General features: G+C 44.6%; 5 protein-coding genes and 1 long non-coding RNA gene across 10 annotated transcripts in view; 2 read left to right on the top strand and 4 right to left on the bottom strand.

Moving 5' to 3' along the window:
* Nucleotides 1-2,513: 2,513 nt before the first annotated feature.
* Nucleotides 2,514-4,823, bottom strand: LOC121008303 (E3 ubiquitin/ISG15 ligase TRIM25-like). Its single transcript, XM_040440754.1, has one exon. It carries the CDS (start codon nucleotides 4,583-4,585, stop codon nucleotides 3,017-3,019), a length of 1,569 nt encoding a protein of 522 aa, XP_040296688.1. The 5' UTR covers nucleotides 4,586-4,823; the 3' UTR covers nucleotides 2,514-3,016.
* A 14,604-nt stretch (nucleotides 4,824-19,427) lies between these two features.
* LOC121009018 lies at nucleotides 19,428-21,841 on the bottom strand. The gene is made up of 2 exons (XM_040441896.1): nucleotides 21,625-21,841; nucleotides 19,428-20,792 (listed from the first exon to the last, which is right to left on the bottom strand). Exon 2 carries the CDS (start codon nucleotides 20,761-20,763, stop codon nucleotides 19,777-19,779), a length of 987 nt encoding a protein of 328 aa, XP_040297830.1. The 5' UTR covers nucleotides 20,764-20,792; nucleotides 21,625-21,841; the 3' UTR covers nucleotides 19,428-19,776.
* Nucleotides 20,857-102,168, top strand: LOC121009019 (zymogen granule membrane protein 16-like). Of its 3 annotated transcripts, none has more exons than XM_040441898.1 (4): nucleotides 20,857-21,248; nucleotides 95,791-95,834; nucleotides 95,952-96,084; nucleotides 101,713-102,168. In XM_040441898.1, the coding sequence occupies exons 2-4, from the start codon at nucleotides 95,792-95,794 to the stop codon at nucleotides 102,032-102,034; spliced, it is 498 nt and encodes a 165-aa protein (XP_040297832.1). In that variant the 5' UTR covers nucleotides 20,857-21,248; nucleotide 95,791; the 3' UTR covers nucleotides 102,035-102,168. The 3 variants fall into 3 exon arrangements, with proteins under 3 accessions (XP_040297832.1, XP_040297831.1, XP_040297833.1); XM_040441897.1 differs by lacking the exon at nucleotides 20,857-21,248 and adding an exon at nucleotides 25,178-25,248; XM_040441899.1 differs by lacking the exon at nucleotides 20,857-21,248 and adding an exon at nucleotides 95,529-95,632.
* LOC121009020 lies at nucleotides 24,544-44,442 on the bottom strand. Its single transcript, XR_005780666.1, has 2 exons — nucleotides 44,300-44,442; nucleotides 24,544-25,158 (listed from the first exon to the last, which is right to left on the bottom strand). It is a non-coding gene; the product is annotated as an uncharacterized LOC121009020 (long non-coding RNA).
* LOC121009017 (serine/threonine-protein kinase NLK2) lies at nucleotides 45,032-54,428 on the bottom strand. Its single transcript, XM_040441895.1, has 11 exons — nucleotides 54,085-54,428; nucleotides 52,250-52,379; nucleotides 51,971-52,026; nucleotides 50,838-50,944; nucleotides 50,680-50,765; nucleotides 50,129-50,338; nucleotides 49,674-49,775; nucleotides 49,510-49,596; nucleotides 49,201-49,399; nucleotides 49,032-49,125; nucleotides 45,032-46,403 (listed from the first exon to the last, which is right to left on the bottom strand). The coding sequence occupies exons 1-11, from the start codon at nucleotides 54,300-54,302 to the stop codon at nucleotides 46,355-46,357; spliced, it is 1,338 nt and encodes a 445-aa protein (XP_040297829.1). The 5' UTR covers nucleotides 54,303-54,428; the 3' UTR covers nucleotides 45,032-46,354.
* Nucleotides 102,169-135,308: 33,140 nt separating the features above from the next.
* Nucleotides 135,309-144,179, top strand: part of LOC121008210 (zymogen granule membrane protein 16-like) — a 23,837-nt gene continuing 14,966 nt past the window's right edge. The window contains exons 1-2 of one of the 3 annotated variants that reach the window (XM_040440626.1): nucleotides 135,350-135,439; nucleotides 136,061-136,129. In XM_040440626.1, coding sequence (XP_040296560.1) covers nucleotides 135,398-135,439; nucleotides 136,061-136,129 — 111 coding nt within the window. In that variant the 5' untranslated portion in view covers nucleotides 135,350-135,397. Of the gene's footprint in view, nucleotides 135,440-136,060; nucleotides 136,130-144,179 lie in introns of all 3 variants that reach the window. The other 2 variants (XM_040440627.1, XM_040440629.1) reach the window with 2 other exon arrangements.

Below are 144,179 nucleotides of genomic sequence, written 5' to 3' on the forward strand. Positions count from 1 at the left end.
CTGCTCATCTACACAGACATACAGCCCTGCTGCATACACTGCTCAACTACACAGACATACAGCTCTTCTACATACACTGCTGATCTACACAGACATACAGCTCTGCTGCATACATTGCTCAGCTACACAGACACACAGCTCTGCTGCATACACTGCTCAACTACACAGACATACTGCTCTGCTACATACACTGCTCAACTACACAGACATACAGCTCTGCTCCATACACTGCTCAACTACACAGACATACAGGTCTGCTGCATACACTGCTCAACTACACAGACATACAGCTCTGCTGCATACACTGCTCAACTACACAGACATATAGCTCTGCTGCATACACGGCCCAACTACACAGACATACAGCTCTGCTGCATACACTGCTCAACTATACAGACATTCAGCTCTGCTGCATACACTGCTCAACTACACAGACATACAGCTCTGCTACATACACTGCTCAGCTACACAGACATACAGCACTGCTGCATACACTGCTCAACTACACAGACATACAGCACTGCTGCATACACTGCTCAACTACACAGACATACAGCTCTGCTGCATACACTGCTCAACTACACAGACATACAGCTCTGCTGCATACACTGCTGATCTACACAGACATACAGCTCTGCTGCATACACTGCTCAACTACACAGACATACAGCTCTGCTGCATACACTGCTCAACTACACAGACATACAGCTCTGCTGCATACACTGCTCAACTACACAGACATATAGCTCTGCTGCATACACGGCCCAACTACACAGACATACAGCTCTGCTGCATACACTGCTCAACTATACAGACATTCAGCTCTGCTGCATACACTGCTCAACTACACAGACATACAGCTCTGCTACATACACTGCTCAGCTACACAGACATACAGCACTGCTGCATACACTGCTCAACTACACAGACATACAGCACTGCTGCATACACTGCTCAACTACACAGACATACAGCTCTGCTGCATACACTGCTCAACTACACAGACATACAGCTCTGCTGCATACACTGCTGATCTACACAGACATACAGCTCTGCTGCATACACAGCTCAACTACACAGACATACAGCTCTGCTGCATACACTGCTCAGCTACACAGACATATAGCTCTGCTGCATACACTGCTGAACTACACAGACATACAGCTCTGCTCCATACACTGCTCAACTGCACAGACATACAGCTCTGCTGCATACACTGCTCAACTACACAGACATACAGCTCTGCTGCATACACTGCTCATCTACACAGACATACAGCTCTGCTGCATACACTGCTCACCTACACAGACACACAGCTCTGCTACATACAGTAAGTAACGGCAGGTATAGCGTATTCCTAACACTTTTTCGCAGGACGACAAACAGAAAAATGAAAAATAAAAATGAGAAGCACAAAATAAAACCCTCCAGGGAAGAAAAGCGTCAGTTACACTGAGAGGCGCCAGGAACCTCGTGCCTCCAGGACGTGAGGCGGTCGCTGCGCGGCTGCTCTACAATAGTTCAGTGACACAGAGAGGGAAGTATTAGAAAGCCGCACCCCGAGCCACATACACCGCCATATAATGCTGCTAACAACAGAATGTGCATGAAAACCGTACAGTATTAATCACTAGACATGGCGAAGTGCGGCCGACAGTAACGTAGCGCGGGCGCCGTCCGACATGCTGCGCCGCAGGGAAGGCGACCATTACAGGGGATAGTTAGAAAAGTGCTGAGTCCAGGCGGCGAGCACAACAATGGGAGCTCTATAGGCGGCACAATACGGAGCGCGCGGTATGTTCTCACACTAACACAATGTGTAGAGTTGGGACCAAGACACCTCGTCGTGTAGACGTCGCCTTAAACTGAGCGCGTGCGACCAGCTCAGCGCGACCGGCCAAAAATAAGGACGAGAACAGCAGGTGGCGCTGTACAGACCCAGTGTATTGCAGAACTCATTACCTGCGGTTATAACAGACATGATGGCGGAGGAGACCACGGACACCCAGATGATAGGACCGACAACTCTGATGGACAGAAGTAGTCAGACATTTATTCCATAAAAAGGGAAAAAACACAACAAATGCCGCGTATAGTGCGGAAAGAAGCGTCACATTGTCACATCTCTACAGAAATAGGAAAAGCTGATTAATAATTATATGTTCCCCAAATGTGTCCCAGAAACATAAAGAAGCCCCTACAGCGACCTCAGTGGAGGACGGGGAAGGGTTAATGATGCCCCCATGAGGTCCGTGCACTCGGCGGTGTATCTCCGCTCCAGGATCCACACCTGTTACCTGCAGATCCTGACACGGATTTCCCCAGATCTCCCCCTCTGCATTGTAAAGGGAGAAATCCGCACGGACAATCCACCGGCCGCAGATCTCCGGATCCGCTCCGCAGGTCACTCCTGACGCAGGAAACTTCTGCTCCGTGTAGATGAGATACTGAGAATCCCATCTGCTTAGGCGGTATTATTTCACTCTGGAAAACCAGCAGGTAATACGCACCGTGCGTTTGTACCCGACGGCCTTCTGCGCACGCTGCGGAATACGCTCAGTCTTTCCAGGCGAATTCCCATGTGGAAAAACCGTAACGAATTACAGCAAAGTGTATGAGATTACCCCGATCACGTACACTTCGCCGATTATTTCCGTGCGGATTCCCAGATCTGCGGCCTGTCAGTTATGTTTGTGGTTTTAGCTGCGGATTTCACCCTTTTCAGTGGAAAACCGCATCTTATCCGCACCAAAAACCGTAATCACACATTGCAGGTATTGGTGCGGATACGCTGCGGATCTGATGTGCGTTCACCCGAACTCGTGTGCAGACGACGTAACTTTTCATTTGTCTCAAGCATCGATTCTGGATCTGATCTCCAAGGAATAGAAAATAATCGTACAGTAAACCCCCCCATAGAGCCGCCATATACATTGTGGGATCGGAGGCTCCGCCCATACAGCGCTATATAGTGACTTATAGGCGGAGATTATAACGGGACGTGGACGCATCGGCCTCAGCTTATTATTCTAACAGAGGCTCCAGACTCCACATAGAAGAGAACATGTAGGGGTTGAGAGAAGGAGGCGGTGAAGGTGTGTAAGTGTCTGATGGGGTCACACAGCCGATAGAAGGACAGACGCCCGGCCTCATAGTCTAAGAAGACCCCAAGTCTAGGACATGTTGTATCTACACTGAGGGGGGATCTGCCTGAGCGGTGAAACGCTGTACATACTGCACCAGACATAAGCAGACACCAAGATTTATCATTACATATAATACAAGACTGAAGTCCTTTCCTTTCTATACTGGGATAGGACAGTCCGATGCCACATCTTCCTATCTGGTCCCACTCTACCTCCCAGTAATGTCTTCCTGAGGAGAGGCCACATCTGCTTAACACCTGATCCCAATCCAGGAACCTTCCCGGTGATTTTGGTCTGTCCTGTTTTTCTTCTGTAATTGTTGCTGTTTTCAGATCTTCTGATATCTTCACACGTCTATGAGCAGTGTCCTCATCCAGCAATATGTCTGGAACATGGAGCCCGAGCTCTGATGTGACATTGGTGACAATATCCCTCATAGATCGGTGTAAGGTCAGTGAGATCAGAACCTCATCCAGATCATCCTCAGACCTGCCCTCTCCACCATCTCCCTCTGTGTCCTCATCATCTCCATGACCACATACTGTAATGTCACTTTCTTGTAGGAGTCTTATTGGGTCGGTGACATGACACATCTCCTCCACGTGACGCATCTTCCTGGACAGCTCGTCCTCCTCTATTTCCAGCTTCTTGATCAGATCAGATATCTGGGACACAATCTTCTCCTCCTGCCTGGAGATCTCGCTCAGCGCTTTCTTTTCTGCCATTTCCAGTTGTTTCTTAATGTCCATAAATAACTCCCTGACCTTCTTCCTCTTATCAGAGGCCTTCTCCTGGATATTCCTCTGACGATCCTGCAGATTCTGAAGTTTCGTCTGAATTTCTGCTTTTTGTGGGTTTAGTTCCTCCAGATATTTCCTCAGCTTCTCCTTCTCCTTCTCAGAGGCCACGTCCAGTAGCTCCACGTCATGTCCCTTGTGGCCTCCGGCCACCCAGCAGGACACACAGATACAGGCGGCGTCCATCGGACAATAGTATTTCAGCACCTCCTTGTGTGTGGAGCATTTTCTGTGCTGAAATGACACAGTAGGTTCAATCAGACTGTGATCCACTGACTTGTTATGGGCTCCGAGATGTACATGGCACATGGAGGTCTCACACTGCAGACATGTCCTCACAGCCGGTACAGGAGACTTAGTACAGTAAGTACAGAAGATCCCGGTCTCCTCCATGTCAGGCTGAGCAGATAAGAAACGCTCCACTATGTTCCCCAGCTTCCTGTTCTTCTCCAGGGCCGGACGCTCCGGATATTCTGCTCTGCAGTCAGGACAGGAATACACTCCAGCTGCCTCCTGCGCATCCAGCGCACTCACAATACACGAGCGGCAGAAGTAGTGTCCACATCTCAGGGACACGGGGTCTGTATAGAGGCTCAGGCAGATGGAGCAGTCCAGCTCGGCCCTCAGATCAGCAGACGCCATTGTGGTACGGAGGAGCAGGAACCGAAAGTGCAAAAGTCTCTTCTCAGAAGAGGGCGGAGAGCTCCTGTAGAAGAATTAACCCCTGCAGCTCAGAGATTGCATTCCATTGAGAAACAAGCAGTAAACCCACTATACGTCAGAAATCCATCAGAAATGTTGGGGAGAGTAAAGCAAACTTCACCTCTGTCTCCTCCAGTCAGGACAATGAGACATGTGGAGTATTACAGGTGACCCCTGTAGGAGGTGGATGATGGTCTCCATCCTGAGGAGCAGCGAGGGCAATCTTCTCAGGAATCAAGCCGAATGGATTATTTTTCCTCCCATCATAATTTTTTTTATTAAAGGGGTTCTCCGGGATTAAACTTTTTTTGCATTAAAAAATCTAAATTGTGGAGGAAAGATTAGTGACCAGATACTTACCTTCCAAAGTGCAGCCGTTCAGGAGATCTGCCTCCCGGTCACGTGGTTCCTCCAGATGTCTTTTCTTTGCTTCTGGAATAGTCCGTCTTCTTGTCTTCCGCTCCTCTCTTCCTGGCTGGAGCAGGAGACGGATCATCACTAAAGACGTCACCGCCTCCTGCAAGTCGAGGTGCCGGCCTCCGTCTTCTTCACCCGCGCAGGCGCAGTACGCACAGTTACAGTGCGCATGCGCCCGACTCTCTGCTCCCTCTCCGTCCAAATTCTCACTGCGCATGCGCCGTATCTCCAGTGAGTGAAGCGTCTTAAACTGCACCCTATAGCGATTATCCTACACTACTCAAATGACTAATATAATCAGTAGTGTAGAAAATAAAGGACTAATAAACTTGTACTTGTGCTTTTGTTTCATTTCAACCTCGGCGGCATTTGGGCAAATTGGGAAACTTGTCTGTATATCTTCAAAAAGGTGTGTGCGGTTATTTATTTCACCCTCATTTATCTAATATTTCCCCCTGTATATACAGTACAGACGAAAAGTTTGGACACACCTTCTCATTCAAAGAGTTTTCTTTATTTTCATGACTATGAAGGCATCAAAACTATGAATTAACACATGTGGAATTATATACATAACAAACAAGTGTGAAACAACTGAAAATATGTCATATTCTAGGTTCTTCAAAGTAGCCACCTTTTGCTTTGATTACTGCTTTGCACACTCTTGGCATTCTCTTGATGAGCTTCAAGAGGTAGACCCCTGAAATGGTCTTCACTTCACAGGTGTGCCCTGTCAGGTTTAATAAGTGGGATTTCTTGCCTTATAAATGGGGTTGGGACCATCAGTTGCGTTGAGGAGAAGTCAGGTGGATACACAGCTGATAGTCCTACTGAATAGACTGTTAGAATTTGCATTATGGCAAGAAAAAAGCAGCTAAGTAAAGAAAAACGAGTGGCCATCATTACTTTAAGAAATAAAGGTCAGTCAGTCAGCCGAAAAATTGGGAAAACTTTGAAAGTAAGGGCTATTTGACCATGAAGGAGAGTGATGGGGTGCTACGTCAGATGACCTGGCCTCCACAGTCACCGGACCTGAACCCAATCGAGATGGTTTGGGGTGAGCTGGACCGCAGAGTGAAGGCAAAAGGGCCAACAAGTGCTAAGCATCTCTGGGAACTCCTTCAAGACTGTTGGAAGACCATTTCAGGGGACTACCTCTTGAAGCTCATCAAGAGAATGCCAAGAGTGTGCAAAGCAGTAATCAAAGCAAAGGGTGGCTACTTTGAAGAACCTAGAATATGACATATTTTCAGTTGTTTCACACTTGTTTGTTATGTATATAATTCCACATGTGTTAATTCATAGTTTTGATGCCTTCATAGTCATGAAAATAAAGAAAACTCTTTGAATGAGAAGGTGTGTCCAAACTTTTGGTCTGTACTGTATATTTATTAATATATGCACAAAAATATATATATATATATTCAACTATATATTTATATGTATGTATATGTGTAAATTACCTTGTGTATATATATATATAATTTTTTGGGTTGTTTTTTATTTATTTATTTTGAATAAACTTGCAAGAAAGTATGTGAACCCTTTGGAATAATATGGATTTCTGCACAAATTGGTCATAAAATGTGATCTGATCTTCATCTAAGTCACAACAATAAACAATCACAGTCGGCTTCAACTATTAACACACGAATAATTAAATGTTACCATGTTTTTATTGAACACACAATGTAAACATTCACAGTGCAGGTGGAAAAAGTATGTGAACCCCTAGACTAATGACATCTCCAAGAGCTAATTGGAGTGAGGTGTCGGCCAACTGGAGTCCAATCAATGAGATGAGATTGGAGGTGCTGGTTACAGCTGCCCTGCCCTATAAGAAACACACACCAGTCAGGGGCGGATTAAGTGCATGATAGGCCCGGGGCCGTCTACCCAACCTGGGCCCCCCCCCCCCCCCCCCCCTCCATTTTAGTTTAGTTTTTTTTTTTTGTATGTAGAGGCTGCGGTGCTTCATGGGTGCCACAGTCTCTTCTTAGGCCATATGACATCTTCAGACTAAAAAAGAATACCCCAAATTGGGTCCTAAACTAAAAAATGTAAAATACATATAATTGTAATAAAAAAGACATGGAGGAGAATACAGCACCACATACCTCTTACATCCAGTGACATCTCCTGTCATGTAGACCTTCTCTTTCCTCTTCTCCTCCGTTTGACCCAGACCACCATGGCAAATTCTTTCAGCCGCATCTCGTCTCTACAGTTTGTAGCACAGACACATTAGATTTCTCAATTTTTCCATCAACCTCCCCATCCTGGTGTCCCCACAGTGTCATCCTGCTGCCACCCCCAATACTGTGCCCGTTGTGCTCCCCAATGCCCCAAGAACTATACTGCTGAAAAAATAGTGACCCTAATAGACATAATTGGGGTCATTTATCAAACTGGTGTAAAGTAGAACTGGAATCCCAAAAGAGCTGTCAAATATGAAAGGTGGAATCTGATTGGCTGCTATGGGCGACTAAGCCAGATCTACTTTACACCAGTTTGATAAATTACCCCAAATGTTCCTATAGTGTCCACAGCAGCTATAATGTCCCCTAGAGTGCCCCCAGTAATAATAATAACCCCCTATACTGTGCTCCAGGCAATAATCTCTGTATAGTGTCCCCAGAAATAATAGACTGGCCCCTACTGTGCCTCCCCAATAGCAACACCCCCATATAGTAATTTCCACCACACTGCCCCCACATAGTAATCCCCCCATAGTAATTTGCCCCCATAGTAATTTGCCCCCACACAGTAATTTCCCCCACACTGCAATTTCCACCACACTGTCCTCACATAGAAATAACCCCACACTGTCCCCACATAGCAATTACCCCCACACAATAGTTTCCCCCACACTGCCCCCATATAGAAATTTGCCCCCACATAGTAGTCCCTCCCATAATAATTTCCCCCCACACTGCCCCCACATAGCAATTTGCCCCCACACTGCCCCATCTAGTAATTTGCCCCCACATAGTAGTCCCTCTCATAATAATTTGCCCCCACATAGCAATTTTCCCCCACATAGTGTAGTCCCTCTCATAATAATTTGCCCCCACATAGCAATTTGCCCCACATAGTGTAGTCCCTCTCATAATAATTTGCCCCCACATAGTGTAGTCCCTCTCATAATAATTTGCCCCCACATAGTGTAGTCCCTCTCATAATAATTTGCCCCCACCACTGCCCCCATTTGCCCCCCACTGCCCCCCCCACCCCTCAAAAGTAGGCACATGAAATAAAAAATGAACAAAAAATGAAAAGATAAATACTCACCTATGTCCAGGGCCAGGTGCTTGCTCGCAGAGGAAGGCGGGATGAGTCAGGCGCGTCACAGTGCTGCGTCCCGGCACAGGCGCGCGATGATGACGTCATCATGCACGCCTGCGCCGGGATTTCACTACCGCATAGGCCTCAGGCCTACAAGGCCTGAAGCCTATGGCGGTGATCGGCGAGGGGACAGGGAGCTATGCGCTCCCGTGCCCCGCCACAGTATGTGGGCGTTCGGGTCAGCGTTGGGCCCCGCAGCGGCGCTGGGCCCGGGGCTGCCGACCCGAACGTCCCTATTGTAATCCGCCACTGACATCAGTTCTGGGTTTGCTTTTCACAAGAAGCATTACCTGATGTGAATGATGCCTCGCACAAAAGAGCTCTCAGAAGACCTACGATTAAGAATTGTTGACTTGCATAAAGCTGGAAAGGGTTATAAAAGTATCTCCAAAAGCCTTGCTGTTCATCAGTCCACGGTAAGACAAATTGTCTATAAATGGAGAAAGTTCAGCACTGCTGCTACTGTCCCTAGGAGTGGCCGTCCTGTAAAGATGACTGCAAGAGCACAGCGCAGACTGCTCAATGAGGTGAAGAAGAATCCTAGAGTGTCAGCTAAAGACTTACAGAAGTCTCTGGCATATGCTAACATCCCTGTTAGCGAATCTACGATACGTAAAACACTAAACAAGAATGGATTTCATGGGAGGATACCACAGAGGAAGCCACTGCTGTCCAATAAAAACATTGCTGCACGTTTACAGTTTGCACAAGAGCACCTGGATGTTCCACAGCAGTACTGGCAAAATATTCTGTGGACAGATGAAACCAAAGTGGAGTTGTTTGGAAGAAACACACAACACTATGTGTGGAGAAAAAGAGGCACAGCACACCAACATCAAAACCTCATCCCAACTGTGAAGTATGGTGGTGGGGGCATCATGGTTTGGGGCTGCTTTGCTGCGTCAGGGCCTGGACAGATTGCTATCATCGAAGGAAAAATGAATTCCCAAGTTTATCAAGACATTTTGCAGGAGAACTTAAGGCCATCTGTCGACCAGCTGAAGCTCAACAGAAGATGGGTGTTGCAACAGGACAACGACCCAAAGCATAGAAGTAAATCAACAACAGAATGGCTTAAACAGAAGAAAATCCGCCTTCTGGAGTGGCCCAGTCAGAGTCCTGACCTCAACCCGATGGAGATGCTGTGGCATGACCTCAAGAAAGCGATTCACACCAGACATCCCAAGAATATTGCTGAACTGAAACAGTTCTGTAAAGAGGAATGGTGAAGAATTACTCCTGACCGTTGTGCACGTCTGATCTGCAACTACAGGGAACGTTTGGTGGAAGTTATTGCTGCCAAAGGAGGTTCAACCAGTTATTAAATCCAAGGGTTCACATACTTTTTCCACCTGCACTGTGAATGATTACATGGTGTGTTCAATAAAAACATGGTAACATTTGTGTGTTATTAGTTTAACCCCTTAAGGACTCAGCCCTATTTCACCTTAAGGACCAGGCCATTTTTTGCAAATCTGACCAGTGTCACTTTAAGTGCTGACAACTTTAAAACGCTTTGACTTATCCAGGCCATTCTGAGATTGTTTTTTCGTCACATATTGTACTTCATGACACTGGTAAAATGAAGTAAAAAAAAATTGTTTTTTTTGCACAAAATAATACCTAATTTACCAAAAAAATTGAAAAATTTGCAAATTTCAAAGTTTCAGTTTCTCTACTTCTGTAATACATAGTAATACCCCCAAAAATTGTGATGACTTTACATTCCCCATATGTCTACTTCAAGTTTGAATTGTTTTGGGAATGATATTTTATTTTTTGGGGATGTTATAAGGCTTAGAAGTTTAGAAGCAAATCTTGAAACTCAATTTTTAGGGACCAGTTCAGGTCTGAAGTCACTTTGCGAGGCTTACATAATAGAAACCACCCAAAAATGACCCCATCTAAGAAACTACACCCCTCAAGGTATTCAAAACTGATTTTACAAACTTCGTTAACCCTTTAGGTGTTGCACAAGAGTTATTGGCAAATGGCGATGAAATTTGAGAATTTCATTTTTTTGCCTAATTTTCCATTTTAACCAATTTTTTCCACTAACAAAGCAAGGGTTAACAGCCAAACAAGACTGTATCTTTATTGCCCTGACTCTGCTGTTTACAGAAACACCCCATATGTGGCCGTAAACTACTGTACGGGCACACGGCAGGGCGCAGAAGGAAAGGAATGCCATACGGTTTTTGGAAGGCAGATTTTGCTGGACTGGTTTTTTGACACCATGTCCCATTTGAAGCCCCCCTGATGCACCCCTAGAGTAGAAACTCCAAAAAAGTGACCCCATTTTATAAACTACTGGATAGGGTGGCAGTTTTGTTGGTACTAGTTTAGGGTACATATGATTTTTGGTTGCTCTATATAACACTTTTTGTGTGGCAAGGTAACAAGAAATAGCTTTTTTGGCATTTTTTTTTTTTTGTTATTTACAAAATTCATCTGACAGGTTAGATCATGTGGTAATTTCATAGAGCAGGTTTTCCCGGACGCGGCGATACCTAATATGTATACAATTTTTTTAATTTATGTAAGTTTTACCCAATGATTTCATTTTTAAAACAAAAAATAAGTTTTAGTGTCTCCATAGTCTAAGAGCCATAGTTTTTTCAGTTTTTGGGCGATTATCTTAAGTAGGGTCTCATTTTTTGCGGGATGAGATGATGGTTTGATTTGCACTATTTTGGGGAGCATATGACTTTTTGATCGCTTGCTATTACACTTTTTGTGACGTAAGATGACAAAAAATGGCTTTTTTTACACCGTTTTTATTTTTATTTTTTTACGGTGGTCATCTGAGGGGTTAGGTCATGTAATATTTTTATAGAGGCGGTCGATACGGATGCGGCGATACCTAATATGTATACTTTTTTTAAATTTATGTAAGTTCTACACAATGATTTCATTTTTGAAACCAAAAAAATCATGTTTTAGTGTTTCCATAGTCTAAGAGCCATAGTTTTTTCAGTTTTTGGGCGATTATCTTAAGTAGGGTCTCATTTTTTGCAGGATGAGATGATGGTTTGATTGTTACAATTTTGGCGTACATGCGACTTTTTTGATCACTTTTATTACCTTTTTTTGGGAAGTAAGGTGGGCAAAATTTCAATTTCATCATAGTTTTTTATTTTTTATTTTTATACCGTTCACCGTTCGGGTAAAGTAACATGACCGTTTTATAGATCAGGTCGTTACGGACGCGGCGATACCAAACATGTGTAGGGAATTTTATTTTTTTCATTTTTATTCAGTGATAAATGTGTTTTTTGATTTTTACTTTTTTTCACTTTTTTTTACTTTTTTTTTTTACCCAGACCCACTTGGTTCTTGAAGATCCAGTGGGTCTGATGTCTGTATAATACAGTACTGTACTCTATATAGGGTACTGCACTGTATTTTACTTACACTGAACAGATCTATGCTTTTAGCACAGATCTGTTCAGCACCATGGACAGCAGGACGCCTGAGCAGGCGTCCTGTTGCCATGGGAACCTTCCCCGTCTGCTCAGAACTTCGCAGACGGGGAAGGGTGAGCACGCGGCTTCGGGGGGCTGTCTGGGGGCTCTCTCCCTCTCCATCGGGGGGCTGCAAAGGCACTGCAGCCCCCCGATCGGAGAGGGAGGGAGCTCCCTGAGCTGTTAACCTTTTCCATACAGCGGTCCGTACGGACCGCTGTATGGAAAGGGTTAAACGGCTGACATCGCATCACCGATGTCAGCCGTTTATACCAGGGTGCCAGCAATGTGCTGGCACCCTGGTATACCCACTGAACACCAACGATTATTCAATGGGAGGCGGGCGGGGGATCGCGATCCCGCCTGCCGCACCGCCCGCCTCCCGCAACGCCCCCACCGCCCGCAACCCCCCCCCCCCCTGCACCTCCCACCGGGCTAAAATCATTCAGAGGTGCAGGGGGGGGTGATAAATATATATTTTTGCAACACTAAAGTTTCTGATCGCCGCGGTCAGGGACCGCAGCGATCAGAAACTGCAGAAAGCGCAACAAACCGCAGGTCTGAATTGACCTGCGGTTTGTTGCGATCGCGGACATGGGGGGGTCACGGGACCTTTGAGCAGGCACTGGGTTCCGATCACTGCCAGCCGCACGGCAGTGATCGGAACAACACATGACGTACCAGTACGTCATGGGTCCTTAAGGGGTTAAGCAAACTGTGATTGTCTATTGTTGTGTCTTAGATGAAGATCAGATCACATTTTATGACCAATTTGTGCAGAAATCCATATGATTCCAAAGGGTTCACATACTTTTTCTTGCAACTGTATAAAAATATATGCACACAAATATATTTTTAGATGTATGTATTTATGTATATTACGTATATACACTCACCTAAAGCATTATTAGTGCCCCCATACTCATACGGTGTTGGACCCCCTTTTTCTTTCAGAACTGCCTTAATTCTACGTGGCATTGATTCCACAAGGTGCTGATCGCATTCTTTAGAAATGTTGGCCTATATTGATAGGATAGCATCTTGCAGAGATTTGAGGGATGCACATCCAGGGCACGAAGCTCCCGTTCCACCACATCCCAAAGATGTTCTATTGGGTTGAGATCTGGTGACTGTGGGGCCATTTTAGTGCAGTGAACTCATTGTCATGTTCAAGAAACCAATGTGAAATGATTGGAGCTTTGTGACATGGTGCATTATCCTGCTGGAAGTAGCCATCAGAGGATGGATACATGTTCTCATTCTGTTTACCCCAAATTCGGACTCTACCATTTGAATGTCTCAACAGAAATCGAGACTCATCAGACCAGACAACATTTTTCCAGTCTTCAACAGTCCAATTTTGGTGAGCTCGTGCAAATTGTGGCCTCTTTTTCCTATTTGTAGTGGAGATGAGTGGTACCCGGTGGGGTCTTCTGCTGTTGTAGCCCATCCGCCTCAAGGTTGTGCGTGTTGTGGCTTCACAAATGCTTTGCTGCAGACCTCGGTTGTAACGAGTGGTTATTTCGGTCAACGTTGCTCTTCTATCAGCTTGAATCAGTCGGCCCATTCTCCTCTGACCTCTAGCATCCACAAGGCATTTTCGCCCACAGGACTGCCGCATACTGGATGTTTTTCCCTTTTCACACCATTCTTTGTAAACCCTAGAAATGGTTGTGCGTGAAAATCCCAGTAACTGAGCAGATTGTGAAATACTCAGACCGGCCCGTCTGGCACCAACAACCATGCCACGCTCAAAATGGCTTAAATCCCCTTTCTTTCCCATTCTGACATTCAGTTTGGAGTTCAGGAGATTGTCTTGACCAGGAGCACCCCCCTAAATGCATTGAAGCAACTGCCATGTGATTGGTTGACTAGATAATTGCATTAATGAGAAATAGAACAGGTGTTCCTAATAATTCCTGTACAGGTGAGTGTATATTACTATATTCTAAATATTCGCGAATTCTCGAAGTGCCAATATTCGAGATAAAAATTAGCAATTCGAATATTCGTGATGAACACTAGTCTGAATGTGCCCATTGTGGAGGTCAAGAGAAGGTCTGGAAGACCAAGAAAGATTCAGAGACAGCTGCTCGTAGGATTGCTAGAACCTCTGCTTTACTGCAAAAGACCATCAGGAAGATTTAGCAGACTCTGGAGTTGTGGTACATTGTCCTACTGTTCAGTGACACCTGCACAAATATGACCTTCATGGAAGAGTCATCAGAAGAAAACCTCTCCTGCGTCCTCACCACAAAATTCAGCATCAGAAGTTTGCAGAAGAACATCTAAACAAGCCTGATGCATTTTGGAAACAAGTCCTGTGGACTGATGAGGTTACAGTAGAACTCTTTAGCCGCAATGAGCAAAGGTATATTTGAAGGAAAAAGGGTCCAGAATTTCATGAAAAGAACATCTCTCCAACCATGATGAGTGAATCAATCATGCAGCCGATGGCTCAGGGGAACATTTCACGGGTAGAGGGAACAATGTGCCCTTATGATGCTCAGAGGTGAAGGTGTCAGGGGCACAGGGTTGATTCTGGGAACATAACTCATCTGTGGATTTTCAGATTTTTGCTGGGATCTTCTAAGTCTGGGTGTCTGCGTTCTGAATTAGATGTGTGAAATCAGCAGAAAGGTTTGTGGTCTCTGAATGAAGACATCACTTCTTTCCTTTCAGACGAGGAAGCAGAAGTGTCTTGTAATGACTTGTGAGTGTGTATACAGACATCAGTCTCCCAGGGCCTGATCCACTGTGTGATCTATTGTGTGCTGTGATCCATTGTGTGATGTGATCTATCATGTTGATGTGATCTATTGTGTGCTGTGATCCATTGTGTGATGTGATCTATCATCTTCGATGTGATCTATCGTGTGATGTGATACATTGTGTGCTGTGATCCATCGTGTGATGTGATCCATCGTGTGCTGTGATACATTGTGTGCTGTGATCCATTGTGTGATGTGATCTATCGTGTGATGTGATCCATCGTGTGATGTGATCCATCGTGTGCTGTGATACATTGTGTGATGTGATACATTGTGTGCTGTGATTCATTGTGTGCTGTGATCCATTGTGTGATGTGATCTATTGTGTGCTGTGATACATTGTGTGCTGTGATCCATCGTGTGCTGTGATACATTGTGTGCTGTGATCCATTGTGTGATGTGATCCATTGTGTGATGTGATCTATCCTGTGATGTGATCCATCGTGTGATGTGATACATTGTGTGATGTGATACATTGTGTGCTGTGATTCATTGTGTGCTGTGATCCATTGTGTGCTGTGATCCATTGTGTGATGTGATCTATTGTGTGCTGTGATCCATTGTGTGATGTGATCCATCGTGTGCTGTGATACATTGTGTGCTGTGATACATTGTGTGATGTGATCCATTGTGTGATGTGATCTATCGTGTGATGTGATCCATCGTGTGCTGTGATACATTGTGTGATGTGATACATTGTGTGCTGTGATACATTGTGTGCTGTGATACATTGTGTGCTGTGATACATTGTGTGCTGTGATACATTGTAACACTGTATGTGATTAGTCTGGCGAGGTCTCAGTTCTCAGGTTTCACCCCTCATTTGTAAGGACCTGTTCTTCGATACCTGAGGAGATGGACAGTAATCTTCATCTAATCCTGCATTTATCGCTGCACGAGGAGTAGAATACTGAAGAGCTATCCTCCGTCATCACTATCTGATCGGTGGGGGCAGCTGTTTGAAGAGGCCGCCGTGCCCTTCCTCGACCAGTGACACCACATTCATCACATTCTTTACATTGCAGATTCTGATCATATAGCGTGACCCCCATCTCCTGCAACCCCATACATTCCTACCCTGGGGGCCGAAGCCTACAAACCGACCTCAGTACAGGCAGCCACCAGCTTCACGCTGCAGTAATAACGTGGCACTATTCAGTGTCTGCATGCATCTCGGCGTCTGCGCAGTGCTGCTGCATCGTTGTGTTTGATTGCATCTGCCCGTTTATTTTACATTTTAAGCCCCGCCAAACAACTCTTTATATGCAAATCTAAATACACCTCTAACCCCGCCTCTTCATTGTCTTATTTGGGGGCCGGTACCACAAATTTACTATTAGAAGGCATGACAAAGGAAGCAGACAGCGGTAGCGGAGGGCGCTCGTCCGCACTAACAGTGTTTAACCGGCCCTGTCTGATGTTGGGTTCTTATATGGGGTCACATCAGGTAGGTTCCTGGTCATGTGAACTGGGCCCAAAGCTTTAGCCGCTGCCTAGCAGATGGCAGTTACATTAAGACTGTGGGAGCACGTCGCCACCTGCTGGCTACAGACGGTCACTTCACATCAATACAGTGGCATGCAAAGGTTCGGGCGCCCCTGTCAAAATTCCTGTTACTGTGAACAGTTCAGCAAGTTGAAGATGAAATCATCTCCAAAAGGGAGAAAGTTACAGATGAAACACACTTTTCAAGATTTTAAGCAATATCAGTGTATTATTTTGGTTTTGTACAATTTTAGAGGGAAAAATGGAGGTGATGCAAATTAAAACGTTTTCTAAATACCTGAACTCCTCTAACAATGTCCTAAAAACAACAGCCATGGGTTCTTCTAAGGGTTCTGTCTAACACTCTGAAAATGAAAATGGTTGAGGCCCACGAGGCAGGAGAAGGCTATAGGAAGAGACAAAGCGTTTTCAGGTTGTTATTTTATCATTTCTGAATGTAATTAAGAAATGGCAGTTACCAGGGACAGTGGAGGTCAAGAGAAGGTCTGAAAGACCAAGAAAGATTCAGAGACAGCTGTTCGTAGGATTGCTAGAACCCCTGCTTTACTGCAAAAGACCCTCAGGAAGATTTAGCAGACTCTGGAGTTGTGGTACATTGTCCTACTGTTCAGCGACACCTGCACGAATATGACCTTCAGGGAAGAGTCATCAGAAGAAAACCTCTCCCAGGTCTACTTCTCACCACAAAATTCTGCATCAGAAGTTTGCAGAAGAACATCTAAACAAGCCTGATGCATTTTGGAAACAAGTCCTGTGGACTGATGAGGTTACAGTAGAACTCTTTGGCCACAATGAGCAAAGATATATTTTGAGGAAAAAGGGTCCAGAATTTCATGAAAAAAACATCTCTCCAACCATGAGGGTAGAGGAAAGAATGGATTCAATGAAATCCCAGCAAATTCTGGAAGCACACATAACACCAACTGTAAAAAAATTGAAGCTGAAGATGATGACTTCTACAAATGGATAATGATTCTAAACACACCTCAAAAGATGCAAGTTGAAGGTTTTACCATGATCTGCTGAAGGTTTTACCATGGCCCTTACAGTCCCATGATGTGCTGAAGGTTTTACCATGGCCCTTACAGTCCCATGATCTGCTGAAGGTTTGACCATGGCCCTCACAGTCTCCTGATTTGCTGAAGGTTTTACCATGGCCGTCACAGTCCCATGATCTGCTGAAGGTTTTTTCATGGTCCTCACAGTCCCCTGATTTGCTGAAGGTTTTTCCATGGTCCTCACAGTCCCCTGATTTGCTGAAGGTTTTTCCATGGTCCTCACAGTCCCCTGATTTGCTGAAGGTTTTACCATGGTCCTCACAGTCCCCTGATTTGCTGAAGGTTTTTCCATGGTCCTCACAGTCCCCTGATCTGCTGAAGGTTTTACCATGGCCGTCACAGTCCTATGATCTGCTGAAGGTTTACCATGGTCCTCACAGTCCCCTGATTTTCTGAAGGTTTTACCATGGCCGTCACAGTCCTATGATCTGCTGAAGGTTTTACCATGGTCCTCACAGTCCCCTGATCTGCTGAAGGTTTTACCATGGTCCTCACAGTCCCCTGATCTGCTGAAGGTTTTACCATGGTCCTCACAGTCCCCTGATCTGCTGAAGGTTTTACCATGGTCCTCACAGTCCCCTGATCTGCTGAAGGTTTTACCATGGTCCTCACAGTCCCCTGATCTGCTGAAGGTTTTACCATGGTCCTCACAGTCCCCTGATTTGCTGAAGGTTTTACCATGGCCGTCACAGTCCTATGATCTGCTGAAGGTTTTACTATGGTCCTCACAGTCCCCTGATCTGCTGAAGGTTTTACCATGGCCCTCAGTCTGAGCTGAACATCACAGTAACTTTTCAAAGTAACAGGAATTGTGACCAGGGGCGCCCAGACTTTTGCATCTCACTGTATATACACATACGAATACTATTGCTTCTTTTTTAGTTAACCCTCTCTTGGGACATGTAATTGTGGAACTGCAAGTCCCAGCAGCCCCTGCAGAACCATCACTTACAGCTGCCATGTATGGTGAAGGGGGGGGGGGGGGGGGGGGTGACGTCAAGCAAACCCCATGTAGCAGCAGCACAGAGGATGTAAGCTCGCCGGGGCCACGGCCAAGAAGCAGCAACTCCTTCATTACTAGATAAAAAAATATTTAATGAGGAAATATTAACTAATTACAGAAATAATGGCCAAGCGATCGAGCCGATATGTGAGGAAGCAGCTGGACATGAGGGGACCGGTGCCATCGCATACCGGGGCCACGACATGGCTGCCACCTATAATAATATATAATATCCAACTATTCACCTAATTCATACAAGTATAAGGCTGAGTTCACATCACCGTTTAGCTTTCCGTTCTTCTGACCTGTCAGAAAAAGAGAGAGAGGAAAACTAAACGGATCCTGTTGCATCTGTCTGAGCCATTTCCAACTGAGATCCGTTTTTTTTAGATGGAAAAAAAAAAGTACTGCCGAAACCCCCTTCCCCGTCTAAAAAACGGATAAGAATAGCATTTGTATAATGGGTCGCCTGTTCCGTTCCGCAAGTTGCAAAACGCACACAGACGGCATTCTGTGTTTTGCGGACCACAAAACACGGCGCCATCATGTGAATGCGCCCTTCTTCTGACGGATCAGAAAAACAGAAAGCTAAAGGGTGATGTGAACTCAGCCTAAATAATACAAATGTCATAGAAAGTTCTACAGAGCAAATATAAGCAAATTATATAAGTGGAAAGTGGGCAGGAGAGATAGATAGATAGATAGATAGATAGATAGATAGATAGATAGATAGATAGATAGATAGATAAATATCAGATAGATAGATAGATAGATAAATATCAGATAGATAGAAGGATAGATAGATAGATAGATAGATAGATAGATAGATAGATAGATAGATAATAGATAGATAGACAGATAGATAGATAGATAGATAGATAGATAGATAGATAGATAGATAATAGATAGATAGATAGATAGATAGATAGATAGATAGATAGATAGATAATAGATAGATAGATAGATAGATAGATATTAGATAGATAGATAGATAGATAGATAGATATGAGATAGATAGATAGATAGATAATAGATAGATAGATAGATAGATAGATAGATAGATAGATAGATAGATAGATAGATAGATAGATAGATAGATAGATAGATAGATAGATAGATAGATAGATAGATAGATATGAGATAGATAGATAGATAATAGATAGATAGATAGATAGATAGGAGATAGATAGATAATAGATAGATAGATAGATAGATAGATAGATAGATAGATAGATAGATACAGTATGAGAGATAGATAGATGATAGATAGATAGATAGATAGATAGATAGATAGATAGATAGATAGATAGATAGATATGAGATAGAAGGATAGATAGATAGATAATGGATGGATAGATAGATATAAGATAAATAGATAGATAGATATAAAATAGATAGATATGAGAGTCCCCTGCCCCCATGCAGATTCCATTAGGTGGGTGCAGTGTTCCGATGTAATGTGGGTCACCAGATTAACCCTTTAGTAATAAAGCTGTGCTGTATATAATAACTGGACATTATAGGGGGCTGTTCCTCTTCTGTCTCCAGGTTGGTGTCCATGTCCCCCTCACACTTGGTCTTTTTCCACAGTCAGGGCTGGAGTCTGTTCCGCCATGAGAAGCTTCTCCTGTTCCTCATACTCATGTGGACGGTCCTCCAGCAGCGGCTTCTTCTCCTCCATGGTGTCTCCGTTGCCTATTTCATTCAGCAAAACCACAGAATCGTCTTTCTTCTCACCACTGATGAAGGTGACCATCTCCTGTTCCTTTCCAGCCTCTTCTTTGTTTCCTGCTGTCCCATTTTCCCTCCCCATTGGATGTTGGGTCATCTTCCCATCTCCCAGCTCTGGTACCTGACCGGCCCATACATCCTGCTTGTTGGAGCTTCTTCTCCTACTGATGAAGCTCTGGGAACCCCTCCTTCTCTTGCTCCTCACCATTATGAATAATGTGGTGATCAGGATCAGGATGAGGATCACAATGCAGACCCCAATAAGGATGAATGTCTGCTTATCGTTGTTTGATATCTCCTCAGGTTTCTTAGTGGGCAAGGAGGTATTTTTTGGGGTCTTTGTGGCCAATGCTGTAGAAATTGCCACTGTCTCATCAGATGGCTGGGAAGAAGTAGGCATATTCTGATTATTTGTCACATCATCTTCTTGACTTGTAACTGGGAGCCCTGCAGAAAGGTTGAGCAGGTCAGTGATTGATCTATTTGTGGAGGAGACAGGTGGTGGGTCTTTGCTCATGGTTAACCCAATGGTCATCACATATGCTGTGAATTTTGATGTTACTTCTTGAGTGGCCACACTGCTTGGACTTGTCTGTTGTTCAGGGGTGACTTTTGACTCTTCGGTACTTGCATGAGACGTCTTAAGTTCATTGGCTGAGTTATCCATCAAAGCAGCAAAGCTATTGCCTGTAACGTTTAACGTTTGGAAATATTTTTCACTGCTGAATTTAGTTTCAGTAGCAACAGTGATCGCTTGGCCCAGGGATGAAGAATAGGTCAATGACATGAGGAGCATGGCTAACTTCAGAAGTTGACTTGCCATGGTGATCTTTTTGGCACCTTTGAGAAAACCTAAAATAAATAAATAAATAGATAGCACTATGAAGAATACAGGAAAGAAGTATGTCCCCAGGGTTGGTCAACCTATCCAGTACTATAATAGCATGCAGTACCCTACCTAGGACAGTCAGCCCAAAGCTTATGAGGACCACCAGTGAGGGGCGGGGGAGTTTTTTTCTTATATATTTTGCCTCCTTCAGAGCTCAGCTTATGACACATCCCTGGTACCCTCCTCCCTTTTCTCTGAAGAACCTGAGTTATGGTACCGGAAGGGTGCTGGCCTCTCCGGTACCACAAGGTTTAGTAATTTCCTGTTGTTGGAGAAGTAGCTGAGAAACCATATAGAAATGTAGTGGTGGAGATAAGACATGAGAGGCTATTTGTTATGTAGGACAATGAGAACTTTCTCAGCCGCTAGGATTTGGATTCTTGGAGCCACTTTGTCCATGATCACATATCCAGGTGTAGGTAAAAATAGAACATCTTTAATCATGCTCCCCTCTAATATGGTACATTGGTCTGGTAGCCCCTTTGGTTACTAGGTTGTCAGGTGGTCCTACTAGACAGTGGGACCCAATGATAAAAATGGATTGTCTGTAGCCCCATCACATGTGGCTTCTTCTGCCAGGGCCACAAATATCTCACCAAATTTTCTAATGTGAATGAAGTTAGGCAAACTTTTTGTAAATTTAATGGATCTGTTAGGATTGGATTGGGGTCTTTTAAAGTCAAGATTTTTTCAAAATGACTCCAGCCTCAGCCCCTAGAGTTGTGATAACGTGTTTTTGGTACTGAAGTCACTAAAGACATTGTAGAAGTAAATGGAGGGATGTGGGCTTCTTACCTGCAGCCTGTCCCTGAGGATAGTCCAAAGCTTGTGCCACCACCCCACGGCGCCCCAGCCCGATGAGCGCAGGTTACAGCGAGTGTCTGGTATATGCTGGCGTCATGCGGCTTTGCTTATTCTTCTATCTTCTTCTGTGCTGAGTGCAACTTCCTTCCCACACGATGGGAGGGTCGACAGTAAATCAAGACTGAACAGACGTCCCCGTCCTGCCACACTGACTCATGGTGCTGCCCCATCTACCGTTATATCAATTTGCAGAAACAAAAAGATACAAAAAGTTTATTTTGAGATGATTGGAGGATTATGGCGGGGAGGGATACAAAATCAGACCCTCCATCAACGCCCAGTTCAACTGATATCCTCAGGCTATGCCGAAGTATGGAGATGTGGGGCAACTCCAAAACAATGGGACAAAGAGGGTCGATTACAGACAATTCCTGCACATGGGGTAGCTAAGATCAAGTGTAGTATCTGTTCTTAGCAGTCCTGGAGGTTGATCTGGACCGCTGGGATGTTGAATAGAGCAGAGAACCACACAGAGGACCATTACTGCCATATGGTAGGTGCCCAAGGGCCTCCGGATCAAAGCCATGGGCTGAGATGCTTGAAAGCCTTAGGTGCAGAAGTGTCCCAGGAGTGGTAACCCTGGGGTGCCTGAGCTCACCGAGGCTGGGAGCCCACTAAGTGAAGGCATATTTGCACGCACTTTCTCACATTGTGAGCGCACTCACCTCTCTTTGTCTGGTTTTACGGAATGGCGTAAGAAGAGGAATTTTTATAATTCCATCTGAATGTCCGGCAGTAACTGGCACACAGTCACTTATTTTTGTGTTCACGTTGTTTGTCACTAGAACTGTTCAGGGTTGTGGTGCCATTTTGGGTACCCCTTCCTGAGGACTAGGAGGGTGTGTTTGGCCATCTGGTTCCTCACCCCCTGGCAAAACCCTTGGCTTCTCCCTTCAGGGAGAGGCCAGAACTAGACTTCGGCTCTTGGCCAACTCTTGGGGTGGCAGCCAGGTGGTGGAAACCAGAGCAAGATTGGCACTTATCCGGATGGCCACTAGTAACAGACCCTTGCAGGACCCTTATGGCTCAGGATTGGTTTATGGGGGGACCTTCTCTTACGCTGAGGGCATGTGATAGACCAAGGATGCTCAACCTGCGGCCCTCCAGCTGTTGTAAAACTACAACTCCCAGCATGCCCAGACATCCTACAGCTATCAGCCCCCGTCGCTGACTCAGCAAATCCGGCCGTGTCATTAGGTCTGAATGATCTCCACACAAAACTTTATTGGTTTCCTCACAAGGTGCACATATCCTTTTGCCGTCATGTGACTATTTTTAAATAAACTGAGGGTGAAGCTTAACAAAGGGGTGGAGTCTAGCATTCTCACCCCCTAGAGCGGTGGGACGGCATCTTTGTACGAAGGAAGCTTGGCCGACCCTGGGACTTCTATAGTGGAAATGTGTGTTCTAGCTTTTTCCTACTCCTCTGTCTGTGTGTCAGTCTTTACTGTAGTTCTGGTATTCTGTTTATAAGCCTAGAATCTAAAGCGGTGCAGAGCAGGACACTTCGTCCTCTCCGGTGTGTGGACACATCCCTCGGTCTTCTATCACATTCCTTCCTCCTTTGCTTGCAGCCTCCACAACATGGTTGACTTCTCCTGCTTCCAGCCTCTCTGGTGATATTTGTGACGTTCTGGGTGCAGATTACACATAACCGCATATAAAGGGGAAGTAGAGGAGATCACACTTCCCGTCTGCCGCCCATAGTGTTCACAAGCCCTTCAACGGATGAGAAGTGGGCAGTAATGACCGACCCAGGGCTGGTTCTGTGATGGCACCAGGGGTATCCAACAAGGAAACAGCGCCCCAAAACATGATCAAGATGGAGTCCACGCCATTGCTACGTGTCACAGTGAGATGCCCGTCCTTCTGAGACCAGATGGGTCACACTGTGGCTACCGTGCTTAACATGGGACCAAGTGGGCGCTATGTGGGCACAATGACTGTTATGGGGCCACAAAGTCATATACTGGGGCCAAAGTTGCTGCTGTGTGACCACCAAGGAATCTAACAGAAGCCATAGTTGCTACTTTGGGGTCATCAAGGCACCTGTTGGGGCCATGATTGGTATTATGGAGGCAGTTAGGACTCTATAGGGGGCATAGCTGTGGCCATGTGATGTTATAGCGCCGGATATTCGAGCAGAGGGCTTTGGCGGTTTGTACCAAATTTTTCGGTGATGACAACCATGGCGACACGGTGGGAAGCTGTGGAGCATCTAGTGATCGGGCATCAATGCATCCTGGAAACGTCCCATAATCTGGAAAGCAGCCGGGATCCTTCTGGTGGTGGCAGGTGGAAGAATCACTCCGCGGCAGAATCGTCCTCCAATACTTTCATATTTATTTATGGAAAAACTGCAAAATCTACAGCAAAACAATGTTTATTTCACGGACTAAGGGCAGTGACGTCTGCCAGCCGAAGCCACGCCCACTGAGTCATGTGACCAAATCACGCACGTTCACGTAGCATTTGCCATGATCTGCTACAGATCCAGTATTTGCTTATAAAGGGTGCTGAGACTTTTACAACCAATCCTTGTTGTTTCAAGGCATTGAAAATAACAAAGGAAGCAACGCTGCAAAGAGACTCAATCTGGTGTACGTTCAGCTCCCCTGCGACCTACACGTGTCTCCATGGCAACAGACTACAAACAAACCCTGTGCAGTCTGACCTCTGCCTCCTCCCAACCTGCAGAGGGCAGCAGAGAGAGCGTGATCAGACGGCTCAGGGTCTGTTACCATGGAGACATACAGCTCTGCTTAGAAACTGGAGACTCAAAATGGTGAAACTTTATTCCACTTGTTTCATATGTCATTTTAGATGCGCTCGGTCAATAAAGAGAAGGGTTTCAAAAGTATACACACCCTTTAATGGTAAAGCAGATACACACAGAGGACTTGAACCATCTGCATACATTTTCATACGGCGGGCACTCGTGTTTGCTGCTTTTCTGTTGAATGCCATGTTTACAAGCGGTCAGTCCTATCAGATCTCGCTATATTCCAGGATGGCCGCCATTCATGGAGCCCTGACACAGTCGCGGTTGGAGGTGGTCACACCTCTCTGCAGTTTCGCCACCAGAAATCATCAATGTCATGCAGTGTCACCCGGGGCTGGCGGAACTTGGCGTCTTCCCGGTTATTATTGAGCGGAGGCAGTGGTGACGGCGCTGGTTCTGTGGGCCATAGTAGGTTGGTCTGGCTGTGTGAGGTCGGGGGAGCTGCCCATAACTCCAGGGGTACAGAGGAGGCGGCGATGTCTCTACTGCGACGAGACTGCATGTTCCTCACAGACAGCTTAAAGGACAGCGAGAGGCAGGCGACCATGAAGACAGCCGTCAGACAGGCAAGCACCACTATGACCAGCAGACATTGGCCGCAGGATGAAGGAAGTAGGGGGCTGGCTGTGGCGAGCTCGTGTGGGGGCGCAGGAGACGCTGCCATAGCACAGGAGCCAAATAACCTACAACGTAAAAGGGGAGAAGCTGAAATCCTCCATCATGGAAGGGTTAAATATTCTGCCATCTACAATCGGTCAGGAAGAAGGAGAGAGGTAGCGCCATTAGAAATTAACAATATGGCTGTATGTACATGTCAGGGTGTAGTAGTGTATATACCAAATCTGACTGTATATACAGTACATGTCCCATTGTACTAGAATACATACCAGATTTGGCTGTGTGTATATAAAGGTCACGGTGTAGTAGTGTATATACTGGGTCTGGGCTGTGTGTATATACAGGTCACGGTGTAGTAGTATATATACTGGGTCTGGGCTGTGTATATATACATGTCACGGTGTAGTAGTGTATATACTGGGTCTGGGCTGTGTGTATATACAGGTCACGGTGTAGTAGTATATATACTGGGTCTGGGCTGTGTATATATACATGTCACGGTGTAGTAGTGTATATACTGGGTCTGGGCTGTGTGTATATACAGGTCACAGTGTAGTAGTGTATATACTGGGTCTGGGCTGTGTGTATATACAGGTCACGGTGTAGTAGTGTATATACTGGATCTAGGCTGTGTGTATATACAGGTCACGGTGTAGTAGTGTATATACTGGGTCTGGGCTGTGTGTATATACATGTCACGGTGTAGTAGTATATATATACTGGGTCTGGGCTGTGTGTATATACATGTCACGGTGTAGTAGTGTATATACTGGGTCTGGGCTGTGTATATATACATGTCACGGTGTAGTAGTGTATATACTGGGTCTGGGCTGTGTGTATATACAGGTCACGGTGTAGTAGTATATATACTGGGTCTGGGCTGTGTATATATACATGTCACGGTGTAGTAGTGTATATACTGGGTCTGGGCTGTGTATATATACATGTCACAGTGTAGTAGTGTATATACTGGGTCTGGGTTGTGTATATATACAGGTCACGGTGTAGTAGTGTATATACTAGATCTAGGCTGTGTGTATATACAGGTCACGGTGTAGTAGTGTATATACTGGGTCTGGGCTGTGTGTATATACATGTCACGGTGTAGTAGTATATATACTGGGTCTGGGCTGTGTATATATACATGTCACGGTGTAGTAGTGTATATACTGGGTCTGGGCTGTGTATATATACATGTCACGGTGTAGTAGTGTATATACTGGATCTAGGCTGTGTGTATATACAGGTCACGGTGTAGTAGTGTATATACCGGATCTGGGCTGTGTGTATATACAGGTCACGGTGTAGTAGTGTATATACCGGATCTGGGCTGTGTGTATATACAGGTCACGGTGTAGTAGTGTATATACCGGATCTGGGCTGTGTGTATATACAGGTCACGGTGTAGTAGTGTATATACCGGATCTAGGCTGTGTGTATATACATGTCACGGTGTAGTAGTGTATATACTGGGTCTGGGCTGTGTGTATATACATGTCACGGTGTAGTAGTGTATATACCGGATCTGGGCTGTGTGTATATACATGTCACGGTGTAGCAGTTTTTATACTGGGTCTGGGCTGTGTGTATATACAGGTCACGGTGTAGCTGTTTTTATACTGGGTCTGGGCTGTGTGTATATACAGGTCACGGTGTAGCAGTTTTTATACTGGGTCTGGGCTGTGTGTATATACATATCAGGGTGTAGTAGTGTATATACTGGGTCTGGGCTGTGTGTATATACATGTCACGGTGTAGTAGTGTATATACCGGATCTGGGCTGTGTGTATATACATGTCACGGTGTAGCAGTGTATTTACTGGGTCTGAGCTGTGTGTATATACATGTCACGGTGTAGTATTGTATATACCCTCTCTGGGCTGTGTGTATATACATGTCACAGTGTAGCAGTTTTTATACTGGGTCTGGGCTGTGTGTATATACAGGTCACGGTGTAGCAGTTTTTATACTGGGTCTGGGCTGTGTGTATATACATGTCACGGTGTAGTATTGTATATACCCTCTCTGGGCTGTGTGTATATACATGTCACAGTGTAGCAGTTTTTATACTGGGTCTGGGCTGTGTGTATATACAGGTCACGGTGTAGCAGTTTTTATACTGGGTCTGGGCTGTGTGTATATACATGTTACGGTGTAGCAGTGTATATACTGGGTCTGAGCTGTGTGTATATACATGTCACGTTGTAGTAGTGTATATACCGGATCTGGGCTGTGTGTATATGCATGTCATGGTGTAGCAGTTTTTATACTGGGTCTGGGCTGTGTGTATATACATGTCACGGTGTAGCAGTGTATATACTGGGTCTGAGCTGTGTGTATATACATGTCACAGTGTAGCAGTGTATGTACTGGGTCTGGGCTGTGTGTATATACATGTCACGGTGTAGCAGTGTATATACTAGGTCTGGGCTGTGTGTATATACATGTCACGGTGTAGCAGTGTATGTACTGGATCTGGGATGTGTGTATATACATATCACGGTGTAGTAGTGTATATACAGGTCACGGTGTAGTAGTGTATATACCGCATCTGGGCTGTGTGTATATACATGTCACGGTGTAGTAGTGTATATACAGGTCACGGTGTAGTAGTGTATATACCGCATCTGGGCTGTGTGTATATACATGTCACGGTGTAGCAGTGTATATACTGGGTCTGGGCTGTGTATATATACATGTCACGGTGTAGCAGTGTATATACTGGGTCTGGGCTGTGTATATATACATGTCACGGTGTAGCAGTGTATGTACTGGGTCAGGGATGTGTGTATATACATGTCACGGTGTAGTAGTGTATATACAGGTCACGGTGTAGTAGTGTATATACCGCATCTGGGCTGTGTGTATATACATGTCACGGTGTAGTAGTTTTTATACTGGGTCTGAGCTGTGTGTATATACATATCACGGTGTAGTAGTGTATGTACTGGGTCAGGGATGTGTGTATACACATGTCACGGTGTAGCAGTGTATATACTGGGTCAGGGATGTGTGTATATACATGTCACGGTGTAGTAGTGTATATACTGGGTCTGGGCTGTGTGTATATACATGTCACGGTGTAGCAGTTTATATACTGGGTCTGGGCTGTGTGTATATACTGGGTCTGGGCTGTGTGTATATACATGTCACGGTGTAGTAGTATATATATACTGGGTCTGGGATGTGTGTATACACATGTCACGGTGTAGCAGTGTATATACTGGGTCAGGGATGTGTGTATATACATGTCACGGTGTAGTAGTGTATATACTGGGTCTGGGCTATGTGTATATACATGTCACGGTGTAGTAGTATATATATACTGGGTCTGGGATGTGTGTATACACATGTCACGGTGTAGCAGTGTATATACTGGGTCAGGGATGTGTGTATATACATGTCACGGTGTAGTAGTGTATATACTGGGTCTGGGCTGTGTGTATATACATGTCACGGTGTAGCAGTTTATATACTGGGTCTGGGCTGTGTGTATATACATGTCACGGTGTAGCAGTGTATATACTAGGTCTGGGCTGTGTGTGTATATACATGTCACGGTGTAGTAGTGTATATACTGGGTCTGGGCTGTGTGTATATACATGTCACGGTGTAGCAGTGTATATACTAGGTCTGGGCTGTGTGTATATACATGTCACGGTGTAGCAGTTTATATACTAGGTCTGGGCTGTGTGTATATACATGTCACGGTGTAGCAGTGTATATTCTAGGTCTGGGATGTGTGTATATACATGTTACGGTGTAGCAGTGTATATACTGGGTCTGGACTGTGTGTATATACACGTCATGGTGAAGTAGTGTATGTACTGGGCCTTTGCTGTGTGTATATACATGTCATGGTGTAGTTCTGTATATACTGGGTCTGGGCTGTGTGTATATACATGTCACCTCACATATACAGTCAGGTCCATAGATATTGGGACATGGACACAATTCTACCACTTTTGGCTCTATACACCACCACAATGGATTTGAAATGAAACGAACAAGATGTGCTTTACCTGCAGACTGTCAGCTGTAATTTGAGGGGATTTACATCCAAATCAGGTGAACGGTGCAGGAATTACAGCAGTTTGCATATGTGCCTCCTACTTGTTAAGGGACCAAAAGTAATGGGACAATTGTCTTCTCCGCTGTCCCATGGCCAGGGGTGTGTTATTCCCTCATTATCCCAATTACAATGAGCAGATACAAGGTCCAGAGGTCATTTCCAGTCTGATATCTGCATTTGGAATCTGTTGCTGTCAACTCCCAAGATGAGATCCAAAGAGCTGTCACTATCAGTGAAGCCATCATTAGGCTGAAAAAACACAACAAACCCATCAGAGAGATAGCAAAAACATTAGGCCTGGCCAAAACAACTGTTTGGAACATTCTTAAAAAGAAGGAACGCACCGGTGAGCTCAGCAACACCAAAAGACCCGGAAGACCACGGAAAACAACTGTGGTGGATGACCGAAGAATTCTTTCCCTGGTGAAGAAAACACCCTTCACAACAGTTGGCCAGATCAAGAACATTCTCCAGGAGGTAGGTGTATGTGTGTCAGAGTCAACAATCAGGAGAAGACTTCACCAGAGTGAATACAGAGGGTTCACCACAAGAGGTAAACCATTGGTGAGCCTCAAAAACAGGAAGGCCAGATTAGAGTTTGCCAAACGACATCTAAAAAAGCCTTCACAGTTCTGGAACAACATCCTATGGACAGATGAGACCAAGATCAACTTGTACCAGAGTGATGGGAAGAGAAGAGTATGGAGAAGGAAAGGAGCTGCTCATGATCCTAAGCATACCACCTCATCAGTGAAGCATGGCGGTGGTAGTGTCATGGCGTGGGCATGTATGGCTGCCAATGGAACTGGTTCTCTTGTATTTATTGATGATGTGACTGCTGACAAAAGCAGCAGGATGAATTCTGAAGTGTTTCAGGCAATATTATCTGCTCATATTCAGCCAAATGCTTCAGAACTCATTGGACGGCGCTTCACAGATGGACAATGACCCAAAGCATATTGCAAAAGCAACCAGAGAGTTTTCTAAGGGAAAGAAGTGGAATGTTCTGCAATGGCCGAGTCAATCACCGGACCTGAATCCGATTGAGCTGCATTTCACTTGCTGAAGACAAAACTGAAGGGAAAATGCCTCAAGAACAAGCAGGACCTGAAGACAGTTGCAGTAGAGGCCTGGCAGAGCATCACCAGGGATGAGACCAGCGTCTGGTGATGTCTATGCGTTCCAGACTTCAGGCTGTAATTGACTGCAAAGGATTTGCAACCAAGTATTAAAAAGTGAAAGTTTGATTTATGATTATTATTCTGTCCCATTACTTTTGGTCCCTTAAGTAGGAGGCACATATGGAAACTGCTGTAATTCCTGCACCGTTCACCTGATTTGGATGTAAATCCCCTCAAATTAAAGCTGAAAGTCTGCAGGTAAAGCACATCTTGTCTGTTTCATTTCAAATCCATTGTGGTGGTGTATAGAGCCAAAAATGTTAGAATTGTGTCCATGTCCCAATATTTATGGACCTGACTGTATATACCGGATCTGGGCTGTGTGTATATACAGTCATGTGAAAAAATTAGGACACCCTTTGAAAGCATGTGGTTTTTTGTAACATTTTTAATAAATGGTTATTTCATCTCCGTTTCAACAATACAGAGAGATTAAAGTAATCCGACTAAACAAAGAAAACTGAAGAAAAGTCTTTTCAAGATCTTCTGTAAATGTCATTCTACAAAAATGCCTATTCTAACTGAGGAAAAAGATAGGACACCCTTGCCCCTAATAGCGAGTGTTACCTCCTTTGGCTGAAATAACTGCAGTGAGACGGTTCTTGTAGCCATCTACCAGTCTTCGACATCGGTCTGAGGAAATTTTACCCCACTCCTCAATGCAGAACTTTTTCAGCTGTGAGATGTTTGAGGGGTTTCTTGCACGTACAGCCCTTTTCAAGTCACCCCACAGCATCTCAATGGGATTCAAATCTGGACTTTGACTTGGCCATTCCAGGACTCTCCATTTCTTCCTTTTCAGCCAATCTTTGGTTGATTTACTAGTATGTTTTGGGTCATTGTCATGTTGCATGGTCCAGTTCCGCTTCAGCTTTAATTTTCTAACTGATGGTCTCACATGTTCTTCAAGCACCTTCTGATACACAGTAGAATTCATCGTGGATTCTATGATGGTGAGCTGACCAGGTCCTGCTGCAGCAAAGCAGCCCCAAACCATGACACTTCCACCTCCATGCTTCACAGTTGGTATGAGGTTCTTTTCTTGGAATGCTGTGTTTGGTTTACGCCAAACATGTCCTCTGCTGTTGTGTCTAAATAATTCAATTTTGGACTCATCTGTCCAAAGAACATTATTCCAGAAGTCCTGGTCTTTGTCAACTTTATCTCTGGCAAATGTCAGTCTGGCCTCGATGTTTCTCTTGGAAAGCAAAGGTTTCCTCCTTGCACACCTCCCATGCAAGTTAAACTTGTACAGTCTCTTTCTGATTGTAGAGGCATGTACTTCTACATCAACAGTAGCCAGAGCCTGCTGTAGTTCTCGAGATGACACTTTAGGGTTTTTGGAGACCTCTTTTAGCATCTTGCGGTCTGCTCTTGGGGTGAACTTGCTGGGGCGACCAGTCCTGGGCATGTTGGCAGTTGTTTTGAAAGCCCTCCACTTGTAGACTATCTTACGGACAGTGGAATGGCTGATTTCAAAATCTTTTGAGATCTTTTTAAATCCCTTCCCAGACTCATAGGCTGCTACAATCTTTTTTCTGAAGTCCTCTGACAGCTCTTTTGCTCTCACCATGGTGCTCACTCTCACTTCAACAGTCAGGAGCACACCAAACTAAATGTCTGAGGTTTAAATAGGGCAAGCCTCATTCAACATGCAGAGTAACGATCTACTAATTATGTGCACCTGGTGTGATATACCTGTGTGAGATCTGAGCCAATTTAAGAGGGAATACATGTGAGGGTGTCCTATCTTTTTCCTCAGTTAGAATAGGCATTTTTGTAGAATGACATTTACAGAAGATCTTGAAAAGACTTTTCTTCAGTTTTCTTTGTTTAGTCGGATTACTTTAATCTCTCTGTATTGTTGAAACGGAGATGAAATAACCATTTATTAAAAATGTTACAAAAAACCACATGCTTTCAAAGGGTGTCCTAATTTTTTCACATGACTGTACATGTCACGGTGTAGCAGTGTATATACTAGGTCTGGGCTGTGTGTATATACATATAATGGTGTAGCAGTTTTTATACTAGGTCTGGGCTATGTGTATATACATGTCACGGTGTAGCAGTGTATATACTAGGTCTGGGCTATGTGTATATACATGTCACGGTGTAGCAGTGTATATACTAGGTCTGGGCTATGTGTATATACATGTCACGGTGTAGTAGTGTATATACTAGGTCTGGGCTGTGTGTATATACATGTCACGGTGTAGCAGTGTATATACTGGGTCTGGGCTATGTGTATATACATATAATGGTGTAGCAGTGTATATACTGGGTCTGGGATGTGTATATATACATGTCACGGTGTAGCAGTGTATATACTAGGTCTGGGCTATGTGTATATACATGTCACGGTGTAGCAGTGTATATACTGGGTCTGGGCTGTGTATATATACATGTCACGGTGTAGCAGTGTATATACTGGGTCTGGGCTGTGTGTATATACATGTCACGGTGTAGCAGTGTATATACTGGGTCTGGGATGTGTATATATACATGTCACGGTGTAGCAGTGTATATACTGGGTCTGGGCTGTGTGTATATACATGTTACGGTGTAGCAGTGTATATACTAGGTCTGGGCTATGTGTATATACATGTCACGGTGTAGCAGTGTATATACTAGGTCTGGGCTATGTGTATATACATATAATGGTGTAGCAGTGTATATACTAGGTCTGGGCTGTGTATATATACATATAATGGTGTAGCAGTGTATATACTGGGTCTGGGATGTGTATATATACATGTCACGGTGTAGCAGTGTATATACTAGGTCTGGGCTATGTGTATATACATGTCACGGTGTAGCAGTGTATATACTAGGTCTGGGCTGTGTGTATATACATGTCACGGTGTAGCAGTGTATATACTGGGTCTGGGCTATGTGTATATACATATAATGGTGTAGCAGTGTATATACTGGGTCTGGGATGTGTATATATACATGTCACGGTGTAGCAGTGTATATACTGGGTCTGGGCTGTGTGTATATACATATAATGGTGTAGCAGTGTATATACTGGGTCTGGGCTGTGTGTATATACATGTCACGGTGTAGCAGTGTATATACTGGGTCTGGGCTGTGTGTATATACATGTCACGGTGTAGCAGTGTATGTACCGGATCTGGGCTGTGTATATATACATGTCACGGTGTAGCAGTGTATATACTGGGTCTGGGCTATGTGTATATACATATAATGGTGTAGCAGTGTATGTACTGGATCTGGGCTGTGTGTATATACATGTCACGGTGTAGCAGTGTATATACTAGGTCTGGGCTATGTGTATATACATGTCACGGTGTAGCAGTGTATATACTGGGTCTGGGCTATGTGTATATACATATAATGGTGTAGCAGTGTATATACTAGGTCTGGGCTGTGTGTATATACATGTCACGGTGTAGCAGTGTATGTACTGGGTCTGGGCTGTGTGTATATACATGTCACGGTGTAGCAGTGTATGTACTGGGTCTGGGCTGTGTGTATATACATGTCACGGTGTAGCAGTGTATATACTGGGTCTGGGCTGTGTGTATATACATGTCACGGTGTAGCAGTGTATGTACTGGGTCTGGGCTGTGTGTATATACATGTCACGGTGTAGCAGTGTATATACTGGGTCTGGGATGTGTATATATACATGTCACGGTGTAGCAGTGTATATACTGGGTCTGGGCTGTGTGTATATACATGTTACGGTGTAGCAGTGTATATACTAGGTCTGGGCTATGTGTATATACATGTCACGGTGTAGCAGTGTATATACTAGGTCTGGGCTATGTGTATATACATATAATGGTGTAGCAGTGTATATACTAGGTCTGGGCTGTGTATATATACATATAATGGTGTAGCAGTGTATATACTGGGTCTGGGATGTGTATATATACATGTCACGGTGTAGCAGTGTATATACTAGGTCTGGGCTATGTGTATATACATGTCACGGTGTAGCAGTGTATATACTGGGTCTGGGCTGTGTGTATATACATGTCACGGTGTAGCAGTGTATATACTGGGTCTGGGCTGTGTGTATATACATATAATGGTGTAGCAGTGTATATACTGGGTCTGGGATGTGTATATATACATGTCACGGTGTAGCAGTGTATATACTGGGTCTGGGCTGTGTGTATATACATATCACGGTGTAGCAGTGTATATACTGGGTCTGGGATGTGTATATATACATGTCACGGTGTAGCAGTGTATATACTAGGTCTGGGCTATGTGTATATACATGTCACAGTGTAGCAGTGTATATACTGGGTCTGGGCTGTGTGTATATACATGTCACGGTGTAGCAGTGTATATACTGGGTCTGGGCTGTGTGTATATACATGTCACGGTGTAGCAGTGTATGTACTGGGTCTGGGCTGTGTGTATATACATGTCACGGTGTAGCAGTGTATATACTGGGTCTGGGCTGTGTATATATACATGTCACGGTGTAGCAGTGTATATACTGGGTCTGGGCTGTGTGTATATACATGAAAAAAGTGTAGCAGTGTATGTACTAGGTCTGGGCTGTGTGTATATACATGTCACAGTGTAGCAGTGTATGTACTAGGTCTGGGCTGTGTGTATATACATGTCACAGTGTAGCAGTGTATATACTAGGTCTGTGCTGTGTGTATATACATGTCACAGTGTAGCAGTGTATATACTAGGTCTGGGCTGTGTGTATATACATGTCACGGTGTAGTAGTGTATATACTGGGTCTGGGCTATGTGTATATACATGTCGCGGTGTAGCAGTGTATATACTGGGTCTGGGCTGTGTGTATATACACATGTCACGGTGTAGCAGTGTATATACTGGGTCTGGGCTGTGTGTATATACATGTCACGGTGTAGCAGTGTATATACTAGGTCTGGGCTATGTGTATATACATATAATGGTGTAGCAGTGTATATACTGGGTCTGGGCTATGTGTATATACATGTCACGGTGTAGCAGTGTATATACTAGGTCTGTGCTGTGTGTATATACATGTCACGGTGTAGCAGTGTATATACTAGGTCTGGGCTATGTGTATATACATATAATGGTGTAGCAGTGTATATACTAGGTCTGGGCTGTGTGTATATACATGTCACGGTGTAGCAGTGTATGTACTGGGTCTGGGCTGTGTGTATATACATGTCACGGTGTAGCAGTGTATGTACTGGGTCTGGGCTGTGTGTATATACATGTCACGGTGTAGCAGTGTATATACTGGGTCTGGGCTGTGTGTATATACATGTCACGGTGTAGCAGTGTATATACTGGGTCTGGGATGTGTATATATACATGTCACGGTGTAGCAGTGTATGTACTGGATCTGGGATGTGTGTATATACATATAATGGTGTAGCAGTGTATATACTGGGTCTGGGCTGTGTGTATATACATATAATGGTGTAGCAGTGTATATACCGGGACTGGGCTGTGTGTATATACATATAATGGTGTAGCAGTGTATATACTGGGTCTGGGCTGTGTGTATATACATGTTACGGTGTAGCAGTGTATATACTGGGTCTGGGCTATGTGTATATACATATAATGGTGTAGCAGTGTATATACTGGGTCTGGGCTGTGTGTATATACATGTTACGGTGTAGCAGTGTATATACTAGGTCTGGGCTATGTGTATATACATGTCACGGTGTAGCAGTGTATATACTAGGTCTGGGCTATGTGTATATACATATAATGGTGTAGCAGTGTATATACTAGGTCTGGGCTGTGTATATATACATATAATGGTGTAGCAGTGTATATACTGGGTCTGGGATGTGTATATATACATGTCACGGTGTAGCAGTGTATATACTAGGTCTGGGCTATGTGTATATACATGTCACGGTGTAGCAGTGTATATACTGGGTCTGGGCTGTGTGTATATACATGTCACGGTGTAGCAGTGTATATACTGGGTCTGGGCTGTGTGTATATACATATAATGGTGTAGCAGTGTATATACTGGGTCTGGGATGTGTATATATACATGTCACGGTGTAGCAGTGTATATACTGGGTCTGGGCTGTGTGTATATACATATCACGGTGTAGCAGTGTATATACTGGGTCTGGGATGTGTATATATACATGTCACGGTGTAGCAGTGTATATACTAGGTCTGGGCTATGTGTATATACATGTCACAGTGTAGCAGTGTATATACTGGGTCTGGGCTGTGTGTATATACATGTCACGGTGTAGCAGTGTATATACTGGGTCTGGGCTGTGTGTATATACATGTCACGGTGTAGCAGTGTATGTACTGGGTCTGGGCTGTGTGTATATACATGTCACGGTGTAGCAGTGTATATACTGGGTCTGGGCTGTGTATATATACATGTCACGGTGTAGCAGTGTATATACTGGGTCTGGGCTGTGTGTATATACATGTCACAGTGTAGCAGTGTATGTACTAGGTCTGGGCTGTGTGTATATACATGTCACAGTGTAGCAGTGTATGTACTAGGTCTGGGCTGTGTGTATATACATGTCACAGTGTAGCAGTGTATATACTAGGTCTGTGCTGTGTGTATATACATGTCACGGTGTAGTAGTGTATATACTGGGTCTGGGCTATGTGTATATACATGTCACGGTGTAGCAGTGTATATACTGGGTCTGGGCTGTGTGTATATACACATGTCACGGTGTAGCAGTGTATATACTGGGTCTGGGCTGTGTGTATATACATGTCACGGTGTAGCAGTGTATATACTAGGTCTGGGCTATGTGTATATACATATAATGGTGTAGCAGTGTATATACTGGGTCTGGGCTATGTGTATATACATGTCACGGTGTAGCAGTGTATATACTAGGTCTGTGCTGTGTGTATATACATGTCACGGTGTAGCAGTGTATATACTGGGTCTGGGCTGTGTATATATACATGTCACGGTGTAGCAGTGTATATACTAGGTCTGGGCTATGTGTATATACATATAATGGTGTAGCAGTGTATATACTGGGTCTGGGCTATGTGTATATACATGTCACGGTGTAGCAGTGTATATACTGGGTCTGGGCTGTGTGTATATACATGTCACAGTGTAGCAGTGTATGTACTAGGTCTGGGCTGTGTGTATATACATGTCACGGTGTAGCAGTGTATATACTAGGTCTGTGCTGTGTGTATATACATGTCACGGTGTAGCAGTGTATATACTGGGTCTGGGCTATGTGTATATACATGTCACGGTGTAGCAGTGTATATACTGGGTCTGGGCTGTGTGTATATACATGTCACGGTGTAGCAGTGTATGTACTGGGTCTGGGCTGTGTGTATATACATGTCACGGTGTAGTAGTGTATATACTGGTTCTGGGCTATGTGTATATACATGTCACGGTGTAGCAGTGTATATACTGGGTCTGGGTTGTGTATATATACAGGTCACGGTGTAGCAGTGTATATACTGGGTCTGGGCTGTGTGTATATACATGTCACGGTGTAGCAGTGTATATACTGGGTCTGGGCTGTGTGTATATACATGTCACAGTGTATATACTGGGTCTGGGCTGTGTATATATACATGTCACGGTGTAGCAGTGTATATACTGGGTCTGGGCTGTGTATATATACATGTCACGGTGTAGCAGTGTATATACTGGGTCTGGGCTGTGTGTATATACATCTCACAGTGTAGCAGTGTATATACTGGGTCTGGGCTGTGTGTATATACATGTCACAGTGTAGCAGTGTATATACTGGGTCTGGGCTGTGTGTATATACATCTCACAGTGTAGCAGTGTATATACTAGGTCTGGGCTGTGTGTATATACATGTCACGGTGTAGTAGTGTATATACTGGGTCTGGGCTATGTGTATATACATGTCACGGTGTAGCAGTGTATATACTGGGTCTGGGCTGTGTGTATATACACATGTCACGGTGTAGCAGTGTATATACTGGGTCTGGGCTGTGTGTATATACATGTCACGGTGTAGCAGTGTATATACTGGGTCTGGGCTATGTGTATATACATGTCACGGTGTAGCAGTGTATATACTAGGTCTGTGCTGTGTGTATATACATGTCACGGTGTAGCAGTGTATATACTGGGTCTGGGCTGTGTATATATACATGTCACGGTGTAGCAGTGTATATACTAGGTCTGGGCTATGTGTATATACATATAATGGTGTAGCAGTGTATATACTGGGTCTGGGCTGTGTATATATACATGTCACGGTGTAGCAGTGTATGTACTAGGTCTGGGCTGTGTGTATATACATGTCACGGTGTAGCAGTGTATATACTAGGTCTGTGCTGTGTGTATATACATGTCACGGTGTAGCAGTGTATATACTGGGTCTGGGCTATGTGTATATACATGTCACGGTGTAGCAGTGTATATACTGGGTCTGGGCTGTGTGTATATACATGTCACGGTGTAGCAGTGTATGTACTGGGTCTGGGCTGTGTGTATATACATGTCACGGTGTAGTAGTATATATATACTGGGTCTGGGCTGTGTGTATATACATGTCACAGTGTAGCAGTGTATATACTGGGTCTGGGCTGTGTATATATACATGTCACGGTGTAGCAGTGTATATACTAGGTCTGGGCTATGTGTATATACATATAATGGTGTAGCAGTGTATATACTAGGTCTGGGCTATGTGTATATACATGTCACGGTGTAGCAGTGTATATACTGGGTCTGGGCTGTGTGTATATACATGTCACGGTGTAGCAGTGTATATACTGGGTCTGGGCTGTGTATTTATACATGTCACGGTGTAGCAGTGTATATACTGGGTCTGGGCTGTGTGTATATACATGTCACAGTGTAGCAGTGTATGTACTGGGTCTGGGCTGTGTATATATACATGTCACGGTGTAGTAGTGTATATACTCGGTCTGGGCTGTGTGTATATACATGTCACGGTGTAGCAGTGTATATACTGGGTCTGGGCTGTGTGTATATACATGTCACGGTGTAGCAGTGTATATACTGGGTCTGGGCTGTGTATATATACATGTCACGGTGTAGCAGTGTATATACTGGGTCTGGGCTGTGTATATATACATGTCACGGTGTAGCAGTGTATATACTGGGTCTGGGCTGTGTGTATATACATCTCACAGTGTAGCAGTGTATATACTGGGTCTGGGCTGTGTGTATATACATGTCACAGTGTAGCAGTGTATATACTGGGTCTGGGCTGTGTGTATATACATCTCACAGTGTAGCAGTGTATATACTAGGTCTGGGCTATGTGTATATACATGTCACAGTGTAGCAGTGTATATACTGGGTCTGGGCTGTGTGTATATACATGTCACGGTGTAGCAGTGTATATACTGGGTCTGGGCTGTGTGTATATACATCTCACAGTGTAGCAGTGTATATACTGGGTCTGGGCTGTGTGTATATACATGTCACAATGTAGCAGTGTATATACTGGGTCTGGGCTGTGTGTATATACATCTCACAGTGTAGCAGTGTATATACTAGGTCTGGGCTGTGTGTATATACATGTCACGGTGTAGTAGTGTATATACTGGGTCTGGGCTATGTGTATATACATGTCACGGTGTAGCAGTGTATATACTGGGTCTGGGCTGTGTGTATATACACATGTCACGGTGTAGCAGTGTATATACTGGGTCTGGGCTGTGTGTATATACATGTCACGGTGTAGCAGTGTATATACTGGGTCTGGGCTATGTGTATATACATGTCACGGTGTAGCAGTGTATATACTAGGTCTGTGCTGTGTGTATATACATGTCACGGTGTAGCAGTGTATATACTGGGTCTGGGCTGTGTATATATACATGTCACGGTGTAGCAGTGTATATACTAGGTCTGGGCTATGTGTATATACATATAATGGTGTAGCAGTGTATATACTGGGTCTGGGCTGTGTATATATACATGTCACGGTGTAGCAGTGTATGTACTAGGTCTGGGCTGTGTGTATATACATGTCACGGTGTAGCAGTGTATATACTAGGTCTGTGCTGTGTGTATATACATGTCACGGTGTAGCAGTGTATATACTGGGTCTGGGCTATGTGTATATACATGTCACGGTGTAGCAGTGTATATACTGGGTCTGGGCTGTGTGTATATACATGTCACGGTGTAGTAGTATATATATACTGGGTCTGGGCTGTGTGTATATACATGTCACAGTGTAGCAGTGTATATACTGGGTCTGGGCTGTGTATATATACATGTCACGGTGTAGCAGTGTATATACTAGGTCTGGGCTATGTGTATATACATATAATGGTGTAGCAGTGTATATACTAGGTCTGGGCTATGTGTATATACATGTCACGGTGTAGCAGTGTATATACTGGGTCTGGGCTGTGTGTATATACATGTCACGGTGTAGCAGTGTATATACTGGGTCTGGGCTGTGTATTTATACATGTCACGGTGTAGCAGTGTATATACTGGGTCTGGGCTGTGTGTATATACATGTCACAGTGTAGCAGTGTATGTACTGGGTCTGGGCTGTGTATATATACATGTCACGGTGTAGTAGTGTATATACTCGGTCTGGGCTGTGTGTATATACATGTCACGGTGTAGCAGTGTATATACTGGGTCTGGGCTGTGTGTATATACATGTCACGGTGTAGCAGTGTATATACTGGGTCTGGGCTGTGTATATATACATGTCACGGTGTAGCAGTGTATATACTGGGTCTGGGCTGTGTATATATACATGTCACGGTGTAGCAGTGTATATACTGGGTCTGGGCTGTGTGTATATACATCTCACAGTGTAGCAGTGTATATACTGGGTCTGGGCTGTGTGTATATACATGTCACAGTGTAGCAGTGTATATACTGGGTCTGGGCTGTGTGTATATACATCTCACAGTGTAGCAGTGTATATACTGGGTCTGGGCTGTGTGTATATACATCTCACAGTGTAGCAGTGTATGTACTAGGTCTGGGCTGTGTGTATATACATGTCACGGTGTAGCAGTGTATATACTGGGTCTGGGCTGTGTGTATATACATCTCACAGTGTAGCAGTGTATGTACTAGGTCTGGGCTGTGTATATATACATGTCACGGTGTAGCAGTGTATATACTGGGTCTGGGCTGTGTGTATATACATCTCACAGTGTAGCAGTGTATATACTGGGTCTGGGCTGTGTGTATATACATGTCACAGTGTAGCAGTGTATATACTGGGTCTGGGCTGTGTGTATATACATCTCACAGTGTAGCAGTGTATATACTGGGTCTGGGCTGTGTGTATATACATGTCACAGTGTAGCAGTGTATATACTGGGTCTGGGCTGTGTGTACAGGGAGTGCAGAATTATTAGGCAAGTTGTATTTTTGAGGATTAATTTTATTATTGAACAACAACCATGTTCTCAATGAACCCAAAAAACTCATTAATATCAAAGCTGAATATTTTTGGAAGTAGTTTTTAGTTTGTTTTTAGTTTTAGCTATTTTAGGGGGATATGTGTGTGTGTGCAGGTGACTATTACTGTGCATAATTATTAGGCAACTTAACAAAAAACAAATATATACCCATTTCAATTATTTATTTTTACCAGTGAAACCAATATAACATCTCAACATTCACAAATATACATTTCTGACATTCAAAAACAAAACAAAAACAAATCAGTGACCAATATAGCCACCTTTCTTTGCAAGGACACTCAAAAGCCTGCCATCCATGGATTCTGTCAGTGTTTTGATCTGTTAACCATCAACATTGCGTGCAGCAGCAACCACAGCCTCCCAGACACTGTTCAGAGAGGGGTACTGTTTTTCCTCCTTGTAAATCTCACATTTGATGATGGACCACAGGTTCTCAATGGGGTTCAGATCAGGTGAACAAGGAGGCCATGTCATTAGATTTTCTTCTTTTATACCCTTTCTTGCCAGCCACGCTGTGGAGTACTTGGACGCGTGTGATGGAGCATTGTCCTGCATGAAAATCATGTTTTTCTTGAAGGATGCAGACTTCTTCCTGTACCACTGCTTGAAGAAGGTGTCTTCCAGAAACTGGCAGTAGGACTGGGAGTTGAGCTTGACTCCATCCTCAACCCGAAAAGGCCCCACAAGCTCATCTTTGATGATACCAGCCCAAACCAGTACTCCACCTCCACCTTGCTGGCGTCTGAGTCGGACTGGAGCTCTCTGCCCTTTACCAATCCAGCCACGGGCCCATCCATATGGCCCATCAAGACTCACTCATTTCATCAGTCCATAAAACCTTAGAAAAATCAGTCTTGAGATATTTCTTGGCCCAGTCTTGACGTTTCAGCTTGTGTGTCTTGTTCAGTGGTGGTCGTCTTTCAGCCTTTCTTACCTTGGCCATGTCTCTGAGTATTGCACACCTTGTGCTTTTGGGCACTCCAGTGATGTTGCAGCTCTGAAATATGGCCAAACTGGTGGCAAGTGGCATCTTGGCAGCTGCACGCTTGACTTTTCTCCGTTCATGGGCAGTTATTTTGCGCCTTGGTTTTTCCACACGCTTCTTGCGACCCTGTTGACTATTTTGAATGAAACGCTTGATTGTTCGATGATCACGCTTCAGAAGCTTTGCAATTTTAAGAGTGCTGCATCCCTCTGCAAGATATCTCACTAGTTTTGACTTTTCTGAGCCTGTCAAGTCCTTCTTTTGACCCATTTTGCCAAAGGAAAGGAAGTTGCCTAATAATTATGCACACCTAATATAGGGTGTTGATGTCATTAGACCACACCCCTTCTCATTACAGAGATGCACATCACCTAATATGCTTAATTGGTAGTAGGCTTTCGAGCCTATACAGCTTGGAGTAAGACAACATGCATAAAGAGGATGATGTGGTCAAAATACTCATTTGCCTAATAATTCTGCACGCAGTGTACATGTCACGGTGTAGTAGTGTATATACTCGGTCTGGGCTGTGTGTATATACATGTAGTAGTGTATATACTGGGTCTGGGCTGTGTGTATATACATGTAGTAGTGTATATACTGGGTCTGGGCTGTGTGTATATACATGTAGTAGTGTATATACTGTATCTGGGCTGTGTGTATATACATATCACGGTGTAGCAGTGTATATACTGGGTCTGGGCTGTGTGTATATACATGTCACGGTGTAGCAGTGTATATACTGGGTCTGGGCTGTGTGTATATACATATCACGGTGTAGCAGTGTATATACTGGGTCTGGGCTGTGTGTATATACATGTCACGGTGTAGTAGTGTATATACTGGGTCTGGGCTGTGATGTATATACATGTCACGGTGTAGCAGTGTATGTACTAGGTCTGGGCTGTGATGTATATACATATCACGGTGTAGTAGTGTATATACTGGGTCTGGGCTGTGATGTATATACATGTCACGGTGTAGCAGTGTATGTACTAGGTCTGGGCTGTGATGTATATACATATCACGGTGTAGCAGTGTATATACTGGGTCTGGGCTGTGTGTATATACATGTCACGGTGTAGCAGTGTATATACTGGGTCTGGGCTGTGTGTATATACATGTCACGGTGTAGTAGTGTATATACTGGGTCTGGGCTGTGATGTATATACATGTCACGGTGTAGCAGTGTATGTACTAGGTCTGGGCTGTGATGTATATACATATCACGGTGTAGCAGTGTATATACTGGGTCTGGGCTGTGTGTATATACATGTCACGGTGTAGCAGTGTATGTACTAGGTCTGGGCTGTGTGTATATACATGTCACGGTGTAGCAGTGTATATACTGGGTCTGGGCTGTGTGTATATACAGGTCACGGTGTAGCAGTGTATATACTGGGTCTGGGCTGTGTGTATATACAGGTCACGGTGTAGTAGTGTATATACTAGGTCTGGGCTGTGTGTATATACAGGTCACGGTGTAGCAGTGTATGTACTGGGTCTGGGCTGTGATGTAGCAGTGCTCATGCTGTGCGTGTGATGTGGCATTTCGTTCCAGCTCTTACCATACCTTAGTTTTTCTTCGTGTCCTCTCTTGGATCCAGTGTCGTTCACTGGTGTTTTGGAGGTAGAAAGGAGGAAATTGCAGCAGTATAAGAAACCACAAAGCCGTAACGTTTGTGTCTTGTGTCCGCTCCCCTGACACCACGTGAGAGGAAGTGTGACGAGCGCATCCTGTAACGCTCAACCTGCGCACGATACGTAGGTGCACATGTACAGTTACACGTGAATCCTGAGTTACTCCAGTCACCCCCCCTACCGAGCTGCATGCACTATTTTACTGCGACTTGTGTCTTCTACTCCAGTCACCCCCAGAGCTGCATGCACTATTCTACTGCGACTTGTGCCTTCTACTCCAGTTACCCCCAGAGCTGCATGCACTATTCTACTGCGACTTGTGCCTTCTACTCCAGTCACCCCCAGAGCTGCATGCACTATTCTACTGCTACTTGTGCCTTCTACTCCAGTCACCCCCAGAGCTGCCTCCATTATTCTTCTGCCACATCCCGTCTTGTACCTTGACTTCTTGATAGATTACGCATGTGAACAGAGATGGGGGAGACTGTGTATGGACTTGGGGCGCCGGTGCCGATTCTCCTAATGTTTGAGGGACGGAGGGGAAAGACCACAAGACACGGCCGAGGTAAAAGGCAGGACAGAATTTATTTAAGATGTCGGCTCAGACCAACAGTCCTTAAATAAAACCTGAAGACGCTAAATTCAAGTTTTCAGGGATTCTGGGTTTTTTTCACATTTAGGAAAATTAAAAGAAAAAAAAAAACCAATATACAATTTATAAATCATAGAAAAGAAACACTTACTGGAAGAGGTAGATTATTGAATGGGTTTCAAACCATAAGTACAGTGACATCATTCGCACTAACACACAACGTGATATACGTCTGTACACAAGTCATAAGTTAAAAAAAAAAAAATAATAAAATCAAGAAATCCGTGAAAACGGGAGAGAAAAACTGTCAAATACACGACCGAAGCCGCACTCTGCACGCACCAGGCCCCTGTAGTGCATTATACCCAGCCGCTGCAATACCAGCCAGCGGCCACAAGATGTCAGCAGAGGGCCGACTGTGGTCTGTGCAATCTGCAGCCATAGACATCGCATCAACCTCCGCACAATGCAGCCCCCCCCCCCACAGATCTGGCCGATCAGCACTGGAGGTCAGATACCATCTACACCAATGCCTGGGAATATTTCGGCAGGTTTCTCTCCAGTGTCTATTGCCCAGCAGCATAATATAGTTGCAGCCAATTTAAAAGAAAAAAAGAAAAATCCTTTTAGGAAGAGACCTGAAAGCTACAACAAGTGAAATGCATTAATCTGCAGCACAAGTTTTGACCACAAGATGTCGCTGTAGCTTTCCCCTACCCAAACAGGTAACCAAACCCCTCAGTGGGGAAGGGGGGGGGGGGGGGGGGGCAGCACCCTGACGCGATTGTCACTGCTAGCATGGCACATATCTCCCAGCATGCCATGCTCCAGCGCAGCTCCCCTCCCCCAACTATCTGCAGCCATACCGTGGGCAGTATACGTAGGAGTGAAGAGGGGCATCACCAATCTGAGGAATGCTCCAGTGATGCCTCCGCCATTGGTCTCGCCCACAATATGGCTGCCCCTTCTGTAAAGCGGGGAGGGGGGGGGGCCTCTTACTTTTACTGCTTTCCTCTCCTTTCTATCAGTAGAATAAATAAAACACTAGTTTTGCCGGGTGGAGCGGAGTCGGCGCCCGATGATGCAGGCGTCCCAACAGTCCAGGGGTCTCCCCAAAGGCAGTGACAGGGGAGGCGGACAAGGCAGAGGATTCTCCGTATAGAAAATATTTACAGCGTCCTTTATCCGTATAGAGGTCCCTCAGCCAATCACTGCCGCCCGCACCGTGGAACCGCACAGGATTCTGGGAAAAGTCCTCAGGGATTATAATGAACAGGGAACTAATAGATACGGGGAGCGAGCGGGAGAACGGAGGAGTCATGTCCAGCAGTGGAAGGGCAGGCGAGGCTTCATGCTGTGAAGGGCGAGATTCCCAGGACTCCGGCCACGAGCGCTTCATCTCTCCTCCTTCTTAGAAACCTTTGAGGAATGCCAGGCAGTGGATCTGAGGAGAGACAGAGGATCAGGAGGATACAGGTCTACAAGGCAGGGGATCAGGAGGATACAGGTCTACAAGGCAGGGGATCAGCAGGATACACGTCTACAGGGCAGGGGATCAGCAGGATACACGTCTACAGGGCAGGGGATCAGGAGGATACACGTCTACAGGGCAGGGGATCAGGAGGATACACGTCTACAGGGCAGGGGATCAGCAGGATACACGTCTACAAGGCAGGGGATCAGGAGGATACAGGTCTACAAGGCAGGGGAGGGCAGAGGATCAGGAGGATACACGTCTTCAAGGCAGGGGAGGGCAGGGGATCAGGAGGATACACGTCTTCAAGGCAGGGGAGGGCAGGGGATCAGGAGGATACACGTCTTCAAGGCAGGGGATCAGGAGGATACACGTCTTCAAGGCAGGGGATCAGGAGGATACACGTCTACAGGGCAGGGGATCAGGAGGATACACGTCTACAGGGCAGGGGATCAGGAGGATACACGTCTACAGGGCAGGGGATCAGGAGGATACACGTCTACAGGGCAGGGGATCAGGAGGATACACGTCTACAGGGCAGGGGATCAGGAGGATACACGTCTACAGGGCAGGGGATCAGGAGGATACACGTCTACAGGGCAGGGGATCAGGAGGATACACGTCTACAGGGCAGGGGATCAGGAGGATACACGTCTACAGGGCAGGGGATCAGGAGGATACACGTCTACAGGGCAGGGGATCAGGAGGATACACGTCTACAGGGCAGGGGATCAGGAGGATACACGTCTACAGGGCAGGGGATCAGGAGGATACACGTCTACAGGGCAGGGGATCAGGAGGATACACGTCTACAGGGCAGGGGATCAGGAGGATACACGTCTACAGGGCAGGGGATCAGGAGGATACACGTCTACAGGGCAGGGGATCAGGAGGATACACGTCTACAGGGCAGGGGATCAGGAGGATACACGTCTACAGGGCAGGGGATCAGGAGGATACACGTCTACAGGGCAGGGGATCAGGAGGATACACGTCTACAGGGCAGGGGATCAGGAGGATACACGTCTACAGGGCAGGGGATCAGGAGGATACACGTCTACAGGGCAGGGGATCAGGAGGATACACGTCTACAGGGCAGGGGATCAGGAGGATACACGTCTACAGGGCAGGGGATCAGGAGGATACACGTCTACAAGGCAGGGGAAGGGCAGAGGATCAGGAGGATACACGTCTACAAGGCAGGGGAAGGGCAGAGGATCAGGAGGATACACGTCTACAGGGCAGAGGATCAGGAGGATACACGTCTACAGGGCAGAGGATCAGGAGGATACACGTCTACAGGGCAGAGGATCAGGAGGATACACGTCTACAGGGCAGAGGAGGGCAGAGTATCAGGAGGATACAGGTCTACAAGGCAGGGGAAGTGCAGAGGATCAGGAGGATACACGTCTACAAGGCAGGGGAAGTGCAGAGGATCAGGAGGATACACGTCTACAAGGCAGGGGAAGTGCAGAGGATCAGGAGGATACACGTCTACAAGGCAGGGGAAGTGCAGAGGATCAGGAGGATACACGTCTACAAGGCAGGGGAAGTGCAGAGGATCAGGAGGATACACGTCTACAAGGCAGGGGAAGGGCAGAGGATCAGGAGGATACACGTCTACAAGGCAGGGGAAGGGCAGAGGATCAGGAGGATACACGTCTACAGGGCAGAGGATCAGGAGGATACACGTCTACAGGGCAGAGGATCAGGAGGATACACGTCTACAGGGCAGAGGATCAGGAGGATACACGTCTACAGGGCAGAGGATCAGGAGGATACACGTCTACAGGGCAGAGGAGGGCAGAGTATCAGGAGGATACAGGTCTACAAGGCAGGGGAGGCAGAGGATCAGGAGGATACACGTCTACAAGGCAGGGGAGGCAGAGGATCAGGAGGATACACGTCTACAAGGCAGGGGATCAGGAGGATACAGGTCTACAAGGCAGGGGAGGCAGAGGATCAGGAGGATACACGTCTACAAGGCAGGGGAGGGCAGAGGATCAGGAGGATACACGTCTACAAGGCAGGGGAGGCAGGGGAGGCAGAGGATCAGGAGGATACACGTCTACAAGGCAAGGGATCAGGAGAATACACGTCTACAAGGCAGGGGAGGATCAGGAGGATACAGGTCGGCAGGGGAGGGCAGAGGATCAGGAGGATACACGTCTACAAGGCAGGGGAGGCAGAGGATCAGGAGGATACACGTCAAGGGATCAGGAGAATACACGTCTACAAGGCAGGGGAGACAGAGGATCAGGTAAAGACATGCAGGAGGGATGCAGAGAACCAGGAGGAGACACATCTACAAGCAGAGGATTAGGCGGCAGATATGTCTACAAGGTAGGGGAGGCAGAGAATTGGGGGAGTGAGAGCTACAAGGCAGGAGGCAGAGACAAGTCTATACGGCAGGGGACAGAAGATCGGGCAGAGACAAGTCTACAAGGCAGGGGAGGCACAGGGTCAGGAAGGAGACATGTCTACAAGCAGAGGATCAGACAAATCTACAAGGCTCTCCAAGGATCAGACATTCGTCACCCCCATTTTGAAGAGTTCTGGGGTGCAGGCTACACTCGGTAGGCCATGAAGGTCACCTACCTGATGAAGGTCTTGAAGGCGGCGGAGTGCGGGTTTATACACAGCGGAGGGCGCTTGCCCTGTTGTTGGTCTGTGATGAAGCGGTGAACGAGCTCTGCACCAAGACAAAAACGTCAGCCACTGGATGAGCAAGGACCCCCAACCTCTCACCTCCCCCCGCATCACTGACCTTTAACCTGCCAGACAGACGTGAGGCTCTTCTCATACGAGTCATCAAACCGGTCGCCGGCCGTGGGTTCAAAATCCGCAGTGTAGACGCGTCCCGAGGACACGGAATAGCAGCAGTGACACATACACGTGTGGTAGCGGAGGCGCCCCTCCTCCAGGTAAGGGTGGGCCAAGGCGTCCTTGGCAGAGATCCTCTTCGCCTGAGGACACAGGAGCCGTTATAAGACCGGAGCCCCCCCAACAGATGTCTACGAGCCCTTCCCCCCCCGCTCAGAAGACCACTGACCCAAAGCAACAACCAGCGACTCACCGGATCAAAGAGCAGCATCCGGCAAAGGAGGTGAACGGCCTCGTGGGTGGCTTCACCAGACAGCATGTACAAGACCGAGAGGGACGGCTGCGGAGAAGGGGTCAGGGTGTGAGAACGCTTCCACTCACTGACTGCAAGCAGAGACATTGAAAACGAGGCATTACCGGCTTATGGGGGCCGCGCAGTATGTGGGCTCTCGCTCCCTCGCAGGCGGAGCGCATGGCGGTGAGAGGAGGAGTCCCCAGGAGGTCCGTGATCAGGTCCAACTGCAAGAAAATAGAAGAGACTTATGCATGACCCATGGAGGGGGCCCCAAGACACCTGGGCCCCTGTTAACGAAAGATGGCCGACTGCAGCAACACATGAAGGTTACTACTTCTGGACTACAACTCCCATAATGCAGCACGCACGAGGGCGGGGGGAATGTGAGGTCCCGCAGGACAGCCATTCTCCAGCCACTTGACCTGACTGGTTCTGAGCAAGCTGCCAGAGAATCCCGTACAGAAAACCAGATGAACAGAACTGCACGCAGCTCTGGATGTGACTGGAGTACAATGCAAACGTGTGTGGCACTGTGTGCAAGAACCATCAGGGTGCACCGGGCGGGGGTTACACTCACCTGCTGGATGGGACTCTGCGCCTGGAACAGGATTCGCCTCCCGAGAAGCTCGGCGAAGATGCAGCCGACAGACCAGATGTCAATGGCGTTGTGGTAATGGCGGCTCCCCATGAGGATCTCGGGGGCCCGGTAATACTGGGTCACCACCTCCTGCGTCATGTGCTGGGACTCGTCCAACTCCTCCACCCGCGCCAAACCAAAGTCACAGATCTGAGAGGAGGAAAGAGACGGCGCTGTAATGTCTGCTCCATGGGACGGGCCCCAGAGCTGCAGCCATTCACTCCAGTCACATCCAGAGCTGCGGCAATCGCCTGCGACCTGTTGAGACCCCTTACGCTGCACTGCCGGATCCCGCACCTCCTGCCTGCTTCAGCCCTGCAGGATAGGTACAGTTTACCCCAGACCCAACTTATTGGGAACGCAGCTCCGGAGGTGACTGGAGTATAACACAAATCAGTACAAGGAGTGCGGAAAGACAAGGAGCAGAAAGTCATGAGGAAAGGAGAAGCAGACGTGAGCGCGGCAGAGCGGGGGCGGCACGCGGCGGAGACCTTCAGCACGCAGTTACTGTTCACCAGCAGGTTCCCCGGTTTGATGTCTCGGTGCAGGATCCCGGCCGAGTGGAGATACTTCAGCCCTGCAAGTAACACAAGGGTTAATACCGGGCGGACCCCACGACCTCCGGCGAGTCAGGGGCCACACGTCTCACCTCGTAGTATCTGGTACAGGAAGACCTTGATGTGGTCGGCGCTGAGCGGCTGCGGGGACACGATGACTTTGTGAAGGTCGGTCTGCATGAGTTCTGTGATCACGTATCTGATGGTGGTTGTAGTCAAGGTCATAGAGTAGTGACATCACTGCTGCCCTCGTTACCCCCCCGGGGGCAATAAGAGGGGGGATATTTCTCTGGCCTCATTCTCCTGCGTCTACCGCTGTCCGCCATATTCGTTCTCATGGGCAGCGGTCACCTGGTCACACAGGCTCCTCCCCCTCCCTGCGCAGGCGCTTCTATAGTCTATGAGGAATGCCAGGAAAAAGTTTACCGACGCCTCCTCCCACTATGGCCTCATAGTGAAGTGAGTGACCCGCCGGACGGACATGGCGGCGCGGCCGATACCCCAGAGTGTCCGATTGTCCACGTCACGCGGACAGGGCGTAGTTTCTACAACTGAAGCTTCATCACAGTATAAAAGGTCTCTCATTAATGTTGTGTCTCAATTTTTAACATCTCTGCTTGCTGTCATGAAATTGAACACTCGGGGGGAGATTTCTCAAACTGCTGGAAAGTAGAAGTGGCTTAGTCGCCCATAGCAACCAATCAGATTCCACCTTTCATTTTCCACAGAAGCTGTGAGAAATGTAACATGGAATCTGATTGGTTCTTATGGGGACGGAGCCCGTTCTCCTTTCCACCAGTCTGACGTCTCCCCCGATGTTCGAGCCCCCCCCCCCCCCCCCCCCGTACACGTCTGACGCCGGCCATGGCTTCTGCTGCCCATAGGCTCCCATGTTAATAAAGTCGTACCCTGGTCCGTAGCTCTGTATAGAAAAGGGCCGTCCACTGCGCTCCTGTAGGTACGGGGGCCACTGTCACGTCTGACTGAGATACCTCCAGAGGACGAAAACCAATCCGGACCTAGTCTCACGGCTGAGGGTTTGTTACAATGTATTCTCTGATGTAAACCCATCAACAAACCTTATCCCGTCCTGATAGTTTGTTACAATGTAGCAGTCTAGAGTTGTGCTTGTTTGCACTGGATACAATGTAACAAACCCCGAGGGGCAGAGAAGAGTAACCCCCATCTGGATCTTCCATCCCCTCCCCCGCACGAATCAGGATACATCTCCTCGAAGCAGTCGATCTGTGGGGGCTGCAGGATATCGAGGGCAGACAGAACCTGCGACATAAAACGGCAGATTACAATGACCAGTCAAACCGGCGACTACAACCCCCACCCTCCTCATAATGACACAGGAAGGTGCCCGCCACCAATGTCCAGCCAACAGATGGCAATACAGTGACAGCATCAGCGGGCAGAAGGGGATCTCACAGTCCCCTCTGGGTCATGACCTCTGTAGGGCCCCCCCTGGCCCCCCGCCTGCCCCGGATCTCGCCCTTACGTTGTCATGCTTGAAGAAGCAGAGCATTTTCAGCTCCCTGAAGACTCGCTTGCAGGACACCAGGTTCTGGAAGACATTGGGCATCTTCTTAAGGGCCACACGTTTGCCATCTCGGGGGTCAGTCACCGACCTGCAAACATGAAGGGATTCAAAAACAGCAATGGAGGAGCAGGCGCTGCGCAACCTACCCGCAGGGCCCAGCGCAACCTACCCGCAGGGCCCTGCGCTCCTACACACAGGGCTCTGGGCCCCAACATACAGGGCTCTGCGCCCCTACACACAGGGCTCTGCGCCCCAACATACCAGGCTCTGCACCCCTATATACCAGGCTCTGCACCCCTACACACAGGGCTCTGCGCCCCTATATACCAGGCTCTGCGCCCCTACACACCAGGCTCTGCACCCCTATATACCAGGCTCTGCACCCCTACACACAGGGCTCTGCGCCCCTATATACCAGGCTCTGCACCCCTACACACAGGGCTCTGCGCCCCTACACACAGGGCTCTGCGCCCCTATATACCAGGCTCTGCACCCCTACACACAGGGCTCTGCACCCCTATATACCAGGCTCTGCACCCCTACACAGGGCTCTGCACCCCTATATACCAGGCTCTGCACCCCTATATACCAGGCTCTGCACCCCTATATACCAGGCTCTGCACCCCTACACAGGGCTCTGCACCCCTATATACCAGGCTCTGCGCCCCTACACACCAGGCTCTGCGCCCCTATATACCAGGCTCTGCGCCCCTATATACCAGGCTCTGCGCCCCTACACACCAGGCTCTGCGCCCCTACACACCAGGCTCTGCGCCCCTACACACCAGGCTCTGCACCCCTATATACCAGGCTCTGCACCTCTATATACCAGGCTCTGCACCCCTACACAGGGCTCTGCACCCCTATATACCAGGCTCTGCGCCCCTACACACCAGGCTCTGCGCCCCTATATACCAGGCTCTGCGCCCCTATATACCAGGCTCTGCGCCCCTACACACCAGGCTCTGCGCCCCTACACACCAGGCTCTGCACCCCTATATACCAGGCTCTGCACCTCTATATACCAGGCTCTGCACCCCTACACAGGGCTCTGCACCCCTATATACCAGGCTCTGCGCCCCTACACACCAGGCTCTGCGCCCCTACACACCAGGCTCTGCGCCCCTACACACCAGGCTCTGCGCCCCTACACACCAGGCTCTGCGCCCCTACACACCAGGCTCTGCGCCCCTACACACCAGGCTCTGCGCCCCTACACACCAGGCTCTGCGCCCCTACACACCAGGCTCTGCGCCCCTACACACCAGGCTCTGCGCCCCTACACACCAGGCTCTGCGCCCCTACACACCAGGCTCTGCGCCCCTACACACCAGGCTCTGCGCCCCTACACACCAGGCTCTGCGCCCCTACACACCAGGCTCTGCGCCCCTACACACCAGGCTCTGCGCCCCTACACACCAGGCTCTGCGCCCCTATATACCAGGCTCTGCACCCCTACACACAGGGCTCTGCGCCTCTATATACCAGGCTCTGCGCCCCTACACACAGGGCTCTGCGCCCCTATATGCCAGGCTCTGCACCCCTACACACAGGGCTCTGCGCCCCTATATGCCAGGCTCTGCACCCCTACACACAGGGCTCTGCGCCTCTATATACCAGGCTCTGCGCCCCTACACACAGGGCTCTGCGCCCCTATATGCCAGGCTCTGCACCCCTACACACAGGGCTCTGCGCCTCTATATACCAGGCTCTGCGCCCCTACACACAGGGCTCTGCGCCCCTACACACCGGGCTCTGCACCCTGCACTTCCGGCCTCCCCTCCCCCACTCACCAGACGACCCCAAACGCTCCGTATCCGATAGGCCGGTCGGGCTCGGGCTCCCCGGTGCAGTGTGGGGCCCCCGGGTGCTGGGGCCCGGGGGGCCCTGCTCCTCCCCCGCTGGCGGCTCCGTTATGACAGTAGAACTTGTGCCCCAGGGGCGGCGGGATGATCCCCCCGAAGACCCCGGAGCACAGCTGTCCCGGCACCGGGCGCCCCGGGAACGACATGACGGCGGCCTCTAGTGCGGCATCTCCCCCCCCCGGACACACGGCGGCGCTGATCGGGGAGGGGTCCCTGCTCCTGCTGCTCCGGAGACCCCGTGCTGCATCAGCTGGAACAATGCGGCCTCCCGGCGTGCACCGCGGCTTAAAGGGAACGTCACCTCCCCTCACTGCGGCCGGGGAGGGACACCGAGCGCATACAATGTATCCATACACTGCCCCCCCCGTATACAATGTATCCATACACTGCCCCCCCTGTATACAATGTATCATACACTGCCCCCTGTATACAATGTATCCATACACTGCCCCCCCCGTATACAATGTATCCATACACTGCCCCACCTGTATACAATGTATCATACACTGCCCCCCTGTATACAATGTATCCATACACTGCCCCCCCCCGTATACAATGTATCCATACACTGCCCCCCTGTATACAATGTATCCATACACTGCCCCCTGTATACAATGTATCATACACTGGACCCCTGTATACAATGTATCCATACACTGCCCCCTGTATACAATGTATCATACACTGCCCCCCATACAATGTATCCATACACTGCCCCCCCGTATACAATGTATCCATACACTGCCCCCCCCCCATACAATGTATCCATACACTGCCCCCTGTATACAATGTATCCATACACTGCCCCCCCTATACAATGTATCCATACACTGCCCCCCTGTATACAATGTATCCATACACTGCCCCCTGTATACAATGTATCCATACACTGCCCCCCGTATACAATGTATCCATACACTGCCCCCTGTATACAATGTATCCATACACTGCCCCCCGTATACAATGTATCCATACACTGCCCCCTGTATACAATGTATCCATACACTGCCCCCCCCTATACAATGTATCCATACACTGCCCCCCTATACAATGTATCCATACACTGCCCCCCCCATACAATGTATCATACACTGCCCCCTGTATACAATGTATCCATACACTGCCCCCTGTATACAATGTATCCATACACTGCCCCCCCATACAATGTATCATACACTGCCCCCCCGTATACAATGTATCCATACACTGCCCCCTGTATACAATGTATCCATACACTGCCCCCCCTGTATACAATGTATCCATACACTGCCCCCCTATATACAATGTATCATACACCCCCCCCCCCCGTATACAATGTATCCATACACTGCCCCCCTGTATACAATGTATCCATACACTGCCCCCTGTATACAATGTATCCATACACTGCCCCCCGTATACAATGTATCCATACACTGCCCCCCGTATACAATGTATCATACACTGCCCCCCGTATACAATGTATCCATACACTGCCCCCTGTATACAATGTATCCATACACTGCCCCCTGTATACAATGTATCCATACACTGCCCCCGTATACAATGTATCCATACACTGCCCCCTGTATACAATGTATCCATACACTGCCCCCCCTATACAATGTATCCATACACTGCCCCCCTATACAATGTATCCATACACTGCCCCCCCCATACAATGTATCCATACACTGCCCCCCCATACAATGTATCATACACTGCCCCCCCATACAATGTATCCATACACTGCCCCCCTGTATACAATGTATCATACACTGCCCCCCCATACAATGTATTCATACACTGCACCCTGTATACAATGTATCATACACTGCCCCCCCATACAATGTATCCATACACTGCCCCCCCTGTATACAATGTATCCATACACTGCCCCCCCTGTATACAATGTATCCATACACTGCCCCCCCTATACAATGTATCCATACACTGCCCCCCCTGTATACAATGTATCCATACACTGCCCCCCCCCCCCTGTATACAATGTATCCATACACTGCCCCCCCATACAATGTATCATACACCCCCCCCCCCCCATACAATGTATCCATACACTGCCCCCCCCCATACAATGTATCATACACTGCCCCCCCCATACAATGTATCATACACTCCCCCCTGTATACAATGTATCATACACTGCCCCCCCTATACAATGTATCCATACACCCCCCCCCCCCCTATACAATGTATCCATACACTGCCCCCCCTGTATACAATGTATCCATACACTCCCCCCCCCCCCATACAATGTATCATACACCCCCCCCCCCCCATACAATGTATCATACACTCCCCCCTGTATACAATGTATCATACACTGCCCCCCTGTATACAATGTATCATACACTGCCCCCTGTATACAATGTATCATACACTGCCCCCTGTATACAATGTATCCATACACTGCCCCCAGTATACAATGTATCATACACTGCCCCCCTGTATACAATGTATCATACACTACCCCCCCATACAATGTATCATACACTGCCCCCCCTGTATACAATGTATCATACACTACCCCCCCATACAATGTATCCATACACTGCCCCCTGTATACAATGTATCCATACACTGCCCCCAGTATACAATGTATCATACACTGCCCCCCCTATACAATGTATCCATACACTGCCCCCAGTATACAATGTATCCATACACTGCCCCCAGTATACAATGTATCATACACTGCCCCCCTGTATACAATGTATCATACACTACCCCCCCATACAATGTATCCATACACTGCCCCCCCTGTATACAATGTATCATACACTGCCCCCTGTATACAATGTATCCATATACTGCCCCCTGTATACAATGTATCATACACTGCCCCCTGTATACAATGTATCCATACACTGCCCCCTGTATACAATGTATCCATACACTGCCCCCGTATACAATGTATCCATACACTGCCCCCCGTATACAATGTATCCATACACTGCCCCCTGTATACAATGTATCCATACACTGCCCCCTGTATACAATGTATCCATACACTGCCCCTGTATACAATGTATCCATACACTGCCCCCTGTATACAATGTATCCATACACTGCCCCCTGTATACAATGTATCCATACACTGCCCCTGTATACAATGTATCATACACTGCCCCCTGTATACAATGTATCCATACACTGCCCCCCCCCCTGTATACAATGTATCATACACTGCCCCCTGTATACAATGTATCATACACTGCCTCATGTATACAATGTATCATACACTGCCCCCGTATACAATGTATCATACACTGCCCCCGTATACAATGTATCCATACACTGCCCCCTGTATACAATGTATCATACACTGCCTCATGTATACAATGTATCATACACTGCCCCCTGTATACAATGTATCATACACTGCCTCATGTATACAATGTATCATTCACTGCCCCCTGTATACAATGTATCCATACACTGCCCCTGTATACAATGTATCCATACACTGCCCCCTGTATACAATGTATCATACACTGCCTCATGTATACAATGTATCATACACTGCCCCCTGTATACAATGTATCATACACTGCCTCATGTATACAATGTATCATACACTGCCCCCGTATACAATGTATCATACACTGCCCCCGTATACAATGTATCATACACTGCCCCCTGTATACAATGTATCATACACTGCCCCCCGTATACAATGTATCCATATACTGCCCCCTGTATACAATGTATCCATACACTGCCCCCGTATACAATGTATCATACACTGCCTCATGTATATAATGTACATACACTGCCCCCCGTATACAATGTATCCATACACTGCCCCCCCTGTATACAATGTATCATACACTGCCCCCTGTATACAATGTATCCATATACTGCCCCCTGTATACAATGTATCATACACTGCCCCCTGTATACAATGTATCCATACACTGCCCCCTGTATACAATGTATCCATACACTGCCCCCGTATACAATGTATCCATACACTGCCCCCCGTATACAATGTATCCATACACTGCCCCCTGTATACAATGTATCCATACACTGCCCCCTGTATACAATGTATCCATACACTGCCCCTGTATACAATGTATCCATACACTGCCCCCTGTATACAATGTATCCATACACTGCCCCCTGTATACAATGTATCCATACACTGCCCCTGTATACAATGTATCATACACTGCCCCCTGTATACAATGTATCCATACACTGCCCCCCCCCTGTATACAATGTATCATACACTGCCCCCTGTATACAATGTATCATACACTGCCTCATGTATACAATGTATCATACACTGCCCCCGTATACAATGTATCATACACTGCCCCCGTATACAATGTATCCATACACTGCCCCCTGTATACAATGTATCATACACTGCCTCATGTATACAATGTATCATACACTGCCCCCTGTATACAATGTATCATACACTGCCTCATGTATACAATGTATCATTCACTGCCCCCTGTATACAATGTATCCATACACTGCCCCTGTATACAATGTATCCATACACTGCCCCCTGTATACAATGTATCATACACTGCCTCATGTATACAATGTATCATACACTGCCCCCTGTATACAATGTATCATACACTGCCTCATGTATACAATGTATCATACACTGCCCCCGTATACAATGTATCATACACTGCCCCCGTATACAATGTATCATACACTGCCCCCTGTATACAATGTATCATACACTGCCCCCCGTATACAATGTATCCATATACTGCCCCCTGTATACAATGTATCCATACACTGCCCCCGTATACAATGTATCATACACTGCCTCATGTATATAATGTACATACACTGCCCCCCGTATACAATGTATCCATACACTGCCCCCTGTATACAATGTATCATACACTGCCCCCCGTATACAATGTATCCATACACTGCCCCCCGTATACAATGTATCCATACACTGCCCCCGTATACAATGTATCATACACTGCCCCCTTGTATACAATGTATCCATACACTGCCCCCGTATACAATGTATCATACACTGCCTCATGTATACAATGTATCCATACACTGCCCCTGTATACAATGTATCCATACACTGCCCCCTGTATACAATGTATCATACACTGCCCCCTGTATACAATGTATCATACACTGCCCCCTGTATACAATGTATCCATACACTGCCCCCCCTATACAATGTATCATACACTGCCCCCCCTATACAATGTATCATACACTGCCCCCCCTGTATACAATGTATCATACACTGCCCCCTGTATACAATGTATCATACACTGCCCCCTGTATACAATGTATCATACACTGCCCCCTGTATACAATGTATCCATACACTGCCCCCCCTATACAATGTATCATACACTGCCCCCCTGTATACAATGTATCATACACTGCCCCCTGTATACAATGTATCATACACTGCCCCCTGTATACAATGTATCATACACTGCCCCCTGTATACAATGTATCATACACTGCCCCCTGTATACAATGTATCCATACACTGCCCCCTGTATACAATGTATCATACACTGCCCCTGTATACAATGTATCATACACTGCCCCCCGTATACAATGTATCATACACTGCCCCCTGTATACAATGTATCCATACACTGCCCCCCGTATACAATGTATCATACACTGCCCCCCGTATACAATGTATCCATACACTGCCCCCCGTATACAATGTATCATACACTGCCCCCTTGTATACAATGTATCCATACACTGCCCCCGTATACAATGTATCATACACTGCCTCATGTATACAATGTATCCATACACTGCCCCCCTGTATACAATGTATCCATACACTGCCCCCCCTATACAATGTATCCATACACTGCCCCCTGTATACAATGTATCCATACACTGCCCCCCGTATACAATGTATCCATACACTGCCCCCCCTATACAATGTATCCATACACTGCCCCCTGTATACAATGTATCCATACACTGCCCCCGTATACAATGTATCATACACTGCCCCCGTATACAATGTATCCATATACTGCCCCCTGTATACAATGTATCCATATACTGCCCCCTGTATACAATGTATCCATACACTGCCCCCTGTATACAATGTATCATACACTGCCCCCTGTATACAATGTAGCCATACACTGCCCCCTGTATACAATGTATCCATACACTGCCCCCTGTATACAATGTATCCATACACTGCCCCCCTGTATACAATGTATCCATACACTGCCCCCTGTATACAATGTATCCATACACTGCCCCTGTATACAATGTATCCATATACTGCCCCCTGTATACAATGTATCCATACACTGCCCCCTGTATACAATGTATCATACACTGCCCCCCTGTATACAATGTATCCATACACGGCCCCCTGTATACAATGTATCCATACACTGCCCCCTGTATACAATGTATCCATACACTGCCCCCTGTATACAATGTATCATACACTGCCCCCTGTATACAATGTATCCATACACTGCCCCCTGTATACAATGTATCCATACACTGCCCCCTATATACAATGTATCCATACACTGCCCCTGTATACAATGTATCCATACACTGCCCCCTGTATACAATGTATCTGTACATTGACCCCTCCCCCATTTATACAATTCCCAGTTTGCATTTCCCACCCTTTATTAAAAATGGAAAAATAGGAAATTTTCCATTGTTTATTAGGGACAGTGGCACAGATATACGGATAAGGACAGCATGCGTGGCACTGTCCACATTTCTTGCTCCCCCATTGACATGAATAAGTCTTCAAAACAGGTGGATTGTACACAGACCACAAACACATTAATTAGTAAGTATGACTTCTATCTGCTGTACAGGGATCTAGAGTGTGCTGCCTAGAGATGTCGCGAACATAAAATTTTCCGTTGGAGAACGCGAATTTTCACAAATGTTCGCGAACCGCCATAGACTTCAATAGGCAGGCGAATTTTAAAACCCACAGTGACTCTTTCTGGCCACAATAGTGATGGAAAAGTTGTTTCAAGGGGACTAACACCTGGACTGTGGCCGGAGGGGGATCCATGGCAAAACTCCCATGGAAAATTACGTAGTTGAAGCAGAGTCTGGTTTTAATCCATAAACGGCATAAATCACCTAACATTCCTAAATTGTTTGGAATAACATGCTTTAAAACATCAGGTATGATGTATCGATCAAGTAGGGTAAGGGTTACTCCCGCTTCACAGACATTGACAGACCAAACTCCCCGTTTAACGCACCGCAAACAGTCCATTTGCACAAGGTTGGATACCAAGCTAGCCATGTCCCGTTCCTTGTCCTCACTGACGTCATTGAAGGTCTCTTCCTCCACCAAGCCACGTACAACACCAAGGGTCCCCGAAAGGTGACAACAAGCCTGCTGTGGTTGGTCTTCCACCTCCTCAAAGCCACCTTCCTCCTCTGACTCCTCTTCTTCAGACTCCTCTCTCTGCGTTGCCGCAGGTCCAGCAATCGACGACGACAAGGCTGCTTCTGGTGGTGATGGTGACCACAACTCTTCCTCTTCATGCTCATCTACGGCCTGATCCAGCACTCTTAGCAGGGCACGCTCCAGAAAAAACGCATATGGGATGAGGTCGATGATGTTGCCTTGGGTTTGACTGACCAGGTTTGTCACCTCCGCAAAAGGACGCATGAGCCTACAGCCATTGTGCATGAGCGTTCAGTAGCGCGGCCAAAAAATACCCAGCTCCGCAGAGGCTGTCCTCCTATTTTTAAATTAAAAAAAATCTGTTCTTAACAGTTTAATCTCTGTTTTGTCCCCTATCAGGGGCCGGTGTATGGAATAGATTTTAGGAACCGGGAGAAGGAAAAAGATGCTTGGTTGGTCCTCTTACTTCCAATTTTGGGCACTGCGCGTGCGCTGTGCAATGTACTGTGCTACCTGATATGAGTGGTATGTTAAGTAGTACTATTCCTATCAGTTTAATCCCTGTTACGTCCCCTATCAGGAGACGTGTATGGAATAGATTTTAGACAACCGCAAAGAGTTGTCAATAGCTGACACACTCATGACATACATTTTATTCCTCTATGCGCCAATCTTGGTGTAGTGATGACTGTGCTCGTGCGCACGTTTGGCAGATTGCAGGCGATGGCGGTTTTTCAAAGCCTATGGTCGTGCTGAGGTAGTTCAGTGACAGTTAAGTGACCCAGAAAACAATGATTCTGCAGTGTGGGCCCATTGTTGGCCTAGTAGGCTTTAATGATCACCTTAGACGATCACAAAGAAATTTAATGTTTTTTCTATGCAAAATTATCCAGCCGATCACTTTTGGTCTGTTCACAATGAAGCAACGACCTTATCATCTGGGGTGTGCCAACATTGCCATTGCCAACACACTCGTAGAGGTGATGATCGCTTCATTGTGATACGCAAGCCCCTTCACCACAACAAGGTAAACGATCACGAAGGGGAATTGACACATGTATGTGCCTTTTTTTTTTGTTTTGCTTTTGCAGCCACAGTGCAGCACCAGAGGCCTGAAAAACTAGGTATTGTTGCAGCCGCTGCTGTAGCAGCGGCCTGAAGAATTGATGTTTTCCAGGCAGAATGGTGACTAAAACATTGCGGCTTGAACCCTAGTTGGTGGCGGATAAGTAATGCATATCATCCGGCATGCAGAGATTAAATACAGCAGCGTGTGGACCATTTTATAGCCCAAGGCATCTCATCTCATCACCAGGCCGTGGTCGTGGTAGGAGGAGGATTACTTTTACCTCTTCTTCTGTTAGATTCCCGTTGTGCTGTGACATCCCCCTTATACGCTGTGTAAAACATACTTTTTAACTTGTTTTGGAACTGCTGCATCCTTTTCGACTTGCGGTAATTCGGTAACATTTCAGGCACTTTCTTCTTATACCGGGGGTCTAGTAGCGTGGCCACCCAGTACAGGTCGCTCTCCTTCAGCCTTTTTATACTAGGGTCCCTCAACAGGCACGACAGCATGAAAGACCCCATTTGCACAAGGTTGGATGCCGAGCTACTCATGTCCCGTTCCTCATCCTCAGTGATCTCATTGAAGGTCTGTTCTTCCCCCCAGCCACGTACAACACCACGTGTACCAGATAGGTGACAACGAGCACCCTGGGATGCCTGCTGTGGTTGGTCTTCCTCCTCCTCAAAGCCACATTCCTCCTCTGACTCCTCTTCCTCATACTCCTCTTCCAGCATTGCCGCAGGTCCGGCAAGCGATGATGACAAGGCTGTTTCTGGTGGTGATGGTGACCACAACTCTTCCTCTTCCTCTTCACGCTCATCTACAGCCTGATCCAGCACTCTTCGCAGGGCACGCTCCAGGAAGAAAACAAATGGGATGATGTCGCTGATGGTGCCTTCGGTGCGACTGACTAGGTTTGTCACCTCCTCAAAAGGACGCATGAGCCTACAGGCATTGCGCATGAGCGTCCAGTAACGTGGCAAAAAAATTCCCAGCTCCGCAGAGGCTGTCCTAGCACCCCGGTCATACAAATACTCGTTGACGGCTTTTTCTTGTTGGAGGAGGCGGTCGAACATTAGGAGTGTTGAATTCCAACGTGTCGGGCTGTCGCAAATCAAGCGCCTCACTGGCATATTGTTTCACCGCTGAATATCTGAAAAGTGCGCCATGGCCGTGTAGGAACGCCTGAAATGGCCACACACCTTCCTGGCCTGCTTGAGGATGTCCTGTAAGCCTGGGTACTTAGACACAAAGCGCTGTACGATGAGATTCAACACATGTGCCATGCACGGCACATGTGACAACTTGCCCAAATTCAATGCCGCCAACAGATTGCTTCCGTTGTCACACACCACTTTGCCAATCTCCAGTTGGTGCGGAGTCAGCCACTGATCCACCTGTGCGTTCAGGGCGGACAGGAGTGCTGGTCCGGTGTGGCTCTCTGCTTTCAGGCAAGTCAACCCCAAGACGGCGTGACACTGTCGTATCCGGGATGTGGAATAGCCCCTGGGGAGCTGGGGCAGCAAGACGCAGCAGCAGAAGAGGACTCAGCCGAGGAGGTTAGCGAAGAGGATGGAGTAGAGGAGGTGGCAGTAGGCCTGCCTGCAAGTTGTGGCGGTGTCACCAATTCCTCTGCAGAGCCACGCCTTCCATGCTTGGCAGCCGTCAGCAGGTTTACCCAATGCGCAGTGTACGTGATATACCTGCCCTGACCATGCTTTGCAGACCAGGTATCAGTGGTCAGATGGACCCTTGCCCCAACACTGTGTGCCAGACATGCCATGACTTCCTTTTCCACAATAGGGTACAGGTTGGGGATTGCCTTTAGTGAAAAGAAATTTCGGCCGGGTACATTCCACTGCGGTGTCCCAATAGATACAAATTTTTTGAAGGCCTCAGACTCCACCAGCTTGTATGGTAAAAGACGCCGGGCAAGGGGGTGACTCTGTGACATTGGCTTCTTACGCTCAAACATGTCCTTGACAGACACCTGACTGTGGGCAGATGAGCAGGAACTGCTGAAGGTGAGAGACGGAGTGGCGGATGGTTGAGAGGGGGCAAGGAGGACAGCAGTGGTTGACGTGGCTGAAGATGCTGGACCAGGAGGAGGATGGTGGCTTTGAGTTTGTGTGCTGCTTGTACTCATGTGTTGATCCCATTGGCGTTTGTGATGTGAGATCATGTGCCTTCGCAAAGCAGTTGTACCTAGGTGGGTGTTGGATTTCCCACGACTCAGTTTCTTTTGGCACAGGTTGCAAATGGCATCGCTGTTATCAGAGGCAGACACACAAAAAAAATGCCACACTGCTGAGCTCTGCAATGACGGCATTCTGGTGGTGGCAGCAGCATGTGTTGATTGGCGTGCTGTCTGGCTGACCCCGGGTGCCGATACATGCTGTCTGACTGTGCCACTAACTCCTTGCAACGACCTCCCCCTGCTTCCAACTCGTCTCCTCCTTCTCTCTGTCTCCCCTTCTGAACTTTCCCCCTGTTCTTCTTCTCTTCGAGCGGGCACCCACGTGACATCCACGGACACATCGTCATCATCAACCGCTTCACTTGTATCCGACAACTCAGCAAAGGAAGCAGCAGCGGGTACATCATCATCATCATCATCACACCGTACGTCCATGTGTGTAATGCTGCCTGACTGAGACATATCCCTGTTATCTACATCCTCTGGCAATAATGGTTGCGCATCACTCATTTCTTCCAACTGATAACTCCTCTGACAGATCAAGTGAAGCGGCTGTGGTGCTAGTGTTGGTGGTGGCGGCAGGCGGGCGAGTGGTAACTTGAGAGGTGCCGGAGCTGAGCTGGAGGAGGATGGTGCGTCAAGGTTCCGAGCGGAAGCTGTAGAAGATTGGGTGTCCTGTGTAAGCCAGTCAACTATGTCCTCAGAACATTTCGAGTTCAGGGTACGTGGCCTCTGAGTCTAGGGCCAAAGGGAATCACAGCACCATGACCACGACGGCCCCTGCGGGGTGGCCTGCCTCTGCCTGTCATTTTTTTTTAGATTAGTTAAGTTCTACTATGTGTGCAAGGTACTGTGACACCAGATATGAGTGGCACTGGGCACTGGCAGAAGTGGGCACAGTATACGCTGTGGGCCTGACACACACGCTGGCAGGAAACTGCAATTAGATTACATAGGAAAAAAAAAAAAGCCGACTGATGTACTAGCCATAAAAAGGGCTTTTTGGGGTGCTGTCCTTACAGCAGAGATCAGATGAGTCTTTCAGGACTGGAGTGGACACAGAACACTGGCCTAGCCATCGATTTCCCTATTAAATCAGCAGCAGCTGCACTGTCCCTCCTCTCACTGAGACTGCAGCTTCCGAATGAATCTAAAATGGATGCTGTCCAGGAGGTGGGAGGGTCTGGGAGGGAGGGTCTGCTGCTGATTGGCTGGAATGTGTCTGCTGACTGTGAGGTACAGGGACAAAGTTTGCTCAATGATGACGAATAGGGGGCGGACCGAACATCGCATATGTTTGCCCGCCGTGGCGAACGCGAACAAGCTATGTTCGCCGGCGAATAGTTCGGAACATCTCTAGTGCTGACGGGTTATGTAGTTATATTCCTGTACATAGGAGCAGTATTATAGTAGTTATATTCTTGTACATAGGAGCAGTATTATAGTAGTTATATTCTTGTACATAGGAGGCAGTATTATAGTAGTTATATTCTTGTACATAGGAGCAGTATTATAGTAGTTATATTCTTGTACATAGGAGCAGTATTATAGTAGTTATATTCTTGTACATAGGAGCTGTATTATAGTAGTTATATTCTTATACATAGGAGGCAGTATTATAGTAGTTATATTCTTGTACATAGGAGCAGTATTATAGTAGTTATATTCTTGTACATAGGAGCAGTATTATAGTAGTTATATTCTAGTACATAGGAGCAGTATTATAGTAGTTATATTCTTGTACATAGGAGCAGTACTATAGTAGTTATATTCTTGTACATAGGAGGCAGTATTATAGTAGTTATATTCTTGTACATAGGAGCAGTACTATAGTAGTTATATTCTTGTACATAGGAGCAGTATTATAGTAGTTATAATCTTGTACATAGGAGCAGTATTATAGTAGTTATATTCTTGTACATAGGAGGCAGTATTATAGTAGTTATATTCTTGTACATAGGAGCAGTATTATAGTAGTTATATTCTAGTACATAGGAGCAGTATTATAGTAGTTATATTCTTGTACATAGGAGCAGTACTATAGTAGTTATATTCTTGTACATAGGAGCAGTATTATAGTAGATATATTCTTGTACATAGGAGACAGTATTATAGTAGTTATATTCTTGTACATAGGAGCAGTACTATAGTAGTTATATTCTTGTACATAGGAGCAGTATTATAGTAGATATATTCTTGTACATAGGAGGCAGTATTATAGTAGTTATATTCTTGTACATAGGAGCAGTATTATAGTAGTTATATTCTTGTACATAGGAGACAGTATTATAGTAGTTATATTCTTGTACATAGGAGGCAGTATTATAGTAGTTATATTCCTGTACATAGGAGGCAGTATTATAGTAGTTATATTCTTGTACATAGGAGCAGTATTATAGTAGTTATATTCTTGTACATAGGAGCAGTATTATAGTAGTTATATTCTTGTACATAGGAGCAGTATTATAGTAGTTATATTCTTGTACATAGGAGGCAGTATTATAGTAGTTATATTCTTGTACATAGGAGCAGTATTATAGTAGTTATATTCCTGTACATAGGAGCAGTATTATAGTAGTTATATCCCTGTACATAGGAGCAGTATTATAGTAGTTATATTCTTGTACATAGGAGCAGTATTATAGTAGTTATATTCTTGTATATAGGAGGCAGTATTATAGTAGTTATATTCCTGTACATAGGAGCAGTATTATAGTAGTTATACTCTTGTACATAGGAGGCAGTATTATAGTAGTTATATTCTTGTACATAGGAGCAGTATTATAGCAGTTATATTCTAGTACATAGGAGCAGTATTATAATAGTTATATTCTTGTACATAGGAGCAGTACTATTGTAGTTATATTCTTGTACATAGGAGCAGTATTATAGTAGTTATATTCTTGTACATAGGAGACAGTATTATAGTAGTTATATTCTTGTACATAGGAGCAGTATTATAGTAGATATATTCTTGTACATAGGAGACAGTATTATAGTAGTTATATTCTTGTACATAGGAGCAGTACTATAGTAGTTATATTCTTGTACATAGGAGCAGTATTATAGTAGTTATATTCTTGTACATAGGAGCAGTATTATAGTAGTTATATTCTTGTACATAGGAGCAGTATTATAGTAGTTATATTCTTGTACATAGGAGCAGTATTATAGTAGTTATATTCTTGTACATAGGAGCAGTATTATAGTAGTTATATTCTTGTACATAGGAGCAGTATTATAGTAGTTATATTCTTGTACATAGGAGCAGTATTATAGTAGTTATATTCTTGTACATAGGAGCAGTATTATAGTAGGTATATTCTTGTACATAGGGGCAGTATTATAGTAGTTATATTCTTGTACATAGGAGCAGTATTATAGTAGTTATATTCTTGTACATAGGAGGCAGTATTATAGTAGTTATATTCTTGTACATAGGAGCAGTATTATAGTAGTTATATTCCTGTACATAGGAGCAGTATTATAGTAGTTATATCCCTGTACATAGGAGCAGTATTATAGTAGTTATATTCTTGTACATAGGAGCAGTATTATAGTAGTTATATTCTTGTATATAGGAGGCAGTATTATAGTAGTTATATTCCTGTACATAGGAGCAGTATTATAGTAGTTATACTCTTGTACATAGGAGGCAGTATTATAGTAGTTATATTCTTGTACATAGGAGCAGTATTATAGCAGTTATATTCTAGTACATAGGAGCAGTATTATAGTAGTTATATTCTTGTACATAGGAGCAGTACTATTGTAGTTATATTCTTGTACATAGGAGCAGTATTATAGTAGTTATATTCTTGTACATAGGAGACAGTATTATAGTAGTTATATTCTTGTACATAGGAGCAGTATTATAGTGGATATATTCTTGTACATAGGAGACAGTATTATAGTAGTTATATTCTTGTACATAGGAGCAGTACTATAGTAGTTATATTCTTATACATAGGAGGCAGTATTATGGTAGTTATATTCTTGTACATAGGAGGCAGTATTATGGTAGTTATATTCTTGTACATAGGAGCAGTATTATAGTAGTTATATTCCTGTACATAGGAGGCAGTATTATAGTAGTTATATTCTGTACATAGGAGGCAGTATTATAGTAGTTATATTCTTGTACATAGGAGCAGTATTATAGTAGTTATATTCTTGTACATAGGAGCAGTATTATAGTAGTTATATTCTTGTACATAGGAGCAGTATTATAGTAGTTATATTCTTGTACATAGGAGCAGTATTATAGCAGTTATATTCTTGTGCATAGGAGCAGTATTATAGTAGTTATATCCTTGTACATAGGAGCAGTATTATAGTAGTTATATTCCTGTACATAGGAGCAGTATTATAGTAGTTATATTCTTGTACATAGGAGGCAGTATTATAGTAGTTATATTCTTGTACATAGGAGCAGTATTATAGTAGTTATATTCTTGTACATAGGAGCAGTATTATAATAGTTATATTCTTGTACATAGGAGCAGTATTATAGTAGTTATATTCTTGTACATAGGAGCAGTATTATAGTAGTTATATTCCTGTACATAGGAGCAGTATTATAGTAGTTATATTCTTGTACATAGGAGCAGTGTTATAGTAGTTATATTCTTGTACATAGGAGCAGTATTATAGTAGTTATATTCTTGTACATAGGAGGCAGTATTATAGTAGTTATATTCTTGTACATAGGAGGCAGTATTATAGTAGTTATATTCTTGTACATAGGAGGCAGTATTATAGTAGTTATATTCTTTGTCAAATTTCTTTTTATTGAAAAAGTAGCAGAGTAGAAACAATATCGGAACATTCCAATTTTCACATTTTTTCATACAAGACAAAGGCATCACATTTATAACGTACTTAACTATGAGTAAAGCATGCATTCCATTATAATGTGCATTGGATTATATCGTCATAAGATTTAACATTATAAGTGTCGTACGACAGATATTACGGCTACCCAGATCCTGTGAAGTGTCTTGCCCCATAGCCTAATTGTATCTTACGTAGGCAAGCTTTATTAAGAAGTATATACGGCAGCAGACCCTAGACAGCCATGTTTTCTGAGATGAACTATTATTTGCTCCTACCGCCAGCATCCGTAGGAGGAGGAAAAGTTCCAATCAGAAAAGGGGGACACAGGGGGAAGGAAAAAGGAACAACAGTCCCTTAACCTGGACTGGGAGAGAACTGGGGTAATAAGGCCCCCAGAGGAGACCCTCTTGGACACACATGTTTCAAATGCTTTTCATATATGCTTTATCTAAACACGCTCTAACAGCCCTTGTTGAATTGGTGATCATGGATTGAGAGTATAATGAGGCAACCGTATAGACTACTTCCATAACATCTTAGCGCACTTGAGGATCTGTTCCCTGGTTCCTATATGTCAACCACGGAGACCAGGTTTTAAGGTATTTGTCATGCCGTCTGCCTTCCCAACCAGCTAGCTCCTCCATTCTACATATCTGGTCTACTTTCATTTCCCAGTGTGGGAGTGCAGGTGGATCTTTACTGAGCCATTTCTGTGGAATTAGAAGCCTCGCTGCTTGTATTAGATGGGTAGGTAAGCTTGATTTGGATGGAGACAGGCCTGGAGTGGGAAGCCAGAGAAGCACCAATTCTGGCGATAGCTGGACATGTCTATTCATAACTTTGTCTATTACTTCAGATACTCCTTCCCAATACTCTCGTATTTTTGAACATGACCAAAATATATGTGTTTGTGATCCACTCTCCTCCCCACATCTCCAGCAAAGGTCAGAACTACTTAGCCCCTTAGTGAATAATTGTTTTGGGGTGTGGTACCACTGAGTTAGTAACTTGTATGAGTGCTCTTGCACTCTCACGCATCTGGAGAATCCGTGGGAGTGTGCGTGGATACGCAAAATATCGGTTTCTGAAAAGTCTGTATCTAGTTCTGTGGCCCAAGTTTTTAAATAATGTGGTATCCCAATCGGGCTCTGGACGTTAAGTGCTAAGTATAGTTTGGATATTAGTTTGTTAGGGGGCGACCCTAAAAGCATCAGCTTCTCAAACCAAGTGGTTTCCGTTTTGCTCTGTCTATCCTTTAGTAATGGTTTACTCCCAGAATTAAGTTCAATGGTATCTAGAAAGTTACAAGATGATAGAACGTTGTTTATAGGGTGTTGGTCATGAAGAGCACTTGATGCCCCATCCAGAAATTCATCTATAGTGTAAGAGTGCATTTTGTTCCATATTGGTGGTACATTATCTGCCTTGGGTCTAACTAGGAATGGAGCAAGGTCGGCTGGCATCAATGATGACGGAGCAGGGAGCAGGCTTTTATCCTTATTTAGTTGTCTAACAACACCTACTGTACCTTTAAGCAACACATGTGAGTGTAGTGAAGAGGAGTTCAGGCCCCATAAACCAGCTCTCTGTTTCCTATCAAGTTGAGCGGTCTCTAGTTCTTTGCCTAAGATATTAGACCAAGGGGCGTGGATATATAGCCATCTCTTCAGGTGTATGGCTTTATAGTATAATTGTGCATCAGGTAAGGCCATACCTCCTTGAACCTTCCCTAAGATCAGCGTGCGATGTGCCAGTCTCGCTCCCCTCCCCCTCCAAAGGAACGTGCTAAAGAGTCGTCTGATTTGCGTAAAGAAGGAAGAGGGGAGAAAGACAGGCAGCATCTGCATGGCATATAACAGTCTAGGCATGATAAATGCTTTCAGCATATTCTTCCGACCCATCCACGATACATACGGAATCCGTAGGGTGTGTAACTGCTGTTGGATATCTTTCAGTAATGCAGCATAATTTAGTTGGAATATTCTATCCAGTTTATGAGGAATTTTGATACCCAGGTAGGACAGGTGAGACGTTTGCCATATAAAGGGAGTGTTAGATTTAAGTAGACTGATCTGATTGGCTGGTGCGGACACATTCATTGCCTCTGACTTTGTGTGGTTCACTTTGAAGTTGGACACTTGTCCATACTGCTCGAACAGGGATAACAGACGCGGGAAGGCCTCGACCGGGTTGGACACCATGACCAGGAGGTCATCTGCGTATGCTGCATTAAGATGCTCAGTGGGGCTATTCTCCAATTTAATACCCTTGATATCTGGGTGCTCCCTAATAGCTTGTAGCAATGTTTCCATTACTAGAATGTACAAAGCAGGCGATAACGGGCAACCCTGCCTCGTCCCGTTCCTTATGGGGAAGGGAGGCGACAGGGTGCCATTAACTCTGATCCGGGCGCTAGGGTCGCCATACAGTGACATGATAGCATTTCTAAACTGCTGAGGAAAGCCAAACTTTTGTAAAGTCCTCATCATATAGGTCCAATTCACCCTGTCAAAGGCCTTCTCCGCGTCTATACCCAGCAGGACCAGGGGAATTTTATTTTTAATAGCTAACTGCATGATGGACAGGATTCTACACGAGTTGTGACTGCCTTCCCTGCCAGGTACAAAACCTGTCTGTTCAGGGTTTATGAGTTTAGGGAGAAGGGCACTAATTCTGGTTGCTAAAAGTTTCGCCCAGACCTTCACGTCGACGTTTAACAACGAAATTGGCCTATAGCTGCCACATAACTTAGGATCTTTCCCAGGTTTGGGGAGGATAGTAACTGTGGCCTCAAGGGATTGCTTATGTAACTGGGAACCTTTCAGAAGCTCATTGCACCAGGCAGCCAGGCGGGGAGCTAGTTCTTTCGAGAATTTTTTATAATAGCCCACTGGGAAGCCGTCTGGGCCCGGGCTTTTCCCCAATGGCATGGAGCCTAATATTTTGGTGACCTCTTCCTCTGTAACAGGCGACAATAAAGCCTGGCCTTCCACCTCGGTTAAGCTGGGTAGCTGCAAATGGCTTAAAAAGTTATCTATCAGGGTGTCTCTTCCCGCTGTGGATCCTGCTATTTCTTCTGGAAGACCATATAGATCCTTATAAAATTTTTGGAACTCAGTGGCTATATCTGACGTTTTGTGTAGGGTAGTGCCATCTCTGGTATCAATACCTGCTATAAACATGGAATCCTTCTTTTGTTTAAGCAAAGAGGACATGAGTTTAGTGCCCTTGTCTCCATGGGAGTAAAAGCGGAACTGCGAGTACTGGTATGTCTTCGCATAGCTTATGTTTAGGTGATCTGTCAGCTGTTTACGTAGGGTACTTAGTTTATCTCTGGCATCTATGGCTCTAGACCTCTTATGAAGCGATTCAATATCCGCAATTTGTTTAAGTAGATTATTTAAGTGCTCCTGTCTGCTCTTTTTGACCCTGCTGCCTAGCGCAATGAGCTCCCCCCTTATTACTTGTTTGTGCGTCTCCCATACAGTTGTGAGCGGCATTCCTTCCGTGCAATTCTCCCTGAAAAACCAAATCAGTTTCTGACTAAGATTGTCTCGATCAGAATGTTTGTCTAGAAGTGTCTCGTTTAAACGCCATTGTCTAGAATGTATTGGCAATGTTGGGAACTGGAGTGAGATAGTCACTGGGGCATGGTCAGAAACCGTGATGGATTCAATGGTGGACCGCTCCAGCCTGTCCGCACAGCTGCCAGAGATCAGGACATAGTCCAGCCTCTTGTAAGTGCTATGCGGGGCTGAGAAGAAAGAAAAATCCTTCTCGACAGGGTGGAGCAGTCTCCATGAATCCACCAGGTTGGCGTCTGCGAGGTAGCTATTTACCCTGCCTAAGACCGCCTGAGTTAATTGTGAGGTGCCATCAGATGCATCTACTAAGGGGTTTAGTGTCATATTGAGATCCCCACCTAATATTCTTATTCCTTCTGCAAAGGAGGCAAATTTTTTTAGAGTATTGATGAGCCATTTTGCTTGTCCCCTGTTAGGGGAATATAAACTGGCAAGTGTCACTACCTGGGTACCAATTGATCCCTTCACAAATACATAGCGCCCTTCTGGGTCTTCTTGTTTACAAATCAATTAGAAAGGGACTTTCTTTGATATGGCGATGCCCACTCCCCTAGCCGCCCTGCTCCATTCACTAGTGAACCAATTCTGGAAATGTGTTCTGGGGAGCGTGGGCACACGCCCTGACTTTAAGTGCAATTCTTGCAGAAAACAGATGTCAGTGTGCAATTTTTTCATCATCCTTATGACTTGTGACCTCTTCTGCGGGGTGTTAAACCCTCTCACATTGAATGATGTACACTTAATCAATGCCATGATATATTCTGAGTGGTTGCATTAGAGCGAGCAAAGAATCATATCCATATGTGTGACCAGGGAAACGGAATAACATACAAAACATTGAGAACATTTGATAAGTGGAGTAAATCTCCAACACGTTGGTCGGGTGACTTGTGCCTAACGCGCAGCCCATCAGAAAAAGGCAAAGCGCGAATGGCCCAAGCCAGCCTGTTCTAAGGCGCTTACACCAGGATTGCGCCACTAAATCCCTGGTGTGTGCCATGTGGGACTGAAGGTACATGGCAAGATGGGGGGAGTAAGCCAGCCAATCCCATGAGTCACGACTAGCGTTTTAAAAGAACATAATCGGCATAACAACCTAGCCTAACCGGTCCTTAAACCATGCCCTATCCTGTCTATGCTATACCGCAATGCATTTGTTATAAAACGGATTAACATATCTTTGAACACCAAACTCAGTTATATGCAGTGAGTATGTATAAGAGAAGTTGTGTACTCTGACTCTAAACATGAGAGAGGTAATCTACCGCTGCGTTCATGAATCATCTGAGCTGATCAACTCACCATGGAGCGGCCCATCCGCAGCATCACGATCAGGGCCCCTGGGGGTCCCCAATCGCAAGGCGGCGGCTGAGCGGCTCGTAATAAGCTGTGAACAAAGCAATCATTTACAGTTCCAAACAATACTTGCAGAACGGTACACTAGGGCGTCCATAATGCGGCCTAGTCCGGTTTTCCCGCTTCCAGCAGTCACCATCTTAAGCGCATAGAGGGTGCCTTTGAACAATGCTCGCCTCTTCAGGGCCTGATGTTGGATTTTCTTTTAGTTGCTGCTCTGCTCCACCTCTGCTCAACAGGCAATTCTGGCAGTGGAACCCCTGTGTCGGCTGACGGAAGCCATGATGGTATGTCCAGGGGGGTTGTCTGGAGAAGGGACCATGCCGCTGGTAAGTCCGCTGGAGTACGGATTGTACACCTCTTGCCCTCAGAGGAAAAGGTTAAACCGAATGGAAAGAGCCACTTGTAGGGCAGTTTGATTGCCCTTAGATGATCCGTAAGCGGTCTCAGGATTCTCCGCTTGCTCAGCGTCGAGGGTGCCAGGTCTTGAAATAACATGATCTTGGCTCCTTCATAGATCGGTTCTTTCTGATCTCTGGCCGCTTTAAGAACAGCCGCTGTGTCCACATATCGCAGCAGCCCGCACACCACGTCCCTCGGTGGGTCTGTATCTTTTGGTCTTGGCCTCAGTGCCCTGTGAATTCGCTCCACACAGATCTCCTCAGCCCGCTCTGCTCCTAGTAGGCCAGAGAAAATGGCGGCAGCCGCCTCAGGTAGTGCTTCATGAGGTACCAGCTCAGGGAGACCTCGTAGCCTGATGTTTTTCCGGCGGCTACGGTTTTCCTGGTCCTCTATAAGTGCATAGGCATTATCCAGCGAAGAGGCCAGTGCTGCACTGTTTTCTCCCATAGTATGGGCAAAAGTTAGTATGGCCGCCTGATCTTGTTCTAACTTTTCCACCCGGTGCCCAATGTGTTTAACATCGCTCTTGATCTCCGTGAGATCTTGTATCACTGGGGCCAGTGCTGAGGTCAATGCCTGCTGTATAAACTGGCGTGAAATGGGTGCCGACGAATTAATCTTGGACCGGGTGTTTGTATCTGATGAAACGCCATCCGCTCCTTCCGTATCCAGCAGCCATTCTTCTTGCTCTGGCGGCGCCATCTTGGCGGCACTTGCGGCCGGAGGTCTCTTGTTTAGAAATTTATCCATTTCTTGTGGATTTCTGATCGGTCTGATGGGTTCTGGGTTATCACTGGGGATAAATCTACCCACTTTGCCCATTATTGTAAGGCTAGTTAGCGGAATTTACTAGTTAGCTGACTCACATGGAGAGGAGCTCTCTCACATGCGTCTCTCCTGGTCGGCTGTTAGGCTCCGCCCCCATAGTAGTTATACTCTTGTACATAGGAGCAGTATTATAGTAGTTATATTCTTGTACATAGGAGGCAGTATTATAGTAGTTATATTCTTGTACATAGGAGCAGTATTATAGTAGTTATATTCTTGTACATAGGAGCAGTATTATAGTAGTTATATTCTTGTACATAGGAGGCAGTATTATAGTAGTTATATTCTTGTACATAGGAGCAGTATTATAGTAGTTATATTCTTGTACATAGGAGCAGTATTATAGTAGTTATATTCTTGTACATAGGAGCAGTATTATAGTAGTTATATTCTTGTACATAGGAGCAGTATTATAGTAGTTATATTCTTGTACATAGGAGACAGTATTATAGTAGTTATATTCTTGTACATAGGAGGCAGTATTATAGTAGTTATATTCTTATACATAGGAGGCAGTATTATAGTAGTTATATTCTTGTACATAGGAGCAGTATTATAGTACTTATATTCTTGTACATAGGAGGCAGTATTATAGTAGTTATATTCTTGTACATAGGAGGCAGTATTATAGTAGTTATATTCTTATACATAGGAGGCAGTATTATAGTAGTTATATTCTTGTACATAGGAGCAGTATTATAGTAGTTATATTCTTGTACATAGGAGCAGTATTATAGTAGTTATATTCTTGTACAGAGGAGGCAGTATTATAGTAGATATATTCTTGTACATAGGAGGCAGTATTATAGTAGTTATATTCTTGTACATAGGAGCAGTATTATAGTAGTTATATTCTTGTACATAGGAGACAGTATTATAGTAGTTATATTCTTGTACATAGGAGGCAGTATTATAGTAGTTATATTCTTATACATAGGAGGCAGTATTATAGTAGTTATATTCTTGTACATAGGAGCAGTATTATAGTAGTTATATTCTTGTACATAGGAGCAGTATTATAGTAGATATATTCTTGTACAGAGGAGGCAGTATTATAGTAGATATATTCTTGTACATAGGAGGCAGTATTATAGTAGTTATATTCTTGTACATAGGAGCAGTATTATAGTAGTTATATTCTTGTACATAGGAGACAGTATTATAGTAGTTATATTCTTGTACATAGGAGGCAGTATTATAGTAGTTATATTCTTATACATAGGAGGCAGTATTATAGTAGTTATATTCTTGTACATAGGAGCAGTATTATAGTAGTTATATTCTTGTACATAGGAGCAGTATTATAGTAGATATATTCTTGTACATAGGAGGCAGTATTATAGTAGTTATATTCTTGTACATAGGAGCAGTATTATAGTAGTTATATTCTTGTACATAGGAGACAGTATTATAGTAGTTATATTCTTGTACATAGGAGGCAGTATTATAGTAGTTATATTCTTATACATAGGAGGCAGTATTATAGTAGTTATATTCTTGTACATAGGAGCAGTATTATAGTAGTTATATTCTTGTACATAGGAGCAGTATTATAGTAGTTATATTCTTGTACATAGGAGCAGTATTATAGTAGTTATATTCTTGTACATAGGAGCAGTATTATAGTAGTTATATTCTTGTACATAGGAGCAGTATTATAGTAGTTATATTCTTGTACATAGGAGCAGTATTATAGTAGTTATATTCTTGTACATAGGAGCAGTATTATAGTAGGTATATTCTTGTACATAGGGGCAGTATTATAGTAGTTATATTCTTGTACATAGGAGCAGTATTATAGTAGTTATATTCTTGTACATAGGAGGCAGTATTATAGTAGTTATATTCTTGTACATAGGAGCAGTATTATAGTAGTTATATTCCTGTACATAGGAGCAGTATTATAGTAGTTATATCCCTGTACATAGGAGCAGTATTATAGTAGTTATATTCTTGTACATAGGAGCAGTATTATAGTAGTTATATTCTTGTACATAGGAGGCAGTATTATAGTAGTTATATTCTTGTACATAGGAGCAGTATTATATTAGTTATATTCTTGTACATAGGAGCAGTATTATAGTAGTTATATTCTTGTACATAGGAGCAGTATTATAGCAGTTATATTCCTGTACATAGGAGCAGTATTATAGTAGTTATATTCTTGTACATAGGAGGCAGTATTATAGTAGTTATATTCCTGTACATAGGTGCAGTATTATAGCAGTTATATTCTTGTACATAGGAGGCAATTTTTATTGTGAAAACAAACAAAAAAAATACAATTAAAATACATTCTTACAAAAACAAAAAATAACAGGCATTGTACACACAATGACTACTCAACTAAAATGACTATAGAATCATATTAAACTTAGAAAGTCCACATTTGCTGGGGAGGAAAAAGAAGAGAAAAAAACACACAAAATAACATCATATTTTCTGTTTTAAACCAAAGACACATTTCTCCATAATTTCCTATTATTCGGGTTACTCTTTATCTCTAATGACTTAACCCACTGGAGCTCAGACATTATTTGGCTTACGGCTGTGGTGTGGTGGAATGGCTCATTGTGTATAGACACGCGGGTTCTCATGTGCCAATGGTAGTATTTTATGACAGATATGATCAGGTACATTGTCCCCCTGTCTACATTCCTATTTCTGGATGGAACAGCATAGATTATTTCAGGATAAGTCAGGGACTGCAGTAATGGGATGTTTAGCTTTTGTGACACCTCTTCCCATATTCTCCTCCCACCCCTGCAGTCAGATATTAAGTGCTCCATCGTCTCCTCCTGCTGACAACCGAGAGGACAGTTCCTATCTGAAACACTTAAAAATTTCAGGTTACCCCTAACAAATAGCTTTCCATGTAATGACAACCAAGCTATGTCAAATAATTTGGCGGGGAGTCGTTTCCCATTGAGGAGCTTCAGACTTTCTTGTAAAGTGCTAGTCACACAATCCCTCAAGACAAGTGGAGAACAAAAGAAAGCCCTACAGACCCTCACGTATAGATCTTTCCTTGGCTTACCCTCAATGTAGGACTTCTCTATCTTCCACCTTCTCACACACTTCAGCCCATAGTCCAGGTACTGGGGGAGGTAGTCACTCGTCCATCGACCCCTCTTGAGACTGCCGCCTCGCACCCAAGACTCTGCAAAAGGCATTATCCAGTCCCTGATACTATTCACCCACAGGAAGCTGTTCTCTGAGTCCAGGCAACCAAAATTAACTTTTAGAAACATGGAGTCAAAGAACACCCTTGGATTCAGCATATCCAACCCACCCTCTCTCCTCTGTAGGTAGGTGATCCCTCTTTTTATCAGGTTCAACCTGTTCCCCCACAACAGTTGGAAGAACAGGCTAAAGAGCCTAGCGGAGAAAGATTCCGGCAAAGGAAAAACGACAGAGACATACAAGAAGACAGGGACCAGGTAAGTCTTCAACATTTTAACCCTTTCTTTATAGGTCAGCCTCCAGTTCTTCCATCGCTGAACCTTTGCATTTCCGGCTTCCAACTTCTCTTCCCAATTTAGTTTGGCGTTATCATTCCTCCCAAATTTGACCCCTAGGATTTTAATATAGGTGGAGGCTCTCACAAATTGTGGCAGATCAAAGTCTGGATCACTGTCTGATATCCAGAGAGCTTGACTCTTCTCAAGGTTGACCAGAGACCCTGAGGCCTCCGAGTAACTTCTGATGGCCGTAGACAACATCTCCACCTCACGAGGCTCAGATATCACCACAGTCACATCATCCGCATAGGCAACAACACTCAGGGGCAGGCAATGGGGGACTGGCACCCCCTGAAAACCACACTCCTGCAGTGACCTCAAGAATGGGTCTAAGGCAAATACATACAGCAGCGGACTCAGTGGGCAACCCTGTCTCACCCCTGCCTCAACCCTGAAGGTATCACCCTGCCAACCATTGACCAGAGGAAAGCTCTCAGCCTCGCAATACAGAGTCTTCAGCCAATCGATGAATTGCCCCGGAATACCGTACTTTGACAAAGTGGCCCATAGATACTCATGATCTACTCTGTCAAAGGCTTTAGCCTGGTCAAGACTCACAACATATCTCCCACACCTCAGGGATTTACATCTCTCAAACATCTCCCTTATCGAGAGGACTGCTCCAGAGATGTTCCGCCCTTTTACTGTGCCAAACTGACAGCCTGACAACAGTGCTGAGGACAGACAAACTAATCTAGAAAACAGAATTTTTGCCAGAATCTTTCTGTCGACATTCAAGAGGGCAATCGGCCTCCAGTTCTTGATGTCACTCGGCTCTTTACCTTTGGACAGCAGAATCAGCGAGGACACTCTCATGGATGGAGGCATCAGGTGACTTTCTAGACAATTTGTATATACATCCACGAGGATTGGGGCCAAGAGGTCTCTGAATGTCCTATAGAATTCTGCTGTTATCCCATCTGGACCTGGTGCCTTCTTCAGATGTAACTTATCAATTGCCTCTTTAACCTCCGCCACCGTCAAATCTGCTGTCAAAGGAGAAAAGTCCAAATCATTAGTATCAGGGAGCGGAGTTGCCTCCAAGAATTGGGTCATCTTGTCTCTATCCAAAACCTTCCTCTGAAACAAGTCAGCATAGTAAGATCTCACCACCCCCAGGATACCCTCCCGAGATTCTTGCAAAACACCCTGGGGGTCAGTGAGACCGGTGACAGATTTATTTGCCACTCGCTCCCGGCAATTCTCAAAGGGATCAGGAGACCCTAAAGTCCCATAATCCCGTTCAAGAACCAGGGAGGTATACCTGCTGTACTGATACTGCCTTATCTCAGATTTCAGCCGGTCTATCCTTTGTTGGTCATCCCCTCCCGCCGAATATAGTGACTCCAATTCTTTCCGCAGCTTGAGATACTGGCCATACTTACTCTTCCCCTTTATAACTGACAGTCTCTTTAAGAGGGATCTGATCTCATCCTTGACATCCTCCCACCAGTCGGCCATATTGTCATAAAAGTCCACTCTCTCTAGCTGACTCTGTATAAGAGAGTGAACATGACTCTGAACCGAAGGGTCTTCTAATATACTGGAATTAAGTCTCCATAACCCTCTACCTGTCCCAGAACACTTTGTGACACCCAAACAGAAATATAAGGCCAGATGGTCTGAATAAGGGACGATCTTCTCATCTTTCTCACCAATGGTCTCTGTAGGACTCACCAGAGCTAAATCTATCCGACTTCTTCTTTCACCACAAAAATAAGTAAATTTTGGTTTCCGACCACCCTGCACAAACACATCTGACAACCCGGCCTGTTGAATAATTCTGTTTAGGACCTTGGAGTCTCTGGTAAGAGGCCTATTAGAGGTCCTGTCACAAGATGTCCTGGTGGCATTGAAATCTCCAGCCATGATGACAGGGATAGATGTGAAGAGATATGGCTTCACTTCATTATAAAGGTTAACCCTTTCAGTCACTGTCTGCGAACCATAGATATTTATAAGACGGAGCCTCCTACCCCGAATAGTAACTTCCAGAATTAGGCACCTTCCCATCAATACCTCTGTCAACCTATGTATAGTTATATCATTGGTGTTAAAGAGGATAGAGACCCCGGCACTTGGTTCTACAGCCAGTGACCAAAAGGATGGACCAGACCGCCATTCACGCTCGGCTTCCCGTAAGAGTCCTAGAGTATTCAAACGTGTCTCTTGTAAGAAAAAAACATCAGCATCAAGAGACCTTAGATGTTCATAAACCACATGCCTGGTCCTCCTCACTCTGACACTGTTCACATTACTGGAGAACACTTTAAGGGTAAAGTCAGCCATCAAAGCAAAGCAAAGCACAAGTAGCAGAGATATTACCCCCATCATCATAGATCTAAGTCTGAGCCCACCTGCCGACCACCTGTCTCCATGTCTGATTCGGACAGACGTTTAGCTCGCGGGGGTTTCCTTTTTGTGGGGGGATCGCCCTCTTGGTGCTCATTAAATTCATCTACCACCCTCTTTAACTCTCTCTCCATCTCTTCCTCAGCGTCTGACTCTGATAGGACACCGTACCTATTTGTGATAGTCATGACACCTGACCCGGGGTCTACTTTCTTTTTGGAAGGTTTTTGGACAGTGGTCCATTCCCCCTCAGGCTTACGGCTGGTTTTGTCCTTCTTCCGTTTCTTCTGCGGATTTATTGATGCAGGGGCAGAAGATGACGTGCCCACAACCTGCTCAGTGACCTCCCCGTTCCCCTCAGTGGCTCCTGGCTGGGACTGGTCAGACACTATGTCTCCCATATTGTCACCCATGTTGTGCTGAGGCTCGAGCGGTGTCACTGCTGACCCTGACAACAGCGTCTCCTCCTCTAGGTCATCTGCCACTTCCAGCAAGTCCTCATCAGGGAAGTCCTTACAAACATTATGCCAGGCGTCTGGACAGTCCCTGTGGGAGTGACCGATCCTACCACAGAGGTTGCACCGGATGTTCTGGCAGGTGGCGCTGACATGGCCGATCTCCCCGCATAAGTTACATTTTACCAGGGTGCACACACTCGCAATATGACCGGCCTTTCCGCATTTAAAACATTTTCTAGGCTGACCCGCATAGAAGCATACCCCTTTCTCCCGGCCAATAAAGAATGAGTTGGGCAGATGTTGGGTGATGTTGTTAACCTGCCGTAACTTTACCAGGACCTTCCACCCCCCAGTCCATATGCCATCCTCGTCCCTAGTCTTGGTCAGATCTGACATTAGGTCACAGTGTCTTTTTAGCCATACAACAATATCCTGGTGTGGTACCGACTCGTTCCAGAATATTATGGTGACGTTTGCTGTGTCTGGTCTAGAGATGGGGATGAGGCTGAACTTATTCCAGCCATCAGCATCTCTCACCCGGGCGAAATGAGCCCAGAAGCGGTCCAGGTCAGACATGAGTTTAAAGCTGACGTCATACCCCTGCCTGTCAGGAAGGTTTATCACTGCCAGGATGTTAGATGGCAGGAAACCCATTTGGTGGCACAGAAGTTCACGGACCACAAACCTCCTGTCAGGCAACTCCTCCTTGGCCCCTCTATGTCTGAACCTGACCACGTTCCTCCTCTTAAAAGCCTGACCTGTATAGTTTACATTAGACCTGAAGGATGGTGACCCACGGCTCCAGGCATTACCAGAGGAGACACCACCAGTTCCACCCTCCTGCTGTACTTGGGGGCGCTGTGGTGGCTGCTGACCGCCTGCACTATGGGGGTCTGACACTTCTGGTGTAACTAAAGGGGGGAAGTGCTGTGCATCAGACTGTACAGCCCCCTCCCCACCATCATCCATAATACTCTGCGGGTCACAAGCCTCTGAAGGCTGATCTAATGGTGGACCCGACTCTAGAGATGACCCCAAATCCCACACACACTGTGAAGCGCTCCCCTCTGCAGAAACATCATCAGTAACATCACATACAGCCATATCAGTGCAGTCACTAGCAGTATGATCCTGCTCTACAGAGCCCCGACAGTCCTGCTGAGCCATGACCTGTGAGCTCTCTGCTGCACTGCTGCCTTCAGGCGAGAGTCCACAGTCCTGCTGCTCTCTACTGCCCCCCAGGGCTTGTGGTGACTGCACTGCTACTGCAGAGTCACCTTCAGGCGAGAGTCCACAGTCCTGCTGCTCTCTACTGCCCCCCAGGGCTTGTGGTGACTGCACTGCTACTGCAGAGTTACCTTCTGGCTTGAGTCCATAGTCCTGCTTCACAATACAAACCGCTGGGACTTGTGGTACCTTTTGAGGAGTCTCTGCAGGTCTTTGCTGTTGCTGGACACTTTCTCCCACTTCTCTGTACAAATTCCCTTTCTCAAAAGGGAAGCTGGCTGGTCTGAGGACTGGTCTTGCACAGGCATGCTGGGTGTCATCTGGACAGGATGGAGATGGTTCTGGCGCAGGTCTTCCCCCATGTCCCTCAAGTCTTTGCTGGTTCCTGAAGGATTCAGCGACTGGTCCCATTTGCTCCAGTACAGCCTCCATGTCCTGCACAGTCTCAGCGAGCTGCACAGCGAGGGAGCTCAGCTTCTTGTCATGGACAACCTGATTGTTGGGGTTTGCTGCCTTTAGCTTATAGACACAATCTATCTGTTTCTGCAGCTGTAGTTTTGTTCTTTTTAATGTCTCTAGTCTCTTGACCAGAGCTGGGATCCGCTCGGCCAGACATAGTTCTGGTGCACGCTGAGTATTGGGGGGTTGCGCCGGCAGTGTACTCACAGAATGGCTCCTTGGTCCTTGCACTGGACTTGGTGCAGCCGTGGTCACTGCTGCAAGGTCACTATCTCCAGATTGGGGACTGGGCCCCTGGTTCTTCCCAGTGACTGCATTTGTGGCCCCATGAAGCCTTCCTTCAGTATTCCCTCTGGTCTCATCTGTCGTGTTGGCGACTTTTGCGCTGTTCCCACTCCCGTAACGTGTGCGGTCAGACCGTATCAGGACAGGCTGTTGCAGATTCTCCTGCATGGTCTGCTTCTCCAGGGAAGTTCTCCTCTGTCTGCCTGTGGGTGGGGTGGATTGCACACCTGCAGCCATGGTCTTACTCAGCGATGTCTCCTTCTTTACTTCAAACATTTTCTTTTCATCTTTGCTTCCTGCTGCACTGGGACTGGCAACACTCGGAACATTCCTTCCTTCCAAAGAAACTTTTGGATAATTATCCATGGTGTGAGAAGTCTGGGAATTATCTCCCAGAATAGGCCTTGGAGCCTGGGCCTTGCTTGGGGAGCATCCCCACCCAGAGTGGCCCCGCCCTGGGCTTTCTCCAGACATCCAAAGCCTCAGGAGAGCTACTGACACACGTCCTCACAGCTAGGAGGCAGTATTATAGTAGTTATATTCTTGTACATAGGAGCAGTATTATAGTAGTTATATTCCTGTACATAGGAGCAGTATTATAGTAGTTATATTCTTGTACATAGGAGGCAGTATTATAGTAGTTATATTCTTGTACATAGGAGCAGTATTATAGTAGTTATATTCCTGTACATAGGAGCAGTATTATAGTAGTTATATTCTTGTACATAGGAGGCAGTATTATAGTAGTTATATTCTTGTACACAGGAGCAGTATTATAGTAGTTATATTCTTGTACATAGGAGCAGTATTATAGTAGTTATATTCTTGTACATAGGAGCAGTATTATAGTAGTTATATTCTTGTACATAGGAGCAGTATTATAGTAGTTATATTCTTGCACATAGGAGCAGTATTATAGTAGTTATATTCTTGTAGATAGGAGCAGTATTATAGTAGTTATATTCTTGTACATAGGAGGCAGTATTATAGTAGTTATATTCTTGTACATAGGAGGCAGTATTATAGTAGTTATATTCTTGTACATAGGAGCAGTATTATAGTAGTTATATTCTTGTACACAGGAGCAGTATTATAGTAGTTATATTCTTGTACATAGGAGCAGTATTATAGCAGTTATATTCTTGTACACAGGAGCAGTATTATAGTAGTTATATTCTTGTACATAGGAGCAGTATTATAGTAGTTATATTCTTGTACATAGGAGCAGTATTATAGTAGTTATATTCTTGTACATAGGAGCAGTATTATAGTAGTTATATTCTTGCACATAGGAGCAGTATTATAGTAGTTATATTCTTGTAGATAGGAGCAGTATTATAGTAGTTATATTCTTGTACATAGGAGGCAGTATTATAGTAGTTATATTCTTGTACATAGGAGGCAGTATTATAGTAGTTATATTCTTGTACATAGGAGCAGTATTATAGTAGTTATATTCTTGTACACAGGAGCAGTATTATAGTAGTTATATTCTTGTACATAGGAGCAGTATTATAGCAGTTATATTCTTGTACATAGGAGCAGTATTATAGTAGTTATATTCTTGTACATAGGAGCAGTATTATAGCAGTTATATTCTTGTACATAGGAGCAGTATTATAGTAGTTATATTCTTGTACATAGGGGGCAGTATTATAGTAGTTATATTCTTGTACATAGGAGCAGTATTATAGTAGTTATATTCTTGTACATAGGAGCAGTATTATAGTAGTTATATTCTTGTATATAGGAGCAGTATTATAGTAGTTATATTCCTGTACATAGGAGGCAGTATTATAGTAGTTATATTCCTGTACATGGGAGCAGTATTATAGTAGTTATATTCTTGTACATAGGAGCAGTATTATAGTAGTTATATTCTTGTACATAGGAGCAGTATTATAGTAGTTATATTCCTGTACATAGGAGCAGTATTATAGTAGTTATATTCTTGTACATAGGAGCAGTATTATAGTAGTTATATTCTTGTACATAGGAGCAGTATTATAGTAGTTATATTCTTGTACATAGGAGGCAGTATTATAGTAATTATATTCTTGTACATAGGAGGCAGTATTACAGTAGTTATATTCTTGTTCATAGGAGCAGTATTATAGTAGTTATATTCTTGTACATAGGAGGCAGTATTATAGTAGTTATATTCTTGTACATAGGAGGCAGTATTATAGTAGTTATATTCTTGTACATAGGGGGCAGTATTATAGTAGTTATATTCTTGTACATAGGAGCAGTATTATAGTAGTTATATTCTTGTACATAGGAGCAGTATTATAGTAGTTATATTCTTGTACATAGGAGCAGTATTATAGTAGTTATTTTCTTGTACATAGGAGCAGTATTATAGTAGTTATATTCTTGTACATAGGAGGCAGTATTATAGTAGTTATATTCTTGTACATAGGAGCAGTATTATAGTAGTTATATTCTTGTACATAGGAGCAGTATTATAGTAGTTATATTCTTGTACACAGGAGCAGTATTATAGTAGTTATATTCTTGTACATAGGAGCAGTATTATAGCAGTTATATTCTTGTACATAGGAGCAGTATTATAGTAGTTATATTCTTGTACATAGGAGCAGTATTATAGTAGTTATATTCTTGTACATAGGAGCAGTATTATAGTAGTTATATTCTTGCACATAGGAGCAGTATTATAGTAGTTATATTCTTGTACATAGGAGCAGTATTATAGTAGTTATATTCTTGTACACAGGAGCATTATTATAGTAGTTATATTCTTGTAGATAGGAGCAGTATTATAGTAGTTATATTCTTGTACATAGGAGGCAGTATTATAGTAGGTATATTCTTGTACATAGGAGGCAGTATTATAGTAGTTATATTCTTGTACACAGGAGCATTATTATAGTAGTTATATTCTTGTAGATAGGAGCAGTATTATAGTAGTTATATTCTTGTACATAGGAGCAGTATTATAGTAGTTATATTCTTGTACACAGGAGCAGTATTATAGTAGTTATATTCTTGTACATAGGAGCAGTATTATAGCAGTTATATTCTTGTACATAGGAGCAGTATTATAGTAGTTATATTCTTGTACATAGGAGCAGTATTATAGTAGTTATATTCTTGTACATAGGGGCAGTATTATAGTAGTTATATTCTTGTACATAGGAGGCAGTATTATAGTAGTTATATTCTTGTACATAGGAGCAGTATTATAGTAGTTATATTCTTGTACATAGGAGCAGTATTATAGTAGTTATATTCTTGTACATAGGAGCAGTATTATAGTAGTTATATTCTTGCACATAGGAGCAGTATTATAGTAGTTATATTCTTGTACATAGGAGCAGTATTATAGTAGTTATATTCTTGTACACAGGAGCATTATTATAGTAGTTATATTCTTGTAGATAGGAGCAGTATTATAATAGTTATATTCTTGTACATAGGTGGCAGTATTATAGTAGTTATATTCTTGTAAATAGGAGCAGTATTATAGTAGTTATATTCTTGTACATAGGAGACAGTATTATAGTAGTTATATTCCTGTACATAGGAGCAGTATTATAGTAGTTATATTCTTGTACATAGGAGCAGTATTATAGTAGTTATATTCTTGTATATAGGAGCAGTATTATAGTAGTTACTTCTTGTACATAGGAGCAGTATTATAGTAGTTATATTCTTGTATATAGGAGCAGTATTATAGTAGTTATGTTCTTGTACATAGGTGGCAGTATTATAGTAGTTATATTCTTGTAAATAGGAGCAGTATTATAGTAGTTATATTCTTGTACATAGGAGACAGTTTTATAGTAGTTATATTCTTGTACATAGGAGCAGAATTATAGTAGTTATATTCTTGTACATAGGAGCAGTATTATAGTAGTTATAGTCTTGTACATAGGAGGCAGTATTATAGCAGTTATATTCTTATACATAGGAGCAGTATTATAGTAGTTATATTCTTGTACATAGGTGGCAGTATTATAGTAGTTATATTCTTGTAAATAGGAGCAGTATTATAGTAGTTATATTCTTGTACATAGGAGACAGTATTATAGTAGTTATATTCTTGTACATAGGAGCAGTATTATAGTAGTTATATTCTTGTACATAGGAGCAGAATTATAGTAGTTATATTCTTGTACATAGGAGCAGTATTATAGTAGTTATATTCTTGTACATAGGTGGCAGTATTATAGTAGTTATATTCTTGTAAATAGGAGCAGTATTATAGTAGTTATATTCTTGTACATAGGTGGCAGTATTATAGTAGTTATATTCTTGTATATAGGAGCAGTATTATAGTAGTTATATTCTTGTACATAGGTGGCAGTATTATAGTAGTTATATTCTTGTAAATAGGATCAGTATTATAGTAGTTATATTCTTGTACATAGGAGCAGTATTATAGTAGTTATATTCTTGTACATAGGTGGCAGTATTATAGTAGTTATATTCTTGTACATAGGAGCAGTATTATAGTAGTTATATTCTTGTACATAGGTGGCAGTATTATAGTAGTTATATTCTTGTAAATAGGAGCAGTATTATAGTAGTTATATTCTTGTACATAGGTGGCAGTATTATAGTAGTTATATTCTTGTATATAGGAGCAGTATTATAGTAGTTATATTCTTGTACATAGGTGGCAGTATTATAGTAGTTATATTCTTGTAAATAGGATCAGTATTATTGTAGTTATATTCCTGTACATAGGAGCAGTATTATAGTAGTTATATTCTTGTACATAGGAGCAGTATTATAGTAGTTATATTCTTGTATATAGGAGCAGTATTATAGTAGTTACTTCTTGTACATAGGAGCAGTATTATAGTAGTTATATTCTTGTATATAGGAGCAGTATTATAGTAGTTATGTTCTTGTACATAGGTGGCAGTATTATAGTAGTTATATTCTTGTAAATAGGAGCAGTATTATAGTAGTTATATTCTTGTACATAGGAGACAGTATTATAGTAGTTATATTCTTGTACATATGAGCAGTATTATAGTAGTTATATTCTTGTACATAGGAGCAGTATTATAGTAGTTATATTCTTGTAAATAGGAGCAGTATTATAGTAGTTATATTCTTGTACATAGGAGACAGTATTATAGTAGTTATATTCTTGTACATAGGAGCAGTATTATAGTAGTTATACTCTTGTACATAGGAGCAGTATTATAGTAGTTATATTCTTGTACATAGGAGCAGTATTATAGTAGTTATATTCTTGTACATAGGGGCAGTATTATAGTAGTTATATTCCTGTACATAGGAGCAGTATTATAGTAGTTATATTCTTGTACATAGGAGCAGTATTATAGTAGTTATATTCTTGTACATAGGAGCAGTTTTATAGTAGTTATATTCTTGTACATAGGAGCAGTATTATAGTAGTTATATTCCTGTACATAGGAGGCAGTATTATAGTAGTTATATTCTTGTACATAGGAGCAGTATTATAGTAGTTGTATTCTTGTACATAGGAGCAGTATTATAGTAGTTATATTCCTGTACATAGGGGCAGTATTATAGTAGTTATATTCTTGTACATAGGAGGCAGTATTATAGTAGTTATATTCTTGTACATAGAAGCAGTATTATAGTAGTTATATTCCCGTACATAGGGGCAGTATTATAGTAGTTATATTCCTGTACATAGGGGCAGTATTATAGTAGTTATATTCTTGTACATAGGAGCAGTATTATAGTAGTTATATTCTTGTACATAGGAGCGGTATTATAGTAGTTATATTCTTGTACATAGGAGGCTGTATTATAGTAGTTATATTCTTGTACATAGAAGCAGTATTATAGTAGTTATATTCCCGTACATAGGGGCAGTATTATAGTAGTTATATTCCTGTATATAGGAGGCAGTATTATAGTAGTTATATTCTTGTATATAGGAGCAGTATTATAGTAGTTATATTCTTGTACATAGGAGCAGTATTATAGTAGTTATATTCTTGTACATAGGAGCAGTATTATAGTAGTTATATTCCTGTACATAGGAGCAGTATTATAGTAGTTATATTCTTGTATATAGGAGGCAGTATTATAGCAGTTGTATTCTTGCACATTGTAGACAGCATTTTATTAGTTAGTACCATAGAAAGGAAGACTGCACAGAGCAATGTTCTGCAGATGTCACTGCTCCTCTGGTGTTATAATCTTCAGGATAAATCCCTACGTGCACTTTAGTTGGTAGAGAGGCCAAAGTGATCATCTGCATCTCTACTGAGGTCATTTGTGTAACAATCTGCAGACTATATTGCCATGTATCTTTCAGATGGATGAGAGAACAGAGGAATGTTCTGCATATCCTGATGTCAGTTTTGTTTATAACCAGTAGGGGGCACCATTTCATGACATTTTTGCACATTATACATATTTTATTGCTGCTCCCCGCGTTGCACTCAGTTTTATTCATTTTTCATCCATGTTGCTATATCTGGCTGTGGGGATTAAATATGTATGACCTCGTCCTCTCTGATCCTCATGCCTTCGCTCATCGTCCTCCATCACCACACCATCCGCAGGTTACCAGCTGATTACATTTTTTATATCAATGCGAATTCTGCTGTTTGGTCTCTCTGTATGTCAGTTGTGCACCCACCGCGGAGATGCAGGTTGTAGACAACTACACCCATCTTCTTGCCCGCTTTGTAGCGGCTCTAGAGCCACAGTTTGCAGACCACTTCCATATAATATAATTGGCCCCAATCACTGGAGTCACTGTCAGGTCCTCCTGCTCCCCCTGGTGCTCATTTGGGGCACTGCACTTTTTGCGCCATTTGCATTGCCTTCATGTGTATCACTGCACGTTTCAGGAGTGTGGGAAAGCTGGGTAGCATTGCCCCCTGCCCCACAGCTGCCACCCCTGACAGCCGATATCCCTTAATGTCAGCTTTCATAGAATGTTGAACTTGTGCTAGAAATGTAGCGCATGACCGCGGCTCTATATATATGCCGAGGGATGTTGGGAGTTGTGGTCACACGACAGCTGCTGCCCTGGTGTCTTCCGTTCATCCTCCTCTTTGTGTGTCATCCTCAGCAGACGCCGCCGCCGCCTCCATTTTTATGATTGGGTTGTAAAGTCTTGCAGCGACCATGGGGTGCAGAGATAATAGATCATGACCTGGGCAGGATCTGATCGGATGGCGCCCCCACCCTGCCGCGCCCTAATCTGTAGTGTCATTAGCATTATATGACCGGGCAGTGACTCACTGCATCCTGGTGGAGGGATGTGTGTGAGAGGTGAGCGCTGATCGGACAAACGGCGCAGGTGTCCGATCCTGAGGCCACAGGAAAACATTAGCAGCGACACGACTGGTGTCCACCACAGGGGCCTCGCTGCAAGAGATCAGCCCCCTCCACTCAGCGCTGGTGCACCCAGCTTTTCTGCTGTTAAAGGGGTCGTCCTCTTCACTACCGATGACCTAGCCTCAGGATCGGCAGGGACCCCCAGCCCCCCGCCGATCAGCTGTTTGAGGAGAGGGCAGCGCTCATATGAGAGCCGCTCTCTCTGCTCTGTTCACCCGCTCGCCGTAACATGTGCAGCCATGAGCGGTAAACAGAGCAGAGAAGGCGGCGATCGTACGGGAAAAAAAAAAGCGGACAACCCTGTTAAAGACATACACAGAGCGCTACAGAACACACAGGGTCATACAGCGCCACATATCTACCTCTGACATCCAGTGACTTCTCTTCTCTTTCCTCTTCTTCTCCTGTCACACCAGACCGCCATGGTGACTTCTTTCAGCCGCGCCTCGTCTCTGCAGACATCTTACTTTCCTACTTTTCCATCATCCTCCCACCTTCTCAACCCCCCCCCCCCAATACTCTGCCCACTGTGCCCCCCAATACTATCCTGCAGAAACAGCCCCCCTGAAAATACCGGTACCACACAGATAGTGCGTCAGTACAAAAAAATCCCCCCTTCCTTTCAGATCAGACCCCCATATAAAATCCTAAATGAGATCCCCCCATCTCAGACCAAACCCCCTTTAGACCTCTATGTCAGACCCCATATAAGACTCCAGTTTTAGACCTCAGATCAGACCTCCATTAGACATCCAGACCCCCATATAATTCCCCCATTAGACCTCCATGTAAGACCCCAACCCAATATCAGATCTCAGATAATTCCCTTATTAGACCTCCAGACCCCCATATCAGACCTCCAGACCCCCACTAGACCTCTAGACCCATATATCTGACCCCCATTAGACCTTCAGACCCCCCAGTCAGACGTCTCCAGACCCCCCAGTCAGACCTCTCCAGACCCCCCAGTCAGACCTCCAGACCCCCCAGTCAGACCTCCAGACCCCCCATTAGACCACTTCAGACCCCCCAGTCAGACCTCCAGACCCCCCAGTCAGACCTCTCCAGACCCCCCAGTCAGACCTCCATACCCCCCAGTCAGACCTCCAGACCCCCCAGTCAGACCTCCAGACCCCCCAGTCAGACCTCTCCAGACCCCCCAGTCAGACCTCCATACCCCCCAGTCAGACCTCCAGACCCCCAGTCAGACCTCTCCAGACCCCCCAGTCAGACCTCCAGACCCCCCAGTCAGACCTCCAGACCCCCCAGTCAGACCTCTCCAGACCCCCCAGTCAGACCTCCATACCCCCCAGTCAGACCTCCAGACCCCCAGTCAGACCTCTCCAGACCCCCCAGTCAGACCTCCAGACCCCCCAGTCAGACCTCCAGACCCCCCAGTCAGACCTCTCCAGACCCCCCAGTCAGACCTCTCCAGACCCCCCAGTCAGACCTCTCCAGACCCCCCAGTCAGACCTCCAGACCCCCCATTAGACCACTTCAGACCCCCCAGTCTCCCCATCTCCCTGCCCTGCTGTCTTCTCTTCTCAGGGTCGGTGCTGCAGTCACCTGTCCTCCTGCAGCGTCAGCGCGCTCTGTACGTCCTGACGCTGCAGGCAGCCGGGACACAGCAGCACCGACCCTGAGAAGAGCGAGCAGGAGGAGGGGTAAGTACTGTACAGCGCTCACAGCGCTTCTCTCCCTGCCTCCAGCAGACTAGTGAGCGCTTCATTATGTACAGTACCACAGGCAAAGGGGGCCCTCCGGGCACCGTGGCTTAGGGGCCTGGTCGCAACAGCTGCAATCCCTATAGTTACACCAGTGCTTCTCCACTATTCCTCTGCAAATGTTTTTAAAAATCTCAACCCAATGTGTCCTGGTTTTATTCCTGCAGCCACCACTAGGGGGAGCTCATTCTATACAGTTCATTGTTCAGCCTAGTGGGCTCTGTGAACTAAGCGTCCCCTCACGCTGCGCGCAGAATGTACCCGGTCACTGCTCCGAGCAGTCATTATAACAGGACCCGACGGTGCAGAGACAAATGTACAGGTGACACTCACCAGAGTGCAAATAGACAACACCGCCCCTCAGACTGTGAGTGCAGCTCTGGAGTATAATACAGGATGTAACTCAGGATCAGTACAGGATAAGTAATGTATGTACACAGTGACTGCACCAGCAGAATAGTGAGTGCAGCTGTGGAGTATAATACAGGATGTAACTCAGGATCAGTACAGGATAAGTAATGTATGTACACAGTGACTGCACCAGCAGAATAGTGAGTGCAGCTCTGGAGTATAATACAGGATGTAACTCAGGATCAGTACAGGATAAGTAATGTATGTACACAGTGACTGCACCAGCAGAATAGTGAGTGCAGCTCTGGAGTATAATACAGGATGTAACTCAGGATCAGTACAGGATAAGTAATGTATGTACACAGTGACTGCACCAGCAGAATAGTGAGTGCAGCTCTGGAGTATAATACAGGATGTAACTCGGGATCAGTACAGGATAAGTAATATATGTACACAGTGACTGCACCAGCAGAATAGTGAGTGCAGCTCTGGAGTATAATACAGGATGTAACACAGGATCAGTACAGGATAAGTAATGTATGTACACAGTGACTGCACCAGCAGAATGGTGAGTGCAGCTCTGGAGTATAATACAGGATGTAACTCAGGATCAGTACAGGATAAGTAATGTATGTACACAATGACTGCACCAGCAGAATAGTGAGTGCAGCTCTGGAGTATAATACAGGATAAGTAATGTATGTACACAGTGACTGTGAATAGTAATTAGGGATGAGCAAATTTCTTATTTTGAAGTTTGTGTGCAGGTTCGTGTTGTGGTATTTTCTGAATTGTGTTATGGATTCAGTTATCACGGACCATAACGCAATTCCATGACGGAATGCCTTTAGAGACATTCTGTTATTCATTACATCATAATAGAAGTCTATGGGCTGCAAAACGGATCCGTCCGGTTTACGTTATGCTGGAGTCCTCTAAAGGCATTCCGTCATGGAATTGCGTTATGGTCCGTGGTAACTGAATTCATAACACAATTCAGAAAATACCACAACACGAACCTGCACACAAACTTCAAAATAAGAAATTAGTGAGTGCAGCTCTGGAGTATGACATAGGATCAGAAACTTAAAGGGGTTCTCCGGTAGTTAAGAAAATGAAAATACTTAAGTATTACTTTATTATACATATATTCTCAAATACCTTTGGTTATTTATAATGGCTCGTTTTGTCTGGGGAGCGATCATCAGGGGAAACAAAATGGCCGCCGTCCCACACAAAATCTGTCCTGATCACAGAGGAGGACAAGTAACTTTACAACACTGAGGTAAAGAGCTGCCTCATCCTCCTCTCTACTTATCTGAATACAGAGGATAAGCTGAATCTTCAGCTGAATCTCTGGGGAATGTAGTTCATGAGGAGACATGAAGGACAGAGAGGACAGGCTGTGGTAATGGAGGCTGCTGCTCATTACCTCACCCCCCTCTCATGTCTCCTCATCATCTCCATTCCCACAGAGCTTCACCTGTATTCAGGATCCTGACGAGCAGAGAGGAGGATGAGGCAGCTCTACGGCTCATTGTCCTCCTGTGTGGTTAGGACGGGTTTTTGTCTGTACTGCTAGGACGGCGGCCATTTTATTACCCCTGATGATTGCTCCTTAGAGCCATTGTAAGTAATGGGTCTTCCTGATCCTGCGGACTGTGGGGTCCGAGGGGTAAAATTCTCTTCACCCCTCAAAGAGGCCAGCGAGTAGAACCACGGGGCCTCCTGTACTAGGACAGGTGGGATGAACTGGCAGCGGGGCCCTATTGCTCTGGGGCCCCTATCTTGTATGCAAAGCACATTATATTTACTGCTCACATTGTGTCCAGTGCAGCCAGAGCTCGTTATCTCTTGGCAGAAAAGCTGACAATCCGTAGGTTCTGCTCTATATTTAGAAGGAACAAACACAGATAAGAAGCTGAGTTGTGATGGTGCCCATGACCCTGGGAGATCCCGGTTATCTGCCCCACCCTCCTGCCCCCCAGCTGTCCTGCCATGTCCCTGGTGTTTACCCAGGAGGCGGATTCCTTTCCATAAACCCATTTTCTGCCATATAAATAGCGGCCACGACCTGCGCTCATCCCACAGACCCCATACTCCGACAGGTGAGTGCTGATGGAGGGGCGAACCAGCTTCCTGACTATGACATCTATATGATATGTACAGGAGGGATGAGGATCAGGAAGCCGGGCGCATTCTCTGTAATGTTTCAGGTGCGATGTTCTGCAGATATTAACATCTACTCATCTCAATCTCTTTGCAGAATGTTTCTCTGGATCTTGCTCAGTGTCTGCTGCATCGCTGCAGGTAAGAACTTACCATCCGACCCCCACTACGAGGCTAGGTGACAGCAGGGCAGGTGTAATAGAAGGGGGCAGACAACAACCTCCATTGTGATGAATGGTCCTTTCCTTTTCCCTCCAGCTCAACAGCGAAGCTCATCTTCCTCTGGAGAATATGGTGGTGGTGGCGGTAAGCGATTCACCCACACTGGAAACCAATTGGACGGACCAATCACAGCCCTGAGAGTTCGTGTAAGCCGCAACTACGTCGTAGGGTGAGAGAGTTAAACTTTAATACTAAAAACACACTACAAAAATACATGTTTTGTAATACTGCTCCTATTTACAAGAATATAACTACTATAATACTGCTCCTATGTACAAGAATATAACTACTATAATACTGCTCCTATGTACAAGAATATAACTACTATAATACTGCTCCTATTTACAAGAATATAACTACTATAATACTGCTCCTATGTGCAAGAATATAACTACTATAATACTGCTCCTATGTACAAGAATATAACTACTATAATACTGCTCCTATGTACAAGAATATAACTACTATAATACTGCCTCCTATGTACAAGAATATAACTACTATAATACTGCCCCCTGTGTACAAGAATATAACTACTGTAATACTGCTCCTATGTACAAGAATATAACTACTATAATACTGCTCCTATGTGCAAGAATATAACTACTATAATACTGCTCCTATGTACAGGAATATAACTACTATAATACTGCCTCCTATTTACAAGAATATAACTACTATAATACTGCTCCTATTTACAAGAATATAACTACTATAATACTGCTCCTATGTACAAGAATATAACTACTATAATACTGCCTCCTATGTACAAGAATATACCTACTATAATACTGCCTGCTATGTACAGGAATATAACTACTATAATACTGCTCCTATGTACAAGAATATAACTACTATAATACTGCCTCCTATGTACAGGAATATAACTACTATAATACTGCTCCTATGTACAAGAATATAACTACTATAATACTGCCCCTATGTACAAAAATATAACTACTATAATACTGTTCCTATGTACAGGAATATAACTACTATAATACTGCCTACTATGTACAAGAATATAACTACTAAAATACTGCTCCTATGTACAGGAATATAACTACTATAATACTGCCTACTATGTACAAGAATATAACTACTATAATACTGATCCTATGTACAAGAATATAACTACTATAATACTGCCCCTATGTACAAGAATATAACTACTATAATACTGCCCCCTATGTACAAGAATATAACTACTATAATACTGCTCCTATGTACAGGAATATAACTACTATAATACTGCCTACTATGTACAAGGATATAACTGCTATAATACTGCTCCTATGTACAAGGATATAACTGCTATAATACTGCCTCCTATGTACAAGACTATAACTACTATAATACTGCTCCTATGTACAAGAATATAACTACTATAATACTGCTCCTATGTACAAGAATATAACTACTATAATACTGCTCCTATGTACAAGAATATAACTACTATAATACTGCCTCCTATGTACAAGAGTATAACTACTATAATACTGCTCCTATGTACAAGAATATAACTACTATAATACTGCTCCTATGTACAAGAATATAACTACTATAATACTGCCTCCTATGTACAAGAATATAACTACTATAATAACGCTCCTATGTACAAAAATATAACTGCTATAATACTGCCTCCAATGTACAGGAATATAACTACTATAATACTGCTCCTATGTACAAGAATATAACTACTATAATACTGCCTCCTATTTACAGGAATATAACTACTATAATACTGCCTCATATGTACAAGAATATAACTACTATAATACTGCTCCTATGTACAAGAATATAACTAATATAAAACTGCCTCCTATGTACAAGAATATAACTGCTATAATACTGCTCCTGTGTACAAGAATATAACTACTATAATACTGCTCCTATGTACAAGAGTATATCTACTATAATACTGCTCCTATGTACAAGAATATAACTACTATAATACTGCTCCTATGTACAAGAATATAACTGCTATAATAATGCTCCTGTGTACAAGAATATAACTACTATAATACTGCTCCTGTGTACAAGAATATAACTACTATAATACTGCTCCTATGTACAAGAATATAACTACTATAATACTGCCTCCTATGTACAGGAATATAACTACTATAATACTGCCCCTATGTACAAGAATATAACTACTATAATACTGCCTCCTATGTACAAGAATATAACTACTATAATACTGCTCCTATGTACAAGCATATAACTACTATAATACTGCCTCATATGTACAAGAATATAACTACTATAATACTGCTCCTATGTACAAGAATATAACTACTATAATACTGCTCCTATGTACAAGAGTATATCTACTATAATACTGCTCCTATGTACAAGAATATAACTGCTATAATACTGCCTCCTATGTACAAGAATAGAACTACTATAATACTGCCTCCTATGTGCAAGAATATAACTAGTATAATAATGCCTCCTATGTACAAGAATATAACTACTATAATACTGCTCCTATATACAAGAATATAACTACTATAATACTGCCTCCTATGTACAAGAATATAACTACTATAATACTGCCTCTTATATACAAGAATATAACTACTATAATACTGCTCCTATGTACAGGAATATAACTACTATAATACCGCTCCTATGTACAAGAATATAACTACTATAATACTGCCCCTATGTACAAGAATATAACTACTATAATACTGCCTCCTATGTACAAGAATATAACTACTATAATACTGCCTCCTATGTACAAGAAAATAACTAGTATAATACTGCCTCCTATGTACAAGAATATAATTACTATAATACTGCCCCTATGTACAAGAATATAACTACTATAATACTGCTCCTATGTACAAGAATATAACTACTATAATACTGCTCCTATGTACAAGAGTATATCTACTATAATACTGCTCCTATGTACAAGAATATAACTGCTATAATACTGCCTCCTATGTACAAGAATATAACTACTATAATACTGCTACTGTGTACAAGAATATAACTACTATAATACTGCCTCCTATGTACAATAATATAACTACTATAATGCTGCTCCTATGTACAGGAATATAACTACTATAATACCGCTCCTATGTACAAGAATATAACTACTATAATACTGCCCCTATGTACAAGAATATAACTACTATAATACTGCCTCCTATGTACAAGAATATAACTACTATAATACTGCCTCCTATGTACAAGAAAATAACTAGTATAATACTGCCTCCTATGTACAAGAATATAATTACTATAATACTGCCCCCTATGTACAATAATATAACTACTATAATACTGCTCCTATGTACAAGAATATAACTACTATAATACTGCTCCTATGTACAAGAGTATATCTACTATAATACTGCTCCTATGTACAAGAATATAACTGCTATAATACTGCCTCCTATGTACAAGAATATAACTACTATAATACTGCTACTGTGTACAAGAATATAACTACTATAATACTGCCTCCTATGTACAATAATATAACTACTATAATGCTGCTCCTATATACAGGAATATAACTACTATAATACTGCTCCTATGTACAAGAATATAACTACTATAATACTGCTCCTATGTACAAGAATATAACTACTATAATACTGCTCCTATGTACAAGAATATAACTACTATAATACTGCTCCTATGTACAAGAATATAACTACTATACTACTGCTCCTATGTACAAGAATATAACTACTATACTACTGCTCCTATATACAGGAATATAACTGCTATAATACTGCCTCCTATGTACAAGAATATATGTACTATAATACTGCCCCCTATGTACAAGAATATAACTACTATAATACTGCTCCTATGTACAAGAATATAACTACTATAATACTGCCTCCTATGTACAAGAATATAACTACTATAATACTGCTCCTATGTACAGGAATATAACTACTATAATACTGCTCCTATGTACAAGAATATAACTACTATAATACTGCTCCTATGTACAAGAATATAACTACTATAATATTGCTCCTATGTACAAGAATATAACTACTATAATACTGTTCCTATGTAAAAGAATATAACTACTATAATACTGCTCCTATGTACAAGAATATAACTACTATAATACTGCTCCTATGTACAATAATATAACTACTATAATACTGATTCCTATGTACAAGAATATAACTACTATAATACTGCTCCTATATACAGGAATATAACTGCTATAATACTGCTCCTATGTACAAGAATATAACTACTATAATACTGCTCCTATGTACAAGAATATAACTACTATAATACTGCTCCTATGTACAAGAATATAACTACTATAATACTGCTCCTATGTACAGGAATATAACTGCTATAATACTGCCTCCTATGTACAAGAATATAACTACTATAATACTGCCTCCTATGTACAAGAATATAACTACTATAATACTGCTCCTATGTACAAGAATATAACTACTATAATACTGTTCCTATGTAAAAGAATATAACTACTATAATACTGCTCCTATGTACAAGAATATAACTACTATAATACTGCTCCTATGTACAATAATATAACTACTATAATACTGATTCCTATGTACAAGAATATAACTACTATAATACTGCTCCTATGTACAAGAATATAACTGCTATAATACTGCTCCTATGTACAAGAATATAACTACTATAATACTGCTCCTATGTACAAGAATATAACTACTATAATACTGCCTCCCATGTACAAGAATATAACTACTATAATACTGCTCCTATGTACAAGAATATAACTACTATAATACTGCTCCTATGTACAAGAATATAACTACTATAATACTGCTCCTATGTACAAGAATATAACTACTATAATACTGCTCCTATGTACAAGAATATAACTACTATAATACTGCTCCTATGTACAAGAATATAACTACTATAATACTGCCTCCTATGTACAAGAATATAACTACTATAATACTGCCTCCTATGTACAAGAATATAACTACTATAATACTGCTCCTATGTACAAGAATATAACTACTATAATACTGCTCCTATGTACAAGAATATAACTACTATAATACTGCTCCTATGTACAAGAATATAACTACTATAATACTGCTCCTATGTACAAGAATATAACTACTATAATACTGCTCCTATGTACAAGAATATAACTACTATAATACTGCCTCCTATGTACAAGAATATAACTACTATAATACTGCCTCCTATGTACAAGAATATAACTACTATAATACTGCCTCCTATGTACAAGAATATAACTACTATAATACTGCTCCTATGTACAAGAATATAACTACTATAATACTGCCTCCTATGTACAAGAATATAACTACTATAATACTGCTCCTATGTACAAGAATATAACTACTATAATACTGCTCCTATGTACAGGAATATAACTACTATAATACTGCTCCTATGTACAAGAATATAACTACTATAATACTGCGCCTATGTACAAGAATATAACTACTATAATACTGCTCCTATGTACAAGAATATAACTACTATAATACTGCTCCTATGTACAAGAATATAACTACTATAATACTGCTCCTATGTACAAGAATATAACTGCTATAATACTGCCTCCTATGTACAAGAATATAACTACTATAATACTGCTCCTATGTACAAGAATATAACTGCTATAATACTGCCTCCTATGTACAAGAATATAACTACTATAATACTGCTCCTATGTACAAGAATATAACTACTATAATACTGCTCCTAGGGATATGTTTGGGAATCTGGTTTCCATATCGGATTTTTATCTCCACAGGTTGCAGATCCGCTATGGGACCACCTGGTCAGACTATAAGGGGGGCTCATCAGGTGAGCTGGAGGAGGTCTTCCTGCACCCCGGGGAGGCAGTCATCCAAGTTACAGGGACCTATTCCAATTATATCCGGAGGTTGGTGTTTGTTACAAATAAAGGGCGTTACTTCCCGTTTGGGAAGGATTACGGGAAGACTCTCAATGCCACCCCGCTGTTCCCCAACACCGTCCTCAGATACATCAGTGGCAGCTCGGGCTCCGTCATCGATGCCATCAGCTTTCACTGGGATTACGCCAACAGTAACTGTGTACACTGTGCCAAGTAATGAATCAGAGCATCGCACCGTGCTGCAGAGTATTGCACCTTGTCACCTGACTCCCTCCCTGCAATCACCCCCCCCCCCCCCCCCCCCCACATTCTTAATTCAAGATCCTGATTGACACGTTGCCCCTGAGTGCACGCCCCGGGCGGAGCGGAACCAGGACCCCGGCCTCTCACCAATTGTCTGCGAAATAAAACCTGAAGCTGAACCTCAGTGTGATGTCTCTGCATCCACCAATGGGAATCTGCAGATGGAGCAGACCAAGTGTAACGGGGGGGGCAACCACCAGAAGCATGGGGCAAGCAGTATCACACAGGATGGGATTAGATACACAGCTCAGCAGACAGTATCACACAGGAGAGGATTAGATACAGAGCTCAGCAGACTGTATCACACAGGAGAGGATTAGATACACAGCTCAGCAGACAGTATCACACAGGACAGGATTAGATACACAGCTCAGCAGACAGTATTGCACAGGATAGGATTAGATACACAACTCAGCAGATAGTATCACACAGGATAGGATTAGATACACAGCTCAGCAGACAGTATTGCACAGGATAGGATTAGATACACAGCTCAGCAGACAGTATCACACAGGATAGGATTAGATACACAGCTCAGCAGACAGTATCACACAGGATAGGATTAGATACACAGCTCAGCAGACAGTATTGCACAGGATAGGATTAGATACACAACTCAGCAGATAGTATCACACAGGATAGGATTAGATACACAGCTCAGCAGACAGTATTGCACAGGATAGGATTAGATACACAGCTCAGCAGACAGTATCACACAGGATAGGATTAGATACACAGCTCAGCAGACAGTATCACACAGGATAGGATTAGATACACGGCTCAGCAGACAGTATCACACAGGATAGGATTAGATACACAGCTCAGCAGACAGTATCACACAGGATAGGATTAGATACACAGCTCAGCAGACAGTATCATACAGGATAGGATTAGATACACGGCTCAGCAGACAGTATCACACAGGATAGGATTAGATACACAACTCAGCAGATAGTATCACACAGGATAGGATTAGATACACAGCTCAGTAGACAGTATTGCACAGGATAGGATTAGATACACAGCTCAGCAGACAGTATCACACAGGATAGGATTAGATACACGGCTCAGCAGACAGTATCACACAGGATAGGATTAGATACACGGCTCAGCAGACAGTATCACACAGGATAGGATTAGATACACAGCTCAGCAGGCAGTATCACACAGGATAGGATTAGATACACAGCTCAGCAGACTGTATCACACAGGATAGGATTAGATACACAACTCAGCAGATAGTATCACACAGGATAGGATTAGATACACAGCTCAGCAGTCAGTATCACACAGGATAGGATTAGATACACAGCTCAGCAGACAGTATCACACAGGACAGGATTAGATACACAGCTCAGCAGACTGTATCACACAGAATAGGATTAGATACACAGCTCAGCAGACAGTATCACACAGGACAGGATTAGATACACAGCTCAGCAGACAGTATCACACAGGAAAGGATTAGATACACAGCTCAGCAGTCAGTATCACACAGGATAGGATTAGATACACAGCTCAGCAGACTGTATCACACAGGATAGGATTAGATACACAGCTCAGCAGTCAGTATCACATAGGAGAGGATTAGATACACAGCTCAGCAGACTGTATCACACAGGATAGGATTAGATACACAACTCAGCAGATAGTATCACACAGGATAGGATTAGATACACAGCTCAGCAGACTGCATCACACAGGATAGGATTAGATACACAGCTCAGCAGACAGTATCACACAGGATAGGATTAGATACACAGCACAGTAGATACACAGCACAGCAGACAGTATCACACGGGATAGGATTAGATACACAGCTCAGCAGACATTATTGCACAGGATAGGATTAGATACATAGCTCAGCAGTTTGTATCACACAGGATAGGATTAGATACACAACTCAGCAGACTGTATCACACAGGATAGGATTAGATACACAGCTCAGCAGACAGTATCACACAGGATAGGATTAGATACACAGCTCAGCAGACAGTATCACACAGGATAGGATTAGATACACAGCTCAGCAGACAGTATCACACAGGATAGGATTAGATACACAGCTCAGCAGACAGTATTGCACAGGATAGGATTAGATACACAGCTCAGCAGACAGTATTGCACAGGATAGGATTAGATACACAGCTCAGCAGACAGTATCACACAGGATAGGATTAGATACACAGCTCAGCAGACAGTATCACACATGATAGGATTAGATACACAGCTCAGCAGACAGTATCACACAGGATAGGATTAGATACACAGCTCAGCATACAGTATCACACAGAATAGGATTAGATACACAGCTCAGCAGACAGTATCACACAGGACAGGATTAGATACACAGCTCAGCAGACAGTATTGCACAGGATAGGATTAGATACACAGCTCAGCAGACAGTATCACACAGGATAGGATTAGATACACAGCTCAGCAGACAGTATCACACAGGATAGGATTAGATACACGGCTCAGCAGACAGTATCACACAGGATAGGATTAGATACACAGCTCAGCAGACAGTATCACACAGGATAGGATTAGATACACAACTCAGCAGATAGTATCACACAGGATAGGATTAGATACACAGCTCAGCAGACAGTATTGCACAGGATAGGATTAGATACACAGCTCAGCAGACAGTATCACACAGGATAGGATTAGATACACAGCTCAGCAGACAGTATCACACAGGATAGGATTAGATACACGGCTCAGCAGACAGTATCACACAGGATAGGATTAGATACACAGCTCAGCAGACAGTATCACACAGGATAGGATTAGATACACAGCTCAGCAGACTGTATCACACAGGATAGGATTAGATACACAACTCAGCAGATAGTATCACACAGGATAGGATTAGATACACAGCTCAGCAGTCAGTATCACACAGGATAGGATTAGATACACAGCTCAGCAGACAGTATCACACAGGAAAGGATTAGATACACAACTCAGCAGATAGTATCACACAGGATAGGATTAGATACACAGCTCAGCAGACTGCATCACACAGGATAGGATTAGATACACAGCTCAGCAGACTGTATCACACAGAATAGGATTAGATACACAGCTCAGCAGACTGTATCACACAGGACAGGATTAGATACACAGCTCAGCAGACAGTATCTCACAGGAGAGGATTAGATACACAGCTCAGCAGACAGTATCACACAGGACAGGATTAGATACACAGCTCAGCAGACTGTATCACACAGGAGAGGATTAGATACACAGCTCAGCAGACAGTATCACACAGGAGAGGATTAGATACACAGCTCAGCAGACAGTATCACACAGGATAGGATTAGATACACAGCTCAGCAGTCAGTATCACACAGGATAGGATTAGATACAAAGCTCAGCAGACAGTATCACACAGGATAGGATTAGATACTCAGCTCAGCAGACTGTATCACACAGGATAGGATTAGATACACAGCTCAGCAGACAGTATTACACAGGATAGGATTAGATATACTGCTCAGCAGACTGTATCACACAGAACAGGATTAGATACACAGCTCAGCAGACAGTATTGCACAGGAGAGGATTAGATACACAGCTCAGCAGACTGTATCACACAGGATAGGATTAGATACACAACTCAGCAGGCAGTATCACACAGGAGAGGATTAGATACACAGCTCAGCAGACAGTATCACACAGGACAGGATTAGATACACAGCTCAGCAGACTGTATCACACAGGATAGGATTAGATACACAGCTCAGCAGACAGTATTACACAGGATAGGATTAGATACACAGCTCAGCAGACAGTATCACACAGGATAGGATTAGATACACAGCTCAGCAGACTGTATCACACAGAACAGGATTAGATACACAGCTCAGCAGACTGTATCTCACAGGATAGGATTAGATACACAGCTCAGCAGACAGTATCACACAGGATAGGATTAGATACACAGCTCAGCAGACAGTATCACATAGGATAGGATTAGATACACAGCTCAGCAGACAGTATCACACAGGACAGGATTAGATACATAGCTCAGCAGACAGTATCACACAGGATAGGATTAGATACACAGCTCAGCAGACAGTATCACACAGGATAGGATTAGATACACAGCTCAGCAGACAGTATCACACAGGATAGGATTAGATACACAGCCCAGCAGACTGTATCACACAGGATAGGATTAGATACATAGCTCAGCAGACAGTATCACACAGGATAGGATTAGATACACAGCTCAGCAGACAGTATCACACAGGATAGGATTAGATACACAGCTCAGCAGACTGTATCACACAGAACAGGATTAGATACACAGCTCAGCAGACAGTATCACACAAGATAGGATTAGATACTCAGCTCAGCAGACAGTATCACACAGAATAGGATTAGATACACAGCTCAGCAGACAGTATCACACAGGATAGGATTAGATACACAGCTCAGCAGACAGTATCACACAGGATAGGATTAGATACACAGCTCAGCAGACAGTATCACACAGGAGAGGATTAGATACACAGCTCAGCAGACAGTATCACATAGGAGAGGATTAGATACACAGCTCAGCAGACAGTATTATACAGGATAGGATTAGATACACAGCTCAGCAGACTGTATCACACAGAATAGGATTAGATACACAGCTCTGCAGACTGTATCTGACAGGATAGGATTAGATACACAGCTCAGCAGACAGAATCACACAAGATAGGATTAGATACACAGCTCAGCAGACAGTATCACACAGGATAGGATTAGATACACAGCTCAGCAGACTGTATTGCACAGGATAGGATTAGATACACAGCTCAGCAGACTGTATCTCACAGGATAGGATTAGATACACAGCTCAGCAGACAGAATCACACAAGATAGGATTAGATACTCAGCTCAGCAGACAGTATCACACAGGATAGGATTAGATACACAGCTCAGCAGACAGTATCACACAGGATAGGATTAGATACACAGCTCAGCAGACAGTATCACACAGGAGAGGATTAGATACACAGCTCAGCAGACTGTATCACACAGAACAGGATTAGATACACAGCTCAGCAGACAGTATCACACAGGATAGGATTAGATACACAGCTCAGCAGACAGTATCACACTGTATAGGATTAGATACACAGCTCAGCAGACAGCATCACACAGGATAGGATTAGATACACAGCTCAGCAGACAGTATCACACAGGATAGGATTAGATACACAGCTCAGCAGACAGTATCACACAGGATAGGATTAGATACACAGCTCAGCAGACAGTATCACATAGGAGAGGATTAGATACACAGCTCAGCAGACAGTATTACACAGGATAGGATTAGATACACAGGAGAGGATTAGATACACAGCTCAGCAGACAGTATTACACAGGATAGGATTAGATACACAGCTCAGCAGACTGTATCACACAGAACAGGATTAGATACACAGCTCAGCAGACAGTATTGCACAGCATAGGATTAGATACACAGCTCAGCAGACAGTATCGCACAGGATAGGATTAGATACACAGCTCAGCAGACAGTATCACACAGGATAGGATTAGATACACAGCTCAGCAGACAGTATCACACAGGATAGGATTAGATACACAGCTCAGCAGACAGTATCACACAGGATAGGATTAGATACACAGCTCAGCAGACTGTATCACACAGGATAGGATTAGATACACAGCTCAGCAGACAGTATCACACAGGACAGGATTAGATACACAGCTCAGCAGACAGTATTACACAGGATAGGATTAGATACACAGGAGAGGATTAGATACACAGCTCAGCAGACAGTATCACACAGGATAGGATTAGATACACAGCTCAGCAGACTGTATCACACAGAATAGGATTAGATACACAGCTCCACAGACAGTATCACACAGGACAGGATTAGATACACAGCTCAGCAGACTGTATCACAGGATAGGATTAGATACACAGCTCAGCAGACAGTATCACACAGGATAGGATTAGATACTCAGCTCAGCAGACTGTATCACACAGGAGAGGATTAGATACACAGCTCAGCAGACAGTATCACACAGGACAGGATTAGATACACAGCTCAGCAGACAGTATCACACAGGATAGGATTAGATACACAGCTCAGCAGGCAGTATCACACGGGATAGGATTAGATACACAGCTCAGCAGACAGTATCACACATGATAGGACTGGATACACAGCTCAGCAGACAGTATCACACAGGATAGGATTAGATACACAGCTCAGCAGACTGTATCACAGGATAGGATTAGATACACAGCTCAGCAGACAGTATCACACAGGATAGGATTAGATACTCAGCTCAGCAGACTGTATCACACAGCAGAGGATTAGATACACAGCTCAGCAGACAGTATCACACAGGATAGGATTAGATACACAGCTCAGCAGACAGTATCACACAGGACAGGATTAGATACACAGCTCAGCAGACAGTATCACACAGGACAGGATTAGATACACAGCTCAGCAGACTGTATCACACAGGATAGGATTAGATACACAGCTCAGCAGACAGTATCACACAGGATAGGATTAGATACACAGCTCAGCAGACAGTATCACACAGGATAGGATTAGATACACAGCTCAGCAGACAGTATCACACAGGACAGGATTAGATACACAGCTCAGCAGACAGTATCACACAGGATGGGATCAGATACACAGCTCAGCAGACAGTATCGCACAGGATAGGATTAGATACACCGCTCAGCAGACAGTATCATACAGGATAGGATTAGATACACCGCTCAGCAGACTGTATCACACAGGATAGGATTAGATACACAACTCAGCAGATAGTATTTTAATGGGTTTAGATACACAGCACAGAAGGCAGTATCACACAGGATAGGATTAGATATAGAGCATACATAGTATCCAATCCCACCATTGTGATCTGGGGCAGTGTACACATGGCTGCAGTTCAGAGAGTGGCCACTAGATGTCAGGCTGCAGCGTGTCTTTAGAACTGTATATACACTGCGTGCAGAATTATTAGGCAAATGAGTATTTTGACCACATCATCCTCTTTATGCATGTTGTCTTACTCCAAGCTGTATAGGCTCGAAAGCCTACTACCAATTAAGCATATTAGGTGATGTGCATCTCTGTAATGAGAAGGGGTGTGGTCTAATGACATCAACACCCTATATTAGGTGTGCATAATTATTAGGCAACTTCCTTTCCTTTGGCAAAATGGGTCAAAAGAAGGACTTGACAGGCTCAGAAAAGTAAAAAATAGTGAGATATCTTGCAGAGGGATGCAGCACTCTTAAAATTGCAAAGCTTCTGAAGCGTGATCATCGAACAAGCAAGCGTTTCATTCAAAATAGTCAACAGGGTCGCAAGAAGCGTGTGGAAAAACCAAGGCGCAAAATAACTGCCCATGAACTGAGAAAAGTCAAGCGTGCAGCTGCCAAGATGCCACTTGCCACCAGTTTGGCCATATTTCAGAGCTGCAACATCACTGGAGTGCCCAAAAGCACAAGGTGTGCAATACTCAGAGACATGGCCAAGGTAAGAAAGGCTGAAAGACGACCACCACTGAACAAGACACACAAGCTGAAACGTCAAGACTGGGCCAAGAAATATCTCAAGACTGATTTTTCTAAGGTTTTATGGACTGATGAAATGAGAGTGAGTCTTGATGGGCCAGATGGATGGGCCCGTGGCTGGATTGGTAAAGAGAGCTCCAGTCCGACTTAGACGCCAGCAAGGTGGAGGTGGAGTACTGGTTTGGGCTGGTATCATCAAAGATGAGCTTGTGGGGCCTTTTCGGGTTGAGGATGGAGTCAAGCTCAACTCCCAGTCCTACTGCCAGTTTCTGGAAGACACCTTCTTCAAGCAGTGGTACAGGAAGAAGTCTGCATCCTTCAAGAAAAACATGATTTTCATGCAGGACAATGCTCCATCACACGCGTCCAAGTACTCCACAGCGTGGCTGGCAAGAAAGGGTATAAAAGAAGAAAATCTAATGACATGGCCTCCTTGTTCACCTGATCTGAACCCCATTGAGAACCTGTGGTCCATCATCAAATGTGAGATTTACAAGGAGGGAAAACAGTACACCTCTCTGAACAGTGTCTGGGAGGCTGTGGTTGCTGCTGCACGCAATGTTGATGGTGAACAGATCAAAACACTGACAGAATCCATGGATAGCAGGCTTTTGAGTGTCCTTGCAAAGAAAGGTGGCTATATTGGTCACTGATTTGTTTTTGTTTTGTTTTTGAATGTCAGAAATGTATATTTGTGAATGTTGAGATGTTATATTGGTTTCACTGGTAAAAATAAATAATTGAAATGGGTATATATTTGTTTTTTGTTAAGTTGCCTAATAATTATGCACAGTAATAGTCACCTGCACACACAGATATCCCCCTAAAATAGCTAAAACTAAAAACTACTTCCAAAAATATTCAGCTTTGATATTAAGGAGTTTTTTGGGTTCATTGAGAACATGGTTGTTGTTCAATAATAAAATTAATCCTCAAAAATACAACTTGCCTAATAATTCTGCACTCCCTGTACAGCCAGGTCCAGAAATCTTTCCACTGTGACATGATCTCCATGGTTCGGGCTTTGCTGCCACCACATTGAAGTGTAGACCTTCAGGTTTTATTCAAGGGGTGAACAAAAATACAGTCTCCTCATATCAGGGGCTCAGAAGTAATTGGACAAATTAACATCACCAGAAATAAAATCTTCAGTTTTAGTACTTTGTAGAGAATCCTCTGCAGACAATGACGGCCTGAAGTCTGGAGCCCATGGACATCTCCAGACGCTGGACGTGTCCTCCTTTCTGATGCTTTGCCTTTACTGCAGTCGTCTTCAGGTGTTGCTTGTTTGTGGGTTTTTCTGCCCTAAAGGGGTTATCCCATGACTAATGTAAAAAATGAAAATCAGACATCCTGTAGTACACGATGATCTCTCTCTATCCAGAGATCTCCACATTCATTGCTTCAACTGCTCTGCTAGATTTATATGAATAGGTAGCTCAGGGGCGTGTCTTTTCTACTACAGCTCAGGGGCGTGTCTTTTCTACTACAGCTCAGGGGCGTGTCTTTTCTACTAAAGCTCAGGGGGCGTGTCTTTTCTACTAAAGCTCAGGGGGCGTGTCTTTTCTACTAAAGCTCAGGGGGCGTGTCTTTTCTACTAAAGCTCAGGGGCGTGTCTTTTCTACTACAGCTCAGGGGGTGTATCTTTTCTACTAACGCTCAGGGGGCGTGTCTTTTCTACTAAAGCTCAGGGGGCGTGTCTTTTCTACTAAAGCTCAGGGGGCGTGTCTTTTCTACTACAGCTCAGGGGGCGTGTCTTTTCTTCTAAAGCTCAGGGGGCGTGTCTTTTCTACTAAAGCTCAGGGGGCGTGTCTTTTCTACTACAGCTCAGGGGGCGTGTCTTTTCTACTACAGCTCAGGGGGCGTGTCTTTTCTTCTAAAGCTCAGGGGGCGTGTCTTTTCTACTAAAGCTCAGGGGGCGTGTCTTTTCTACTAAAGCTCAGGGGGCGTGTCATTTCTACTACAGCTCAGGGGGCGTGTCTTTTCTACTAAAGCTCAGGGGACGTGTCTTTTCTACTAAAGCTCAGGGGGCGTGTCTTTTCTACTACAGGTCAGGGGGCCTGTCTTTTCTACTACAGCTCAGGGGGCCTGTCTTTTCTACTACAGCTCAGGGGACTTTTTTTCCTACTACAGCTCAGGGGGCCTGTCTTTTCTACTACAGCTCAGGGGGCGTGTCTTTTCTACTACAGCTCAGGGGACGTGTCTTTTCTACTAAAGCTCAGGGGGCGTGTCTTTTCTACTAAAGCTCAGGGGCGTGTCTTTTCTACTACAGCTCAGGGGGTGTATCTTTTCTACTAACGCTCAGGGGGCGTGTCTTTTCTACTAAAGCTCAGGGGGCGTGTCTTTTCTACTAAAGCTCAGGGGGCGTGTCTTTTCTACTACAGCTCAGGGGGCGTGTCTTTTCTTCTAAAGCTCAGGGGGCGTGTCTTTTCTACTAAAGCTCAGGGGGCGTGTCTTTTCTACTACAGCTCAGGGGGCGTGTCTTTTCTACTACAGCTCAGGGGGCGTGTCTTTTCTTCTAAAGCTCAGGGGGCGTGTCTTTTCTACTAAAGCTCAGGGGGCGTGTCTTTTCTACTAAAGCTCAGGGGGCGTGTCATTTCTACTACAGCTCAGGGGGCGTGTCTTTTCTACTAAAGCTCAGGGGACGTGTCTTTTCTACTAAAGCTCAGGGGGCGTGTCTTTTCTACTACAGGTCAGGGGGCGTGTCTTTTCTACTAAAGCTCAGGGGGCCTGTCTTTTCTACTACAGCTCAGGGGGCGTGTTTTTTCTACTACAGCTCAGGGGGACGTGTCTTTTCTACTACAGCTCAGGGGGCGTGTGTTTTCTACTACAGCTCAGGGGTGTGTCTTTTCTACTACAGCTCAGGGGGCGTGTCTTTTCTACTACAGCTCAGGGGGCGTGTCTTTTCTACTACAGCTCAGGGGGCGTGTCTTTTCTACTAAAGCTCAGGGTGAGTGTCTTTTCTACTAAAGCTCAGGGGGCGTGTCTTTTCTACTAAAGCTCAGGGGGCGTGTCTTTTCTACTACAGCTCAGGGGGCGTGTCTTTTCTACTACAGCTCAGGGGGCGTGTCTTTTCTACTACAGCTCAGGGGTCGTGTCTTTTCTACTACAGCTCCGGGGGCGTGTCTTTTCTACTACAGCTCAGGGGACGTGGATTTTCTACTACAGCTCAGGGGTCGTGTCTTTTCTACTACAGCTCAGGGGTGTGTCTTTTCTACTACAGCTCAGGGGTGTGTCTTTTCTACTACAACCCAGGGGGCGTGTCTATTCTACTACAGCTCAGGGGGCGTGTCTTTTCTACTACAGCTCAGGGGGCGTGTCTTTTCTACTACAGCTCAGGGGTGTGTCTTTTCTATTATAGCTTAGGGGTGTGTCTTTTCTACTACAGCTCAGGGGGCGTGTCTTTTCTACTATAGCTCAGGGGTGTGTCTTTTCTACTACAGCTCAGGGGGGTGTCTATTCTACTATAGCTCAGGGGGCGGGTCTTTTCTACTATAGGTCAGGAGACGTGTCCTTTCTGCTGGAGCTCTCTCCCTATCGCAGCTCAGGAGGCAGTTGAAGGATGAAACTGAGCATGTGTGGCCATCTCAGTGAGCAGGTCAAAAAAATTAGAAAGAAAACAAACAGCAGTTTTTAATTTAATTTTTTGCATTTTTATTAATTTTTGCAATTACAGAAGTGTTCAGATCCGGCTGCTGGTTTGAAAACTGTAAAATATATTTCGTGGGACAACCCCTTTAACCTTTGTCTCAAGCAAATGAAATTCCACATGGGGTTCAGATCTGGTGATTGTCTCGGCCATTGCAGCATATTCCACTTCTTTGCTTTCGCAGTGTTTTGGGTCATTATCCATCTGTCCTGTGAAGCGCCGTCCAATCAACCCTGTTGGATTTGGTTGAATCTGAGCAGGAAGTCTATCCCTGTAGATGTCAGAATTCATCCGGGCGCTTCTGTCTTCAGTCACATCATTAATAACCACTTGTGACCCAGGGCCACTGGAAGCCACGCACGCCCACGCCCTCACACTGCCTTCACCATGTTCTGCAGAGGATATGGTATGCTTTGGATCAGGACCCGATACAAGCCTTCTCCATACTTTCTTCTTTCCATCATTCTGGTACAGGTTGTTCCTAGTTTAATCTGTCCACAGAACGCTGTTCCAGATCTGGACTGGCTTCTTTAGATGTTTTTGGCCTTTCTATGTTTGAGACTGATGAATGGTTTGCAGCTTGTGGTGAACCCCCTGGATTTGCTCTCATGAAGTCTTCTCTTTATGGTAGATTGATACTGATACACCTACTTCCTGTAGAGTCTTCTTCACTTGGTAGACTTAGATACTGATGCACCTACTTCCTGCAGCATCTTCTTTACTTGGTAGTCATAGATACTTATACACCTACTTCCTGGAGAGTCTTCTTCACTTGGTAGACTTAAATACTGATACACCTACTTCCTAGAGAGTCTCCTTCACTTGGTAGACTTAGATACTGATACACCTACTTCCTGGAGAGTCTTCTTCACTTGGTAGATTGATACTGATACACCTACTTCCTGGAGAGTCTTCTTCACTTGGTAGACTTAGATACTGATGCACCTACTTCCTGGTTCTTCACTTGGTAGACTTAGATACTGATACACCTACTTCCTGGAGAGTCTTCTTCACTTGGTAGACTTAGATACTGATGCACCTACTTCCTGTAGTGTCTTCTTTACTTGGTAGACATAGATACTTATACACCTACTTCCTGGAGAGTCTTCTTCACTTGGTAGACATATACTTATACACTTACTTTCTGGAGCGTCTACTTCACTTGGTAGACATAGATACTTATACACCTACTTTCTGGAGTGTCTACTTCACTTGGTAGACATAGATACTTATACACCTACTTTCTGGAGCGTCTACTTTAATTGGTAGACATAGATACTTATACACCTACTTCCTGGAGAGTCTTCTTCACTTGGCTGGATGTTGTGAAGAGGTTCTTCTTCACCATTGAAAGGATTCTGCGATCATCCACCACTGTTGTCTTCTGTGGACGTCCAGGCCTTTTTGGGGTCCCGCACTCACCAGTGCACTCTTTTTTACCAGAATGTACCAAATTCTTGATTTGTCCTCCTAACATTCCCGCTATACCCTTTGGCCTCATGTGGGGTTACAGCAACAGCTTTCAAATGTAAATGCCACACCTGGAATCAACTCCAGACCTTTTACCTGCTTAATTGATGATGGATTAACAATGGAAAAGGCCACGCAGCCCATTAAATTGCTTTTGAGGTAATTGTCCCTTGAAAAAGAGGCAGCGGCATATCAATTAGGATGTGAATCCTCTCAAATTAAAGCTGAGGTTCTGCACTTTAAACCCATACTGATTATATAACTGGATCTTGAATATGTCTTGGTAAAATGGACAAAATGTCAAAACTTGTGTCACTGTCCAAATATTTCTGGACCTACCTGTATGTGGCTTCTGTAGCTGCCATGCCCTGGGGCTCAGATGTAATCCGGCGCTGGCTGCTCATTACGTGTCCGTTTATAGCCAGGTGTCAGCCGGACCCTGCTCCATTCTGGTAATTGGCCAATGCCTGAGATATTTTCAACGCTGTATAATATTCCACAAGACCAGCCTATACCATGGCTTAGCCGACCCATTTCTATCGAATACAACCTCCTGTATCTGCAGAAGGGGCCCCGGGGTCCTGGGACACACAATAACAATGTTCGAGAGAGTCAGGTTGTCGGAATATCACAGATAGTTTTTGGTGGAAACAAAATCATTGACGGTTATTGTCACTTCCCGTGGTGGGGATTGGTAACAGTGTCTAGCAGAGGTACACAAGCCTAATTGTTTCTCTCACAAATGGTGGGCAAAGTCTCCTGCTGGAGCCTGGAGTTCAAGAGGTGCCCAAGATGGCTGACAGCTCTTGTCTGAAATTTTCTATGGATCTGTGGAGGATAACCCCTACTACAGCATGACACGGCTAGGCATTGTTCATGGGTTGGCACGGTTCATAAATAAGGTTACACGTTTTTGTGCCACTTGCTCCTTATCTCTTCTTGCAAGAGCAGAGGTTCCCTATTGTGGTTTTTCACCATGTCATCCGGGCAACTAGTCCTTGTACCCTCTTGGCGGTCTTGTTCTGCTTCTTTCTCAGTACATTGATCACCACTTACCCTGTGGCCTCAGCCACGCACAGTCTCACTTCCTGCATACAGCCTCTATTTGTAGTCTATAGTGCTGCAGAGCCATCTAGTGGCCACAATCAACATTACAGACATTCACAGAATACATGGGATTACTTTCAGAATCCACAGAGAACACAATCGCATCCACACGGTGATAGGGTTCTTTTTCACGAGTGTGTGCAGTCCGGGAATCATGCTCCTCGTGGGAGTGTCATCTTCTGTTCTGGACACTGCTCGTCTTGCAGAAGCACATGGCATTATACTGATTTCTAATGCAATGTGCCTCTGCATGACCTACAGAATCAGTCAGTTTGATCCTGTAGAAGGAAGGTCTAAATCAGTATAATGCCGTGCGCTCCTGCAAGACGAGCAGTGTCCAGAACTGACTGGTGCCGGAGAGCTGAGGTCTGGACATACAGGGCACCCAGCAACTGCAGCAACGCCATAGTTATCAGCTGCCTATTAATCTCCACCGAGGGCACTGCCAACATCATCCGAGGACGGGGGGGGGCGCGTTACTGGAGCGGATCCATGACCTCCGTACACGTAATCTGCAACATGTGAACAGGACAGCTGTACACCGACAGAGCGATAACACGCAAGAAACGTGGCAACTGCTAAACCATGTATCTAAGCCGACCAGTCTATCCTGTGTGATACTGCCTGCTGAGCTGTGTATCTAATCCTACCATATGTGATACTGCCTGCTGACCTGTGTATCTAATCCTATCCTGTGTGATACTGTCTGCTGAGCTGTGTATCTAATCCTATCCTGTGTGATACTGTCTGCTGAGCTGTGTATCTAATCCTATCCTGTGTGATACTGTCTGCTGAGCTGTGTATCTAATCCTACCATATGTGATACTGTCTGCTGAGCTGTGTATCTAATCCTATCCTGTGTGATACTGTCTGCTGAGCTGTGTATCTAATCCTATCCTGTGTGATACTGTCTGCTGAGCTGTGTATCTAATCCTACCATATGTGATACTGCCTGCTGAGCTGTGTATCTAATCCCATCCTGTGTGATACTGTCTGCTGAGCTGTGTATCTAATCCTATCCTGTGTGATACTGCCTGCTGAGCTGTGTATCTAATCCTACCATATGTGATACTGCCTGCTGAGCTGTGTATCTAATCCTACCATATGTGATACTGTCTGCTGAGCTGTGTATCTAATCCTATCCTGTGTGATACTGTCTGCCAAGCTGTGTATCTAATCCTATCCTGTGTGATACTGTCTGCTGAGCTGTGTATCTAATCCTATCCTGTGTGATACTGTCTGCTGAGCGGTGTATCTAATCCTATCCTGTGTGATACTGTCTGCTGAGCTGTGTATCTAATCCTATCCTAAGTGATACTGTCTGCCAAGCTGTGTATCTAATCCTATCCTGTGTGATACTGTCTGCTGAGCTGTGTATCTAATCCTATCCTGTGTGATACTGTCTGCTGAGCTGTGTATCTAATCCTATCCTGTGTGATACTGTCTGCCGAGCTGTGTATCTAATCCTATCCTGTGTGATACTGTCTGCTGAGCTGTGTATCTAATCCTATCCTGTGTGATACTGTCTGCCGAGCTGTGTATCTAATCCTATCTTGTGTGATACTGTCTGCTGAGCTGTGTATCTAATCCTATCATGTGTGATACTGTCTGCTGAGCGGTGTATCTAATCCTATCCTGTGTGATACTGTCTGCTGAGCGGTGTATCTAATCCTATCCTGTGTGATACTGTCTGCTGAGCTGTATCTAATCCTGTCCTGTGTGATACTGTCTGCTGAGCTGTGTATCTAATCCTATCCTGTGTGATACTGCCTGCTGAGCTGTGTATCTAATCCTGTGTGATACTGCCTGCTGAGCTGTGTATCTAATCCTGTCCTGTGTGATACTGTCTGCTGAGCTGTGTATCTAATCCTGTCCTGTGTGATACAGTCTGCTGAGCTGTGTATCTAATCCTATCCTGTGTGATACTGTCTGCTGAGCGGTGTATCTAATCCTATCCTGTGTGATAATGTCTGCTGAGCTGTGTATCTAATCCTATCCTGTGTGATACTGTCTGCCGAGCTGTGTATCTAATCCTATCCTGTGTGATACTGTCTGCTGAGCTGTGTATCTAATCCTGTCCTGTGTGATACAGTCTGCTGAGCCGTGTATCTAATCCTATCCAGTGTGATACTGTCTGCTGAGCTGTGTATCTAATCCTCTCCTGTGTGATACAGTCTGCTGAGCTGTGTATCTAATCCTATCCTGTGCAATACTGTCTGCTGAGCTGTGTATCTAATCCTGTACTATGTGATACAGTCTGCTGAGCTGTGTAACTAATCCTAATCTGTGTGATACTGTCTGCTGAGCTGTGTATCTAATCCTATCCTGTGTGATACTGTCTGCTGAGCGGTGTATCTAATCCTATCCTGTGTGATACTGTCTGCTGAGCTGTGTATCTAATCCTGTCCTGTGTGATACAGTCTGCAGAGCTGTGTATCTAATCCTATCCTTTGTGATACTGTCTGCTGAGCTGTGTATCTAATCCTGTCCTGTGTGATACTGTCTGCTGAGCTGTGTATCTAATCCTCTCCTGTGTGATACTGTCTGCTGAGCTGTGTATCTAATCCTGTCCTGTGTGATACTGTCTGCTGAGCTGTGTATCTAATCCTATCCTGTGTGATACTGTCTGCTGAGCTGAGTATCTAATCCTATCCTGTGTGATACTGTCTGCTGAGCTGTGTATCTAATCCTCTCCTGTGTGATACTGTCTGCTGAGCTGTGTATCTAATCCTGTCCTGTGTGATACTGTCTGCTGAGCTGTGTATCTAATCCTATCCTGTGTGATACTGTCTGCTGAGCTGTGTATCTAATCCTATCCTGTGTGATACTGTCTGCTGAGCTGTGTATCTAATCCTACCCTGTGTGATACTGTCTGCTGAGCTGTGTATCTAATCCTATCCTGTGTGATACTGTCTGCTGAGCTGTGTATCTAATCCTATCCTGTGTGATACTGTCTGCTGAGCTGTGTATCTAATCCTGTCCTGTGTGATACTGTCTGCTGAGCTGTGTATCTAATCCTGTCCTGTGTGATACTGTCTGCTGAGCTGTGTATCTAATCCTCTCCTATGTGATACTGTCTGCTGAGCTGTGTATCTAATCCTATCCTGTGTGATACTGACTGCTGAGCTGTGCATCTAATCCTCTGCTGTGTGATACTGTCTGCTGAGCTGTGTATCTAATCCTCTGCTGTGTGATACAGTCTGCTGAGCTGTGTATCTAATCCTCTCCTGTGTGATACTGTCTGCTGAGCTGTGTATCTAATCCTCTCCTGTGTGATACTGTCTGCTGAGCTATGTATCTAATCCTCTGCTGTGTGATACAGTCTGCTGAGCTGTGTATCTAATCCTCTCCTGTGTGATACTGTCTGCTGAGCTGTGTATCTAATCCTATCCTGTGTGATACTGTCTGCTGAGCTATGTATCTAATCCTCTGCTGTGTGATACAGTCTGCTGAGCTGTGTATCTAATCCTCTCCTGTGTGATACTGTCTGCTGAGCTGTGTATCTAATCCTATCCTGTGTGATACTGTCTGCTGAGCTGAGTATCTAATCCTATCCTGTGTGATACTGTCTGCTGAGCTGTGTATCTAATCCTGTCCTGTGTGATACTGTCTGCTGAGCTGTGTATCTAATCCTATCCTGTGTGATACAGTCTGCTGAGCTGTGTATCTAATCCTGTCCTGTGTGATACTGTCTGCTGAGCTGTGTATCTAATCCTATCCTGTGTGATACTGTCTGCTGAGCTATGTATCTAATCCTCTGCTGTGTGATACAGTCTGCTGAGCTGTGTATCTAATCCTCTCCTGTGTGATACTGTCTGCTGAGCTATGTATCTAATCCTCTGCTGTGTGATACAGTCTGCTGAGCTGTGTATCTAATCCTCTGCTGTGTGATACAGTCTGCTGAGCTGAGTATCTAATCCTATCCTGTGTGATACTGTCTGCTGAGCTGTGTATCTAATCCTATCCTGTGTGATACTGTCTGCTGAGCTATGTATCTAATCCTCTGCTGTGGGATACAGTCTGCTGAGCTGTGTATCTAATCCTCTCCTGTGTGATACTGTCTGCTGAGCTGTGTATCTAATCTTCTCCTGTGTGATACAGTCTGCTGAGCTGTGTATCTAATCCTATCCTGTGTGATACTGTCTGCTGAGCGATGTATCTAATCCTTTCCTGTGTGATACTGTCTTCTGAGCTGTGTATCTAATCCTCTGCTGTGTGATACAGTCTGCTGAGCTGTGTATCTAATCCTATCCTGTGTGATACAGTCTGCTGAGCTGTGTATCTAATCCTCTCCTGTGTGATACTGTCTGCTGAGCTGTGTATCTAATCCTATCCTGTGTGATACTGTCTGCTGAGCTGTGTATCTAATCCTATCCTGTGTGATACTGTCTGCTGAGCTATGTATCTAATCCTCTGCTGTGTGATACAGTCTGCTGAGCTGTGTATCTAATCCTCTCCTGTGTGATACAGTCTGCTGAGCTGTGTATCTAATCCTATCCTGTGTGATACTGTCTGCTGAGCTGAGTATCTAATCCTATCCTGTGTGATACTGTCTGCTGAGCTGTGTATCTAATCCTGTCCTGTGTGATACTGTCTGCTGAGCTGTGTATCTAATCCTCTCCTGTGTGATACTGTCTGCTGAGCTGTGTATCTAATCCTGTCCTGTGTGATACTGTCTGCTGAGCTGTGTATCTAATCCTATCCTGTGTGATACTGTCTGCTGAGCTGTGTATCTAATCCTATCCTGTGTGATACTGCCTGCTGAGCTGTGTATCTAATCCTCTGCTGTGTGATACAGTCTGCTGAGCTGTGTATCTAATCCTCTCCTGTGTGATACTGTCTGCTGAGCTGTGTATCTAATCCTCTCCTGTGTGATACTGTCTGCTGAGCTATGTATCTAATCCTCTGCTGTGTGATACAGTCTGCTGAGCTGTGTATCTAATCCTCTGCTGTGTGATACAGTCTGCTGAGCTGAGTATCTAATCCTATCCTGTGTGATACTGTCTGCTGAGCTGTGTATCTAATCCTATCCTGTGTGATACTGTCTGCTGAGCTATGTATCTAATCCTCTGCTGTGGGATACAGTCTGCTGAGCTGTGTATCTAATCCTCTCCTGTGTGATACTATCTGCTGAGCTGTGTATCTAATCCTATCCTGTGTGATACTGTCTGCTGAGCGATGTATCTAATCCTTTCCTGTGTGATACTGTCTTCTGAGCTGTGTATCTAATCCTCTGCTGTGTGATACAGTCTGCTGAGCTGTGTATCTAATCCTATCCTGTGTGATACCGTCTGCTGAGCTCTGTATCTAATCCTGTCCTGTGTGATACCGTCTGCTGAGCTGTGTATCTAATCCTATCCTGTGTGATACTGTCTGCTGAGCTGTGTATCTAATCCTATCCTGTGTGATACGGTCTGCTGAGCTGTGTATCTAATCCTATCCTGTGTGATACTGTCTGCTGAGCTGTGTATCTAATCCTGTCCTGTGTGATACAGTCTGCTGAGCTGTGTATCTAATCCTGTCCTGTGTGATACTGTCTGCTGAGCTGTGTATCTAATCCTATCCTGTGTGATACTGTCTGCCGAGCTGTGTATCTAATCCTATCCTGTGTGATACTGTCTGCTGAGCTGTGTATCTAATCCTATCATGTGTGATATTGTCTGCTGAGCGGTGTATCTAATCCTATCCTGTGTGATACTGTCTGCTGAGCGGTGTATCTAATCCTATCCTGTGTGATACTGTCTGCTGAGCTGTATCTAATCCTGTCCTGTGTGATACTGTCTGCTGAGCTGTGTATCTAATCCTATCCTGTGTGATACTGTCTGCTGAGCTGTGTATCTAATCCTATCCTGTGTGATACTGCCTGCTGAGCTGTGTATCTAATCCTACCATATGTGATACTGCCTGCTGAGCTGTGTATCTAATGCCATCCTGTGTGATACTGTCTGCTGAGCTGTGTATCTAATCCTATCCTGTGTGATACTGTCTGCCGAGCTGTGTATCTAATCCTATCCTGTGTGATACTGTCTGCTGAGCTATGTATCTAATCCTCTGCTGTGTGATACAGTCTGCTGAGCTGTGTATCTAATCCTCTCCTGTGTGATACTGTCTGCTGAGCTATGTATCTAATCCTCTGCTGTGTGATACAGTCTGCAGAGCTGAGTATCTAATCCTATCCTGTGTGATACTGTCTGCTGAGCTGTGTATCTAATCCTATCCTGTGTGATACTGTCTGCTGAGCTATGTATCTAATCCTCTGCTGTGGGATACAGTCTGCTGAGCTGTGTATCTAATCCTCTCCTGTGTGATACTGTCTGCTGAGCTGTGTATCTAATCCTGTCCTGTGTGATACTGTCTGCTGAGCTGTGTATCTAATCCTCTCCTGTGTGATACTGTCTGCTGAGCTGTGTATCTAATCCTGTCCTGTGTGATACTGTCTGCTGAGCTGTGTATCTAATCCTATCCTGTGTGATACTGTCTGCTGAGCTATGTATCTAATCCTCTGCTGTGTGATACAGTCTGCTGAGCTGTGTATCTAATCCTCTCCTGTGTGATACTGTCTGCTGAGCTGTGTATCTAATCCTCTCCTGTGTGATACTGTCTGCTGAGCTATGTATCTAATCCTCTGCTGTGTGATACAGTCTGCTGAGCTGTGTATCTAATCCTCTGCTGTGTGATACAGTCTGCTGAGCTGAGTATCTAATCCTATCCTGTGTGATACTGTCTGCTGAGCTGTGTATCTAATCCTATCCTGTGTGATACTGTCTGCTGAGCTATGTATCTAATCCTCTGCTGTGGGATACAGTCTGCTGAGCTGTGTATCTAATCCTCTCCTGTGTGATACTGTCTGCTGAGCTGTGTATCTAATCCTCTCCTGTGTGATACAGTCTGCTGAGCTGTGTATCTAATCCTATCCTGTGTGATACTGTCTGCTGAGCGATGTATCTAATCCTTTCCTGTGTGATACTGTCTTCTGAGCTGTGTATCTAATCCTCTGCTGTGTGATACAGTCTGCTGAGCTGTGTATCTAATCCTATCCTGTGTGATACAGTCTGCTGAGCTGTGTATCTAATCCTCTCCTGTGTGATACTGTCTGCTGAGCTGTGTATCTAATCCTATCCTGTGTGATACTGTCTGCTGAGCTGTGTATCTAATCCTATCCTGTGTGATACTGTCTGCTGAGCTATGTATCTAATCCTCTGCTGTGTGATACAGTCTGCTGAGCTGTGTATCTAATCCTCTCCTGTGTGATACAGTCTGCTGAGCTGTGTATCTAATCCTATCCTGTGTGATACTGTCTGCTGAGCTGAGTATCTAATCCTATCCTGTGTGATACTGTCTGCTGAGCTGTGTATCTAATCCTATCCTGTGTGATACAGTCTGCTGAGCTGTGTATCTAATCCTGTCCTGTGTGATACTGTCTGCTGAGCTGTGTATCTAATCCTGTCCTGTGTGATACTGTCTGCTGAGCTGTGTATCTAATCCTCTCCTGTGTGATACTATCTGCTGAGCTGTGTATCTAATCCTGTCCTGTGTGATACTGTCTGCTGAGCTGTGTATCTAATCCTATCCTGTGTGATACTGTCTGCTGAGCTGTGTATCTAATCCTATCCTGTGTGATACTGTCTGCTGAGCTATGTATCTAATCCTCTGCTGTGTGATACAGTCTGCTGAGCTGTGTATCTAATCCTCTCCTGTGTGATACTGTCTGCTGAGCTGTGTATCTAATCCTCTCCTGTGTGATACTGTCTGCTGAGCTATGTATCTAATCCTCTGCTGTGTGATACAGTCTGCTGAGCTGTGTATCTAATCCTCTCCTGTGTGATACTGTCTGCTGAGCTGAGTATCTAATCCTATCCTGTGTGATACTGTCTGCTGAGCTGTGTATCTAATCCTATCCTGTGTGATACTGTCTGCTGAGCTATGTATCTAATCCTCTGCTGTGGGATACAGTCTGCTGAGCTGTGTATCTAATCCTCTCCTGTGTGATACTGTCTGCTGAGCTGTGTATCTAATCCTCTCCTGTGTGATACAGTCTGCTGAGCTGTGTATCTAATCCTCTCCTGTGTGATACTGTCTGCTGAGCTATGTATCTAATCCTCTGCTGTGTGATACAGTCTGCTGAGCTGTGTATCTAATCCTCTGCTGTGTGATACAGTCTGCTGAGCTGAGTATCTAATCCTATCCTGTGTGATACTGTCTGCTGAGCTGTGTATCTAATCCTATCCTGTGTGATACTGTCTGCTGAGCTATGTATCTAATCCTCTGCTGTGGGATACAGTCTGCTGAGCTGTGTATCTAATCCTCTCCTGTGTGATACTGTCTGCTGAGCTGTGTATCTAATCTTCTCCTGTGTGATACAGTCTGCTGAGCTGTGTATCTAATCCTATCCTGTGTGATACTGTCTGCTGAGCGATGTATCTAATCCTTTCCTGTGTGATACTGTCTTCTGAGCTGTGTATCTAATCCTCTGCTGTGTGATACAGTCTGCTGAGCTGTGTATCTAATCCTATCCTGTGTGATACAGTCTGCTGAGCTGTGTATCTAATCCTCTCCTGTGTGATACTGTCTGCTGAGCTGTGTATCTAATCCTATCCTGTGTGATACTGTCTGCTGAGCTGTGTATCTAATCCTATCCTGTGTGATACTGTCTGCTGAGCTATGTATCTAATCCTCTGCTGTGTGATACAGTCTGCTGAGCTGTGTATCTAATCCTCTCCTGTGTGATACAGTCTGCTGAGCTGTGTATCTAATCCTATCCTGTGTGATACTGTCTGCTGAGCTGAGTATCTAATCCTATCCTGTGTGATACTGTCTGCTGAGCTGTGTATCTAATCCTGTCCTGTGTGATACTGTCTGCTGAGCTGTGTATCTAATCCTCTCCTGTGTGATACTGTCTGCTGAGCTGTGTATCTAATCCTGTCCTGTGTGATACTGTCTGCTGAGCTGTGTATCTAATCCTATCCTGTGTGATACTGTCTGCTGAGCTGTGTATCTAATCCTATCCTGTGTGATACTGCCTGCTGAGCTGTGTATCTAATCCTCTGCTGTGTGATACAGTCTGCTGAGCTGTGTATCTAATCCTCTCCTGTGTGATACTGTCTGCTGAGCTGTGTATCTAATCCTCTCCTGTGTGATACTGTCTGCTGAGCTATGTATCTAATCCTCTGCTGTGTGATACAGTCTGCTGAGCTGTGTATCTAATCCTCTGCTGTGTGATACAGTCTGCTGAGCTGAGTATCTAATCCTATCCTGTGTGATACTGTCTGCTGAGCTGTGTATCTAATCCTATCCTGTGTGATACTGTCTGCTGAGCTATGTATCTAATCCTCTGCTGTGGGATACAGTCTGCTGAGCTGTGTATCTAATCCTCTCCTGTGTGATACTATCTGCTGAGCTGTGTATCTAATCCTATCCTGTGTGATACTGTCTGCTGAGCGATGTATCTAATCCTTTCCTGTGTGATACTGTCTTCTGAGCTGTGTATCTAATCCTCTGCTGTGTGATACAGTCTGCTGAGCTGTGTATCTAATCCTATCCTGTGTGATACCGTCTGCTGAGCTCTGTATCTAATCCTGTCCTGTGTGATACCGTCTGCTGAGCTGTGTATCTAATCCTATCCTGTGTGATACTGTCTGCTGAGCTGTGTATCTAATCCTATCCTGTGTGATACGGTCTGCTGAGCTGTGTATCTAATCCTATCCTGTGTGATACTGTCTGCTGAGCTGTGTATCTAATCCTGTCCTGTGTGATACAGTCTGCTGAGCTGTGTATCTAATCCTGTCCTGTGTGATACTGTCTGCTGAGCTGTGTATCTAATCCTATCCTGTGTGATACTGTCTGCCGAGCTGTGTATCTAATCCTATCCTGTGTGATACTGTCTGCTGAGCTGTGTATCTAATCCTATCATGTGTGATATTGTCTGCTGAGCGGTGTATCTAATCCTATCCTGTGTGATACTGTCTGCTGAGCGGTGTATCTAATCCTATCCTGTGTGATACTGTCTGCTGAGCTGTATCTAATCCTGTCCTGTGTGATACTGTCTGCTGAGCTGTGTATCTAATCCTATCCTGTGTGATACTGTCTGCTGAGCTGTGTATCTAATCCTATCCTGTGTGATACTGCCTGCTGAGCTGTGTATCTAATCCTACCATATGTGATACTGCCTGCTGAGCTGTGTATCTAATGCCATCCTGTGTGATACTGTCTGCTGAGCTGTGTATCTAATCCTATCCTGTGTGATACTGTCTGCCGAGCTGTGTATCTAATCCTATCCTGTGTGATACTGTCTGCTGAGCTATGTATCTAATCCTCTGCTGTGTGATACAGTCTGCTGAGCTGTGTATCTAATCCTCTCCTGTGTGATACTGTCTGCTGAGCTATGTATCTAATCCTCTGCTGTGTGATACAGTCTGCAGAGCTGAGTATCTAATCCTATCCTGTGTGATACTGTCTGCTGAGCTGTGTATCTAATCCTATCCTGTGTGATACTGTCTGCTGAGCTATGTATCTAATCCTCTGCTGTGGGATACAGTCTGCTGAGCTGTGTATCTAATCCTCTCCTGTGTGATACTGTCTGCTGAGCTGTGTATCTAATCCTGTCCTGTGTGATACTGTCTGCTGAGCTGTGTATCTAATCCTCTCCTGTGTGATACTGTCTGCTGAGCTGTGTATCTAATCCTGTCCTGTGTGATACTGTCTGCTGAGCTGTGTATCTAATCCTATCCTGTGTGATACTGTCTGCTGAGCTATGTATCTAATCCTCTGCTGTGTGATACAGTCTGCTGAGCTGTGTATCTAATCCTCTCCTGTGTGATACTGTCTGCTGAGCTGTGTATCTAATCCTCTCCTGTGTGATACTGTCTGCTGAGCTATGTATCTAATCCTCTGCTGTGTGATACAGTCTGCTGAGCTGTGTATCTAATCCTCTGCTGTGTGATACAGTCTGCTGAGCTGAGTATCTAATCCTATCCTGTGTGATACTGTCTGCTGAGCTGTGTATCTAATCCTATCCTGTGTGATACTGTCTGCTGAGCTATGTATCTAATCCTCTGCTGTGGGATACAGTCTGCTGAGCTGTGTATCTAATCCTCTCCTGTGTGATACTGTCTGCTGAGCTGTGTATCTAATCCTCTCCTGTGTGATACAGTCTGCTGAGCTGTGTATCTAATCCTATCCTGTGTGATACTGTCTGCTGAGCGATGTATCTAATCCTTTCCTGTGTGATACTGTCTTCTGAGCTGTGTATCTAATCCTCTGCTGTGTGATACAGTCTGCTGAGCTGTGTATCTAATCCTATCCTGTGTGATACAGTCTGCTGAGCTGTGTATCTAATCCTCTCCTGTGTGATACTGTCTGCTGAGCTGTGTATCTAATCCTATCCTGTGTGATACTGTCTGCTGAGCTGTGTATCTAATCCTATCCTGTGTGATACTGTCTGCTGAGCTATGTATCTAATCCTCTGCTGTGTGATACAGTCTGCTGAGCTGTGTATCTAATCCTCTCCTGTGTGATACAGTCTGCTGAGCTGTGTATCTAATCCTATCCTGTGTGATACTGTCTGCTGAGCTGTGTATCTAATCCTATCCTGTGTGATACTGTCTGCTGAGCTGTGTATCTAATCCTATCCTGTGTGATACAGTCTGCTGAGCTGTGTATCTAATCCTGTCCTGTGTGATACTGTCTGCTGAGCTGTGTATCTAATCCTGTCCTGTGTGATACTGTCTGCTGAGCTGTGTATCTAATCCTCTCCTGTGTGATACTGTCTGCTGAGCTGTGTATCTAATCCTGTCCTGTGTGATACTGTCTGCTGAGCTGTGTATCTAATCCTATCCTGTGTGATACTGTCTGCTGAGCTGTGTATCTAATCCTATCCTGTGTGATACTGTCTGCTGAGCTATGTATCTAATCCTCTGCTGTGTGATACAGTCTGCTGAGCTGTGTATCTAATCCTCTCCTGTGTGATACTGTCTGCTGAGCTGTGTATCTAATCCTCTCCTGTGTGATACTGTCTGCTGAGCTGTGTATCTAATCCTCTGCTGTGTGATACAGTCTGCTGAGCTGTGTATCTAATCCTCTCCTGTGTGATACTGTCTGCTGAGCTGAGTATCTAATCCTATCCTGTGTGATACTGTCTGCTGAGCTGTGTATCTAATCCTATCCTGTGTGATACTGTCTGCTGAGCTATGTATCTAATCCTCTGCTGTGGGATACAGTCTGCTGAGCTGTGTATCTAATCCTCTCCTGTGTGATACTGTCTGCTGAGCTGTGTATCTAATCCTCTCCTGTGTGATACAGTCTGCTGAGCTGTGTATCTAATCCTATCCTGTGTGATACTGTCTGCTGAGCGATGTATCTAATCCTTTCCTGTGTGATACTGTCTTCTGAGCTGTGTATCTAATCCTCTGCTGTGTGATATAGTCTGCTGAGCTGTGTATCTAATCCTATCCTGTGTGATACTGTCTGCTGAGCTGTGTATCTAATCCTATCCTGTGTGATACCGTCTGCTGAGCTCTGTATCTAATCCTGTCCTGTGTGATACCGTCTGCTGAGCTGTGTATCTAATCCTATCCTGTGTGATACTGCCTGCTGAGCTGTGTATCTAATCCTGTCCTGTGTGATACTGTCTGCTGAGCTGTGTATCTAATCCTCTCCAGTGTGATACTGTCTGCTGAGCTGTGTATCTAATCCTATCCTGTGTGATACTGTCTGCTGAGCTGAGTATCTAATCCTCTGCTGTGTGATACAGTCTGCTGAGCTGTGTATCTAATCCTATCCTGTGTGATACAGTCTGCTGAGCTGTGTATCTAATCCTATCCTGTGTGATACTGACTGCTGAGCTGTGTATCTAATCCTATCCTGTGTGATACTGTCTTCTGAGCTGTGTATCTAATCCTATCCTGTGTGATACTGTCTGCTGAGCTGTGTATCTAATCTTATCCTGTGTGATACTGTCTGCTGAGCTGTGTATCTAATCCTATCCTGTGTGATACGGTCTGCTGAGCTGTGTATCTAATCCTATCCTGTGTGATACTGTCTGCTGAGCTGTGTATCTAATCCTATCCTGTGTGATACGGTCTGCTGAGCTGTGTATCTAATCCTATCCTGTGTGATACTGTCTGCTGAGCTGTGTATCTAATCCTATCCTGTGTGATACAGCCTGCTGAGCTGTGTATCTAATCCTGTCCTGTGTGATACTGTCTGCTGAGCTGTGTATCTAATCCTGTCCTGTGTGATACTGTCTGCTGAGCTGTGTATCTAATCCTGTCCTGTGTGATACTGTCTGCTGAGCTGTGTATCTAATCCTGTCCTGTGTGATACTGTCTGCAGAGCTGTGTATCTAATCCTATCCTGTGTGATACAGTCTGCTGAGCTGTGTATCTAATCCTATCCTGTGTGATACTGTCTGCTGAGCTGTGTATCTAATCCTGTCCTGTGTGATACTGTCTGCTGAGCTGTGTATCTAATCCTCTCCTGTGTGATACGGTCTGCTGAGCGGTGTATCTAATCCTATCCTGTGTGATACGGTCTGCTGAGCTGTGTATCTAATCCTATCCTGTGTGATACTGTCTGCTGAGCTGTGTATCTAATCCTATCCTGTGTGATACAGTCTGCTGAGCTGTGTATCTAATCCTGTCCTGTGTGATACTGTCTGCTGAGCTGTGTATCTAATCCTATCCTGTGTGATACTGTCTGCTGAGCTGTGTATCTAATCCTATCCTGTGTGATACAGTCTGCTGAGCTGTGTATCTAATCCTGTCCTGTGTGATACTGTCTGCTGAGCTGTGTATCTAATCCTGTCCTGTGTGATACTGTCTGCTGAGCTGTGTATCTAATCCTATCCTGTGTGATACAGTCTGCTGAGCTGTGTATCTAATCCTATCCTGTGTGATACTGTCTGCTGAGCTGTGTATCTAATCCTGTCCTGTGTGATACTGTCTGCTGAGCTGTGTATCTAATCCTCTGCTGTGTGATACGGTCTGCTGAGCTGTGTATCTAATCCTACACTGTGTGATACTGTCTGCTGAGCTGTGTATCTAATCCTATCCTGTGTGATACTGTCTGCTGAGCTGTGTATCTAATCCTATCCTGTGTGATACTGTCTGCTGAGCTGTGTATCTAATCCTATCCTGTGTGATACTGTCTGCTGAGCTGTGTATCTAATCCTATCCTGTGTGATACTGTCTGCTGAGCTGTGTATCTAATCCTGTCCTGTGTGATACTGTCTGCTGAGCTATGTATCTAATCCTCTCCTGTGTGATACTGTCTGCTGAGCCGTGTATCTAATCCTATCCTGTGTGATACTGTCTGCTGAGCTGTGTATCTAATCCTGTCCTGTGTGATACTGTCTGCTGAGCTGTGTATCTAATCCTCTCCTGTGTGATACGGTCTGCTGAGCGGTGTATCTAATCCTCTGCTGTGTGATACGGTCTGCTGAGCGGTGTATTTAATCCTCTGCTGTGGTTTGGTATAATTGCACCCCCCTATCTGAGATGCCTCCTGTGCCGATTTATTATATCAGACTCTTATAATCTCCGGTTATTACTTTACAATCTCTCACACCCTCAGCCTGGATCCAGCTCACATTAACCCCTTCTGTGCCTGTCAGCTGTCTCCTAAGATGGGCCAGAGAGAAGAGAAAGCCGGAGCAGCACAGGAGGGGTTAACAGGAGCTGATACACACAATATAGCCGGGGAGGGGCCCATGTAACACTGAGGACGGTGGATCGTCCCCTGCCTATAGTCTTTCTTGGGGGGTGGGGGGGGGGGTGCCCCTATATATCGGATGGGTCACTATAGTGCCTGTGGCTACATGGTGACCCCATGTTTCAATTCCTCTCTATTTGAAGGATCTCTGCTTGCTGTCAGTAAATGGGAGTGTTCTAATCCTAGTTCTGCATACACCACTGAAGGTTTGTTGCAATGCATCAGTGTAGGTCAGAGCTATATGCCAGAGTCCAGCCTTCTGCTCTGTTTACCTCACCTAAATTAGGTTGGGTAGTGGTTGAGTGATCGTATAACACCGCCATACAGTGATGAAATATCCCCATATAGTGATCATATAACACCGCCATACAGTGATGAAATATCCCCATATAGTGATCATATAACACCGCCGTACAGTGATGAAATATCCCCATATAGTGATCATATAACACCGCCATACAGTGATGAAATATCCCCATATAGTGATCGTATAACACCGCCATACTGTGATGAAATATCCCCATATAGTGATCATATAACACCGCAATACAGTGATGAAATATCCCCATATAGTGATCATATAACACCGCAATACAGTGATGAAATATCCCCATATAGTGATCATATAACACCGCCGTACAGTGATGAAATATCCCCATATAGTGATCATATAACACCGCCGTACAGTGATGAAATATCCCCATATAGTGATCATATAACACCGCCGTACAGTGATGAAATATCCCCATATAGTCATCATATAACACCGCCATACAGTGATGAAATATCCCCATATAGTGATCATATAACACCGCCGTACAGTGATGAAGTATCCCCATATAGTGATCATATAACACCGCCATACAGTGATGAAGTATCCCCATATAGTGATCATATAACACCGCCGTACAGTGATGAAATATCCCCATATAGTGATCATATAACACCGCCATACAGTGATGAAATATCCCCATATAGTGATCATATAACACCGCCATACAGTGATGAAATATCCCCATATAGTGATCATATAACACCGCCGTACAGTGATGAAATATCCCCATATAGTGATCATATAACACCGCCATACAGTGATGAAATATCCCCATATAGTGATCATATAACACCGCCATACAGTGATGACATATCCCTATATAGTGATCATATAACACCGCCGTACAGTGAGGAAATATCCCCATATAGTGATCATATAACACCGCCATACAGTGATGAAATATCCCCATATAGTGATCATATAACACCGCCATACAGTGATGACATATCCCCATATAGTGATCATATAACACCGCCATACAGTGATGACATATCCCTATATAGTGATCATATAACACTGCCATACAGTGATGACATATCCCTATATAGTGATCATATAACACCGCCATACAGTGATGACATATCCCTATATAGTGATCATATAACACCGCCATACAGTGATGAAATATCCCCATATAGTGATCATATAACACCGCCGTACAGTGATGAAATATCCCCATATAGTGATCATATAACACCGCCGTACAGTGATGAAATATCCCCATATAGTGATCATATAACACCGCCGTACAGTGATGAAATATCCCCATATAGTGATCATATAACACCGCCGTACAGTGATGAAATATCCCCATATAGTGATCATATAACACCGCCATACAGTGATGAAATATCCCCATATAGTGATCATATAACACCGCCGTACAGTGATGAAATATCCCCATATAGTGATCATATAACACCGCCGTACAGTGATGAAATATCCCCATATAGTGATCATATAACACCGCCATACAGTGATGAAATATCCCCATATAGTGATCATATAACACCGCCATACAGTGATGAAATATCCCCATATAGTGATCATATAACACCGCCATACAGTGATGAAATATCCCCATATAGTGATCATATAACACCGCCATACAGTGATGAAATATCCCCATATAGTGATCATATAACACCGCCGTACAGTGATGAAATATCCCCATATAGTGATCATATAACACCGCCGTACAGTGATGAAATATCCCCATATAGTGATCATATAACACCGCCATACAGTGATGAAATATCCCCATATAGTGATCATATAACACCGCCATACAGTGATGAAATATCCCCATATAGTGATCATATAACACCGCCATACAGTGATGAAATATCCCCATATAGTGATCATATAACACCGCAATACAGTGATGACATATCCCTATATAGTGATCATATAACACCGCCATACAGTGATGACATATCCCTATATAGTGATCATATAACACCGCCATACAGTGATGAAATATCCCCATATAGTGATCATATAACACCGCCGTACAGTGATGAAATATCCCCATATAGTGATCATATAACACCGCCGTACAGTGATGAAATATCCCCATATAGTGATCATATAACACCGCCGTACAGTGATGAAATATCCCCATATAGTGATCATATAACACCGCCATACAGTGATGAAATATCCCCATATAGTGATCATATAACACCGCCGTACAGTGATGAAATATCCCCATATAGTGATCATATAACACCGCCGTACAGTGATGAAATATCCCCATATAGTGATCATATAACACCGCCATACAGTGATGAAATATCCCCATATAGTGATCATATAACACTGCCATACAGTGATGAAATATCCCCATATAGTGATCATATAACACCGCCATACAGTGATGAAATATCCCCATATAGTGATCATATAACACCGCCATACAGTGATGAAATATCCCCATATAGTGATCATATAACACCACCATACAGTGATGAAATATCCCCATATAGTGATCATATAACACCGCCATACAGTGATGAAATATCCCCATATAGTGATCATATAACACCGCCGTACAGTGATGAAATATCCCCATATAGTGATCATATAACACCGCCATACAGTGATGAAATATCCCCATATAGTGATCATATAACACCACCATACAGTGATGAAATATCCCCATATAGTGATCATATAACACCGCCGTACAGTGATGAAATATCCCCATATAGTGATCATATAACACCGCCGTACAGTGATGAAATATCCCCATATAGTGATCATATAACACCGCCATACAGTGATGAAATATCCCCATATAGTGATCATATAACACCGCCGTACAGTGATGAAATATCCCCATATAGTGATCATATAACACCACCATACAGTGATGAAATATCCCCATATAGTGATCATATAACACCGCCGTACAGTGATGAAATATCCCCATATAGTGATCATATAACACCGCCGTACAGTGATGAAATATCCCCATATAGTGATCATATAACAGCGCCATACAGTGATGAAATATCCCCATATAGTGATCATATAACACCGCCATACAGTGATGAAATATCCCCATATAGTGATCATATAACACCGCCATACAGTGATGAAATATCCCCATATAGTGATCATATAACACCGCCGTACAGTGATGAAATATCCCCATATAGTGATCATATAACACCACCATACAGTGATGAAATATCCCCATATAGTGATCATATAACACCGCCATACAGTGATGAAATATCCCCATATAGTGATCATATAACACCGCCATACAGTGATGAAATATCCCCATATAGTGATCATATAACACCGCCATACAGTTCTGTACTGACTAGATATACCTGTCCACACTGTAACGCCACCACCACCAAAGGTTGGTCTGGTGACCACAGTGGCTGATGCATTGCGCTCTCCAACATCGTTGGCAGCCATCATTTCTGTTCAGAGTGAATCGACTTTCATCAGTGAACAGCCCTGAGGCCACTGGTCCCTCGTCTAGCGTGGATGCTCCCTGGCCCATACACGATGATGATGCCTGTGCCTGGTGGTGTGGTCGGGTATCTTGCAGGTCTTCTAGCACGCAGACCACACTGATGTAAACGGTTTCGAATGGTGTGATGTGACACTTGGGTGCCTCTCAACTCCCTTATTGTGCCTGGAGTTGTGTGTCATTCATTATCCGGTTCCGCAGGTCATTGTTCACAATGAAGCGGTCATCAGCGTGGCATGTCCACTTCTCTGCCTTTCTGTGACTGTTTCGGTCTCTATATCTCTGATACAACCTGCTGATGACTCTCTGTGACGCGCTAAGCCCAGTGGCCGCTTCCGTCTGAGGACATCCTGCTTGAAGCCTCGCAATGGCAATTGTTAGGTATCATCTTGGTCTCATGATGTCAAAAAGTGAACAGCGTGATGAGGAGGACTGTTTAATACCAATTCTAATAGAATTTTATTGGAAATTTATTGGGGGATTCATGGATCAAACACCTGTTGTGAATTTTGCCGTTAGGCTCCTTGTTAGAGAACAGCAAGTTGTGCAAAATGTACTGAAACACTGAACAGTTGGACATTCAGAAGGTTAGAGAAGGTCAAGGTTAGAGAAGGTCACATTAAGTTCTCCTGTAAAGGTTAGAGGGCGTTTTAGGTCAACCTGAAATTTTGTCCACAAGCCAAATATCCCCACCTTTTTGTGAGTAGCGCATGGCAACACAAAACAACAAATTGCAACATTCTACAACTGGTACAGTTAGTTTAATCACAATACTTGGGGCAATGTGCCAGCGGAGTGGTGGGGCAAGTGTTGCTAGGGGACAGTATATACAGTTTGGGGTGAGCCGTAAAGGTGCAGTAAAGCAGACGTTGTTAAGAGACAGAGTAAACAACTCATAGCGAGCGGTGGAGCGCGGCAGAAGAGAAGAAGAGAAGAATGTGGAAGAAGTGTGATGGAGCGGGTGTCACCAAAAAGCAGGTAAACAAAAAGAAGCTGAATGAGTGCAGAGCGAGCAGTAAGCCAGGACTGGAGAGAGAGACAGATGTGGGAGAAGCGTGACCGGGCGAGTCCTCACTGGGGCACGGTTAGAGCTAGCAAGGTGTACAAAGCGCAGAGAAGGATGCATTCCTTCATGACGGTCGGCTGCTCGCTCAGTGGAGATCGCTGTATTTACATGTAGCCATCTTCTTCACAGTATGAGGACGAGGGATTGATATAGCGATCCTACGGAACGATGATGGGGGTCCCTACACGAAGGACAGGACCACCCGATGAACGAGCGTTTGGCTCGTTCACTGGGTGATCGGTGGCACATTTAGACGGACAGATTGTTGGACAAATATTGGTTTGTCTAATCCACCTTCAAGAGAGGGAAAGAAAAGTATAAATAAGGCGAGACGGGCGTCGCTGGGAATCAGATAACTGGAGGAGCAGCGGCAGAGGAAGATTTACCAGAGAGGTGAGGCGGACAGTAGACGATAAGAAGTGCAGGGGTTAATAGGGAGATGGGATTGGGATATGTAAGGAGCAAGAAGAGGAGAGAGAAAATAGAAATAATGTGCAGTTAAGTGATATACTAATAATACGCCTAAATTATAGGAATGTGAGAAGTTTCATATCCCAGAAGAGGAGGAAAATCATTCAGGCCAGACGGCATCCATGGTAAGGGGAAGGGATAATACAAGAATGGTGAGAATAAACCTAAATTATGATAAAAAGTAAAATATGATCCAAAAACAGAGCGCACACATCATATTTCGATATTTCTTTACAGACAAGCACAACATTTCTGTGAGGCTTCATTAAAACCGTCGGGATTTAAACTTCACAGTCGATTAGTCTATCAGATAAGGTCTGAGGTATCTGATCAATACGAGAATCGCATAGATCATCGCTAGCGAGCGTTGATAGTATCGCTCGTTAGTAATGATCAGGCGGTGTAAATGTACCGCCGATTACCCGATGAACGAGTGAAATGCTCGTTCATCGGGTAATCGGATCGTTTGTGCAAACACAAAGATCCTCGTTTCCTGACGGCAGATTGTGCCGCGTAAACACGATCTGTTGCCTGGAAACAACCAGTCGTTATGGGGAAGAGCGATGGAGGAGATCGCTGCATGTAAATGCAGAAGTCTCCTCTACTAGTGAGCAGCAGATTGTCAAAAAGGAACAACAATCTGCGGGTACGTCGTCCATTGTAAAGGACCCTTTAGACTGAGTGGGTTTGGGGTCTTTCTCGTGAACTTGGGCAAAGTGTTTTAAAACGCTATGTAAAAGAAAACCTCATCTTATGTTGTAACTATGTTTATTTAAACGAGTTACAGGTTGCATGTGCCACGCGCCGCTCCTCGGGGCCGATCGTGTCCCAGAGTGGTGATGAGGCCTTATTAGTTCTGTGTGTCACGGTGCTCCTACCTGGATACCGTTGCTCACCAGGGCTAGACTCCTCAGCAATAAAGGGGAGAGTGATAGTTGGAGGAAAATAAGACGAGTCCAGACTTGATAAAGTTCAACAGCTTTACTTGAATAAACTTGCATCCAGACAATATTTGGTCTTTTTCTTGGCTCCAGCAGGTTTTTGGGTAAGCTAGCAGGCTAACTTGGATACCTTGCTTCCTCTTTCTCTGCTGTGCTCTCTGGCCTCGGTCTGGTAGCTTGACTTTCTGACAGTTCTTGTACCGTCGATTGGGGTGCCTTTGGCTCTTGACCTCCTCGTAATACTCTGTAAACTGCAAGGAGTCATGGTGCTCTACGAGCTGCTTCCCTTGGAAGACTCCTGCTGCAGGAGGGGAGAACCATTCCCCTCACTGCGCCATGTCTCGTCTCTTTCCAGCTCCACTATCGACTAACTATATAGTTTCCTGCAACTCCTCCCCTGGTAGGAAGCAGGACTAGCCCACTCCTGCCCAAAGGGGTGAGAATAAAATAGTAAGTTCCATTCTATCTAAAGATTTCTCTCTGCCACGTACACTGCCACCTGCTGGATAACCAGACACAGTGCATGTAAAACAATACATAAGTTACATAGAAATGTTATTAAGGCACAATATCAAAGGACCTGGGATTAAATACACAATTCCAGGTCCTTTATTTTTTAGCCATTAGAGACAGAAGCAGGATATAGGAATACTTGTTCCCGCTCTGAGGTACTACACATGGTACGGCCCATGTATTGAATGCTACAGTTGCACTGTAATAAATAACATAATTATTGGCTCGAATTCTGTGCTCGTCCAAAAGTCACCCCGGGTACAGTAGGTAAACAGGATCATGTAATAAAATGGATTAATGTTTCCATAAAATGTTTCTGGGAAAATTAAAAATAGTTAGAAAATTACAATGAAATTCCTTAGGGTAGGTGGTGACGTCATCATGCTTGCTGCAGGTCCTGAGCATCTGAAGGGCACGGGGGGGGGAGGTGTTGCGATCGCCATTCCTCATCATTGCGCCTGCTCCAGACAATGAAAATCAATTTGTGATGAATTAATTCGGAACAAATCGAATTTTTTTGATGTTTGGCGAAGCTGGCGAATCATATTTTTGAAAACTTGGCTCATCTCTATCGAACACATTGTGTGAGTATGAAATCCGTAGATTTCATTATGAATTCGATTTGCAGATCATGTAACCTGGCTGCAGATGTCAGCGTGTGGTGGAGCGCTTCATGGCCTAGATGGCGTTCTATAGCAGAATAAAGCGCGGTCACGTCCATGGAAAACAAAAATCTGAAGTACAAGAGAAAGATTGTAAACAATCAAATACAATGGTAAGGCTACTTTCACAATTGCATTTTTGCTGGATCCGTCGACGTTAGGATAATACACTCGTCTGCATCTGTTATGAACGGATCTAGGTTGTATTATCTGTAAAATAGCCATGACGTGGCTTGTGTCCGAGAAAACGGATCCGGCACCGTTCACTTACATTGTGTTTCATGCGGGATCTGTTTTCATTTGTGTTCGAGAAAACGGATCCGGCACCATTGACTTACATTGTGCTTGCTCCGCATCCCATGACGCACTCAGAAACGCAGCTTGCATATCCTTGGATCCCAGACGTGGTTGGACGAAGCAGTGCACAAGGGATGAATAACTTGGATGATGAAGAAATAATTGAGTCCAGACTTGTAGTAACGTTGAACACAGCTTTACTTGGCGTCAACTTTATCAAGGAACAATCTTCCAACTTGATCTTGGTCATCAGCAGGTATTGGCATAACTCTGGCAGGCAAACACTTCTGCAACAATCTCAGCTCTCCTATGCTGTAGCTTTCTCAGCTCTGCTATGCTGGCTGGGCTAAATAGGAACTTTTCCTCTTCTGCTGAAACTTAGCTGTCTGTAGTCTGTCTCTGACTTTATTCCTAGGAATCTTTCTTCCTGGCCTAAAGCTCACTTAGCTTGCAAGAATATAATATCAGAATGTCTCTGTAACGCTGTTATGGTACTTATCGGCGCTGCGGATTCACCGTGTTATGTGGGAGGAGTTCACTTAAATATCCAAAGCTGAAATAAAGGTGTTCGCGCTGCCAACAATTGTCAAGACCAGTCAGGAATGGGTTCTTCAGGTCAAGAGTTCCTCACAATGCAACCGCACAATCAGAATCCAGACGTAGGGCGCCCTTTCAAACTCCTGGAAAGAAGTTGGGTACACAATAGTGAAGTTCCACAAGTGAGCAATTCCAAAACGTATTTATTATACTTACAAGATAGACAATAAAAACTGCATATAAACACTTAGCTTGGTTGTAGGCAATGCAAGCCCAGGAGGGGACAAGCCACCATGTAGAACTTGCAGGCAGAGCTCTGCCGGCCGACACACAACCTCTCGCCAGGAGGGGGTAGGCTGGACTGACTAACCCTAACTAAACTCTAGAGAGGGCTGGAATGGAAAGAAGGCTCCATCCCAGAGAAACTATCCCTACCCCCATCTGCTGGTGAACCAGGCACATTACATGTAAAACAGTGATTTGCAAGGAAATGAATACATACACTATGCAAGATGTGACAATAAATATATATGATGACATAGGATACACCAATAAAGATAGTGGGGGTACAAAAGAGGTGGTAATGCCACTCTGGGTCATTACACAGGGATCATTGCTTAACATGTGGCTTCACCCACCACACTGGCTCATGTCCTGATTGCAGCCTTTATCTATAGTCATTGGTGCCACAGAGCCACCTAGTGGTCACCATCAACATTACAGATATACCCAGGACTACTTACAGAACACAATTCTATAAGCTTACACCATACATGCCCACAGTCCTGTGAGCTGGATTAAAACCAGTCAGGATTTATGCAAATATATTCCAGAATTGGGCATTTGGGGGGGATTCTTATGACCTAATGTCTCGATTTTGGGAATGAAAGGTTTAACATGCGTGTATAATGTGACACAGTGAGGGGTTGTGTCTGGCAAGGCAGGTATTTTCCTCCCAGCCTGTGGTCAAATACCGGACCGGAGTTTAAGTGCCGGTCCGGGTTTTGGCAGCACGTCTCTGTTTTGGGGATCTGAGGCTTTGTGCCGTGCTGGAGGGCTGAGAGCCACACGCTGGGGAAACAGGCCCCTTAAAGCCTGGACTACCGGAGGCAGAACTGCCAGCAAGGTGACTTGTGTTATATGAACTTTCCATTGTGTGTGAATTAACACCAAGACTGCAAAGTTACTGCTGTTTTATGCAATTGCCTCAAGTGTTAATAAACAGTTACGTTTTGAGTTAAGAACTTGTATTTTGCCTCTGTACTGCGCCCGCTAATCCTGTCTACCAGAGCGAAACCCCACAATTGGTGGAGGATGCGGGCAAGAGCAGTGAGGCTGGCTAGAACACCGATATTTTTGGTTTCTGCATTTTTCAGGCACGGTTGTAAGTCGTACATTAAACCGGCTGTATTACAACTAGTGCCCCACGACAAAATGGAGGCTGTTGTGAAGGCCCTCATGGAGGCTAATCTGCAGCAGCGAGAGACAAACCTGCAGCAACGCGACGCTAATAAGCAGCAGCAGGAGACTAACCAGTTGCAGCTACAACACGTGATGGCTTTGCAGACAGCAGGAGCAACCCCAAGCGTCCACGATGCCCGGAAAGCATTCCATGCCTCGATTCCCCCACAGACGACATTGAAACCTACCTGGCGATGTACGAGAAAGTGGCCATCAGGGAAAAGCTACCCCATGACCAGTGGGCTGAGGTCGTCGCTCTATTCCTGGCATCCGATTCCCAGCGGGTGTATTTCGACTTGCCGGACGATCAAGTGGCCGACTACCAAAAAGTAAAGGGTGAGATTTTAGCAAGACTGGGGGTGAATGTGTTGGTCCGGGCCCAGCGGGTGCATCAGTGGGGGTTTAAGCCGGCTGAGCCTGCGAGGACCCAGTATTATGACTTACTCCACCTCCTGAAAAAGTGGCTACAGCCTGATGTGCTGAGTCCCATGGATATGCTGGATAGACTATTGGCTGATATGTTCTGGAGGGCTCTGCCACCCCCTCTCCAGCACTGGATCGGCCAGGTGTCTCCTGGCAATGCCCTGGAAATGGTGGACCTGGTGGAGCACTACAAGGCTACTAAGATTCTTATGGGGGGTTCTTTTGGGAGGGGGCAGTCAAACCTCTTAAATCTCCATCCCAGACCCGGCGACTTGTATCAACCAAACCCAACCGGGGTGTACCCTCTATGGACCTGGCTCCGATAGTCTGCTGGCGGTGCCAGGAGCCGGGCCATGTAAGAGCTGACTGTCCCCATCAGTTGGAACCCATGGATACTAACTATGGCTACCGTCAGTCGCTATATGCCAGGAAGCTGTGTGCAGCAGGAACCCCAAAAACTCTAAACCACCTGTGCCAGGTGGAGGTAGGAAACACTCCATCGGAGGCTCTGCTGGACTCCCCTGGTACGGTCAGCGGAGTATACTGGCCGGAAAGTCGGGGTCACTTGCATCCATTGAGACTTAAAAGACTATCCCACCGCCCTGGTGTCTCTAACCACAGGGGCTGGCAGATGGACTCACGAAGTGGCAGTTGCCCCAAATTTACACTACAAACTTATAATAGGGAGAGACTTCCCGGTACTGTGGCCTGCTATGAGAGTGACTGATACCCATGAGACAGGGGTAACCCTAGCAGAGTTGCCCGGCTCAGGGAGGAGACCAGAACCCTGGGAACCTGAGACCAAAGGGCCAGTGGTAGGAGTGACCGCCACTTCGGTGGAAGAGGGGGAGACAACCCCGCTAAGTGTAATAGTGGGAGACATGGAGAACTTGCCGCCGGGTCCTGAATTGGCAGAACTCAATGTCTCCGGGGATAATTTTGGTACCGCCCAACGTCGGGACCCAACCCTATCCCGTGCCTGGGAAAGTGTGTTAATAGTAGATGGTGAACAAGAACAACCTGGGGCAGAGTCAGTGTTTCCCCGTTTTGTGGTTCTTCAGGATATGTTGTATCGGATAAACCAACTACGGGGTGATCCTATTGAACAGTTGGTGGTCCCAAAGGCTTATCGCAAGCTTGTGTTAGATCTAGCCCACCAACACGTTCTCAGGGGTCACCTGGGGCTGCAGAAAACTCAGGATCGTATTCTACAGCGGTTTTACTGGCCCAGCATATTCAAAGAAGTGGAAGAGTTTTGTAAGTCTAGCCCCCAGCCACATTTCCGTAGTTCCCTAGTACCTCTCCCGATTATCGAAGTAGTGTTTGACCGATTAGCTATGGACCTCATAGGCCCAGTACTGAAGTCCGCCAGAGGGCATCAACACATCTTAGTCATTCTAGACTACGCCACTCGGTACCCGGAGGCGGTGCCACTGCGACATACCTCGGCCAAACTCATAGCTAAGGAGTTAAAGGAGATGTTTTCCGGAGTAGGACTACCTAAAGAGGTTCTGACCGACCAAGGGACCCCTTTTACGTCCAAGGTGATGAGGGAACTCTGTAAGTTGCTGCACATAAAACAGCTACGGATGTCCGTTTACCATCCGCAAACTTACGGTCTGGTCGAAAGGTTTAACCAAATATTAAAAAATATGTTGAAAAAGGTAGTGTCTAAAGATGGGAAGGACTGGGACTTCCTTCTGCCCTATCTCATGTTCGCAGTGCGAGAGGTACTCTAGGCCTCTACTGGGTTCTCGCCCTTCGAACTGCTGTATGTCAGACACCCTCGAGGTCTCTTGGACGTGGCCAAAGAAGTGTGGGAACAACAACCCACTCCACATTAAAGTGTCATTGAGTACGTTACCCAGATGCAAGATCGGATAGAGACAGTGTTTAGGGAGCATATGGAGGCAGCTCAGCGAGCCCAGAGTCGGGTCTATAATCGGCAGGCTTGGGTCCGGATCTTTAACCTGGGTGATCGGGTTTTGGTTCTGGTGCCGACCGTGGACAGTAAGTTCCTGGCTAGGTGGCAGGGGCCCTATGAGGTACTCGAGAAAATTGGAGATGTAAACTACAAGGTACACCAGCCAGGACGGTGAAAGCCGGAGCAGGTGTACCATGTGAATTTACTCAAACCATGGAAAGATAGGGAGACCTGTACAGAAGACAGCCCGTGGCCCGGTTTTCTAGGAGAAGAGGTTCCGTCCCATCTGTCTGATGCAAGAGAGGCGGCTGCCACAGTAAGAATTGCTGACAGCCTCTTCTCTAAACAGACTCAGGAGGCCAGGGAGTTAGTCGGAACACAGATGTGTTCTCGGACCTCCCTGGACGTACTTCCATAATCCAGCATGACAGTCACTGAGGCTCAGGCAAAAGTCTGGTTAAAGCCATACCGGGTACCCGAGGCTCGGCGAAAAGCCTTATCGGAGGAGGTGCAGCTAATGTTGCAGCTAGACGTCATTGAGGAGTCAAAAAGTGAGTGGGCCAGTCCTGTAGTATTGATACCCAAGCCGGACGGGATGTTGCGGTTTTGTAATGACTTTCGAAAACTTAACGAGGTTTCCAAATTCGATGCATATCTCATGCCACGGGTGGATGAGCTCATCGAGAGGTTAGGACAAGCCCGGTATATTTCTGTTTTGGACCTCACAAAAGAGTACTGGCAGGTTCCCTTAACGGAGGCTGCCAAAGAGAAAACTGCCTTCATCACGTCTAAGGGGCTGTATCAGTATAAGGTCTTACCCTTTGGTCTGCATGGCGCCCCCGCCAATTTTCAGCGACTAATGGACATTGTGCTACGTCCACATCAACGGTACGCTTTGGCTTACCTGGACGATATTGTCATCCACAGTACCGACTGGGAAAGTCACCTGCCCAAAGTGCAGGCTGTAGTGGACTCCCTTCGGAAAGCTGGCCTAACCGCTAACCCCAAAAAATGTGCGATAGGGTTAGAAGAGACTAAGTACCTGGGGTATGTCATTGGGCGCGGAGTCATCAAACCCCAAGTGAACAAAATAGAGGCGATACGGAATTGGCCCCGACCTGCCACCTCTAGGCAAATAAAGTAATTCCTGGGAATGGTGGGCTATTACATGAGGTTTGTTCCCTACTTTGCTACTCTAGTCGCGCCCTTGACAGGTCTCTTGAAGGGACGAAAATCAGTGATGGTTCGCTGGGATCAGCGGACTGAAGAGGCTTTTGCCCTGTGTGGGTCACCGGTTTTGGTGACGTCTCTGTTTTTGGGATCTGAGACTTTGTGCCGTGCTGGAGAGCTGAGAGCCGCTGTCACGGCGGGGCATGGGGGAAACCCCCCGCCGTGCAATGGCGGTGACAGGTAGCAGGGAACG

Source organism: Bufo bufo, chromosome 7, assembly GCF_905171765.1.
Source record: "Bufo bufo chromosome 7, aBufBuf1.1, whole genome shotgun sequence".
Lineage (NCBI taxonomy): Eukaryota > Metazoa > Chordata > Amphibia > Anura > Bufonidae > Bufo > Bufo bufo.

Excerpts from the sequence above, each read along its gene's own strand:
- LOC121009018 (XM_040441896.1), bottom strand. The coding sequence starts at position 20,763 with ATGGCAAGTCAACTTCTGAAGTTAGCCATGCTCCTCATGTCATTGACC.
- LOC121009017 (XM_040441895.1), bottom strand. The coding sequence starts at position 54,302 with ATGTCGTTCCCGGGGCGCCCGGTGCCGGGACAGCTGTGCTCCGGGGTC. Across the intron at positions 50,766-50,837 it reads CCTGTACCAGATACTACGAG|GGCTGAAGTATCTCCACTCG; the intron begins GTGAGACGTGTG and ends TGTTACTTGCAG. Across the intron at positions 49,400-49,509 it reads GGATGCTGCTCTTTGATCCG|GCGAAGAGGATCTCTGCCAA; the intron begins GTGAGTCGCTGG and ends CTGTGTCCTCAG.
- LOC121009019 (XM_040441897.1), top strand. The coding sequence starts at position 25,196 with ATGGAAGGGTTAAATATTCTGCCATCTACAATCGGTCAGGAAGAAGGA. Across the intron at positions 25,249-95,790 it reads GGTCAGGAAGAAGGAGAGAG|AATGTTTCTCTGGATCTTGC; the intron begins GTAGCGCCATTA and ends ATCTCTTTGCAG. Across the intron at positions 95,835-95,951 it reads TGTCTGCTGCATCGCTGCAG|CTCAACAGCGAAGCTCATCT; the intron begins GTAAGAACTTAC and ends TTTTCCCTCCAG.
- LOC121008303 (XM_040440754.1), bottom strand. The coding sequence starts at position 4,585 with ATGGCGTCTGCTGATCTGAGGGCCGAGCTGGACTGCTCCATCTGCCTG.